Source organism: Phaethon aethereus (genome assembly GCF_964289735.1).
Source record: "Phaethon aethereus genome assembly, chromosome: 4".
In the NCBI taxonomy this organism is placed as follows: Eukaryota; Metazoa; Chordata; class Aves; order Phaethontiformes; family Phaethontidae; genus Phaethon; species Phaethon aethereus.
Genome location: NC_138578.1, coordinates 45,329,714 through 45,473,892, shown reverse-complemented (window position 1 = coordinate 45,473,892; position 144,179 = coordinate 45,329,714). Strand labels below are relative to the sequence as shown.

At 37.6% G+C, this 144,179-nt stretch overlaps 3 protein-coding genes across 4 annotated transcripts; 1 reads left to right on the top strand and 2 right to left on the bottom strand.

Annotated features, from left to right (window-relative positions):
- Nucleotides 1-16,728: 16,728 nt before the first annotated feature.
- Nucleotides 16,729-24,898, bottom strand: SPCS3 (signal peptidase complex subunit 3; the record flags this gene model as incomplete). Its single annotated transcript, XM_081998764.1, has 5 exons — nt 16,729-17,493; nt 17,975-18,090; nt 19,527-19,595; nt 22,233-22,314; nt 24,756-24,898. 5 exons carry the CDS (start codon nt 24,896-24,898, stop codon nt 17,361-17,363), a joined length of 543 nt encoding a protein of 180 aa, XP_081854890.1. The 3' UTR covers nt 16,729-17,360.
- A 13,105-nt stretch (nt 24,899-38,003) lies between these two features.
- ASB5 (ankyrin repeat and SOCS box containing 5) lies at nt 38,004-66,638 on the top strand. Of its 2 annotated transcripts, none has more exons than XM_081999579.1 (7): nt 38,004-38,232; nt 58,943-59,022; nt 60,123-60,230; nt 62,614-62,764; nt 62,900-63,034; nt 64,879-65,070; nt 66,431-66,638. In XM_081999579.1, the coding sequence occupies exons 1-7, from the start codon at nt 38,037-38,039 to the stop codon at nt 66,556-66,558; spliced, it is 990 nt and encodes a 329-aa protein (XP_081855705.1). In that variant the 5' UTR covers nt 38,004-38,036; the 3' UTR covers nt 66,559-66,638. The 2 variants fall into 2 exon arrangements, with proteins under 2 accessions (XP_081855705.1, XP_081855706.1); XM_081999580.1 differs by lacking the exon at nt 38,004-38,232 and adding an exon at nt 55,482-55,710.
- Nucleotides 66,639-75,579: 8,941 nt separating this feature from the next.
- On the bottom strand, nt 75,580-128,754 carry WDR17 (WD repeat domain 17; the record flags this gene model as incomplete). The annotated part of the gene is made up of 30 exons (XM_081999726.1): nt 128,674-128,754; nt 115,793-115,921; nt 114,516-114,699; nt 112,642-112,872; nt 107,892-108,143; nt 107,064-107,186; nt 106,504-106,691; nt 105,045-105,213; nt 103,025-103,116; nt 101,761-101,843; nt 100,763-100,849; nt 99,862-100,026; nt 96,487-96,689; nt 96,198-96,347; nt 95,965-96,095; nt 93,408-93,533; nt 91,038-91,193; nt 90,690-90,754; nt 90,156-90,288; nt 88,546-88,637; nt 86,713-86,812; nt 85,756-85,895; nt 83,281-83,301; nt 82,180-82,291; nt 81,300-81,441; nt 81,109-81,211; nt 80,118-80,219; nt 77,698-77,793; nt 77,345-77,528; nt 75,580-75,699 (listed from the first exon to the last, which is right to left on the bottom strand). The coding sequence occupies exons 1-30, from the start codon at nt 128,737-128,739 to the stop codon at nt 75,580-75,582; spliced, it is 3,945 nt and encodes a 1,314-aa protein (XP_081855852.1). The 5' UTR covers nt 128,740-128,754.
- Between the last annotated feature and the right edge of the window lie 15,425 nt (nt 128,755-144,179).

Here is a 144,179-nt window from a genome sequence, read left to right as displayed (position 1 = left end):
CATCTGAGAAACAGTACGACTCAGCACCAAATCATGGCCAAGCAGAAAGAAAAGTAACCTGATTTACTTAAACTATTTATTGGTAAAATATGACCAGTCAAAAAAGCTTGATGGAACCAGAAGAGGCTGCTTGATGAGGATGGCTATTACAATATCATCTGTGGCATACAGAAATGGAAATAAAGGTACAACATCTTTAGAAATAAAAACTGTCTGGCACCTTAGGGCACTACACTTAAGAATGGGGAGAAGCTCAATCTTTTATTCATGGGGAAGCAGAAAGTTACCTTATTTCTTACTTCATTTGTTTAATGCAGAATTAAGAAAAATTACTGGGGGCGGAATCAGTCCGCTCCTCCTTCCGTGGTGTTTCACGCCTCTCTAATAAAAATTTGAAATGAAAACTCATAACATATAAGAGCAAGGAGATATAATTTTTGTGTTCAACAATGTACTGTTTTAAACAACATTAGGATTTGAATTGTTCTACAGTGTCAAAGATGCATTTTAAGACTTTTATTTTCAAAAAAAGTTTCCTTAAAATTGGCATTTTTCTGAGAAGTGTTTTGTGTTTGTTACTTCATTTCTCTACCAGAAAAACGTTTAGCAACTTACCTAAGAATGACATAGCACCTCAATCCATCTATCAGTATCCATTTGAAAGTCTATATATGGTTCATTCATACAAAACAAATCTTTTAAGACTGAACTGGCAGTTCAAAGCAATGAAGCTTTGATTTTTTTAAAATTTTTTTTTTAAATAAACTTAGTTCTGCAATGGACAAAATTTCTGAGAATCCAGATGTGGTCCATAGGCATACCAAGGGAAGACAGGAAGACATCCATGTCCTTCTTTGGGGGTTGTTTTACCACCTTTACAAAATTTAATTAGTCCACTGAATCCAGTTTAGGTGTTTGATCGGAGAGCTTGGCATACAGGGATAGCCATCAGGGGCAAGGCAAAGAAATTGTAAAGAACCCACCATGTCAGAATGAAGACTAAAGCAGAGGCTAAAAAAAAAACCCAAACACTCAAAAGCATACTGATATGCAGAAACAAAATGTTCACAAGTAGTCAACCATATAGCCACTCATAAACATTATCCTATTTTAGTGATCCACTGCGCACCTAATAAATACTATGGTATATCTATATATTTGCACAATATTGCTCTCTGAATTTGCATACATTGCCTTTCATGTTTCACTACATCTGTGCATGGTCTGAGGTTGTATTTTTGTTAGATTGCTCACTCTACAACATATTGCAAGATCTTGAAAAGGTTTTCAATAGACAATCGCTGAAACACCTTGTAACTTGGTAACATTAATACGCACATATTAAAAAGAAAAGCGTAGTATGTTTTCTACTACAAAAACAAAAAGTCAGAACATATACACATTTAGGAGCAACTCTTACAGTTGACAGTTTAAAGAGTTTGCCCGACATAGTTAAGGAGCAGTGATAAATTAACATGAAAATGACTGCATACGACACAGCATGTTTTCTGTTTAGTGGATTAACGGACAACTTCAGCCTATTAGTGTTCTCAGTGCTATATACACATCAAATCACCACTAAAAACACAACTTCTGTAATTTTAACTTCAACTCCTATATAAACAAAAGACTCCTTTAACATGACAGCTACAAGCATTCATGAGAAAATAAGTCTTCTAAGCAGTCGTGTAACAGAAGCCATATGCAGAGACACATACCAGCAGCAGATAAAGATCTTGCTACACTGAACTCAATTTCCCCAAGATACATTTCTGTTCCATTCTCCAACACAGAAGAACTACTATTCATAGGAGTATGTTTTCTACGTGGTAAAATCAGGTACATGACCTAGTTTAGTCCCAAGTGTGGTCACAAAGAGAAGCATTTGGGAAAATCCAGCCGGGCTGTGCACACTAGCTAGGAAAAAGACATTTACAGAAGAACTTGGAGGGAGAGGGAGTCAGAGAATTGAGTTTGAAAACATCACTCTCTCATCACAAATGTGTAAAGTGCGTAGAACTTGGAGCATAAAAATCCACCACAGTTGCTTATGCCATTATAACGCATACTCTTCTTTTGGGTCACTGTGTTTGTGTTTTAGTGCTACTTTTTGTAATATTGTAACACTGAAGTTAACATTTTAAAGACCTAAGCCTTTGAAGTATTAAAGTATTCTGCCAAACACTTCAAAAGACAGCTCCAAAGAGTGGAGAAACTTAACGCCAGGGAAAGCACTCGGCTCTTTGCAGAATTCAACTCCTGTAAGTCTTCAAAGAAAGGGCAGTCTCTGAAGACAATGGATTGGGCAAACAATTTTTAGCTTGCCATTAATCAAAAAAAAGTTCAAAACAATACTTTGCATGCCATAGTATTTCTCCAATATAATTTTGATTTGGCTAGAACGTTGCTTTGAGTTTTCTTTAGCAGACCTTCTTTGAAAGGTGGGAATTTCTAAAGCACAGACTTCAGTTGTGAGTCATTACTATTGTTTCCTTTAAATTTTCTCACCAGCTCATCCTGCATCATTTCCCTTGTTCTCATGAATGAACAACAGTAATGGAAACATATCCATCGGTAAGAAAGACCAAGAAAACTATCACAATAGATTTTCAAATGCCCTGTCAACAAAAAGTTAACATTTAATTCTAGTTGCTAACATTTGGAATTGTAGGTAGCAATTAAGAAATGTGTTTCCTTGTTTAGTAAGTACTTACTTAAACTTTGCAGCCATGTGACTGCTTAACAGCAAATAAAATGCACCCATCTTGTGCAACATTGTTTTATGATCCATTACAGTAAAAAGGAAAGGGAATATGATTTTAATCTTAAAATAATATGCTGTTTGTGTAAAGTCAATGCCTCATCAAGGCTTCATTTCCCCATAGCATCTCTGTATTTCAGCACAAGGAGGAAAAAAAAGGCATTACATACCATGAAGTCTTACCTCCCTTCAAGATTAATGGGCACCAGTCTGTACGTACACTAAGAGGTCACTCAACCCCATCTGTTGTGCAATAGCCAGGCACACTGGGATAAGCGAAGGAGACTGAAAAGCTTAGTTTCCCCTCTATAATTCATTGCATGCAATCTTCGTGTTGCGGGCCCTTCATGCATTATGCCTGTGGTATCCCTTTGATACCAGTGGAATTTCTGGGCATGACACGAGTGCAGTACCATCACATCAGGCTCTGTCAAGTGTTTTTTTCCTGCAGCAAGCTCCCCCAGTTATTGGGTGCCTCTTCATATTGGGTCTGGAGGTTAAAAAACAAACAAAACGCCACCAAACAGAAAGAAAAAAACACATTAAAATAAGGGGAATATTTTTACTAGTTTTACTAAACACGTGCAAGCTTTAACAGGTTGCAGCCTAGACACAGTGTTACTCAGCTACCAAGAAGGAAAAGCAGATGGCAAGATCCTTCAAGTTGCCCTTTCATGAAGGAGCACCATGACACAACTCTGACTAGATACCTAGTGCAATTTCTACTTCACTCTAAACACTGATGGTCCTCAAACACAACTGACCACAAACATTGCTAACACTTCTCTCCTTTCACGATTATAAAAACACGTTTTTTAGGGAACAGCCTTGCAACAAGATTCTCTCTCTCTTCTTGTTTGCTGCGCTTTTATCCATGAGAACCGTCTCTAAAGCTGCTCTCTCTCGATATTAAAAACCTTGCTTGTACAGAGAAGACAAAAGCTCCTGGTGCTATATGTAACATTGCCATCTAGCGACATACTGTAAGGGTGTTTTCTGCTGATAAAATATTCTCGGTCACTTTTTTCCTGATGAAATCTAGCTCAGTGTATTAGGTTAGTGATAATCAAAGACTATTTGAACCACTAATGTAGTTTAATAAGAAAGGAAATTTTGTTATTTGATTGATTTTAGAATCTTTCACACTGTGTGTTTGCATTCCCATTATTAGCTCTTCAGAAGTCTGGTTGGTACCTTTTAATATTGTTAATGAAAAAGACCTTTATATTGGTAGGAAGTGGAAGTTAGCATTTTCTCCTTCGGAAGGAGACCATGCAGGACTATTTTCATGGTTGCAGACCTTGCTGTTAGTGCTCTGAACGGTCATATGCATTTTTACTTGTTTTACATTTAAATTTGAACCTTCTCCTGATGCGTGTCTTACAAGCCATCGCCTTAATCAACACCAGGTACTTTTATAAACATAAGACCCAAGCGCCTAAGTGGAAAAGCCAGGTTTAAACCAAAAATGAAAGGGCTCACGCTGAGGATCAGCGACATACACCCACTACTGGGTTACAGCCTCCTCTTGGGCAGAAGTTAGCCCCAGCAGGTCGGGTAAGCCGCAGTGCCAGCGGCTCACCCCACCGGGACACCGCAAAGCCCCTGCAGCAGGGGCGAGCCGCGGAAGCTGCTCCAGCAGGGCCTTGCTAAAGCAAATAAAAGCTCTAGGGAGGCACAGCCACAGCCCAGCCCGGCAGTAACGCTGGCATGCTCCCTCCCTTCAGCCTTACCAGCTCTGGGGTGTGCACCCCAGCTTCCCAGACCTGGGGGAGGTTTCACCCCGCTGCCCCTGGCCGCTCTCACGAGAGGTTTAGAGCTGACAGTCCCACAAACAGAGAACGTTTCCAAAGGGCCCGTCATGGTTTATACAAATTAATTGGCTGACAGGGTTACCGTTACCTGCCTCAATACATTATTTGTTCCAAGCAATCTTTGAGATACTGCTACTTGCCACAAGTTACTTTGTGCACGTGCTGGCAGGATGGGATGCCCCGAGTTTTTAGGATTTGGACCCAGCCACTGAAGGTGACCATTTCGTTGAACTTGCAGTTCAGAAATGAAGGAGGTCCAAATGGAAGAAGTGGAAACCTAACCATGCTAGCCTTTCAAGGACGTAACACTGAGCACCACAAACCACTAAGCATGGTGTGAAGCAGATGCTAATGGATTCTCTGTGTATGACTAAAGGAGTAGTCATGCTTTATTCGTTCAGAGAAAAGCTGTATTTTATCAGCAAGCGCTTTATTTCCCCCCACCACTTGGTGCTACAGAGGCATCAGCTTTTGAGCCAGGGTGTAAGAGGTGGAGGAAGGGTGTAAGATTTTCTTCAAAGTCTGTTGCCTTTACACAAGGTCATCACCTGTCGTATCTGATCTGGGCACTTCCAGCGTGGTTTATGAACGCTATTGATCCCTACTTGTAGCAGATCTGGTCTTTGTTTCTCCATTTTGTTTTTGATCAGAAAGACTTTCCTCGTGCTTGTGCACCCACAACATCCTGGAACAGGTACAAAAAAAGCCCAATAGTCCTCCCTCTTTCTTTCACATATATACAGAGTATAATATTTTCCTATGCCAGTTATTCTGGTCCTTTTTATTTGTAGTGGCTAAAAGTTGGGTAAGAAGAGGATAAAAATAGTAGTTTGTTTCTAATATGGTGGGAACTGCCAAGGCAGCAGTTCTCATTTCATGCTCAATCCTTTCTGTTGCTTTTAACCAAGACTGCTTAGAGACTTGTGTTGCTGCAGCACTAGCAACTGACTTGTATCTTGTCTCCTTGGGAAGCAGCTGTTCCCACTTAGCAGTGGTAGATGCTCAGAACACAGACATTTACCTTAAAGAATGGGGTCAGTGCGGTTATCTGTAGAGAAATACCACCCCGCTTCAAAGGACAGCTATTAGTGCTGCACTGCCCAAATACTTAGGAAAAATATTTTTGTTTCCTACAGGAGATATTTAACAAGCAGTTAATAAAGGCACTGAAAATTGCCTTAAATATAGTCACAAGACCAGCAGAGCATCAGAAAGAAGATACTGTCCAGTCTTGTCATTCTCTACAGCAATCCCTACCCATGCAATTCAAAGGTGAAAAATTTGACTTACATTCATAATGAATTAGGTTTCAAAGTGCTTGTGAAAGAACCAACTATTGCTCCTATATATTTTAAAACTCTGAACCATAGTTTTGTCACCTGCAACTTCTTCTTTGGTCCATGAAAGATCTGTAGAGAAGCCAAGAACAATATCTCAGAGTCCTGACTCTCTCATGGACTTATTTAAGGATTCTTTCATTTGCAACAGATGACTGGTCAAATCCCAGGGATAAACTAAACAATACTATCTTAAATGTCACCAGACATTTAGTGCCTAGAAAAGACAAATGCAAGGATGTCTCTTGTGTGCGCATGTACACCATTTTGACTCATTTTTTACCACATTCTATATGGCATTCATAAATGTCAAATATTCAAAAAGATGTCACATTAAGCCCACCACTGTTTAACACAAAACACCCTGAAAAGTCATTCATTAAATTAAAATCTCTCAGGTCTAATGGGTAACAAGCTGCACAATGGCATTATATACCTAAATTTAAAAATCAAAGCTTCTTATAACCTACTGTGAAAATGGACGCTTTTCAAGCTCAGTTGTTTTGTAAAGTGAATGCCTGACATCTGCTGGTAATTACACAGACTGTATATTGTTGAATCAAACTGTATTTAGTTTAGTTTTTAGACTAAGGAAGATGGTTTAGAATATATAAATTATTCAAATAAAAGATTTAAATTACTTCAATCATGGTGTAATGAGGTTTCAAAGTCAAACTGCATCAATATTGCTTTTACTTGTTAGTTGCAAAATAGTATCTTAGGATTTCCTACAAAATTTTCCTGCAGGAGTGATCAAATCCAGTCCTCAGAAGAAGTCTTTCCCTCAACATTAATTTTGTGTACATTATTTTTAATAAATTAGCAGAAGCCATTCTAGTGCTATTGTGCTTCACATTCCCTTTTGTTTAAACATTTTTTAGAAAGCTATTTCTATGCTATCAGTCATGCTACTAAAAATACAATTGCTGACTAAAACAACAGGACTAAAGGAATGCCCATTAAAATACCAACTCACAAAAGTCCCGTCTGTGACAAAGGCTACAAAACATGTCTTTATTTAAGAAGACTGCTTAGGAGCCAGCAAAGACATGGGAGAAAATAAAGGATATTGCACAGAAAAAGCAGCAAAGGGGGACTTCACCAAAACCGATAAACTGAAGGCTTTCAGTTTTTCACCCTTTCATGAGTTGCACAGTTCTTTTTCAAAAATTTGAGGACTTATCAGTACAAATAAGTAAGACTCAGTTTTACAAGATCTGAGCACCTGTGATTTTATGAAGAAACTACGTAACATGATGTCTTGGTAAAAAATAATTCAGAAACTAATTTTCTGCATGAAGGGGTCAGCATAACAGAATGAAAATAATCCTGCTGGATCACAAACAGAAAATAGGAGAGAAAGAAACAATATACACAGGAAAATGGGAAATTGTAAAACATTTTATGAATTCTCTAATATGGAGGTAGCAAATAAAATACTCTGTTTGACAAAGTTTAGAGGGGGAAAAAAACCTTCCAAATTTTCAGAGTTAACAACTGACCTTTACTGAAAGCTTATATGGATATCAAATAGCAGAACTCCTTCAGCCACAGAAACTGATCCTTCATTCCAAACAAAAATTAAATTTTATTTGACAAGATTTTCTCTTGTCCTGTAGAAGCATTACCATGAATCCAATGAAATGGAGAGGAAAAAAAAGCAAAAGCTATTGCATTTTTATTTTCTCATTTTTCTTCTGTATCAACAAAAATAATAAAATAGAATGAAATTCTGGTAGAACATCTGTCGAATCCTGATATCATAATGTGAAGATCTCCTGGCATGCAGTGTAGAAGCTACAGTTTGCTACAATACAGCCAAAAAAGTGAGCATAAAAGAGTTACCTTGAATTTAATGACAAATGCATATCGATTTTCTGAATGCAATCTATCTGCAGTGCTCTTTGACAGAAGAAAAACAATCAAAACAAACAAAAAATAGAGGAAAAAAAAGACAAAAGGAATTTAAAATCAGAGCCAGCAAAAAAGTTTACTTGTTGGCTCCAGGAGGAGAAGTCATTTACACCTCCTATAGCTCCTCGGGAGCAAAAGTGTTAAATTGGTGTTGCCCCAGTAGAATTTGGGCAGACAAGACTCAGTGTTTGCCACTGGTTCCCTGGACATGTAAGCAGCACTGAAAACAAATTGCTAAAATTCCCTGGTATTGACCAGTTTTTGAAACATTACACTGAACTATAGACACACATATATACCATACATAGTTACCGGGTCTCCCTGAAAGGATAACAGTTTGTTATGTAAAACACAAATGGCAGTTCCACATGATTTATTTTCTTTAATATTAACAAAATCAGAAATTTTATAGTACTTGAACATTTGAACAATTACTCCTTTTAAAAATAAAAGAGACAGACATGATTAATGAACTCATGATATTATTATTATGCCAGGTATCCAGGAAAAAAAAACAGTAATACCTTATCTGAAGACACCTACTGACTTTGATGAATATTGATGGGTTCCTACATGGAATTATCTGCCTTTGAGAGGTGGCCTACTGCCCGTTTTCAGGAAGTCAGCAGCTGCTTTTCAAATTTCTGATCAATAACTTACAAAAATGGGGGACAGGGGAAAATAACAGAGCTGACTATTCAAAGACAACACCTATACTCTCTTACGTCACAAAAAATTCCATTCACTTTTTAGATCAATATCCTTTTGGAAGATTTAAATATTTGCAAGGACAAATCCCATTCATTTTAAGAAAATGAAAAATGTTAAATCGGCAAACCCACTTATCTTAGAAACTTCAGACATAGTATAGCTTAATGTTATTCTTGAATAGTGTGGCAGGGAGTTGCTTTGCCAGTGTTTCTACTTATTTGTTATGCTTTTTTAAACAGTAGAAAAGATATGGTTGCTTGTTTATATAGCAAGGAAGTGCATTAGAATTCAGTTTATTGAGATGCAAAAAAACATTAAAACCCGCAAACATATATCCTATATCTGGGTCAAAGATGTTATTTTGAATTCTAAAACTAAGTGGCAGCACGTTCTTGAAGCAGCACAGACATCTGCTTTTGGACTTTCCAACCAAGCTTATGAGACACACTTCACTTTCTTGCAAAATTAACTTTACACCCTATCATAGAGTTGTTCTCCAAATCCAGAATAAGAATGATTATAAGCTTCATCACAGAGCCAAAGATTTAAGTTACTTTCTAGATATGAGGATTTTTTTTCCCCTTCTCCTCTTGACAGAAAGATGACAACTCTAGATGCCAGAGCATCAAAGAACCATTGACTACTCTGTGCTTTTCCCAAGACAGCACTACTTCACTTGGAGCTGTTCAGAATTTTCATTTCATCCATCTTCTTGGATTTCTAGCAATTATAAATAACACATTTCTTAGACCCAAACCCAAGGGTGAAAATCCACAACTGCAAGAAGCATAAAATATTTATTGACCTTATTTATGTGAATTTCTGCCTGTACCGAACCAATGTTTCCAAGTGACATATGCTAAATTGCACATAACAAATTCTCCAAACACTTCCAGCCTGAGAGCAGAAAGTTGCTTTTAAATATAATTATTGGCAAAAAGCACTTGAATGTCATTAGAAAGCAGTATTTGTAACACTTCCTACTCAGTCCAGGACTATTACTGCATCAATTCATTCAGATGAAATCCAGTTTCAGATCTGTACTTAAGATTATGCAGATACAATTGCTCATGTTCTCATATTGCATGGTTTTATGCAATGGGATACCTACAGGGAACAAGACTAAATCAAATACAATACAGGAAACTTGCATTAACTGGGAAGAATATAAATATCACATAATCCTACTGATTGTTGAATCAACATCTTACCATTAAAGAATCACAAAGGCTACAAAAATAGACAGAGTCATCTTTAAGTCCTTTGTTTAATCAGTTGTACCTAGATTTCTAATAAAGATTAATTGGATAGGGTGGGGGAAAATTAGAAGTAAATATTCAATTACAAGTACCCCATAAAACAATTTTTGTTATCTGATATTACATTCTGCTTTTACATGTGTACACAATTTAAAAAAAAAAATCTAGATAGCAACAAATCCAAGAACATTAAGCATCCTGGCAATCATCCTTTCATCTATTCTTCACCCCTAGTTACCCCAAACAAAGAAATAAGAATACTTTGATTAGAGATTTTTTTTTTTTTAAACTTTTCTCAGTGTCTAGAGCTATTGCTACAAGCTCTATGCTCCTAAGACTGTATTTAGCAGATAACACTATCCTAAAGCATATTACAAGCTCATATCCCCTACATATATCTGAGGAGTTAATGGATCTATTCCCTAAGTTCTGGCCACTAATCCACCTCGGGACCCTACTTCAGTTTTAGGAACTGCTGTCTCGCCCTTTGCTATGGCCTGTAATTTTAACTTTTGAAACAGTTATCTGGAACATGAATATACCACTTAGTGGAGTAACTCATACACTCAGGTCAGCTGGGATAGTTTCATTTACATTAATATGATTGCATAAATGCCAGCCTGCTACCACAAAGTCTTCCCCACCTCAGCCCCTAGGTGCGTAACCTAGCTGCTGCCCCATCATCACTGCTTCAATCCACCTCCCATTGCTGCACTCCCTACCCCAGGGTGGAACGGGGCCATTGATGACCACATCAACACTTTACACAGGGCAACACAGATAGGGAATGCCGTTTTCATCAAAACCCACAAGAGAAATACAGAACTTGGGTACACTCTCTAATGGGCCAACCCGATCTACACCATCACATGTCCCAGTGGTAAGATCTATCCAATATAAATCATCCCAGACAGACATTGGCATAAACTGTTATTTCCAGCAAGAGTTCTGTATCTTTCTAGAATATCTGTGTTAATCTTAGAAAGTTGTGGGGGGTTTTTTGATGGATGAAGAGGAAGATTCAGACTAAATATTCAAACACAAATACTTTATGAAAACAGATTCTGCTCCCACCCCCAGTAGATGTAACACTTATTTTTCTTCCCATGTACAGTAAAGTAATATGCATTTCAAGACCTAGAACTCTGGTACTCTTAAATGCATACTCTTATAAGCTATATTTTGTAGAAAACCCCCTAATTTCTTAGTCTTCACTTCAAGATATGAAGTGAATGTACAGCCTCCACTGTCAAAAAACAGAGAGTACCTCAGCTCTGACTCTTCTAGAGCCAGATACCTAGGGAGAATAATTTAATATGATTTACTGACTACTTTTGCTTGAATCTCCAAACAATTACAACTTTCTACACCAAGCATAATTAGGTGTACCTCCTATTCTATCACCCATGTTATTAATGAGAGTAGTGAATAGCATGAGAGGCAGGAAAAAGTAAAAGAAAGAAAAAAATCAAAATTCACCTTTAGATCATGAAGCCCAACACAGCCTTCCAGTCTGATATGGAAAAGCTAACAGCTACTAACTGTGTTTAATCTTCTGAGTAGTTTTACACCTATCTTCAAGTACTTTCCCCTCTATGGATCTTTTCCCCATAGCTAATTAATAGCACAGAAGGCAGTGTCAAAAACCTTATTTCAAACAAGGTATCTTGATACGGCCTTCACTGTTTCTAGGGTTGTTCCTCTGACTAATTTTTCAAAGCCATTTCACTCTCAAATGCCTTTGAAAAGGTGAGTCCCAATGAGATACTCCATTCGGGAGTGAGACTTGACAATACAGAGGGGTGAAAACGAAGGAAAGTTCATTGCTCATGTGGAAGTGGATCAGAGCTTGTGAAATGAGACAGTCCTTACAGTGAGCTCATATATCTGATGAGATATATAATTTTAAATAGTTTTATTACAGCTTGAAATTGTACAAATAACTTTACTTTTTAATATTAACATTCGTAAATGTAAAAAAAACCCCAACAACTCTTAAAAAGAAGGATGCTAGTGTTGGCTGTTGCCACATACGCAGCTAGATTGCAGGTGCCAGTGCCCCTCTCTGTTTCTTACTACACTGAGTTCTAAAGCACAAAGTAAGTGAACAAGCAGTACTGAATGAGAGGCAGGGGCTGGAAAGGCAAGGAAGGAAAAGAAACTCCAACCCTCTCCTTTCAGAAGCGGGACAGAGAGAGTAAGAAATAAAACAGGAAGAAAATTCCCTTTGAGAAACGGAAGTATAACAGAAGGGGGGGAAAAAAAGGAAAAAGAGACTTAAGCAGCCACAGACAATCTCATCGCTGTTACTTCCCAATCACAGTTACACTAGTTTTATCTTAATTTTCAATTACTACCTTAGACAAAACAGAGCTCTTTGGCCTGCCTGCTTTGTCAGCCACTCAAAACTACTTCTAATACAAGTCATTCTTAAAGGCAAACATTTTTTGCACTTAAACCAAACACTTGTTTCTGAACTGATCTTCCATAGCCACATCCAAACCCCTTCTTTTTCTCGTACTAGCTCTTATCACCGCACTCTGAAGCCTCTCCTGCGTTGCCAAATCCAACTCCTTCACCTCAGCACGAGCGCCCAGGACCGCAGCAGTCATTTGGCAAAAAAAACCCCCACCCCAACCCTGATAAAGCAAGAAGAAACACCGAACAAGGAGGCAAACCGAATCAATAGCACTGTACCTGCTGTCCCTCTTGCACCACAGAAGCAAAACCCCACGTGTGAAGTCCAGAGCCTGGTTCTGCAAAAGGGGCCCGCAATTAGGAGTCCCCAATTAGCCCTTCTGCCCGCCGGCCACCTGTGCAGCCAGGTGGTGGGAGCCTCTATTCTCTCCCACCCGTTTCTGCCGGTTTTACAACTGTGAAGGAGCGTCCGCAGCTTCTCGGAGCCACGGGCGGCAGCTCCGCTAACGAGCACACGGGGGTGCAGCTGGCGAGCAGAGGGCGGCTGCAGGTGGCCCTGGTGCAGCTCCTTAGCCCTGGGCTGGGGGAGGGAAAGGGGTCAGGAGGTCAGACACCTCCCTTTGACCATCTCCCTTTGAAATACTCTCTTAATGATATATTTGGCTCTGTTATTTTTATTTTGGATCAATAGCTTGTAAGGCAGGATAAGGTAACTAGGTTGGTTCAGAGGGGTTTTTTGTCTCTTTTGTTTTCTCAGTAGCTTGTGCGTAGAGGAGATAGAATGTCGTTATTAGACCACTGATGTTTGGAAGAAGAAATCATAAATGCAACGCTGTTGGAGTTTGGAGTAAACAGAAGAGAGAGAAAATTCTGACTTTCCCTCCATGTGAAACAAAAGCAAATTTAGAATTGCTAATCAAGAACAATTATTAGTGGATAAACTAAAGAGCAACTTGCATAAAAGGAATTATTACTATGACACGATATCAAGGGGAAAAGAAACTTTAACAATGGAATGCCAACTTTATCTTTACTTGTGCCTCATCTCTCCAACAAAGTGCAGATTCTCAGAAATGGCCCCAGGGAATTGGTGGAGGGTGCCAGAAAAAGATCCAGCAGCATTTTGGATTGTTCAAGCTAAGTTTTGAATTTTTTGGGGCTTAATAAAAATGTGCCTGATGTGACTACTGTAACACGAGCATTTACATGTGTGGTTAGAATGGGACTCTCCATCCTAAAAAGTATATGCCTGTTTGCTTGTTTGTTTGCATGATCAGTTTTAAACTGTTTAAGCAGTTTTAAACTGTTTTTAACGGAGAAAATACCAATTTTCTTCCAAAATAAAGAAGCCAAAGAAACTGGAAGAACATTCCTTAGATACCAGAGACTTCTAAACAACTATTTTCTATGTATTTTCTGACACAAATTTGGAGTAAGATTGCTCCTCCAATACTGAATTTTCAATCTAAATAGCTTTTGTTTTACAGAACTGCACCTGCAAAACCTCTCTTGAAATAATTTTCAAAAGCACATTTTCAACATTTCTAATCCAAAAACAATGCAGGAACTCTACTTGAATCTGGCTGTCGAGCAATAAAATAGCTAGCTTTAATTCTGTTGTTCAGAAGAAACTTATTAAAAGTTCTATTAAAAGAATAAACAACCAATAGTTATAAGTAATTTATTTTCTCAATGCCTTTCCATTTTCAATATCTATAGTGCCAATCCATAAATCAGACTCTATGCGCAAGGGAGCAGAGCTTTAAATACAGATTTTAAGTTATTTTCCTTTCCTGCTTAGGGATTTCCGTGTCGCACTGCATGCCCTCAACAGTAAATCCAAACCCAGGCCACTTCAAGAGTTTGCTCTTAAATAGAACTGATAGAATTCAGTTCTTAGACAAGAACTCCTGTCTCCACAATCTTAAGAAATTGCTATCTGAAACGCATCAGAAGCATTTTCAGTTCAAATTTCCTACAAAAGCCTTTCAAGCCTTTTCCCATTGAGTGAGTCAGTTGCTAGGGAATATGTCTTTTGTACACATCACTACATAAAACAACATTTTTAGTTAGTAACACATCTAAGAGAACAATCAGCTGCCAGCAACACTACTACTTCTTTTCCTAAGCCATATCAGAAGAGATAAGAGGAAGTAAATGCCCTTTGTTTCCACGGAAGAGCGTTCTTTTTATAAATGGTTTGAAAATTGTCACAACAAAATACAGTAGTCATTTGACTTTTTGAAAGGCTTTGAAAAGACCAGCTGAGGAATTTGCCTTCGTGCTCCCCGAACCAAGAAGAGAACAGGGAGCATCTTGTCACGCTTGGTGGCCGAGAAGCAAAGAGCAAGCTATTGCAGGGTCATTGAAGTGCTCATCTATGCTGGCCTTGCCCTCAGGACAAAACCAAGTCCTTCTCTAAGAACTTGAACATAAACTCAGTGATGGTTTCTTCTTCCTCCCTCTAAAGGGCTTACCTCAAGCACAATTCCTCTTCACTGGGAAAGGCTAGAAAAGCTTCACGAATCACGTTTGAAGCCACGATTCTAGTCTCTTAAAATTCTGTTATTATCTGCTGTGAGGAATATACCATTTTGGTGGAAAGAAGGTAGATTTATCTCTGTTTTCTGACAGCAGAGCTTTGTAGTTAAAGCATCTTTTTCGCAGACAGCCTGTACGTTCGTTGGAAGCATGCTGCCGAAGGAATACAGGGAAGTGGTTGAATGCCAAGCCACAAGAAGTAAGTTTCAGTGAACATTTCAGGAATACAATTTATGAATAATCCAACCACTTACTCAGCAATTAACAAAACTACTCCACAACTTTGCCCAATTATCTCTAAAAAAATATTTTTTTTCCTTCTGTATAACAATATTAAGTTCTTTATAACAGTTTTTAGAGCAATATATGCATTCGATATCAAAGCACAGAAAAAATAGGATGTATTTGTGTACGCTAATCTGGAAAACAGCACAAGTTCAGAGAACTGAAATTCATGTAAATATGCTGAATACAAATGAAAACTTGTCCTAAAATATTCATTTGAAAATAATTTTTTAGCTTTCACACTTAAAAATAAAAATTTTATTTGGAAGACGACAAAGCGCTTTTTGGAAATTTTTTCAACACCTCTTTGCTTGATACACCAACACAGAGAATGTACTAAATAGTCACTTAGGGATAATCCACAAATATTAAAGATCCCTTTTTAAAAGCAAGTTGATTTCCTCAAAACTCATCAGCTCTTAGGTGAACTCACAACAAAGAGGGAGACTCTGCCACAATCTTTTGCATCGCTTCTTTTGAAAGGTTTGTCACACTGCAATTCTCATAATTTTTCCTTTTTTTTTTTTCTGATTTGTAGTATTAAAAACTCAGTTTTAATTTCAGACATTTGCTCTTTTTTAAAATCCCCACCACAGACAGACCAACAAATTAACTTCTACCATACTTTGTTTGAATAGATGCAGGTACATTAGGAACTGTCAGGAAGGTGATAGTGGCAAGTGCTCCTCTTGGACAGATGATGAGCAAGAAACACCAGTCGATCAGTATAAACCATCACCGCCAAGAGGCAATCTTGACACCCTGTTTCTTCTTTCTGTCCTCCCAACTGTGACAAGCATCTGCAGCAGTAGCTGCGTGAAGGAGGATACAAAGAGCAGGATGTGCAGCCACAGAGAAGCCGCTTCTTCAGTGGAGGTGCTGACCGGAACTGCTACACACTGCTTGCCACCTTTCCTGGTTGATGCGGGTAGACTCATATCCATATTCAAGCTGGTAAATCTGTCTAAATTTCTCTATGTTCCAAAGGGAAATCTTCTATTTCTTAAATGTTTTCCCAGACTGTTTCGGAGAACATCTGTCCCCTTCCTTGCTATGGAAGGGCCCTGCTAATATTAGTTGTCCCAGCCCCCTCTAGAACAAGGGTGTTCATTCTTCCTGCTGAGCAGATCCTAATAAAATTTTATCAAGAGATTGCTTTGGAGAGTCTTTCTTTACCTAAAGCTTTTGTTTCTTACTGACATATGCTTAATACTCTCTAAAGATTTCTTTTTATACTTCCAGTTAGCTGCATTATAAGCAATTATTAAAATGTTTTATAACACAGAACTGCATGTAGACTACATCAATGGCACTCAAAACAAGATCTACACATTGACTGAGAGATAATGAACTATCAGTTTTCAAAAGAGCTATTGGCAGTCCTAGAAAGGACCAAGTTTACCTTACTGTAACACGCCAAGTATGCATTTCGCAAAATGCTGTAAAACAGAATAGCCATTTCCTTCAGGCACTTGCAGAAACAGACTCCACAAGGGGTATTTGAGTTCTACACAGATTAAATGATGTTGGGATCACTCTGCACGGCTTGACCTTAAGGAGAAGGAGCTGTGGCATTGAGCTGCATGGCTCGACCTTAAGGAGAAGGAGCTGCAGCATTGAGAACTGGTAAACAGCTGGATATCTGCACTGCTCGGCCTTGAGGAGAAGGAGCTGTGGTAAACAGCTAAGAAGAAGCAAGAAAAACAGGGACACCTGCAAGCAGCAATCCTGACTGTGTGAGGGGCACGTGGACAGCGCGTGATATTTTGTATATAGCCCATTGCAATAATGTGTGTAACAAGCTGTAACCAATCATGAGTGTGTGCGCAGTGACTAAGCGAAAATTATGATATATATTGGAGTCAGACAAGACAATAAATGGCATTGACCTGATCATATTGGTCGTACGCGTCGTGTCCGAGACTTCCGCGTCAAAGTAACTATCACAGTACCTCAAAAAAAACCACAAACCCAAAACAAAACAAAAACCCAAACACAGTAAGACTGTCTTCTGGTTTAAAAATGTTTATTTAAAAGAAAAGATGTATACCCAGATGGCCAGGAGAAAAAACAAAAAAATTCCTCAGTTTACCCCCCCCCCCCAAAATTACTTTGCAATTTACCTTTCCCTTAAGGTTCAGCTTCACTATTTTATTTTAAAAAAACCCTGAACTTTCATGTCCTTTTCCTATGCTGTTATACCTGAGGAAATTAAGTACCTTTCACTGAAGGGTTGCACGGGATGTGAGAAGAAACCACAATAAAATTTATTCACAATATACAAGTATAAAAATATCTTGCTTAGGATTCAGTATATAATTTAATAACTTTTTGTTGTTTCATAGGTATCCGGGAAAGGTACAGACACATGTCCTGATCCTGTTACAAGAGGTAGAATGCCAGCATTTGGTACAACATTCCAGGAGAGAGTCAAAGTGACGTTTCTATTTCCCCTGCAAAAGCAACAAAGACTATCAGCACAAATACTCAAGTTAATGAATTCAATTAATAATTGCAACTATTAAATAAATTAGGATACAAATTGTTTTTCTGATCCAGAAACAATAAGCGTTTTAATTTTATTTTTATTACCTATTTTCCAGAAAAGACTTTTTTTTTTTTTAACTGTTACCTAACAGCTTTGGAGTTGAGTGCATCACAGAACCAATTCCACACAGATGAGAATATTGGAAGCAGAAACCCAGAGGCCTATTGCTGATACTAGCAGCGCATCTCCTAGTCTACAGAAGAAACAAGGTATCTTGTATCCCGAGGTCATCTTTTAACAATCAAACTACAAGGATGCAATAGACTGACAGAATATCAGACAGAATATCGGTACATACCACAACAATAAACAGGCATATAAAATGCAAAGTATGCAAGTAAATTAAGATACCATGAACAATAACGACAACATCAGGATTTACTTACTTGAGACCATTTCCATCATCAAAGAAAAAGTACTTCGACTTCATGTCTTTTAAGAACAGCCTTGGGTTATCTCCTCTCAACATGATTTTGTCCCAAAGAACCACCTGGTTTAGAGCCTAAAAATACAATTGTAATTAAGTCAGGAAGGTACCTTACAAGATCATATTCAGTCACTGTAACTTCACAGCATTATTCATCTAAGAACCCTGAAGTTGAAGTAGATGCTTGCAATCCATGACCAATTTAACAAAATAATGCTTTACAGGGAGGGAAACTAGTACTACTACACATTGAAGTGTGGCACAGAATAAATGGAAACCACGAAGAACAGCTCAATAAAACAAGACAGAGACATCTAAAAAAGGTCATAAGCTTTCAAAGACTTGCAAAGTATGATGGGTTTTCCTTTTGAACTGCAAAGGTAAGTCACTTAAAGCAGTATTTAGACTTTGTTTCAAATAAAAGGACTTGCTACCATGACACTTCCTAGGTATTTAACATTTTTCTAACTTTAATAGAAAAAAATCTCTACTTGAATTGCAAGCATAACCCCAAGAATTGTATGAACAATTCAAAACATGGATCCCAAATTCTTAGATATTTGAAATTTTATACTGTTCTTTTAAGCAGTTAGGTGCTAACAGTTTTGTTTAGTACCTTACAGAACAATTTAGAAAAATATTTCTCAATATTTGGGAGAACTAGTGATGTATGTGAAAAAAAATCTGAAAGGTGAAACAAGACAATGAAGTCCCAGACCCTAATGAAGAACCCTAAGATCTATTTTAGTACAAACACAGTATCTACTGGCATGTATAAAGTAACTAAGATAGTCTAATAAAAAAAAAAAAGTAGAGATGTGTAGCAATTTAAGGAAAAACCCCAAGCCTTCACGACATCCTTGCTATGTGACCACAGTAGTTTAAATTAGAATTCAATGGTACCATGGCAGCATGGCATTTCATAAAATTAATTTATTTCTATAGGCTGTTCCACATGGCTCCTGTTAGATGAGTGAAAAAAGCCTTCAGCTATCCAAAGTGAAATATTGGTAGCAACCAATTTAAAGGATGCAGCAAAGCCAATTATTTTGAGAAGTATGACAAGATAGCATAAACCTATTATGGGGCTACAGTAACTGGTATGGGCAAACACTTGTCATCTATGAACAAGAGACCCACCACACCTGGCCAGACCAAAGGCCACTTTGTCTTGCTTCTAACAGCTGTCAGCTGCAGAACGTTAGGGAAAAGTAAAACAGACTGAGCAAATAGGTGAAAAAACTAATTTACAGTCCACTACTGTAAGTGAACAAGGCATGCGTTACTTTCCTCTCACTCTGTTGGGCACATAGTAAGTTAGGTTTCATCAGGATGAACTTCCCACCCTGCAGTTAAACTGTCAAGAAAATAACAATCACAAAGGCCAGTAAAACCGGTCCAAGCTAGTAGGAAATGCTGGTGCCTTAACTCTTCCCAACAGAGCTTCAGAACGTTAAAAATAGCTGCAGTACAAAATGGGTAATTGCTTCAACTTTCTTTTTGATACTTACATTGTTTTTTGTTGAATATTCTGCAGACAAATATAGAAACAATTGTTTAACATTCCAGTCAAATATACTCTGCAGATGTATGCGAGTTAAGAAAAATACCGTATTGTACTTACATAACCTTGTTTTGTTTTAACTAGATCTAAAGACTATGATAATTACAGTGAGTTCTTACATTTCAACATACCTCACCTTATTTATAAGTCAGAGTAGGAGCTCTACCACAGATTTTAATCATATTAAAGCAACAGGTTTTTTGTTTGTTTTTTGGTTGTTTTTTTTTTTTAACTTATTTATGAAATCTAACAGCTATTTCCTCCAAAAATTTAAGAGTTCTATATTTGACAATACAAGCTAGTAACCATAACCTGCTGCTAGACAATCTATTATAAAACCTTAAACATAAAAGGCAAGACAGAATTCTTCAGTAATATCTTCAAAGCCATTATTTATACTATGAAAGAACCCTGGTATCCAGCTGTGGATTGAGATACCATAGCATTCAACAATGTATAAATACAAAATTGGCATAGTGTAGACAGTTCAAAGAGCCTGTAATACCCACATTAGAGAAGTGAGCAGATGGGAAGCATTTCATATTAGAAAGGACCCCAGGAATTAGCAGGTTCAATTACCTACTTACTACAAAGAAAGTCAGCTTATTAGACTGGAACAGAACTCTGCTCAGATTTTTGATCAACAGTAAAGAACTGATGAATGCCATTTGGGACTGTCAGTATAATAAAGCTGTTATTCTAAATACCTGTCTGTTGTTTATTTATCAATAAAGTGCACCATGTGTGGCTGCTAAGGAAAAGACCTTTTAACTCAATAAAGATTAGCTGTAACCTTTTATTTCACAGTCCTGTTTTTTGTTCTATTTGCCACTATCTCAAAAAATAAACAAAACAGATTCCCCAACCGACTCCAAATCTGTTCTTTTTCCATTCATCCCAAGACTCAAGTATGTTTTTAAGATTCTAAATCAAAAGTCAAGTAAGGAAAGAAATAGTTAACTGCTGTTGCTGCAAAAATAGCTGGAGCTATTTTACTTGTACATTTCTCTTCATCTAACTTAAAACAACAAAGAAGATTCTGAAGATCTGAAGCCAGGAATTAAGTAAACTAAAAAGATTTTGTGGAAACTGTCTCCTCCCCTTTTCTTTCCCTAGTTGCTTTTTCTAACTGTCATTTTATTTAATTCTGCCTAGGATTAACAATTTGTTTCTGTTAGTTAAGAGCGCCCACATACCAGTATCTCTTTACAAATTTCGTCCAAAAAACAACCTACCAGAAAGTTCTATTTTACAACTCTACATGCTGCAAAGTTTATCTATGACAGGCATGAAAGATCAAGCCAGTTTTTATAAAAAAATGTTAAAACTACTGCTGCTATTAAAAGTCATTAAAACTTTAAGGCCACATACTGCAGACAAATCCTTGTATAAGAACATTTCTTTTAGAAGTCCTGTCCTGCCTTGCTCCCCCTATATATACTTCATCGTATACAATTCATCTACTTTAGAATTTTGGTCTCTGGTTTTAATATGTATAAGCATTTCAGCAGTAAAACTTGGACTTAGGAGTTCACCTCTCCTGCTTCCTGCTGACTAAAAAAAAAAATCCCTCTTATTCCTATGCAACACATCCCTGCAAAAATCTGATTGTTTATCCAGTGTTCTCACGCATTCAAAATTTGTATTTTGTTACGCAATGTAGTGTTCTCCAAAATAAGGGCAACTGAAACACAGAGGTAATCAATATCTTGCCTAAACACAGTGACAGAAAACAGCAGACAGGGAAAAATCCCAGGAATCCCAGCCCAGCTGCAAAGCAAGGCTTAGTGTAATCACCTGAGGTAAAGCATGCTGCCTGATATTTGGTACCAACTTCTGCAGAAAAACACTGTATTTTTTCATATCAAGACCCTAAATCCTAAGAACAATTCCCTTCTATTATCAAAAAACCTACCCAAAACAAAACTAAACAAAAACTTCCTCACACAACCCTCCTTCCCCAATAAAAACCAGACTAACAGGGAAGCAGAGAAATATAAAAGAGAAGCTGCAAAATGGTGACAGCAATGAGAAAGAGGCCAAAAGGTAATATGACAAATTTTGTAGTATCTCATATGCTTCCCAATTCCATACTATTCAATGTCAACTATTTGATAGTTTAACATCTAAGTAAAGGATTACAATGTTGTTTTATTTTTAAAGGAAGACAGGTACTTCTATGCAACTATTATGTGGCCAGAACTTTGAAAGCCTCACAATAAAATGAGGTTGAAAGGTGCACTGGAGTTTCTAGATTTAGTATGACAGTCAAAATAGTATGTTATATAAACCTATAATTAATCCACACCCCAAACCACCAATACAAACTTCACTTAGCAGTAATACTATCCAGATGTTAAACTGCACTCTCTTTATTAGATACAGAGCACTTCACTATAGAGCCTGATTTTAAAAACAGGCATCAAAAAGAGAAAACAACTCGCCCTGTGTCATCTACTAGACACAGAATAGCTATTCCAAGTTCTACTTTACTGCCCTAGCTATGCAAAATACTACTTTTCACTGCTCATTTAGATTTTAAAGACAAATTGCCGGTTTTACTGAAGTCCTGAATATCTGAAGATTATAAGGTAACAAAAATAGATGTCAAGACGTTCTTATCTCAAAATGTTTGCAAACCATTTTTTCCATTAAGGATATCTGCAGTTATGTCAAATGTGACGAATCCCAGATCACTTCTTTCTCTAGGTCCAGTGAAATCTTCTACATTTTTCCTAGGACAAAACAAAACACAAGATTGTCCTTTCTCATTATTTCTCTTTCATGTGTTACATAAATTATCATTCTAATTACATATTTCCTTCATCCATTTGCTGTACTTTCTTTTAAATACTTTTGGCTAAAATAAACGTTACAAAATAAAACCTGCCTTCCAGAAGTTACAGAGCCCCAGTTTTGAATGACAGGCCTTGACACCACAGTACCCTACGTTACACAAATAGCCAACAGAATTTTTTCTGTTAACAAAATTCTGTATCTACCTGTACCTAAACTGCACTACATTTCATTTTAGTAAATATGTGTTAGCCATCCCCAAATATATAAAGCTGAATGGAAGAATGGCAGTATAGCTGTCTGCTGGCAACCATTTTCAATATGATTTCTCAACTTACCACCAACCCCCCCAAAAAAAAAAAGTCTCTAGTGCTCAGTCTCATACAAGACACTCCAACCATTCTGATAAAACAGAGTTTATGTTTGTAGTTCACACAACTTACAAGATTTCTCCCTGGGACATAAATTTAAGTAGCAGTATAAAGAAAACACTTATTTTCTTCTATGTTATGGAAAATCATATTGTTTTAGAAGCCTTGATTACAAATCCACATTTGTGGAAAATCTGACATTGGTATTTTTCAGTTTCTTTTTCAAACATGGTTTAGTGTGGGAGAGACACAGCAGATATTTTCATACTTATTCACAAAGCTTATCAATTCACCAAACTTACCCTCAAGAAAGAGGAATACCATAAGCTTTCTGGCAATCAGCTATGAACCTCCATTCCTCAGGTAACAAAAATTTTATGAGTTATCAACTTCTTAGTTACATTTATTCCAGTTTGAACATTAGTCCATTAAAACATGATTTCATTAAAACTAAGTTGCGTAATCTCAAAGAAGAAAAAAGTCCACCAGCAGAAAAAACCACTTTTGGAGACAGTAGCCAAGAAAAATCCCACCAAAACTTCCCAATTTAAGCCTTGCTATGAATTTCCATCCCTTTGCAAAAAGCCACATCTTTTGAAATAGTAACCATTACTAAGCACTTTACTTTGTTTATGAATCACTGTCAATGTGGTGGAGTAATGGGCCTTAAGCCTGGGGGTCTGCAGAACTTCTCAGAAGTTCATGAAAAGTAGGTCTAACGCCTCTCATTAATTCCAGATCTGTGCACCATGGAAGGAACTGGCAGTATAATTTCATCCAAATCAGGCGTTAGCATGCTACCACACATATGTCAACCTCACTGAAACACTCAAAAATATGCTTTTATGCCGGTTTTATGCTGTTTGCAATCCTGAATCTAGCATAAATACAGGGTTTATTTTCCTGAGGTATCAAACCACCCCAAAAGGCAATGGCAGTTCCCACTCTGTCTGCATTCATCTTCCCGTTCAAACCCTGCTGCTAGCCATCCACGCGTGCCACTTACCTCGGGGTGGCTCCAAAGCTCCATGAGCCGCTTTGGCTCACTAACTTGGCCAAAACCAAACCAAACTCACTCATCAGTTGAGTTGCAGCAGCTCAGTAAAGTATCTTATGAGCCCAATTTCCCCTGTGCAGTGCTGGTAAAGGGCCATGTGGCTAGAAGCAAGAGCAACGACCTCCGCTTTTTGGTGGCAGTAGCAGCTGCTCAACTGCTTGTGAAACCACAGCCCTCCAACATCACACACACTCAACTTGATGGAAGTTTTCTGGGCGGGGGGTGTGGGGAGATAAGCTGCAAAAAAGGTTCCCCTGGCACAAGTCTGCATTAGCATGGCGCGTCCTGTGGGCAACACGCTTTTGCTGCCATGTTACGTATTCTACACCTGGAGCGTTTCACAGGAAGATAAGCCATCCCAGCCAGGCTACTGCCACAGGGCTCGCCAAAAAAGAACGGAAAATATGTTACCAGCCGTTAAATCTAAGGGAAGTACTACTTAATAACAAAGGTACCAGGGAGATAAGCCGCATGTCCATTTAGGCCCTTGCATCCCCAAAATTACTGTCAAACGCAGTCCGCTCGACTCCCCGGTAAGCCACCGCCCCGTTACCGAGAGGGTGGCGTTCCAGGGAGCACGCCAGCAAGCCGGCCTTATGGCAGCAGCCCGGCGGGCACCGCCTGCGGGGCGGCAGCAGCCTGACGCGCTGACCTGCGGCCAAGGCGGGCGGCACCGCCCCAGCGCCCGCCCGGCCGGGGCGCGAGGCGGCGGAGCGCCGTCGTGGGGCTCCCTCATTGGCCCAGGCGGGGCGCGAGGGAGCGGGCAGGAAGCGGAGATCGCCGCGGCCCCGGCCGCCGCCGCCGCCAGAACGGCAGCGGCGAGGAGCTCCACGGCGGCGGGCGGCCTGGGAAGAGCCGCCGCAGCTCCCAAACAAACCCCCTCCCCAGCGGGCAGCCGCCGCCCTGCCAGGCCCTCTCCCATCACTCCCTTCCCTCTCCCGCCCGCACTCACAGCGTGACCCGGGAGACGGCGATGTTGACGGGCACGCTGCGCTCCTTGAAGGCGGTGGTGATGAAACAGCCGAAGGTGAGCGCCGCCATCACGCTCAAAGAGAAGGCGAAGAGCGAGTTGGCCCGGGACAGCACCGTGTTCATCTCCCCGCTTGGCCCGGCCGCCGCGCCGCGCAGGCTCCCAGGCTCCAGCCGCTGCTCGGAGGGTGGGGGGCGGCTCCGGCAGGCCTGGCGGCGCTGGGACGCGGCAGGAAGCGGGCGGCGGCGCCTTAGCTAGGTCCGCGGAGGAAGGGGCGCGCGCGCGCGCGCGCGCCCGGCCACAGGGGAGGGGCGTGGCCTCGCCGAAGCGCCCGCCCGGATGGGGCGGGGCTACGCACCTCCTGCACCGCGCCTGCGCCCGCGGCGAAGTCGGACTCTTCCCTTTTCCGCCAGGCGTTGGGCTGCGCCGAGGCGTCGCCTGCGGCCGCCAGGTGGCGGCGGGGCCAGTCGCTACTAGCCCGGCCGCCTATCCCGGTTCCTTCTGCCGCCCCCCGTACACCCCCCCCGGTTCCTCCGGCCGCCTCCCGTGTCGGCTCTTACCGGCTCGCCGTTAGTTTTGCGCCGCGGTGCCTTTTGAGACCCGCACCCTCTCAGGCACCTCTCCAACGCGGGAGTTTGGAGAAAGAAACGGCGTTGTGCCCTTTGGCTGTCGCGTATCAAAGGTGACTGGCTTTCATAAGAGAGCCTGTACGGTGTGTCTGCGCCGCAAGGGCTGGTCTGTGTCCTGCGTGACTGTGGGGAGGTCCCCAGTGCGCGCTCACAGCCGTGGCCCCTCGGAGCGGCGCGGGGTGGAGGCGCATCTCTACCCCCTGGTCCCCAGTGGAGGGCTGCTTGGGGTTGCTGTTCGGTACTCTGACCATCGGTGCTAGCAGTAGATATTCTTGTCCTAGTTCCTTCCTAGCTTTGGGGGGAAGAAAAGGGTTGTTTTGTGTTGGAGCGTTTTTTTTGTGAATTAATTGCCACCTGCTATGTTTCTAAGGCGTTCGTCTGGAGAGGGAAGTTGGTATTAGTAGCTCCGGTGGGTTTTTTGCATTTATGTAATAAAATGCGAATAACACTCGAGGTGGAGGCTTGTTTTTTCACTTGATGTCTGTATCTTGCTTTCACTGGTATTGTGCTTGCCATTCACCACCTTGTTTCCTATAGGATGTTGCTAGTAATTTCCACTTTGTTACATACATACTCAGTGTGTAAATCATCTTGTCTAGAAACCTCATTTGGTAGCTGGCATGTCACTGGAATACTTTTTCTTCACCAAATGGCTCTGTGATCCCACGCCACTCTTTCACCTTACTGCACCAAGTTGGTTGAAATTTCGCTTTGAGTTGGTGCTAGCAAAGCTGATGCAGTGGGGTGCTTTCTAAGTCCTCTTCCTAGGCCCCTACTTGGTGCCTATTCTTACTCCCTGGACCTGCAACCTTATGAGTCCAAGAACTGCGGGGAGAGAGAGCCTGTGCAATGGGTTTATTTTTCCATATTTCACTGTATTAAGTACACCAGACCTGATTAACACAAATTTCTTGGGATGGACAACAGGTGTCAGCAGTGGTTCAGTTATATTTAAGTTCCTTTTCCCAGCCCTAAGGTTCCAGTGCTGTAGATAAGGGGAGCAGGAACAGGAGCTCAGATACAGGGGTCTAAAAAGGCAGAAGGCCTCATGGTGACTGAAGGTGTAGGGAGAAGAAGGTGTGGGCTGTCAGGCCATTCTGAAATACATATGTTCTCTAATGGTGGTGCTGTTTCTTTTCCTCCCCTGTAACTGCGAGTTAGGTCTGTGATTCAGGGAAGAAAAATATTTGCAGATAAAGGTAGGGAATGGAAGAGGAAAAAGTTTGTACTAATGTGTTTCCACCCAGCTCGAGTTATCTGTAGCACACCTCTGTTTAGCACTATTATTAAACATAGCATATGACGGTACCTATGAGGACATTCCTTGCAGTTGGGAACCTGTGTTCCATGATACTGTTGATTTCTGTGTGTCTCTGTTTGTTACTGTAACAAAATCAGTCGCAGGCCCAAAGAGGGTGGCCTCTTCAGCAGTGTTCTGATGATAAACTCTTTGATGGTTTGCATTTGATAATTCTCAGCCTTCCTGGTATTCCTGAGGAGTTACAGAAACACAGAGAGTTTCTTGTGTAAAGGTTTTTGTTGGTTTGCTATTATTTTATGTTTTGATTTGCTATTCAAAACATTAATTGTTGTGAGATAAAGGGTTTTGATTATGGTCTGGAACATAGTGCTGCTGATACCTTGGATAACTGTTACTGAAAAGTGAGTATTTTTCCCTAAACTATTTGAAGACTTAGAAGCAACAAGGAAGCTTTTACAGCAAACTGGGGAACCTAAATATTTCAGAAGGTGTGAAATCTCTTCTATAATCAAAAAGATAGTTGCCAATGGGAATGCTGTTCTTTTCTTGTATCTACAAACAAAAGGCTCAGTTGCCTTTGCTCTTGCTTTTACTTTTTATAGTTGCTATTTAGAGTTTTTCACTAGATACTAAACAACTCTGCTGTTGGGGAAAACTTAATTAACTAAGGCAGAACTTGTAGAAGTGAAGTAGTGACGTTTCCAAAGCAACAGTCAAGTACCTGAAGTACCAAAGTCAAGTACCAAAATCAAGAGGTTTAGCCAAATTCATACTAGCATGTGTTTTTAAGACAAATTAATAAATACGGCTGTTGCTCATGTGATTCTACTAAAATAAATCCAAAGCTATTAAATAAATGTCACTTAAAAGCACAGTATGGCAGGGGAAGACAGGTGGTATAGTTTATTGAAGGACTGATCCATTAGTGTTTCAGAACAAAGAAAACTTCTGTGGCTTTTTAATGACTTAAATCTTGCAAAATCAAAAGAGGAGAAAAATTTTGAAATTAATAAGGCAGTTGTGAAGGAAAAAGGGAAGAAGATTATTCACAATAGCTGTTTGCTGGTAAGTTTGTAATTATTCCGTGAAAAATATAAAATCTGTTTTTTTTGTAAAGAACAGTGGCATAATATTGATGTCAGAAGCCACTGTCAGCTAAATAAGTTCTGTTAGTCTGAATGGATCAAATACTATAATTATGAAAACAAATTTATGGCATCTTGAGGAGGCAGAAAAGTTTGGGAGACCACTTCCAAGATGCTGTGGTGTAAGGTATTCAGCATGCCTGAGTGGTGTACTTGGGCCCAGACCAGCAGAGCCCCTAAGGCATGGCAGTGCTCAGGCTGGTTCTTACTTCAAGGAATTTTATAACTTTTCATTACAAACTAACTGAACGAAATGCAGAGGTGGGACTGGGAGCAGGTCTGAAACAGAATTCTCCATTCTCCTGTCCTTCCCTAGAATTATCCAACTTTGGAATTGTGTTCTTATGCAGTCTTTGATCTATTAATCATGTGTGGGTTTTTTTATAGTGTTGGCACTTCAGCAGGGTTGATCCCAGTCAGCAGCTGATGATTAGAGTAGTTTTCTGGGAGGGAATGGCTTGCTTTCTTTGGTTGAGAAGTTTCTACTCTGATGATCAAGTTAGTGAGTGATTCCTTTAATCATCTGTAAACAAAATGGCAAGTGTTGACAGTGACCAACAACAGAGATTGCTATGAGTTCTTTGGTTTTTTGCTGAAGTCAGGTTGTTTGTAACGTGGTACATAGGAACTTTGAGGTGGCTGACAGTTTGGGGTGTATGGCTTGTGAATTTCAGGTGAAGAGGAGGTGTTAGCTTCAGCCCAGGTGGTAGCACCTTTGGCCTTCTTAGGGCTTAAGTTTCTAACTAATTTCACAGGTGAAAGTTTAGGTGCCTGTGGCATCTTTGGCACCTTGCTAGTTAGGTGAGGACTGTATAGATAACTTTTTATTGGTCTAGGGCCATGTATGTACTTCCTAAATTTTACCGTGTCTAAATTCTTTACTGAATTTTTCTTTTTTTAATTATTGAAATATTAACTCTTTAAGAGACAGTAGCAACACACAGCCTCTTAGGCAGCTCTCGGTGCGCAGGAGAAGATTAAAATAAATGTGTTCATGAGCAGCTTGGGGAATTTTTGTCTCTGTTGCACCAGCCCCGTTTAGTTAGTGCCTCTTCTGGGTGGGCCATTTTTACAACTGGTGTGGAAAGGCTGTGGCTAAGAGAAGTAGTCTTTCTGGACTGCATTGAAGGGTATTTTTTCTAACCTTCTTCTCACCTCCATTTTTTTTCTTTGGTTCTACAAGTTATGGAGAAGAAGAAGGTAAGCAAACAGAAATTTTTACTTGCCTCTGTATTCTTATTGCTAGTCCTTCAGCAAGAAAATCTCAGGGAATTTTAAATTTCTGATTTTAGAATGAACTTGATATTTTATAACGCTATCTCATTTAGCGGCATAAGAATGCTTTATCGGAGATGGAGCCAAATATTCTTGGCTTCAAAAGCAACTCTAAGTATGTTTTGGAGCCCAACACAGTTCATTTTTGGCTCCTGTCAGATTTGCTATTGCCATTCCATGGCATATGAAGCCATGTTAGGTAAAGTCCTTTCATACATCACTGATTCAGCTGAAGCTTTCACATGTCATTGTACTTTGCATTCTGTGGCAAGAAGCCTGTGTGCTACTGATCCACCTCACTCTAGTTTTACTTCACTCCCTAAGTCAGTTACAAGTTCTTCATCACAAAGTATTTTTATGTCTCTTGTAAAAGGACCAAGCAGAGACTTGTCATGCCTTGGCTTGAGGAAAAGAATGTTTTGCTAGCTCTGTCAGGATGATATCACTTAACTGATACCAATTTTAGTGGATGGAAGAAACCTTTCTGATATGAACAGCAGTCATGGGAATCAGCATATAGTGATATATGGTTGTAGAATAATCTTTTAACTCTCATACCTCCCAAGTGATGAAATTGACTTTGCAATTTCCTTTTATTAATAGCCTTCATAGGCACCAGAATATACGTTTCACAGAAAGGAGACAAATGAAACCACTTCTACTTTGGCTAGAAGAAAACCTGGCAAAAGTTTGAGGAAATTGGGTATAAAGTTAAAGGAAACAGGTGATTTCGCTGTTTTTAGAAACAGTTTGTAATGAAGGAAAAAAAATCAGTTAAATAATTAAAAACAAATTAAAAGACAGACTATAATGATAAAACTAACAATTTCGAAAGGAATTCCAATTGATGACAGAAAACATTCACAACTCAGAGATATTATTTTGAGCAAATTTTTAACTTTAGAATAATTGGCAATAGTACTGTCTTGATGACATAATGTAAAGGTCTGACATATAAATAAATAAAAAAAATACTATAGATCCAAAATAGTTTCGTAGGTCCAGGTAGTATTAATTTAAACAGCTGAAGAGGCCTGTCTAGGTTTCAAAGTGACAGAGAGGCATTAGTTACAATGCAAATCTGGTCTTTTGAAAACTGTCAGTTGAAACAGAAAATCGACAAGTTCATTTCTCATGTGCTAACTGTGTATGTGATGAAAACCAAACCTTTACATCATGGCTCTTTTGAGAGAAGGTTTGGCTGTTATGCATTTATTTACTTATTTAGAGACAGCTATCTAATAAACAGAAGTGATATTTTGCAGTTCATTAAAGAAAATATTAACTGTAAAACCTGCAAAAATACCAAGTTCAGTTACATGAATTTTGATTAATAGCGTGGTTGTACTGCCTACTAGAGAAATAGCAAGGTTAGTTCTGTCAAGTTAGTTCAAATATCAGAAGCATAGTAACTGTAGTACCACATACCTAAGGAAGAGGTTGAGTTAGTTGCTGAAGAAGGAATCTGTGAAGTTCTATGGACATGTGGTTGCAGATGAAAACATTTGTTTGGACCCTAGAAAGGAACTATACAAAGGGAAAGAGATGCAAAATGAGGAGACTATTCAAAGTTTCACTGATACAGTACACTGAGCCATCAAAAATTACAGCTAAATATCCTTGTTAAGAGCTGGCTTGTGTGTGGATTTTGACATTACTCTGCCCTCATGGTTTGCTACTGCTTTTTGACAGGAGGTTACTGTAGCAGAATAGGTGGTACGGGCTGTGAGTGTTTTTTTTTTTTTTCCAAGTGTGGAGTCTGAAAGGTTGGTTTAAACTCATCAACAGTTTAAATTGCCAGATTTTGAACTGAAGTGGCTGAATACCAATACACATTCCTTCCTGTTGATTTCCAGGAAGGGAGAGAGAGGGGCAGGCACCTTTAGCTGAGAAATGGAATGAGCAGCTGGATGTGGTAACTTTTTAAACTCCTGGGGGGCAAGATTTGCTAGAGTTTGTCTGTCAACAGTCTGTGTGTGCCTGCTGTCTGACATGTTTCTGGTTTTAGTAATGTCTCCAAGTACACACATGACTTATTTTGGAATCTTCTTCTGGAATCTTCTCTTAAAAATTGGGTTGTGTTAGGTATCCAAAGAGGATGGCAACAAGTACTGTAGGGCAAACTTACTATGTTTCTTAGCAGAATTTAGGTTGAATTTACTTGTAGGTGGGACAGTTATACATGCTTCCCTTCTGTGTAGAACTTTACTGTCAGTGATTAGATGGACTGGTTAAGCAGATCAAGCATAATGATAATGTTGCTGATAGGGCTTGTTTGATATTAGACTTGCAGTTGAAGTGGAATCTATCACCATTGTGAGGAGCAGCTATCCAGCGGGTGCATAACAAAGTGATACAGCTTTAAAATTCCTGTGTATTCTTTCAAAGAACTGAGAAAGTTAGAAAATGGGAATTTCATAATTACTTAAATATCTGACTGACTTTTTATGTTTTTAAATACATATTATATAGGGAATGTCTGTTATGTCTAGAGATACTGATTGATATTTAAATTCTTGACCAGTAATTCCATCCTCTGGAAATTTAGATATGCAAGCCTGTGTGTTAGAGCTATTTTCTAAGATAGTAGTAGTAATATTTTCAACAGTCAGGAAAGACAAAACAGCTGAATAAAACAAATTTAAGTTCTTTAAAAGTTAGCAGAAGAATAAGCAAACTTTTCATGATGTTACAAATGAAAGGTTGCACCATTCATGTACCCGAAGAACTTGATTTATATAGATCCTAAACTGAGCACTGATTTTAATACAGTGGAAGAAAAATAAAGAAGTACGACCGTATCCACCCAAAGGCATGAATTTGGGCTTTGTGGAACAGTTTGAGAACCAATGGAAATAATGTGCTACACCAAAATACAGAGAGGAACTATTTATGTAACAAAACTTTTGTAAGATAAATTTTTGTGCATTAAAGCTTTTTAAATGCATTTCATAGTCTGGTGAGAGAAGAGGAATGGTGTCTAAATGCATAGCCATTCAGTAGCATGAGCATTGAAAGTCAGAGCATGACTGCTAAGAGGAGGAGGGTAACGTTTTACACCGCTTACTCTGATTTTCCTCTGTTACGACACTGAAGGTGGCATTGCATTGCATTTTGAAAGAGATTTTTGGTTAAAGTCTTTAGCTGGGTGATCAGGAGACTAGCATGAGTTATGAGAACTGCAGAAGTCTGGATGAAACATAACTTTGGATATCAATTATAACCTCACGCTGCATTGTTTGTGTAGATTCTGGATAGACATGGCATTGAGGTACTCCAGGAAGAAAAGCTGTAAAAAGGAGATGTAGGCCTTTCATTTGTTTTACAGTGTCGTGTTTTCTTTGGTTGGCAACACAACTCTCAGGTTTTTGCGCTGAGGATATGGCCTTGTCATGTGGTGGAGTAAGCTGTAGAATTTTTAAGGATAGCAACAGGGTACAGCGAAAAAGAAGTTCAGACCTGAACTGAGCTTGGTCTACTGTGGACCAAAGTTTGTGTTCTCTCACTTTTCCCCCCAAACAGTAGCACAAAGTCTGTACTTTGGCCATCTTTCCTCTTCATATTTTACAAAGAAAGAGTAGAGTCTGGGTTGTGCTAATGGGCTTGAGTTCCTGGTTGGAAAAGGACTCAGTAGCTGTTTGATGTCTTCCAGTCACTCCAATATGATTTGTTTGTTTTCCCATGCCTAAGCATAGATGCATAATATCCTTGACTTGTGAAGTATATTACTGAAAGAAAAATCTAGTATTTTTTAAAAGTTGTTTTGTGGTATGTCTGACTTTTGTTGCCTTACCTTCAATGTTAAGGTAGCATTTTGCATAACAACATATATGAGCAAATACATTTTAAAATAGTGTCTAGATTTATTCAGTTCAAATGCTTTGAATAGAAGATAATAGGAAAAAATTGCTTATAGAACATACATCAAGGAGGAAATGAGATAACATTCAATAACTTTAGATGAATCAGATAATATTTTAACTTTCGAGGATTAGCATCCCATACACCTATTAACATACAAGTCAGCAGGTCACTAAGCAGGCCGTTTTTCATGCTGAATTAGCCATTGCCTTTTTAGTAGCTCAGGCTTCTCAGCATTTTTGAGTCTTTCATCAAGCACTGTATGCTTACATCAGAAACTCAATACTAGAACTGGTGGCTTCTTACTGATTTTACTTTAAACTGTTTCTGTTTCAAGGTCATTGTTTTAGAAGTTTCTCCTGGTGGGTTGTCTATAATGTATAAAATAATGCATTCTTCAAAGCACCTAAGAGTTCCCGGTCCACTGCCTGGCATCCTATTTCATTAAATTATCTTCTGTGATATTTGTTATTAGCCAGAAGTTTCAATACCAGGATAACTATCTTAACTTCTTGTGTATTTATAGCCAGATCTCTTATATGTGGAGAAGGACATGCAGGTGAAGCGTCATACAAATAATTCCTTATACTGTATTGCATGTCTCATCTTTAAAAAAAAAAGTTCGCTTTTAGACATTTAGATGCATCTCCAAAATACTGAAGAAAACTGTTAAGACTAACTGTAACAGAATTTGTGTCACGAGTATAATTACTCTTCTACAGCCTATATTAATCTAATTTAAGGATATTACTTTAAAAGACATAATTAGAAGTAAGTATATTTTCCAGAAGTAAAGAAACAGTATATGCTATAGAGAAATCATATTTCTAGGGATTTTACAGTCTTTAGTATTAAAAAATGCCTTCAAAGATTGAATGTTATATCAATTGTATTATTTTTCTTGTGTATCTTGCCTTACTGAAAATTAAGCACACTAGTCTTCTAAAGAATTGAGGAAAAATTGCCAGAATAAAATAAAGAGTTTATTAATGTGGTTACATAATTAATCATAGAAGATAGAGCATGCTTTTTTCTAAAAGGTACACACTTAGCTTGTGGGTAAATTGCACTGGATTTCACAAACAGTTTGAAGTAACATAAACAGGAGCTGCTGCTGAACATGCACAGTAAGGCTAATATTAAAGGGCAGGTTACATTGAGCACTGGAGTTTGACATTAACCACTTTTATAATAATTATAAATGGCAATATTGCTATCTTGAATATACTGATTATATTCTTTAGAAATTATAAGTGACCAAGCTACATTAAAAGGGAATTTAAGACCATAAATTCCAGTATTTGAAATTTTTAAAATGGTTTTAAAATTAAAGTAATTATTAATTGTCAGAAATAGGGAAAGCATACGAGAGAAATTATTACATTGTTCTTGTTTTGTTTGCTGGGAATATGCTGATATATCAAACTAGGGGGATCTTTGTCTGTCAGAGTATTACTATGTTCTTAAAACAAAACAAAAATCCTAATATTGTTTTTCTGCAGTGTAGCTTGGTGCTATTTTCCGGTGTGCGATGATAAAGCCTTAAATGTTACAATAATTCTACATGCTATCCCTTTTATAGCCATTAAGTGAATAAGCATTCAATATTTCGTTTTATTTGGGTTTGTTGTCCAAATTTTGTATGAAAAGAAAAATTATTAGGTGCCTAATTAGTTTCAGTAATGTTTTCAGCAGAACGTCTGAGTGTTTTGTTAACAGCAATGAAGTCATCTTCAGAATACTCCTCTTGAGCGGTCCTTTTAAACCTCTTTTACAAGTGAGGAAATGAGGCAGAGAAATTTCATTCCTAAAAGTCAAAACTATACAGGAAATGTGAATGTCCAGATTAAGCCACTACTCTTTTCAAGTGCTTTGATATTTTTATAACGTTTGATATTTGTTATATATTGCGGATGCATTTCTATTCGGAAGCTCTCGGTGTACTGCACTGCTGCAAGACCAGACTGCAATTGCTTCACCTTGCTGTGCAATAGAAAATTTGGAACATTTACATACCAGTTTTTTTACACTATTCCATGGCATCGCATTGACTGTCAGATCCTTTATTTATTTACTTATGCTTCTACTTTCTGATTTTCATTACAACATCTGTAGCTTTCTGTTCCTGGTTCTCCCAGTCTGCATGGGCTTGCTCTCAGCTATTTTGTGTTAAAGTCTCAGTATTCACATTGTTGATTCTTCCAAAATGGTGTGTGAGTAACATCTGAACAGTTGTTCTGTTTTAATGACTGTGTGCCTGGTAGCATGGGTTTGCCAACAGCTGTAATGGCAATTTCTGCAGAGCTTTAGTAGCCTTAGGTTGGGATGAACTTGGTTGTTCTGTGCAGTTGGGAGAGTTTCCAGTTAAGATGGCACATGAATTTTACAGAGCTTTAAAAAAGAAGTAGTATTGTTAGGAGAGTCATTTTGCCAGCTTCTTAGGAGCATGTGTGAACTGAAATTCTCAAAACTCATAATTTCTTTCATTTTCATGAGATTTATAGCTAAGGGGGGAAATTTTTGAGAGGGTAGAAGACAAGCTTTGATACAGGAATAACCCTTCAGCTCAGTTTTCATGTTGTTTCTAAAAGAAGTAGTTTTACAGATCAATGAGGATTTTTGAAAGATCACATCACCTGCATCCACAGCCTTATTTCTGAAAAGGTTTTTGTTATTTTTGTTGACTCTGCAGAAGAATTTGACCTGACGAAGATGATCTACCAACTGAGAAATTTCTCTTCAGTGATTTAGCTAGTGCAGTTATAAGAAACAGGATATAGTATTGTCAGGGGAAGATTAAGTCTGAGTGCTGCTGTTAACTCCAGCTGTTATTTATAGTAATCACTGTTTGGATTTTCACCTCTAAAAAGAAAGACTGTTTTGTTAATTAACAAAACGTGGGAGAAGTCCAGATGAGAAAGAATGGTTACTGGGTGACACAGTGTGGAGTCAGGAAAAAAAAGGGGTCAAGTAAAACACTATGGAGAAGAAAAATGTTTTCCATGAGATAATTATGAATCTTCCTTATTCTCCATGGTAAATTTGCAAAATAGGTTCTTAAGATGGCTGGGGAATTCTGTGGACTGATTTAGTTAAGCTTAATAATACTGGTAGAAGTATGGAAGAAATAAGAAATTCCAATACTGGATGTGTCACTAAGGAAAATATCATTTCTATTAATGATTGAAACGGAAATTGGCAGTGGTGGCTCAGAACATAATGCCTATTTATCCTTATGGAAAACATGACACCTCAATTCAGTGTCAGATAACAATGTGCCAAATATAAAAAGGGATTTTCATTTGGCATTTTAAGTAGTCACTCCTGCTTCTAACTATGGTATGAGGAGAGCAGTTCCTATTCTGGCTGGATGAGAAAATGTCTATAAATGAAATTTAGTAGAAAATGCATATATTTTCTCACTGACTAATATAGTTTACAGTATAAACTGCTTTTTAATTGGCTTTTCTAGTTACTGTTTTGACTTTTATGTGGATTACTTTTTTTTTCCAAAGGAAAAGACTGAATGTCTGTTTCTCTGAAGATAAGCACAATTCAGTTCCTGTCTGTTAAATCTCTTTATATTATTTCCTTTTATCATTGTCTTTTCTTCATTTATATAGGTTTATTTGAATGAATGTAGTTTCCAGAAAACATTATGGTTTCTTACTCTAATAAATTTCTCCTGGAGCTAGATGATAAGAGGTTCTTTATTTTGTCACTTTCCTTTCAAAAATATGATTTTGTATCATATCCGTAATATCTGTTGTGCTGTTCATTGAATTCAGGGGGATCTGTGGATGCAGTGACATTTGAATCATACCCACTGTTCCTGATGGATGGTTGCCAACATTCTAAAATGTTTTTTCCTGACCATCAAACAAGAGAATCCAGAACAGAATAGAAAGAATGTTTCAGATTTACTACTATGGGTAGAGTATTTTAAACTATAATTAAAGACACTACTTCTTTTATTTAAAAGGAAGTATAAAAGTTTAGAACAGGACCCTTTCCTATGCTGCTGCGATTCTTTATTTTAAGGTTATAGCTTACTTAGGAATCTAGTTCTGTCCTGCAGCTCCTGAGTTTGTATCATGTTGTGACACCACTATTTACTCAGCAGTTACTCACACTAATGGAACAATTTGTGCCTAACTGCTGATGACTACGAGTGATAACTTTATAGTATATAAGCAAATTAATTCTTAAAAAATCTGAGGAATTCCAATTCCTCTTTCTAAAATTGGCCAAGAAATAAAGCCTGTCCTGTCATAGGTTTAAAATAATATGATGCAGCACAATTAAATATGTATAATGAGCATTAGACATTTTCCATGTTGTATATTTACCACTGCATTTATTTAATTTTAATTACATGGTAATTAATTTAATATTAAATGTTCTAAGTTTTTACTTATAAAAATATCTAAGAGTTTGATTTTTGTAGTCTGCTCTGAATACTGTTTTTTGTATAACACTATAAGCCGTGTATACTAGGTATTTTCATTCAGCATGAACAAAATAATAAGAGACTGTCAAAGCTGTTTCTTTATTAATGTGTATTTCAAGAATTTACTGATGTGGTTCCAATTTTTATAAGAAAAAAATGGTCTAACATAAAATGAATTAGCACAAAAGAGCAATTGTACTCAAGAAGCAGGAGAACTTATTTTAGCAAAAACTGATTACCTGAGTTACCTGTTTTAGTACATGGAATTTTAGTTCTTAATAATAATACTTTTGACAGTGTATTTTTAAACACGTATTAATAGAGTAAATAAATGAATTAGAAATGCAGAATTTAGAACAAAACAGACCTTTTAAGCGGAACAAGTACAATCCAGGGTCTTGGAACCTGTGTCTATTATATTCTGTCCCACTTGACTATCACCAGGCTAGCTGGAGCAGTAGTGAACTCAATACTATGTACAGTATAAATAATCGTCATATTTTGAGCAGCAAGCATCATGACCAGCTGATATTTTCTTTCCTCAGGACCAGTTGTTCCCAAGAGTGCGTGGCTGGAGCCATATGATCTTATCAACACATTTGAGAGCCCTACCCAAACACTGAGAGAGATTTTGCTGCAGCAATGACTGTCATAGAAGAAAGTCGCCCTTTTGCCCAGCAGCTATCCAATGTCTACTTTACTATACTTTCCCTTTTTTGTTTTAAACTTTTTGTGAAGATCAGCCTCGCTATACTTAGTCATTTTTACATCGTGAAAGGAAACCGTAAGGAAGCAGCAAGGATAGCTGCTGAATTTTACGGAGTTCCTCAAGGACAAGGTATATTTGTATTTGCTATCTTATCACTACTGCTTGGGGTTTTTGGTTGTTTGTTTTTTTTTTTTTCTGGGTAATGATTTATTTGCTAGCCTAATTTATATTCAGTTTGTCAAATGATATGAATGATATGTGAGGGGTTTTTTTCTGTAGTTCTCACTGTGTTTTTTTTTAAACAAAAATCTGAAGGACTGTTTTTAGATTATTTAAGCTTTTGGGGTTGTTTTTTTTGGCGGGGGGGGGGAGGTGTTAGGTTATTAAGTTCAGAATAAAACTGAAGTATTACAGACAATGTCCTGTTAGGAGGGAGGCCTATACTTAGGGTGGCTGTACTTAAGATTGCCAAATACATCCTAATCTAAGATGATTTTCCAAACTGCTTCTAGGTTCCCCATGCTTCTAGGTTCCCCAGGTCACCTGTTTGTTTTGAATTACCTGTTTGAAATTTTCCATGCTTGGCATGTGATTATTTTGCAACGTTTTTGGTAACAATAGTCCAAATGTTTCTGAGAATTATTTCTTGATTAAGTTAAAATTTCCTTATAATCATTTATTTGAGAAGATACAGTCCATCTGTACTTTGATTTAGTTAGTGTCTTGGCACATATCAGGAAGCTTACTGTTTGTCAGGGTGGGCTTTTGGACATCTGTGTGGAAACCCATCAGATTTTACTGGGTTGAAAGTTCATGTGAAAATTCCTTTTTCTGTTTGCTCAAGCAGAACTTCGGCAGATCTGGGCACTACTGTTCCCCCAAGCTCGACTGTGGTGAACCAGTACCAGTTTCATTCAATGCTTTTTGTGGGTCACAGAATGCAGAAAACTCTCCCTTCTCGATTGTGGTATCCTAGTGCGTGACTGAGCTGTGGTTTTGCTCAACTTGGGATCCCTGCTGCCTTGCTTGTCTTTGTTGTTCCTTGTATTCTGGAATGACATCAAGTTTGAGTTAGGTGAAGACTTGTCTTGACTCTTATCGCCTTCACCACTCATCCCTAGGTACCATGAAAAAGAAGAAATAACCCAAGTTAAATGTAGATGGGGAGACTGTAGAAATGAGCCACAAACGGTTTCAAATGTAAAGATCTCTTCAGTCTTCAATGTTGGGACAAAAATGAGACATTTTAGGTGTATGTATTTAAATTTGCAAACCGGAGAGAGAGGCTTACATCCTAAAGCAGGAATTAGCCTGTTTGTGGAAGATTTACTTGAGGTGGATTTATATTATGTGTTCTCTGCACAATTTAGAGGGAAAGTTCTAAAACCCAGCGCTTTTTCATCTGAGTATGTTAATCTCATAATTTGAACTATTCCACAAGTATGTTTGTGTGTGAGTATATGTACAGATATATATGTATGGGGGTGGGGGGTGTATTCGCTACAGTAGGATGGAAAGGACTGACTGTCCATCCCACTAGCAGAAATACTTCCAGTGAATGTGGTGGCCCTTACTTGAAATCCAGATTTTTTTTTTGTCAAAAACTGATGGCTAGCTCTAAGGCAGCTCCTTCTGGGAAGACTGACACAGAATCTGAGTAAGGAAGGAAGAAGACTAGAGGGAAAGGAATAACATGCATCAGGTTGGAAAGTAAAATAGTCTTTAGCAGACTTTAGTTTGGTCATTTGTCAAATGTCTGAACTATTATGTCTAAATAAATGTATATTCAGCGTTCTAGTAGCTGGCCCATGCAAAAGATGAAAGTCTATCACTCTTGCAGGTTATTCTTTTGTTCAGGTAGCAGACATTTATATTGATTTAAAGGCGCAAACATATGGTAGAGTTTCTGGGTTTCTGCTTGGTTTATTAAAAAAAAATAGTTAATGCAACTATTTTGTGCTTGAACTGTACTTTTTACAAGTCGGCACCAATATGTCTTAATTTGTCACTGCCCAACTCAGTGTTTGGAACAGTCCTAAGCACATGTCCAGCTAATGTTATGTGATCTGCAAATTCAGCCATTTGTTGTCATTAACGGGACCGATCCTTGCTTGTTGGGATGCAAATAAGGCTCCTCAAAATTACTGTTTTATTTCATCTTTTCTATATCTGTGTTCTATGTTTGTAGAAGGGGCATAATACTGTCCCAACTCACACCATGTTGTGGGATTTGTTTTTTTATGTTTGTGAAACACAGTACAGAGATAATTCAGTACAGTTTATACAATCCAATGTAACAAAATATCCTGTTCAAAGTAATATGTAGAGGATGTACAATAAGTAATAAGCTACAGCTTGTAACATTAAATGATAAAATTAAATATTGAGTATCCTCCTAATTAGTGATCCTTTTCTGTATTAAGCAGTAGAGAAGCCTCAGCAGGAAAAAAAAAATCAAACCGGAAAAATAGCCTATCATTGCCTAGTTGAAGTTTGTAGTGTTTCAAGAAGTAATTCTAATTAGAAGAAATGTTAGTTTTCATTTTCTAGTTTTAACCTGATTCTTAAAAAATTCTTAAAATTCTGTTAGTGCTGGTATTTTCAGTTTGCTGGATTAATTACCAAATTAATTTTTGCTATTATAATGGCTTAGCTAGGATGGAGTGCTATAATTTTGAAGAAGAAAAGAGCCTTTGGAAATAATGTGCTATTAGGTACAGGCATTATTTCATGTGTACTGAATTGAGCTCTTGAGTTAAAATAAGCCTGTCTTTTACAAAGCCTGTATAATTGAGGACATCTTAGGTACTGAGCAGTAGTACTTGGTGGCACTCCTTTCATCAAACTGAAGGTATATATGTCAGTACAGGATTTGAGGCCCAAGGATCACACGTTCCATGCCTGACTGTTTTGTGGCTTGTTCTTTGTTGAATACAAGGAGACAGCTTTACCTGTGTCATCTGCCTACTGTGCTCTTGTTGCTAGATATTAGTAGTGAAACAGGTCATATTTTTTTCCTTAATATTTCAGGAATATTTTCTCTCCAGTATGGATAGTCACCAGTCTACTATGTTAAATCTGTCCTTTGGATCTCATATGTATGTGAACAGCTGGGCAGGGATAGTGTCCCAATAACTAGAAATTATTACATTGTGTAATAATAATTCATGGCATTGAAATAGAAGAACTAGATTGGTGTTCAGTATCAGCTAAGACCAGAAAACTGTGTATAAAATCTCTAGTAATTATAAGTCACATTAATTTGTTTATGGAGATGAAGTCTGAGTAAAACTTTTCTTGTATGCAGCTGAAAGGCACCTTGAGAGGTAATTTGGATGCTCTGGGATCAAATATATCAAATATAATATCAAATTAGGCAAATTTTTGTCTAACTTGTTTTTAAAATGCCTAGTACTAGTGAGTTCTGCAGTGTCCTTATGCAACCAATTACGACTTTTACTGTTCTCATCACTAGCTTCTCACTCCCCCAAGACCTACCTAAATATTTCTGCAAACTAAATACATAAAATATGATTAAGCTCTTTATCAATTTTTCTCCATGTATGAAAAGTAATCAATTTAAAGACTATTATCATGCATCTTCCTACTTCTACTGTTTTCATCTTTTCTAGAATTAAGAAAAAAATTTAACTTAGTCTGTCCTCCTAAGTCTTGTTTTCTAGACCTGGAATTACTGTAGTTGTTCTCCTTTGGATTTGTGCCAGTTAATATACAGTTCATAGACATCTTTATTGGTGTCTAATTCCCCATGTTAAACAGAGTGCTCCAGCTGAGACTTTATTAGTGCAACCAGTGAAACTATTAGCTGTGTAAAAGTGGAGCAGTTATGTCATGTGCCATATATATGATACCCTATGTAATACCTTCTGGAATGATACGCTCTTTTTTTTTGCCCCCTTTTTTTTTCCCACAAAAGTAAACTATTAAGGATGCAGTCTGTAGCCTACTATAAACCCCATGTTAAAACAGAGTCACTGTACAATGCATTTGCTTTTTCCTCTCTAAGTGTAATACTTTGTACTGGCTTCAGCTGACTTCATGCTGTTGATATCAGACAATTTCTCCATTTTACTCAAGTCTGTTTTGAATTGTTTCCCTCTGAGCAGTTGCAGCACCTGCAGTTTAGTGTCATCTACTGATTTTATAAAAATAAATACAATATTCTGTCATCCAAAATACTAAAAAAACTGAACAGCACCAGGTGCAGGATAGAACTCTGCAGTCTTTTACATTTGTTTAAAGTAGATTAAAGACCCATGTCTTAAAAAACTATAAGTACTGAATTATTTTTTCACTTAAGTCAGTGGTATTACTGCCATAAAAGAATTAAATGAAAAAGGGATCCATTCTAGTATAAAAAAAGTCCCATTCACTGGATTATTTTTAACTTTGGCACTGATTTTGTAAACACTTCTGTACACATACTTGCCCCATTGAATTGAAAGGGACTGATTAGTTGTTCGGAGCTAAATGCTTTGCGGTCAGGGGCTATAGCTGTGTTGTAAACACCTTATGGTGCCTAGCTTTTCTTTTTTTATTGTGTTGAAGTGAGGGTGTATTTATTCATTACTCAAGAAAATTTGCAAAGTCAACATTTTATTCATTTCTTTCTTTATGGAAAAAATCATAGCACATACATGTTTATTCCATTTTAAAATTCTGTGCCCTACAAACTGACCTACAAAAATGAACGTAATTGCAAATTAACTTTGTGTATAATTAGCGCCTTAGTAGGCTATCTGCAGTGACAGTGATCTGTACAGTAAGATTCTTCTCTCACTGTATTTCCAGACCTGTGACGGGTTAATAACTCAGCCTTTTGTACAGCTGTTGCTAAATACAAATTGGAGTATCAAAAGCAACATTTAGACTCTTCCTACTATACTAACTAGCTGGTCATATCATGAAAGTGCTTTGTGTGTCCAAGCACTGAGTTGGAGCTTCAGCTAAGTTTTACAGTTCAGTTGCTTTAGGATGAGGTAGTAGAACTGTGGTATGACATGATTTCGAAGTGTGTGTATCAAATCTTAAGAGTTAATTCATTGTGAGGTGCTTTGGGTCTGTAAGATACCAGCTCTACTGACAAATACTGGTAACAGCTTGGTTTGTGTGGAAGAGTCCGTACTTTATAGAACGAGGTATAGTTCCCATTCACAAACATTTTATAAGGCAAAAAGAGTCTGTTTTATCAAAATTAAACCTGATACCCAGTAGCTGTCAAAATGCTTTTAGCTGTAAGCGGAAGGTCATATAGAGGAACTTTCTTATGAAAGAATTTTTTTGCAGAATTTAATATAGCATAAATGACAAACAGCTAGTCATGTATTTAGACAGATACCTGGGGTCTGATGTACAACCTGAGTAGTTCTGACAGCATAAAATGCTTTTTCTTTAATATTCTATCTTTAAAGTTATGTCAACTTGTTACAAAAATTTTCATAGAATATCACTTTATATATTACTATACTATTTTAAAGTAATATTTGAAAGTTATTTGAAAGCAGAGTTTGTATTTGTAGTATTTGAGTATAGCATCTCAAAATATATTACACTGTTTTTTGCAGGACTTGGGAGGTGAATATGCCCTGATTTCTTCCAAGTTAAAAAAAAAACAAAGTCTACTCTCGAATGAACACAGCAAGTTCTAAGCTACCCATCTTTGCTGTATCTGCCCTGGCCAGGCATGGTAGGAATGTTCAGTACAATAGTTATTCCTAGTTACTCTAAATTAAGCCAACCATGGGACTGTGGTAGTTCAAAACTGGAGTCCCCATCTCCTTTCAGGATTATGAGACTTGTATATAGTATGAAGCCTTCTGTTTCCTCCGTTTTCTTGTAGGCTGAGTGCTGCTTGGGTGGACCTGAGAAATTGGTCCATTAAATACAACTCATAAATAGGAAGTAATGCTGTGTTTCACTGTTAGGGATCTGCTGTTTTGAAAGCTTGATTATGATTTTGAACTGCAGTGGATGATTAGAGCAAAGTTTTCCTATTATTTTATTCTAACAAGTTGCAATTGATAATGTCACTCAGCAGCAGTTGTTAGGTAGGGAAGATAGGCATGAGGCATTCTCTCAACTTGCATTCCACAGAGATCACAGTTCTATTAATAAAAGCCGTATAAGACCTCTACTAGCTTCCTGGATACAATAGAGATTTAGTAATGATAGGAATATTGTATGGCATACCTATTCACCATACCACTTGGCGTAAGGCACCACATTTAGCATTTGTTTTTCATATGCAGCACGTAAGCTGGTGGTGTAAAAATGCTTAAGATAGTGTGAATGTTCCTTTTTGAAAGTTCAGAAGGGAGGTTTTTTTGATGGAGCTCATCACCTTCTCTTATATGCTAAATAACTTTGCCTAGTATGACAAATAACTGCCAAAGAAGAGTCATACTTCAAAATAAATCTCAAGAAGACACTTGATTAGAATGAAGCCAAAGACACCACATGTCAGCAAGATACTAGAACTATTCTCCTCTGAAGAACATAATCTACCTTAAAGGGATTTTGGTGAGAGTTACATGATGCAACTAGACTGGCATGGCCAGAGCCCTGACCTATTTGCAGCAACAAAACCCAAGCACATCTGTTGACAAGCACTGACTCTTCCCTCACCTTAAAGAAAATCTCTGAGGCTACAGAAACTTCTAGTGACTATATCTGCTGGAGCCTGTTTGCATACTTGCTTCCCTGAAAGGAACTGAGATATCCTATCATGTGGATTCCTTTGTGGTTTCTGGTTTGTTTTTTTTTTTTTTACTCTTATCTGTATTTGTATGTCAGGACCTCCTGCAGAAGAGCATTGCCACAAGCTGTATTTTACGGTCAGTACCATTTATGTGTGACTTCTTGAAATGTGTCTACTCTTTGTGAAGATGTGAAGATGGACCTTAATGTGTCACCAGCAAGGGTCCTATTGGCTTGCTTGATCTGCACAGTCTTAAGTTAACTGACATGGAAATTCCCTTCAGCTGATTTCTTTATTTTTCTGGATTAAATGAATAAGCTTTTGAACTACAAACAAGTACAAAATGAAACATGTGAACTCTGAACACTCACAATCAGAGTGAACATCAGGTTTCAAGGTGCATAGCAATAAGACTGAAAGATAATCCTGGAGCAATCTGCCTGCAAGGCCTTAAAGAAAGCTGTTGTTAAAGAAAAACTGTTAGGAAACTCCAGTACTGGATTGGGGCAAGCTCAAATTTACCATCTTCACTGATCTTTTTTGCAGCGGTGGGACATAAGGCAACAAGGGAAGACCAAAATAGTATAGCTCCCTGAAGGTGGTGTTCCTTCCCTCAGCCATAGACTTGTTATGAACAGAGTTCTGCTATTCACACTCCTCTCTTGTAGGGGATGTTCTCAAACATTTGCAATGCAGGCAAGCAGTGAGTGAACTTCTGCCAGGGTTGGATGATGATGGCTTTGGGGGAATGCATTACGTGCCTAAGTACTGAGCTCTATTTGTGATTGCAGCAATGCTGGCTGGTTGGTCATAAATCCATTATGGCATGCTGCATCTGTTGCACTAGTGGATGTTACCCTTTGCTATGTCTACAGTCTTTCTGGCAGCAGAAATGCTCTCTCTCTTTTTATGGATGTTCTCTCACAGTAATTGGCTGAAGATTTATTCTGCGGTGCTCTGATACCGCTCTCGTGCTGACTACTGGGCTCATACCTTGTGTCTGTCTTTGTCGATATTTGAAGCCCAGGCCTGCTTGGTAACTGATTTGGCTAGATTCATCACCATGATTGCTGTGATTTGTTTTTCTTTAGCCCACATATTAGCAAATATTCTGTGTTACCACTGCCTGTCTGCAGGAGATCTGGCAGGTACATTTTGCAAGTCCACAAGCCAAGAAATGTAGTAAATGTATCATTGTTCCATATTTGACTTCTGTGGTGGCTGAGACAGAGCCTTTATCATATCAGAATTTAAAATCTTTTCTAAACCTTCCATTCTGAATCCCAGCATCCAAGGATACAAGGCCTAACTGTAAAAATCTCAGGGGAAGAGGTAGGAAAACTACTAGCCATCTTGCTACCTTAATAATAGTAATAGTAATAATAATTTGGTTTTCCAGCTAAGAGACAGTGGCGATACTGCATAAAGAGCAGGAGTGTGTAATAGGCTTTTTTAGTGCTTATAGCAGCATAGAGAAATGTCATTTTATGCTTAAATAACTAATGACATTTTAAATATTATCTGCGTATCTGGTGGCATTTGCCAAGATGTGGAGGAGAGAGGATTGGCTGGTGGCACCTGGGTAATGCCTAAGCTGCTTCTGCTTATGGCTTATAATATCATTGTATCAGCCATGAAGTATGACTCGATGCAAGAATCTGTTTTAAAAAAAAAAAGTTGTTCCAGTCCTTTCCCTGTCCTGCTGTTAGAGCTTTATCACTGTACCACTAGGGTGCCTTTAACTTCCTTGGCATTGAGCCGGCACTGCAGGATGTAACTGTGGCCACTGTGGTCTTTTAGGACACTATGTTTTTGTCGGTAACCACATTTCTGTAATTATTTCTGAAACTTGCTTAATCTTGACTTCTCCTACAGAGAGGAATGTTCAAGATCTCTGCTGGTTCGTTTCTGGAAATTTTAAATGGCAGCTCTTGGGGTACCGGCAATGAGATCCAGGGAGCCTATCTATCGTTTCGGGTTAATGGTTGTAGTCTGTGGATCACATCATCAGGAAAAGGCAATTTCTAGTCCTGTTCCAGAATTTAGTGTGCTGGGTTCCGTGCAGTTACTGTGACCCCATAATAATCCTGGTCATAAAAGTAATTTGAATCTGAGAGTACAGAACAGTTTGGGAAGCGAGGTGGCTCATCAGTTGGCTAACTTGAGAAGGGTTGCACACAAAAGGCTGATCTGTGATGTTTTAAAATAGTGCAATTTTGTCCAATTTTTCTTAAGATAAATTGTTGTTACTGGAGTTTGGAGTGTATTGCATCGGGCCGTATCATGTTGAAAGATGTGGGGTGGTGGTTGTTGTTGTTGTTTTTATTAACACATTTTTTTGTGTGTTACCACAACTGCATCTTTATTGCCTTAAGAACAGTCTTCAAAATAGAACGAATTCTCCATTGAAAGGGAGGAGCAAAAATGTCTTTCCATTTTCATTCCCCCCAGTTAAGAACTGCTGCCCCAGTAAACTCAGAGCTATTTGCTGACAGAAACGTTGAAAGTGTACCGACATTTCTTTTTATAAAAATCTGGCTAAAAAAGATTGTGAAGAAAATCACTTCAAAGTTTCCTTTAACAGCTCTTCCCCTGGGTTATAAAAGTTGAATAAAACTAAATATTAGTGAAATGCAACGTAGTGGTTTATTTAAAGCTTGTCTGCTAAATTGAGTCAGAATTCCAAACCCATCAGTAAATCCTCCAGCTTCCTTACTCTGAGACTGTAGTGCCTGCTCCTTCCTCTGGCTGCTTTTTTGCAGGTAGCTGCATTGCTTCTGCGAAGTACTGGAATATGAATGCTGTCCTAATTGCTTGTGTACCAAGGCAGGGCAAGTAATGGCTTGCTGTATTTTCTGCATACTTGGATAGCTACTTAGATTTCTGTTACAGGTTTTCTGATGGATTTTTGAAGTGTTTGAGTGTCTTCTATAGAGGAGAAAACTGAGGAACGGAATCTGAGTACCAAGCCTAAGTAGTTTCAAATATTAATAGTTTTATTACCTAAATTACCTGATTTTTATTTGGTAGCTAATGTAACCCAGTATGCAGATGGCTGACATGAGGAAGATCACAGAGCAATTCAATGTCAGAGGTAGAAGTGAAATAGCAAGTTCTTCAGGCTCCACAGTTTTAACTGTGTGTTCATCCCCTCTTTATATCAACATCTCAATTCTTTTTTTAATACATTTCCAGTTGAATTCTGATGTTAGTCTAGCTTTCACTTTTTTTATGTACTGTTGCAACAGAACTTTTTAATGGCCTTTGGAGGATGAATAGTTGTCCCATCTGGATTTAGTGCGAAGTTGCTTCTAGAGCCCTGAATGGGATAAGCTTTGCCGCCTTTAAAGCGTGAAAAAATGCCCTTTTTTTTTTTTAACACGTTGCATTCAAATTTACCTAATAATGAGTGGCAAGTGTCTGTGGAATAGACATACTTTTCCTAGTACCCTTTCCTTGAAGGTGGCAGATTTTAGGGGTAGTCTAATTCCATTAGTAGCTGATTGCTTCCTGTGCAGTTCTCTGGACAAGAGCGAGCAGGTGCCACTGACTCCCTGAGGGTCTTCTTCTTTGAAGCCGTGGCAGCTCTCTGTGTATCTGCTGGTTTCCTTGCTCGTGCAAGTCATACTTCTGAGACTAATAAAATAATAGGCAGGGGCACTGGAATATTTGTGGAAGGCAAGTTGTATGAACTACTTCCAGGTTTGTACCACTTCGCTAGAAGGACCCAGCTTCATTCTCAGCTGACCACCTCATCCACAAAACTCCTACAAAAACATGTAGGTCTTGTCTTCCCAACCCGCTGTCAATCCCTGCCCTGCAGTGCCAGATGCTTGACTTGATCCTGATCCTCACCACCACCTCCTGAAAGTTCTGGGATTCCATTCCAAATGGAAGGGAAGTGTAAAAGTGAGATGAGCCTCAGAGCCATGGCAAGTATGGAAATTGTCATCAATTGTTTCTCACCTGGAGAATAGTGCTGATGTCTTCCTGACACAGACACATGTATACACATCTTTAGTAAGGTTTTCTGTTAATTCATCTTCCAGTGTTTGCTTACTTGAAGAAAACACTACAATTTAACAAGTAATTCTAATATTAAAGGGGTATTTTGATAATGCTCCCTTTTATAATGAGCACTTGTGGAAAAGCTCTGTTCAAAACTTAGTCTGCTGGATATGCAGAAGTGTTTATTTTAGTCTGTGAGATATTCTGGTTCATTCAGCTAGATAAAACCTGAGAAAAACACCTTTTGGAGCATAATGTCTGGGAGGGTGCAGTTTTGTTCCTTCTTGCAGGAACAGCAGTAGCCCACCTGCTTCTGTTCTGTAAAGATTGTAGTGCCATTCCGGTAGGGCAGTTCTCATGTGCAGTAATTTCAAGATGAAATTTGCAGCTGCTCCTTCTTTTTCCCCTTCCCCTACCTAACTATAATCGTGCCTCTGATTTTCTCTTAAAGAAAAACAAAAGTATATAGAAAATTTTATTAAATACCTATGTATTATTTCAATATCTTAGGGATTAATTTTTGTTAGGTACCTGAAAGGAGGAATATTAATGAAACCCAGTAATGTTAATTTCTCTTTAAAAAATTTACAAATGGCTAGTGTTTATACTAGTAGAAGAGGACAGTGAGGAAATACTAGAAAGAAGTGGTGGGGAGGTAAAGGTGGCAACTTGACTTGTTATTAGTACAGAAAAATCACGGTTCTCTTTATCCATGCTGGAATTTTCTCATGGGTTGCTTTCCCTGCAGATTTCTATTGTATAGTATCAGCATGATATGTAGTAACAAACAAAAAAAATCCACTACTAGTTGGTTGCCCCTGTTAATATTTTAAAAAAATATTGATGACAACTTCTGACAAGACTACAGCCTTACTTTCATAATGGGATCAGACTTACAAAATAACCAGTGAAATCTTTTTTTTTTTTTTTCCCCAAACCATGCTTTTATTTATTCAGGATGTAGTTTCTAGTTGACATCTGTAGGACACCTTGTCCCCTATTTAAAAAAAAAAAGCAAAACAAAAAACCCACACAAAACAAAAAACCAAACAAAAAAACCCAAAGCAAAAATCTCCACAAAAACCCAGAAGTGCTTCATAGTTTCATAGATTCTTCTGAATTTCAAAATCTCTTTTAACTGCAAGTTACATATGAATAAAGCCTGATGCAGTAATAATTATTGCTTCTATTATTAAAAAATTGCCATTCTGATAAAACAGTTTTAGTTTTTCTGGTTTAGGCTGCTTGTTATTCAAGCAACAAAGCATTGAATAGTTATGCTTTAAGAATCTGTTTCTTTTTTGGTTAAATGATTAAAAAATTAACACCTTCTTTCCATTTAAATAGTTAAGACTCACGCTGTAGCTAAGCTGATTCTTTCTCTGTTTTAAAAATAGCAAATGCTAGAGCAGTCCTTCCCTTCCCCCACTATGTACTCACTAGTCCAAGCTAGTAAATGTTACTGAATGGATTTCAGTGTTGTAGCCATTCTACAGTAAGTACAGCAAGATCCTTTGTGAAAAAGCGAAAGGAGGAAAAAAGGTAGTAGAAATCCATTTGCGGATGTTCGTCAGACCAGACTACCTGCACCAATGACAGACAGGCTTTCCACGAGAGACAAATAATGACAACAAACACGGCTGTTCAGAGGAGCCAGAATCTCCCCAAAAGACGCCTAGAAAGTAGAGGGGAGTGTCCTGCGAAGCGAAAAGCTAGCTGGGGTATTCTGACCAGCCAAGGTTAGTATAGCAGCCATGTCGGAAACGGTGTGCTGCAATATGCTGAGCTGACCCAATTTATGATGTTCTAGCTCTAAACTGTTTTGGGGGTGTTTTTTCTAGCTGTAATATAAATGCATGTTTAAGTTAGTGGTACTTTATTGTCTTGCATGGGTTAACACAAGGGCGTTGAAGCTATTTTTGTTCTTTCTGCACTCTTATCAGCTGATCTAAAATACCTTTTCTTGTTTATCTACCCTATTTGTTTTATGCAAGTGTTTAAGGCTTGACTTACCCTGACTTTTGCTGTCCTGTCACAAGGTAACTGGATACTGAAGGCTAATTGTTTACAACAGGGAACTGAGGAATGAAAGGAGGGGGAGGAGTAAACTTTACATATAACTTTGTGTAAAGAGAAGTTTATAGGTAGCTGAAATAGGAGGCAATGGAGCGACTGTGGGTGACAGAATTCTTGTGCTGTACTGAGATACTGAAGGCAAGGATACAGTTGTAAGGGTTTTCATAGAGAAGTACGTAGAAGGTATTTAGCTTGCTGGACACTGAAGTTTTTAGCAATGAGGAACAAACTCTTTTATGAAAGAAGTGCTTAGGACTGCTATTGTCTGTGACATATTTTCCTATTTTTTTCATAATACAAGGAACTTTGAGTAATTGCAAGAGTCTAATAGGAATTTTTTTAAAGAGTGATCGTAATTCCAATAAACATTGATCATATCATAAGACTTAGAGTGAAGCAAAAAAAGAAAATAAGTAAATCAAATATGATATCAAATTAAAAACTGGAGATGTTAAAACAGTCAAGGAAAGGAGGAGACAGGAAGGAGAGATTTGATATATTGTGCATAAAAATAATTATGAATTTACCATGTAAAACATAACTCTTGATTCCTATAACATATAGCTATTCTTAAAACTACTTTGCTGATTTCCAGTACTGCCATTTTTAGAGTTAAGCAATGTTCAAGAACTTAAGCAACAGTTACCATAGCTTCTCAAGTAACTGTTTGAATGCAATGGTACCGTAAGGTTATATTTGTTAATCAGTTTTAATATGCAGTGTGTCTTTTACCCTCATACTGTTCACTGTTTGGGCTAAGATTTCCTGATCTGTAGTAACTTTTATTTATGAACATTTCAGCTAGGTCAGTAATTCCCCCCAAAAACTAGGACATTCTCCCTCAGACTGAACAGAAATTTTACAAAAGTTTATCAATGTTAGCAGTAGCCACTCCTTGGTATGGTTCAGCGTTAGGCTCTTTTGCCATTCTTATAAAGTAATAGCCACAGTTAGTCAAGTTTTGAAATTTCCAAAATCACAAGAATCCATTTTAGCACGGTCCGGCTACTTACAGCCTCTTTGTGTTTGCCAAACTGGACATATGTATTTATTAACAGACTTCTTGAAGTACTGAGAGACTTCTGCTGCAGTTGAGGCTTCTGGTTGTTGCAGTTCACTTGATATTAGCTATATATGTTCTTCAAATCTGAAGGAGGCTCTTTTCTTCCCATGGTTCCCACCCATGGAGGCATCCAAACCTGACTTTGTTCTTCAGGCACCCTTGTAGAGCAAAGGAAGAGAAAGTCATACTGCAATGCAGTATGGAATTAAATATGCAGATTGGAAAATGGACTAAAAGTGATGCGGGGGCTGGAATATGTCGTGATAATATTTGGTAGAAGGGCGAAAAGATAGAGTCAGGCTAGGAAGAGATCTTCAACCTACTGGCTTTTGAGGGTCCACAACCAGGCAATTTTACCAAGATCTCCTGGGTGTGGCAAAAATCAGCACACTGGGCCCAGCTTTGCTACCCAGGTGGGTACCGCTTTTAAGGCTAGGGATTAGGCCAAGTGCTGCATTCAACTCTCTGGCAGGCTGGGAAAATGCTGAGAATCCTGAGCACAGCTTGAGGAAAATTGCTTGCAGTCTGGATTAAGGCTGAGACTACATTTGAGGAGCAAAATTATTCCAGGCAGAAGACCTCCAAAGTCTGAACTCAACTTAGAATGTCCATATGTCTTTTCTGTCACCTTCTAGTTAGGCCACTGAAAAACGCTTACTTTGTTTTAGTGACTCGCCCAAGGAAATAATAACAGCCTAAGAGTACTACCAGCTGCTCCACGTACTCAAATCTGATGTGTGTCTAACAGATTACTGAATTTAGAGGTTGATGTGATTTTACACCTTGGCACTCTAGCTGTGGCACACAGTTTGCAAGCTACTTTCAGCTAGAAACATATTCAGCCGGTTGCTGGTCCTTCAAGAAGATGGGAAAAACAAAACCGTGCATGAGCAGCGGACAAGGGAGTTGTCGCTGTGCCTTCGTGTGACGGGCAAAGGGGGCTGGCACGCTCCTTCCCGTGGGCGCAAGGCCCGGCGCAGAGCCAGCAGCTGCCGCTGCCATCGTCATTACCATTGCCTTCGCGTAGCATAATGTCGCTTCTCTTGGGAACTGAGCGAGCTGTGTTTGGGTATTGCCGTTGTGGGGGGTTTTTTAGGGTTTTTAATACAGTTTAGTGGCTCGTGTTTCTGTGTAAGGAGTATGTCAAATTGCTATGCCAAAGCACTCAAAATTTAGGAACAGTTAAAAGTAATGCTGCCTGTGCCACGCTGCTTTGGCTCTCTAATGCATTATAACCCTGTATTTGACAACACGGGCACATGCTGGACTTTTCCACAAAGCCCCTGCTTCCTTGGATGTGCAAGGCGGATGATGTTCTGAGAATTCATTAGATTTATACTCAGAAAAAAACACACCCTATGTTTTCCTGTGTGTTGCCAAGGTTAGAAGGCATGTAGTGAATAGTAGGAAAAAAGGGTTAACATTTTAATGTCCCTAAAAGCAAATTCTGTTCTTGTCTTTGCTGTGGCACCTATGTGTTTCAAGACCAATCATCCAACCTAAAAGTTTCTGGACTGATCATGGTTATTATTTTCTAAGGCTGAAATTTCAGAAGTTCAAAGTTCTCATGACCATAACTAAACTATGCTTTCAGTGTACACTCTAATGCTTAAATACTCTGAAAAAAATTAGCTATTAGATTGGGTTTACAATTGCAGCATTAAAACTGTCTTTCGTGTTCCTTAGTTATAGAATGGTATGAATGGATGATGTTACAAAAATAGTCAGCAAGGGTTTTGAAGTATTCTTTTGTTATTGGGAGAATACCGTTAAACAGGCAATATAAAATTAACAATGCTATAGTCAGTTTATGGTTTGGATAGCATATCTTAAAGAGCGAGAGATCCTACTAGATATGGTGGTAAAAAATAAATTTAATGCTAACTCATTCATTGAATACAACACTAGAATGGCAAAGCTAACGTGGTCATGTAATGTGAGTGTATCATAAACAACTGTGTGGGGAAAATAAATTTGTTTTGTATGGCTTTCAGGAGTAGGAAATCATTGGCATTTGCATTTGGAATGAAATCCCCAAATTTTGAAAGTCTGCATGATGATAAACACTGGAAAGAATGTTGATTCGAACCAATCAAGGTTTCATTTTTTTTGTATGTGTTTATATATTTATGTGTATATGTATGGTTGTATAATTTTCAGTCAATTGAAAACAAAGATTATTTGAAACATTGACCTGCAAGGGCTTTAGACACAAATGGGTGATTTTATAGTGCCACAGTAAAAAAAAAAAAAAAAAATCTGTTAGCACTTCGTTACATATACAAAGTATCAGGCAGTTTTAACAACTGGAGTGAAGCGAGTCCATTGGCTTCGGGACTATAATGTTACAGAGTTTTTCTGTTACAGTTATCGGTCCTGTCTGTTGCTTCAGTTGCCAGAATCAGAAACACTCAGAATACATCCTAAGGAATAAAAGTAACAGTGATGAGCTTAACCCACAGCTTTCCTTAGTTTTGTAGAAAGAAATATTCGCTACAACACTTTCCAAATAATCTGTGTTCCTCATCTCCCCATGATGAACTGGGTCAGGCTTTTATTTTCAGTTCTTCTCTGATGCTGCTGCTGCTTCTGACGACTGGGACACAGTCTATTTACCCTTAGAGCAGTATTTTTCTGAAGTGCTGCACCCTGGCATAAATCTTCTCACAGTGAAGTTGGTGAGAAGATTTCATTCATTTCTAGTTCTCCTTGTTTTGAAAACTCAACTTTTTAATGTACCTTTTGTACTGTGGCTTTTGGGTTTTTTGGGTTTTTTTTCCTAAGACTACATAAAGTTTTAGAAGTAAAAACAAAAGGATGGGATGACTAGAGTTGATGACTTTTACGAAAATATTTTTACTTAGTATTTTACTACTATGATCATAATTGCAGGAATGACTTACAGGTAATTGCAGATAGAGGTAGAGGAGTGAAGTCTGTAGGAAAACATGAAGAAAATAACATTAATGACTTAGAAATGGATCCTAGTCAGAATTGCAAATCCCTGGTTTGGGGGATTTTTCACTGCTGACAATAGTTACCCGAACCCCAATTTAACAATCAAAGAAAATGTTCAGAAGATAATTGAGGCAATAGTGAACTGCTAAAAGAAAAATGCAGTTCAGCATACAGATCAAATAGCATTTGAAACATGTTCAGAATATCTTTGCTTATTTCTTTTCTGAGTATGTTATGCGTAAGTATTAAAATAACACATGAACATTTGGCAGTGCTTCCCTTACAAATCTATGTAATAATGCTGATTTTTGAGGATACAAAACTGTGTGTCTTATTGCATGCGGTTAAAAGAGGAGGAGTTTGTCCTGCAGTTCTTATTCAGCTCAAGGTGCTCTTGATTTCAACTCTGAGCTTCTCTTGTGTTGAAATTCCCGTTAATCTCTCTTGGAAGGCAAATGCACAGATATTGGCACTTTGAAAAGTTGCTATGTTAAAAAAAGAAATGTGAAAAATGAACTAAAAGGGCCACAGTCCTTTAGCATAAGAACCGAAACTGACAACTTGTATATGCTCGTATTTTCAAAGCTGTGTTTACTGAAGGGTGAAAGTTCATGTTACAGTGAGCTGCTGATCTCCGTCCAAACATAGCTGGAGTGTATTAAGAACAGGCCCAACTAGCAAGAACATATTTTTTAAATTTTTTTTTTATTTTCCAGATTGAAAGAAATGAGTAGGATTTATAATTGCAGTTGGCTGGAAGTGCCATGGGGAGATGGAGATTTAGGTATTGTATGATACTTTGTAATTTTGTTTTCAACTTCGCCTGTTAATACAGCGGATATATTTATTCTTTCTTGTTAGTGTTTACAAAGCAATGTAGGCTGCCCTTCGTGGTAAAGTATACACCGGAGAACTTGGAACTAATTGTGGCTTCTAAATATAGTTAGAGATACTTTGTATTCGGCATCTGTCAGAGACGACATCAGTAGGGAATTAATGCATTAACAGTTTTGGAATAGACTATGTTTGTTAATACTGCTGTTACAGACAACCGTGAATGCGAAAATGTCCTTGTTTATATTCTTGTCAATGTTTTTTTCTAAGTGAGAGACATAGCAAGTTTGTAGATTAGCAGAAGGCAGCACTCTAGACAAAGAATTTACTTTAAGACACTTTACATTTATTTTTGATACATATTTACTTTTAACATATTCTTGTCCCTGTGGTATTTAATGATGAATTACTATGTTTCTCAATAAATCAGTTGAAATGTGAAAGTTTTTTTTTCCAAACTTGGTTTGCACAAAATATTTCTGCAGCATTTTGCTTATAGATTTTATTTCTAGTAGAGGTGACACAAGCATTTTGTATTTAATGGATTTAGCAGAAACTGCTAGCTGCTGGATGTCTCTACATGAAGACAGGGATATAAGGTGGGTCTAGGTGCAAAACAGAGCTCACAGTGGGATCTGGCATCATTTGATTCTCAAATGTCACTGGAGTAATTACATTAACAGGCACTCTGAGCAAGAGGGAAGGAGGTGAAGGAAAGAAGGGTGGAAAAAATGTTGCCAAGATCCTACCTGCATCTTTGTTCCATTTAGAGTTACACATGGCTACAAAAATGTCCAAAGTGTGAGTGTATTTAATGGGCATAAAAACTTCATGACACTTACAATTCTATTAGATGTTTTTCTATGTAGTAATTAAGTGTCTTTTTTTTTTTTTTTTTGCTGTTAATTTAGGAGTAGGGTAAACTGTCAAGAGGGGGAAGTTCTCATCTATAGAGACAGAGGGACAAAATTTCAAAAGTAGTCTCTCAGTATAAATTCTAATTATTTTTGAGGAATTCTTTGCAGCTGCCAGCGGGAGAACTTAATGGATCTAATTAATTTGAATTGGAATGACTTGAGTGCTGGTTCAGATACTACCACAGAAGGAAAACATTGGTCAAAATTCTCATAGTGATTGTACACGTCCAACCTACAAATAGGATAAATATATTTGAGCTTATTGGGATGACAAAGAAAATACTGATGTTTTGTAAAAATCCAGTCAATTCAAGATTCCTGAGCTCAGTTTTTGTAATATAATAGGCCTTAAAATCATAATCACTTTGTGTATGGTTTTTTTTTTAGCTGTTATTCTGACTAGCAGTAAGAATTGCAAAATATTACATTTAATAAACCTAAAGTAAAAAGCATAGGGAACGATGTGTGTGCATGTACATACATGTGTACACACAGATGATCAGAGCTTAGTGCAAATAATTCTGAAAGAGTATTGGAGGATGGACCCTGCCTATGGTCCCTCTCCTCCCACAGATGAAAGAATACGAAGAGTTTCACAGATACTGGATACTCTGACATAATAGAAATCTCCATGCATTTTTAAGATCAGTATTACAGAGCTTTAATCTCCTATATTTTTCAACTTCTGTGATCAGCTTTATATAGTCTTACAGTAATTTAAATACTCATCTGTGCTTTTGTTTTGCTAAATTCTTGGTCTCGATAGCATGCAGCGCCGCTGAGTTCCACAGCGTAGCTCTATGTTCTGTGAGAAGATACAATCTTACCTCTGAGTATGTTTTAGTTTCATTCACTACCACCTCTAGGAAAATAGAGGTTTTATCTCAATTTCCCTATTGTACACTATTTCATATGTTTTTAACTATGTCCTGATTTCTTTTCAGGTTGAGCAGTCTTAATCTTTTCATTCATTCTTCATGTGATTTGATGGGTTTTTTTATTGTAAGCAAAAGTGTACTTTCTGAAATCGGCTAATGGACAGAAGAGGTCCAATAGGAAACAGAAACACAGTTTCTTGAGTTTGGACTGATGATGGACAGTGATTGAGCAATAGCCTTCCCATTTAAAATCCATTGCCTTGTCACTGAAATGCAGTAACTGGCTTTGCAGGCAGTCCCAGTCCATCGCAACAGACAAAGTCAAACACGTTTATGCATTGGAGATTCATCTGCTGTTGTTACCAATTCATCATACTTAGCTAATTCTCTCTACATTTCTTCAGAGATTTTGGGGGGCTTGACGTAACTCACATGAGTGATTGTATTAGCATTTTACAATTCCAGTGATTTTCTTCTTGCAGGAATAAATACCGGTAGTTCGTAATATATTTTAAGATGGTTCTTCCTTGCACAATCTCTCAAAACTTGACTTGCAAAATTCACACAATAAATTGGTATCAGCTATGCCTGTCTGGCTCGAAGGGACCTGTCAGTGGCCAGTCTTCTAGAGGAAAGGGCAGGTTCTTCATCGGGAGCCACATGATGACTCTGGGACCTGGGCTGGGAGTTGAGGCGGGGTATGTGTGTGAAGGCAGGGTTGTTGCTGGGTTTCTCTTGGGGGTTTTTTTCCCATTCTTTTTTGAGGGGATAAATAAAGCAAAATAAATGCCAAGTCTTTACATTAAGCATATCTAACTATTTTTAGCCCTAATAGCCTATTAGAATGAGAACTTAGACTTAATATCGCATTTCTACTATAGCAGGTTTTTTTTAGTGTGATTGCCACTGTATTTTTTCTCCTTGCACTTGTGTAGTACCTGCAGATCGATGTCATCATACACAAGGATTTCCATATTGATTTTCACATACATCAGCTTTTTCAGGACTTTTTCAGGCAGGTTTATATCTAGTTTAAGTTCAAATATCAATTTGTTGAAGTCTATAAATTTCTATATACCAGCTGCAAAAATAAGTTATATTTATATATATGGCAATTGATCAATTTATTAAATCAGATTACTGAAAGAAGTATATCAATATTTTATTCTCTGTACCACATAATCATTTATTAGAGATGCTTACAGTTAATAATAGAGTAGTTTTTATTGTCTAGAAACTGATCATTTGAAATAGTCTCTAAAGAGGAAAAATTAATTTCATAGGACAGTTGATTTCATTCTGTGCATTATATTTGCTGCTTTGCTCTATGCATTCCAAAATCCTTCTAATTCATATGGTTTACTCAATAAATGTTGTTATTATATAGGTTCTTGGGCAGATCGCTCACCTCTGCATGAGGCAGCCAGTCAAGGACGTCTTCTTTCTCTAAAGACTTTATTGTCACAGGTGAAGACTGTGTTCTTAAAATTGCTTTCATTTTTAATGTTACTTAATTTCTCAGCATAGATTATTAATGCAGATTTAGTATGCTTTGCTTTGCTTTTTTCACTTGAATTTTTCAGAGCAATACACATTTAGGAATTTTTTATATGGTAAGGTATAAGTTAATATTTAAAATATTTCCTCTGTATGTTTTAAAACTTCTCCTCCCCCAATTTTTACTAAAGCTGCATCTAAACGTATCTCAGTCTTCCCCTCTTACATGGTGTAAGTCAATGGAGTACTCAGGTAAATAGAGCTAGTCAGGAAGATACTTGTTGAGGGGAAAAATCACTGAAAGGTTCTGGTTTTTGCATAGTTGTGATTTTAAATAAAAATATTTTGTTAATAGCAAAGGGGGAGACTGTAAACTGCTAAATTTCAATATTAACATTGTCATATTAGCTACTACAATATGGAAAAATTATACTGTAGAATACACTTGAAGAAAGCCAATAGATGCAATTATTAGTTCTTAAGAATCAAACAACATCTACTGCAGAAAATTTCAAAGGCTTGGTGATTTTATCAATCCAAGAAGTATTTTCTGTGCTAAAATTCATGGCTTTATATCTTTCAGACCTTAAGTCAGAGAATCATAGAATCACAGGACAGTTTAGATTCAGCGCCTTGTTGAGTTTTAAAGATCACCAAGAGTGGAGATGGACCAGCCTCTCTGGATCCTTGTTGCAGGGCTTCACTGTCCCCAGAGTGAAATTTTTTTCCACATAACTAATTGGAATTCACCATGTTCCAGCTTGTATCTGTTGCCTTTTGTCCTATCACTGTGCATCGCAACAGTCTGTTTCCATCTTCTTTGTATCCTCTATATCCTATTCCTATTTCTGATTTTTTTAAAAAAAAGAAGAGCTGACAACTTACTTTTATTCTTTTATACACATTGATTAATGAACAATCCTTTTTATGCTCATTGAAGATTTATTTATTGCAAGCAGAGTTTTAAGCCAGTTTAGAGTATGGTAAACTATTCATTTGAAGAGTAATGTGAGGAAATGACTCTTAACTGCTTTTGTATGATCTTTATATGTCATTCATGTCTTGTTTAGGGGTACAATGTAGACACACTAACAATTGACCAAGTAACTCCACTTCATGAAGCCTGCCTGGGAGATCATGTAGGATGTGCAAGAATCCTTCTTGAAGCAGGAGCAAATGTAAGGAATTGGTTTTTTGTACATGAAGTCCAGTGCTGACCTTGGTTTAACTGAGAAGGATATATTCCTTGATTCTTTTTTTTTTTTCTTCTAAATTGGTATTTCTCTCTACTCACTCTATTGATTGTGATGATCTCATTTAATTACAATAAGCTGCCCTCTGACAGCTAGCAAAGTGGTGGGTCAAAGAAACATCATTAGAGAGATGTTAGGCTAAAAGAAAACAACAACCAAACCACAAAATTATGTGTAAGAGTAGATATCAAACAGAAGAACAGTAACAGGGAAAATAGATGGGAGCCGGGCAGACACTGAGACAGAGTAATGAATTGGAGAGAATCTGCTAGTAGTATGTCACCAGCCTTATTTCTTCTCTGAATTTCATTACATTATTTCTCTTTTAAAATGTGGAATGTGTCCCTCTCCTTTACTGCTTTCCTCTTGCATTGAGTGGCTTGCAGAAGACTGTTCTTTTAATCTCCAGAACTTCTTTTGTTACACTGCACCTGTGTGCTCTTAAGTTTGTTTGGTCTGAGTACAAAAACGTACTGTCTCTTTTGTGTACTACTGCCACAGGGTGTCTGTCTGTTATCCCAAAACAAAAATGGGACTTTACAGACCACTTTCACTACAATCTCTGCTGACATCAGAGTTCAAATGCATAGTTTCCCAAGTCTCTGATCTTTGTGATGGAATTTATTTTGGATTTATTGTCCTTTCAATTCAGTTTTGAGAACCATGTTAGAATACGGTTACTGAGAGGTGGTCAAACATTGCAACAGGCTGCCCAGGGAGGTGGTGGAGTCACCATCACTGGAAGTGTTCGAAAAATGTGTGGACGTGGCACTTCAGGACAGGGTTTAGTGGGCACGGTGATGTTGGGTTGATGGTGTTGGACTTGATAATCATAAAGGTCTTTTCCAACCTTCATGATTCTCTGATTCTGTGAATATGTCTATGTTATTACATAAAAAGAAAAAGGAAAAAATACATAGATGTTTCAAAAAACAATTCCTCTCCACTTCAGCTAGCACAAGAATTCTAAAGATACAAAATTAGAGATACTATAGACAATACTGTAAGAACAAATTTAATTTTTCTATCTGAATTTTTTTTAGTACTTCTAATTGGTGGGTTTAGAGTTGCAGGGAAGAGGATAGGCCAGAGTCCTGGAAGGAGCCCTGTCCTAATACCTGTGCTCCTTCCTGTCGTGGTTTAGACCCAGCCGGCAACTACGCCCCATGCAGCCTCTTGCTCACTCCCCCATGGTGGGACAGGGAGAGAATCGGAAGAGTAAAAGTGAGGAAACTCGTGGGTTGAGGTAAAGACAGTTTAATAAGTAGAGCAAAAGCTGCGCACACAAGCAAAGCAAAACAAGGAATTCATTCACCACTCCCCATGGGCAGGCAGGGGTTCAGCCATCTCCAGGGAAGCAGGGCTGCATCACGTGTAATGGTTTCTTGGGAAGACAGACGCCATCACTCCCAACGTCCCTCCACCCCTTCCTCCTTCTTCTTGGTCCCAGTTTTATATACTGAGCATGACATCATATGGTATGGAATATGCCTTTGGCCAGCCTGGGTCAGCTGTCCTGGCCGTGTCCCCCCCCAGCTCCCCGTGCACCCCCAGCCTGCTCGCTGGCAGGCCAGCACGAGAAGCTGGGCTGTCCTTGACTGCTCAGCAACAACCCAAAACATCAGCACCTTATCAACATTTTCTCATCCCAAATCCAAAACACAGCCTCACACTAGCTTCTGTGAAGAAAATTAACTCTATCCCGGCTGAAACCAGGACACTTGCTTTAGTATTATTAGCCCTCACAAATTTGCCTGGTTTCCCTCCTCATTCTTTCACACTGGGAGTATTCAGTTAACCAGTGAGGTGGCAAGTTTGGCATAAAAGCGGCGAGCCTGTACTACTAACTTTGTGTCTGTCCTGTGAAATACCACTCCAACCTGGAGATTAAAACCGCAGAAGAAAATGGAAAATAAGTCTCACATTCCATATGGAGTTTGCATTCTCGAGAGGGCTGTGGAGAGAAGGTCCCCATTATCCCATTACTACACAGTGTAGATTTTCTGTATCAATGAAACAAGCTAAGTGCAATGACTTTTGAAAATTATTTACTGCCCAGATGTTAATGTGTGCTTTTTAGTATTCCAGGTGTATTTTGGTTTATTCAACATAATTTAATAAGAATAATAAAGTAATTTCAACTGAGGGGTGTGGTGAGAGGAAGAGAGTAGCACAGGGTCTGATCAGTTAAGCTACACTATTCTAAATGGTAATTTTTTTGTTATTTTAATGCAATTTCTACCTATGTCCTGTTTAAAAATTTGCCTTTCTTTCAATTCTGTTCTTAAATAGATTTTATATCTTCTAGGTAAATGCTACCACAATTGATGGAGTGACACCTTTATTTAATGCATGTTCAAGAGGCAGTGCAGCGTGTGCTGAGCTCCTGTTAGAGTATGGTGCCAAAGCTCAGTGGGAGTCCTGTCTGCCATCACCAACTCATGAAGCAGCCAGCAGAGGTAAGAAATTACCTGCTGAACAAACATGGAACAGTTGATGAATGTCTCAGTAATAGTGTTAAGAAATGTGTCCGGTTTTGTCTATGAGACAGCTTACTGAAGTCGAGCAAATTCTGTCATGCTTTGTATGGACAGGTCACAGCGAATGTCTTGAGGTGCTGATATCCTGGGGTATAGATGTTGACCAAGATCTTCCTCATTTAGGAACACCTCTGTATGTAGCATGTGTTTCACAGCAGATCCATTGTATTCGAAAGCTTCTTTATGCAGGTATGTCATGATTTAAGTAAAAATATTACTAGTTTGTAAAATAAGCATACCCTACTCACCTTTGAAGTGAACTGTGCTCAGTGAGTGAAATGAGCAGCCTTGCCTGCAGGGCTCTAATTCTGAGTTTATTATGTGATGCATGTTTTCTTACAATAACTTACCATGTCTTTCATTTTTTTGTGGCATAGCAAGCATATGAGGGAAAAAGGAAGGAAGACCAATAAGAATGGATGTTCAAAGTTTTTAGCACCTACTACAGCTTTGTAGATGTTCATTTTCTGTAGGAAAAACAAAGGTAAAATATCAGCATTGAGAAAGCAATTTTATATAGCAATCATTGAGCTTTCAGAGAAACTTTTTTAGCAGTGTAGTCCCACTCTTTTTCATTCTTCAGCGTGTTCTGATTGGTCTTTTTACAAGACATAGAGGCTGAGTTGCAGGGAGAAGAGGTAAGGTAAAAGGCATTTGATCCTAAATTTCACATTATTTATTTAATCAATGGGAAAGAGATGTTGGAAGCAGACTCTGTTTCAGCACAAGTCCAGAGACACCATCAGCATAGCTAAAGGATCATTTGCTGTGTTTCAGGTAGTGACACACAGGGCTTTTGTGTTCTGCAGCACAATGAATGAAAATGTATACATGAATAATTACAGACTTGCCATCATTTCACCAGAATTGTTTTTCTAGTTAATTGCACTTCATTTAGAACTTAAGCAAGCAGTTAAATAGGTTCTCGTTGAGTCAGTCTCCTTGTATGATTAACTATCCTATGTCACGATTTTTGTGTTTAAGAACCGCAGAAGTATAATTAGCATATTTTGGGTTTCAAATTCTACCATTCGTTAAAAGCAGTAACAGAAGGGCATATTCTACATTCGTTGGTGCCCTGAAGTAGAAAAGGGCATGTAAATTGAGAATATAAGTAACAACTTATGTCAATCTGATTTTGTTCATATTTTATCAGCTTATTAAAATGTATTAGAAGTTGTAAAGCAAATAAACAATGAAATAGGCAAGAAAATGGTACTGTGGAGGTATTCTCAAATTGTTAATACTGAGAACAGTGAGGTACTCAGACTTCAAATCTAATTGCTAGGCCTGTGGTATTATTAAATTATTTTACTCAAATGGGAATTAACAAGGCAAAAAGTGTTAAATCAGGGAGAAAAGTTGGTACAGAAGCCAATTTTTGGTTTCACAAGATGAGTAAAACTCTCTTAAGAAGGCTGTGTTTTTCTTCTGTTTAGAATAGTCTAGAAAACTGTTGGGGCAAACCCAGTTTTAGGGGGACTAACAGCTTGCCTATAAAGCAAATTCTTCCATACTAGCTTGTTTTGTTTAACTCTTGTATGAATAATTTTTTTCTTGAATACAAACACATTATTGCGAACTAATTTAGTCCATTTTAATTTCAAATACATTAGCAATTCCTTATTAATACAAAGGTGTAATAATTAGTTACCAAAATGTAAATACTAAACTTCAGTTTAGTGATTCTTTTTAAAGACTTAAATAAGGAAACTATATTTTTATGTAGTGCAAATTTTCTTAAAATGTACTTTTTTATAATTAAGGCAACAATGATGCTCACCTTTTGATTTGTCTTTTCCTCCTTTAAAATCTAGTTGTGCTTGGGTAATAAAATCTAGGATAAGTGTCTGTGTTCAAAAAACCCGACTGGTATGATTAGCTATAGTACTATGCAATAAAATTAATATAGTAGCTAAATTCACTGTGGCATTCTAGGACAGTGGGGTTTTTTGTTTTGCAACATCATTTTTACTCAATAAGAATTTTAATTAATTTCTTCTTATGCCTCTTTATGTGCATCTACCCACCAGGTGCCAACGTGCAGAAGGGAAAACACTTGGAAACTCCACTCCATGCTGCTGCGCAGCATTCTAGTACAGAGATCGTAAACTTACTCCTTGAATTTGGAGCAGACATAAATGCCAAAAATACAGATTTTGAGAGGCCTGTTGACTTAGCTGCTCCAAGTAGTTTAGTGGAGAGAGTGCTGCTCCTCCATGAAGGTGAGTTTTACATGCATGTTTTTGCAACTATAACTTGTATTCTTAAAAAAAAAACAACCCATCCCCCAAAAAAACCCCAACAACCCATGTTATAGAAGCTAACATTGTGCTTTATGAAATGAATATGTTAACATTCAGTTAAATTCCTTTCTACCTATAAAAATACCCAATAATATTTAATCTCAGGCCAGATCTGTTGACCAAGCAGCATCAGAATTTATACAAGCTGAAAATGTATCATCTTATGTTTATTGGGTGTTTACACAATTACACATTAAAGCTACATTTGTATTGGCTGTTACAGACCTTGTTAAAAAGAAATCAGATTAAAAATATATTTCGTTTTGGCCAGCTGTCCCAATATTTTTAAAAATATATTTTTAAGTGTATATAAAGCATTTTATTTTGATTGTAGGCAAAAAGTATAGTAAGTCTCATTTTCTAAATTTACTTTACTGAATTATAAGTACCTGAGAAATAAGAGTCGACACTTAAAAGTCCCTTAAAACTCTTAAAGGTCTGTTGCCTGAGAGAGAGATTATATCCCAAAGGGAACTGGATTTGTTCAGACTGACCTGAACGGTGTAAAAGTAAGCCACAAGACAGAGGTGGGAAATAAGCAGAGAAACAATAACCTCTTTAAAGGTGAACTGACAAGTAGCATTGATTAAATGTTTTCTTCCAGAAAACATCTCTGTAGTCTGAATGCTGTTAAAAAGAACCTCTAAAACCAGTTGGTTATCACAAAATTACCAAGGCTAGTAGGATTTTAAAATCCACAGCAAAGATGTCAAAAAAAAAAAAAAAGAAAAGAAAAAAAAGAATTGTCATGAAACACGGATGGTTTTATTGGCCAGAGAGACACAGCAATGTGTTCATCCCAAGGGGGGCTTAGAGGGAAAAAGGCATTATCGTGAGCTAGTAAGACATGGTCCAGGATCTCAGGGTATTTGGCCTGATTATTCTTGTTGCAGTGATGTATTCGTAGTGCAGCTTGTAGTGCTGTAGCATGTATTTCACCTGTTCTATGAATAAAAAAAACAACAAACCAAAACCACAGTTTTTAAAGTTGTTGACATCATATATTTTCTGGGAGCAGGTTTTTAATGTAAAAACAGAAATTAGTTGCTGACCTGACCTTGCTTTTTTGAATATATCCCTGATTATTAAGAAGGTTTCAGCAGTCCCAGTCTTTATCTTTGAGGACAAAAGGGCTATGAATGAAAAGGAAGGAAAAGGACAAATTTGCAAAGTGCGAACTTTTTTTTTTTTGAAATGTCATTATTGTGCAAGACTGTTGTAAATCAAAGTCCTGGCTTTTATAGTTGTACAATTAAACTCCTTTTTTTTTTCTTTGCAGCCACACCATCTTCTCTTTGTCAGCTCTGCCGACTGTGTATCCGAAATTACATAGGAAGAGCTAGACTGCATCTTGTCCCACAACTCCAGTTGCCAACAATACTGAAGAATTTCTTACAGTATAGATAACATAGTAATGAACCTTTAGAAACTTGAATAACAAGTACTTTTTCTTCTTTCTGTTTATTGTATGTTTCATCTAAAGAACTGCTGGGCGGAAAAAAAGCCTTTTGCATATTACTTAAAAAAAATCTCTTTGACACCTGGTGTTGGTATATAATAATAATAATAATTGGGAGCCATTCAGCAACTGGTACCAAGGTGCTAATTAGGCTGAATTGAATAAGTGTGCTGATACTCTGGGAAATGATTGTCTAGCTTTAGCTTAACACTTACTAAGTAGCTTTAGTGCTGTTAATTTTAATTGTATTTATACTTTTAAAATCTGTTTGACACACCTGAACCACAAAGAATTTCTTCATTATTATTTGTTAAGCTTGTCCATTTGGAGTCATTATTTTCTGTGTTTTTAAATTTCTGTTGTTTGTGTACCTAAAAATACTTGGTGATAGGTGCACTCTACACATTGATTAAAAATAAAACAAATAGATGTCAATTTTTCTTCTTTTTCTTTACACAGACAATTCATTAATGGCAGTGTGAAACTTCCTTTATTCTTCCTCACTGCTTGTGCTGTGAATTAGAATTATGCTGCTGTGAACATAATCAATTTTTTCAGCCATACCCAGTTTATAGATTCTGTTTATTAGTACAATTGGTAACTTCAAAAATTCTAGAGGAATATTCCTCAAAAGCTTTAATGCTGAGATACTTCTGATCTCTTGTAAAACAATTATCTGGGTTCCTTCCTTTTCATAACAATGCTGTATCATAACTCATGGGCACATCAAATAATTATTTGCCTCAGAGAAAGGTATATATTATTGTACAGTATCTGTGAGGTTTCTGAAGGCATATCGTGTCCATGTGGATACTGAATCTTCAAGCTCACGGTCAGGAGGTGGATGCAAGGCTCCAGAAATACATCAGTTCTCTGTATCAGGGCAGGTATTGCTCTGAAAAGGACATTATTTCTCTTGCTGTCTAGTTTATAAACAATTACCCAGCTCCAAAAATCATGTTGCAGAATCCCAGAATGCTCTAGCAGACATTTCTGTGATCGGGTTGAAATTTCATTGTTCAGCTCTCTAGTGAGAGAAGGAATGCTGACACCCCCAAGAGACATTAGAAAGCCCAAAGGATTTCTGCCTCACTCATGTCCTTGCATGGTGACGACGGGCAGTTGTGTCAAAAAAGGTGGTATGACTACTTCATTGAAATACAGCGCTCCTTCTCTCAGTCTTTTCATTTGGTCTTCCTCTGAGAACAGATTACTTCCTCAGTGACTCAGTTACTTCCTCAGGTACTCAATTCCTGCAAACCAAAGCACAAGACACGTGAAAATTTACCACTTGCCCTTGGTGATTCACTCTCTTCCATTCCTTTTCAGTGATTCCTTTCAGTATTTATGTTCCCACTGGAAAGATGCTAAGTGAGGAACTAACTATAGAGGAAGTTTTTGCAAAGAAGAATGATTACTCAGTTGTTAAATTGTATCCACCTAATAAAAATGCAGGTCTCTGATACTTGCCCTTGTTAAAAGTAATCTTAATTTGCTTCTGTTCCCTGCAAAAACTCTAGTGAGGACCTCTTCTGGAGTCCCTGTAAAGGAGAAGTCAGATGCAAGTAAGAGGAACTGCTTAGGAGTCCATAATGTACGTATTCTGTCATGGAGCAAGTTGGGTGGTTTTGGTTTTCATCCAGAAACTAGTAATTTGTGGTTTTTATATATAATACCATTACTGTGTATTACTTCAAGAAACAAGGAAGTGCCAAGCAAGCCATGACACTGTTGAACTTTTCTATGTACAGTGAGATCATTTAGACCCTCACCTTCAGGTGTGCACAGTGCTTTTCAAATTCCACTGGGGAAAAGTGTCATTAAAAAAAAAAGCGCTCTCATGCTCTATACAGTAAGATCAGTTTTCAGCAAGCACAGCTCTCCTGCAAAGCACCTGTTCAAGACAAAACTCAGTGATGTTAGAAGTTTTGCTGGGAGTCACATCAAAGTCCAAGCCATCTCATTGCAAATAGGTGTGTTCATGCTCTTGTGGCATTTGCAAGGTCTATTCCCACGGATCCTTGCTGTCACTCAAAGAGCAAACAAGACCATTTTAAGAGTTCATGTGTATTTGGTACTACTTTAATTCTATAGAATGGTAGACTGGCTGGAAGAGTAACACAGAACTAGTTTACATTACAGTAATATTACTTCAATCTCGGGCAAGATGCATCTCATAATCTTAAATCTTTTGCTCCTAGATAATTACAAGAAAACAGAGTCACTTTGGCAAGCTGCGCCAAGCTGGATGGGCATCACTTCTGTTACTATGTAACAGGAACAAACAGAGCAGGGAATGGCTGCCGTTGCCTTGGCTGGCCTCGGGAGTGGAACAGGTCTCTGGCAGATCAGACCACGCTAATGCCACATACCAAAAATACATAGTAATGAAGTACCAGACACAGGTGTTTGGTAAAATTCATTCCAAAAAATTGATCCCTTGTTTAGCCAGAAATGAAAGGAAAGAGGCTTGGTCGTGTTCTCATTGGAGGGGGGAGCCGTTACAATGGAGCTCTGATGGGCTGAATTCTTTGTACGAAATAGATGTTAAGTAATGTATTAAAATACTAGGAGCCTGGATTGGAAACAAACATTGAACTGTGTCAGAGCACTATTAAAGACTACTTACAGCACACCCAAGTTTAGAAGGAGACTTCTTTACTGGCTGAAGTATCTCTTACATGAATTACTGTTACCAGCAAAAAAGTATCGCAAGACATTTTCAGGAGAAAGAAAAAAAAAAAGTAGTGTAATATCTCAATTCTGCCGGGAAGCGGCGAGCGGGCCTCGGCGGCGAGGGAGGCGGGGGTTGGCGCCGCCATGGCTTCACCCGCAGCCTCTCCCTCTGCCCCAGGCACTACCGCAGCTGCGCTGCGCCTGGGCGGGGGGCCGGGGAGCGGGAGCCGGTGCCAGCGGCCCCTGTCTCGGCAGGGACTTCTCCAACGGGACATCTCGTCGCGCTGTTACCCCGCGGGCATCCCGACCCGCGCCTGCGGGAAGGGGCGCCCGCCGCCCGCTGGGCTCGGCAGCTGGCCCCGGCTGCGGCTGGTGGGGGCCCCGCGGCGGCGGCGCGCGGACCGACCGTTGGGGCGGCCGTTGGGGCAGAGTGGGGCGGGGCCGGCCTAAACTCTGTCATTTTGAGTTCCCACTCCACTAGAATGAGATGTGAAAAGCGCATACGCCCACGGTAAGCAGTTGCTTTTGGGAATATTTGGCATATTTTTGAATTTGTACGAATTTAGTCTTAGTACTGCAAGCCTGTCTGTGTGAATTAAAGGGGTATTTTGGGCAACAAGAAATCTCAGTTTGGATAACAAAACTGTACAGGCAATCTTCTTCACACCTGCTCATGCCCAAAACTTTTCTTCCTGTTGTATAAAGTTTTTGCAAAACAGAAGATGAACCTCGCCCGGGAGCTGATGGAGGGAACAATTCACCGTGAGGCGAGAGCAGCAGAAGCGCCGGTGCAGGACACCTGCGGGATGCTAACTTGCAGAGGGTGAGCTGGGGATGCCTACAGGCGGTTTTGTCGCTGTTCATCACTAGCACTGCCCTGTTACTCAGTATCTTTCATATCTTCTTCCGATTTGGCAAGAATGAAAAATATGTTTTAAGAGTGAAATTTGGCTCTGGAAGAAGCGTTTGAGAAGCTTTAACGTAGTAGGTTGAGCTCATAGGCCTGGATATCAACTGCTGCTTGATTCCCTTCAGCTTGACCCTATAGCTTTGGTCAAGCTAAGATGATTGTTTATTGGTTTTCCTGCTTTCAACATGAAACTAATTATATGTTATAGAACTGTAGAAATGAAGTAAGTAATATTGAGTGATTTTTTTAATGTAATCAATTTGTGAACACTTTTTTTGCTTCAGAATTAAAAAACTTCAAGACAGGGAGGTTGATTTTACAGACTACTATTATCAGGCACAGTTACCAGTCACCAGACCGACAGCTTCAAAGGCTATCAAGAGTAACATCAGACTAACAGAAATAATGGTGGAACCCAGTATTAGCATAAATAGACAGAAGGTTAATGCCATTGTTAATATGCACATGAAAATGAGAATGCAAAAGAGGGAAGAGGATCCACAGGAGCATTTTTGTTGTTGGTTTTTATTTTCTTAAAAAGCAGAAGAGCAGGACAGTCAGAGCTTGGGACAGTCATGTTTCACCACAGCTACAGTGCTAAGCCTCAGAATGACAAGCGAAGGCAGCGAGCAGCTGGGCTCCTTCGGTTGCCTTTGTCTTGCTTACCTAAACATGGCTGGAGAGTACCGTTAGAACTGTACGGGTGATAAAATTAATTGGGTCACATGTACAGTCTTCTGAATTTTTCCCAGCATTTCATGATGTTTGATGACTGCTGTGTGGCTACAGTCTACAATCCTTGGGTAGTGTATCAAAGTTATGAAGTAAATTTAAATTTAATAAATAGCACTTCCACCATTAACATGTTATTGATAAATACCATGAACATGTTGATAAATACTCTCCTCTGCTACTCCTTATTACTGAAAGAATCTGCTGAGTTCCTTAGTTCTTCTTGGATGAATCATTAAACCTACAGTAGAGATATTATAACTTGTCACTGATACTCTTTGAAGAAGTAAGTGGCTCTGGGCTCAAGGGAATAGCAGTGGATGTTGTATAGTGTCTTTGTAGTCAAATTACTGGGATGTAGGGTGGATACGTGGTTGATGAGGTGGATGGAAAACTGTCTGCACTGTCATATTCAAAGGGCTGTGATCAAAGGGTTGTAGATGAAGTCCAGCTCATAGCCAGTTACAAGTGATCTTCCTTAGGGATCAATTCTTGGGCCAGTTTTGCTTAATGTCTTTTATTAATGACCTGGGACAATGGGATGGAGGACACACATAGCAAGTAGGGGAGTGACTGACATGCTAGAGGTCCCTCCAGATGCAGAGGGACTTCAACAAGCTGGAGAAACGGGCTGACAGGACACGACACTGAGCAGAGACAAAGTTGGTTAGAAAGGAGCTTTGTACAAAAGGACGCAGGGGTTCCTGACAGGTAAGTTGAACAGTGCCCTTGCAGCAGTGGGGGCCAGCTCCATCTTGGGCTGTGTTACGTTAGTAAGGGTGTAACATGCCAGCACTTTTGGAAATAATTCTTATCTTCTTTATGGCACTTGTGAGAATGCACTGGAGTACTGTCCTCAGTGTTGGGCCACCCAGCACAAAACATACATTAACATGCTGGAACATCCTTTGAAGACATCTGATACAATTTCCTAGAAAATAGGAAGTTTGGAGGGGGGTGCCAGTATTTTTTATTTTTAACATAAAATTTCTTTGAGCTTTTTCCCTGGGATGGCAGCTGTAGAAATTGTTCTAGTATTTAAAAGTGCTTCTATTACCTTCCTCAGAGCTTTGGTTTATTTTGGATACTTTCACCATACTGAAATCAGTTTTCCTCTCTCCAGTTACGTAATGGAGATCTTCATTTTGTTGATAAATGCTCTAGTCCTTACTTAAGCAGTAATTCCCACAGCACTGACAGAAGTCTTGACTGTGCAGCGAACTGTAGGACATGGTGCAGGAAAAGTGGGACATGAATAGTCAGCTCCGTCACGAGTCAGAGTCCTCTCAGTGGACGTGCTGCTGAACCATACAGTGGCCCTCCCCACAGAGATGCCAACGTGTGTGCTCGTTTGGACAGTGGTAGCAATTGATCAGTCAGATCAATTTTCAGGTTCTTTGTATGTATTTTTCCCTTTTCCCACCAACAATAGTCTACATTGGTTCAAATGATCACACACTCAGAAGATGGTAGTGCTTTGGCTTTATATATATATAGGGCTAAAATGCTGCTTTCATAAAGTAAGATGAGATCTTTCACTGTTTAACTACAAAATTGTACACTAAATTTAAACTAAAAGGCGATTAAAACAACATTGTCACTTTTAAATTATGGAGCTTTAATATTTTGAATCTTCAAAGCCACTGTTTCTTTTTAATACAGTTTTCCAAATTTTCCCCCCACATGCATCTAGATTCCTCAGAAACAAGAGGCAAAACAGGTGTTCCTGGGTTTCATTTCCTTCCTACACATAATGTGTAAGCTTCAAGTTTTTTTAAAACTAGTACTTGTTCTGAAAAAAGTATATAGACTCAGTAGTTTAATTTTGTTTTCTGTGTAAAGAATGAAGGGTGTTTCTTGCAGTAGTGTAATTTTAAATTGTTGTAATTCTGGATTTAAATAATTTTACTAAATCCATGCTGTTGAATTTCTTCATTGGGTAAGGTGTTGTATCTCATTTTAAAAGCAGTCTTTGCAATGGGAAGAGTTTATAGAATTACAGATTTTTTTTTATATTGTTTTGGAACCGACCTAGGAAAGTCTCACATGTGACTGCAGTCTGTGAAGCTTATAAACATGTCAGTAATGTTGGTCAGATTCTTTCAGTATAACAGTGAGTGTGATTTTGTAGGGATAAGTAATGTTAAACTTAACTGAGATCTAATAGTAACTGGAAAGGACTAGCTGTATAGCTTGATAAATGTCTTCATTCAAATAAAAATGACTTTTACAGAAGAGTCAAACAATTGTTTGAAGACAAAGGATTCTTTAATATTAAGGGGAAATATCTGTATTTGACTAGCTGTGCCAGACAATGAAGTCACACATTAGCAGACAATCTGAAATGATTTTTGAAAATGCTGAATCTATAGTTCGACAGTTGCAACCACAGTTGTAGCAGTAGACACAATTACAACCTTTTCTGCATGTTCCCCTCACTCACCACATGAGGTACAACAACCTTAAAGAAAGTGCAACCTCATTTCATTCACAATGACTGTTACCTGACAGATTCCCAGTATGAAAAACACTCTTTGACTTATTTTTTTTATTTCAGCAATGAGAGAGTGCTTAACTCGCACTCTCTCAAATTTAAAGAGGGAGTAGATTTGTCTAAGATTCCATGTTAAGGCACAATTTATGCTCAACAAATTGATGCAGGTATACTACGTATTGTAAGACATTTAAACTCTGAAGTACCAGTAAAAATCCTTAGGACACAGCAAAAGATCTTAAATATAGTAGAGTGGTAGCTGAGTCAATCGTTCAGATCCCAATCATCAGTCATGTGGCTGCATGTTCCATTCTTACCTTTGCTCTCCAAATCTGTATTAACAACTTTTACATACAAGGTTGTACAATTTGTGTGCTAAAATATAGTTAGTCTTTCATTTGACAGAAGCAACACATCAGATACTGGCTGCTGGAAAATTCTTTCAAAAACTATGAATTTTTATTTCTGAAATCTAACTCTCATTCCCCAGGCTCCACAGGGTTAAACACAGGAAAACATTGTCCAAACAATACCTGCAAAAAGTAAAACATTCTGTTCCAGCATCCAAGTATGTACAAAAATGTTTTTGTATAGGTTACAAACCAGCTAAGCTCCGCCCCCCACCCCCGCCCAGTATATTCTTACACCAGAAACCCTGTAATAATACTCTAGAACAATGACAGAATGAAATTTTAACTTTTTAAAGAAGGGGGTAAGAAGAGGGGGAGGCGGGGGGGAAGACTGGGATTTTTCACTTCTAATCTCCCACTCACCTTTCCAGCATGGCCGCATTGTTATTTCTAGTTAAATGAGGGCATTGCTTACCTATATATTCAGGATTTTGTTCAATAGGGTCTGCTGAAAGAGACCTTATGTTATTTCCAGTTTTACAACACTTTCTCTAGAAATAGTTCTGCCAATTTTTAATTGCAACTTCTTTACAGTTTATGTAACTATCAGGGTTTTAAAATATATTTTAAAGCAGCAGCAAAAAATATAACAACAGATAAAGTAGATTTCTGCTTGTGTGCCATCAATTAAGCTAAGAATATTATAACCAAGACATCTTTTCTACAGGTGAGTAATTCTGATTATAAGAATTATTAATAATTATTAATAAGAATAATTGTAACTTTTCTCTTATAATTAAATTCCATACTATACACAGCTTTAAAATTTAAATATTCTTAATATTCTATTGCCATAATTTTCTTTCCATTTGAGCACAGATTAAATAAAAATATATGCAGAAGTATTTACTTCTGGTCTGTCATACTGTATGTATATTCATAACTAATACAAAATGTAGAAAGAAAACACGTATTTTAAATGTACATAACATATAATTTCAATACATTTGCTGTTTGTTCCTTACAAACCCTTTGTTTTGTTTTTTGGCTTTTTTTTTTTTTAAAAAAAGGTTTTATAAATACATTTTAGCTTCCAATGAAAGTATAAGGGGGACAGTTGCCAAAGATGAACTTATTAGAAAATAGAATTTTATAATCTAGCTATTCAAACCTATCCAAACAAAACATTAGTAAACAACTTTGTACTGCTATTAAAGCACAATAACTAATAGATGAAAAAAAAAATAATCTAAGCACTTTTTAAATTTTACTTTTGCTATAGAATCCTGTGTGTAAAAATTAGACACTAAAAAGGGGGACACAATGTGTGAAACAGCCACAGGATTCCAGTCATTCTAAAAACAGGTTGCAGTGGCTATCAATATAACTAATTCTATTATTATGTATTTGAAAGTGTGTTTATGGATTTCACAGTTTGTTATTAATATTTTGACAATGTGCAGATAGTTGCTTTCTTCCTTTACAAGGCATTTGTTTACAGAGAGTTCAGGGAAATATGTCTGTATTGTCTGACAACACTATTCTTATTTAAAAAAAGACATGGCTGTCTATGAAGTTAGGCTTTTTTTTTCTTTGGATTCTCAGATAACTTTTTCTTTGGATTATCAACAAACATTTTTATAGAAATCCTTTTCTTGTTCTCATTTTACAATTTTCAAAGCCCAGGTAATTGCCCTTCAGAAGGAGTCAACTGCCATCTTTCTGTCCTTTGACAATCATGGTTAAATCAGTATTAACACCCAGAGTGTTATTTTAAGCACTACAAAGTACAGAGGAAAACACCTCATCAAAATGGGTTAAGTCGTATTCCTGTTCCTAGTGGTGAAAAAGGATTCACTTTGGCCCACATCAAAGCATCATTCAGTGAAATAGCAGATTTTCCATCTTCAAGGAAGAACACTGGACCCTGTGCAGCAAAAGAGGAAGGAAAGAGAGTACACATATATTGTATAAAGGGTACCACAACAGAAAGCACATTCTGTTTTATCTAAGAACAACATGAAAACCTGATTTACAGCTATCATCTATGTTTGTGCAAAAATTGCACCCTTCCAACTTAGAGCTTTGATAATAGTTACAACATTATAGAGTGAACTTGTTATGTTCCAAAATCTGGAGACTCAACATTTCATAATCCTTACATTTTTAGTTTGATTTTTAATAATTGTGGTATTTTGTACATGTTTGTTATTATTCCAGACTTAAATTTATCCTGGATAAGAAACTGAGGTAACAAGTTGGGGTTTTTTCCATCAGAATACTGTACATATTTCATCGTGTCTGTCATTATCTGTGCTGATCTGTGTGTTTCCCTATCTACAAAAAGCACAATATAATGCCTCCATGAATTGTTTGAAAGCATGGAGTCTATATGCAGTCTACAGAATAATTTCAAATGTTCACTATGAAAAGGACAAAATACTAATTTATCTGATGGAAGAAGAGCTATTTGCTAATTTCATTTGACAAAATAAGGTCTCAAAGCTGCAATTCAGTTTAAGTGCCACCTTAAAGAGTTATGCTCTCTGAACTTGCTACTTAAAACTTGTAAACCCATGCAATTAGGCTACTATATCTTAGTATTAATTTAGCAATGACTCCTAATGTTCACTAATCCAGAAATAAGGATATTGTAGATGACCAGCTGGTGACAGCATATTTGCTATTCTTCTTGAATGGATTATAACAATGGCATCTTTACATGGCTGTTAGCAAATGTTGAGAGAGTATAGCCTATGGTCTAATGTGGAAGTGTTGGCAGAAGTTTTTTTAGACTTCATCATGTGCAGTTGTGAATTTTGTTTACCTCAGAAGTCCCATTAGCATTTTGCAATCTCCAATTTCTAATGCAAAACTATCCCTCTTAATCCCTAAGCCACCCTGTGACTCTTTGGGTTGGCATCTTGCACTGGACAGAGGAAAAAGACTCAGCCTCATATAAGAGAATAGCTTCACAGAGAGACAACTGTCTGGAGTCAGGAGCCTGAGAGTAGCGTTTTCAAGCTCTGTCAGTTTTCCCTTTATGGAAATAACAACATATACCAAAAAAGTGTTACAAGGACTAGTATGTTTTGATCATAAAGCTCTATGTGAGTGATGAATACATATATTTGAATATTTAGTCTTCTAATATCTGGCTTTAATTAATCATCAATTACAAGTTTTATAGCATGCATTTCCATAATGATAAATACTAACAACAGAGTGATGTTAGTATGTAGTTGAAGATAAATTCCAGTTTTTTATTCAAGCTGTGGTGAGGTAGTAGGCAGTAAGTTACATGCACTTTAGAGAAAACGTCTGGCAAAGGAAATCTGTCTTGCCTGTGGAAATGAAAAAGTTTTGGATTGGGAAACTGGGCAATTATCTGATCGGACAATTCTTCTTTATGTAGCAGATGTCAGCACTTGTCCTATTTAACTTCTGCTACTGTGACAACAGGGAAAATATTTTTCCTCCCAAACAATGGGAGCGACCTTATATTTATGGCAACCTCATGACTAGTCAATGCTATCACTGAGAAAGAACACCTCAGCTCTCTGAAACTGTACCTGTATCCTTAGCCCTGTCAAACAAGAGATGTGAACATCTGAATGACTAGGAAGATTTGATCCAGTGACATAGTCTGGCCCAACCATTCCTTTCAGAGGCTCCTCTTGTATTCTTGATATAAGTATTGAATATACCGTTCTCTGCGATTCAGATGGAGGGGTGCATGGCAAGTCATCGGTAGGCCTACGAACAGAAGACACTTGTTTTTCAACTATACCTCTGAATTTGTGTTAGAAATTAAGAGCCACAAAGTACTTACATTTTTTACATTCATATTTTACAAAGGAAATAAATACTGTATTTACAACTAAACAATAGTCTCATTCATGTAATTTTATATTTTTCCACCTACTTGTTTAATTGAGTACAAGCTCTCCATGCATCTAGTTCCTCAGAAAGCTGTTCAATTTTCAAAGGTACAGATACTTCCCGTCTTTTTAAAAGCTGACTGAAAAAGAATGTAAATAATTAACGTCCAAATTAATTTTAGCAATGAATATTTTCTTAAAAGAAAAACAAGTTAGACAGTAATAATATAAAATTATTCTTGACTGGATATGGAAATGGCTTTATGGAAATAAACTGATCCTTCATGATAATCACTATATTAAACCTTAGAAATATTAAATTATTAGATATAAAAGTATACCTTTTCATTTAAGTTTGATTTTTATTATCCCTATTTACACCTTTTTATTTAATCTTTCTTGTCTTTAATTAGCTCTATTTTTTTTCTTTGAGGCTGTTCTATATTTTAAGCCTATATGCATTCTTATTTCTTAATAATGACAACTTTACTAAAATGAAGGGCCCATTTTGCCTATATAGAGTAGATATAAAAATACAATTAGAGTAACATGGTTCAATAGATGCTCTGGGACAGCCTTGTTTCATCTGATTACTTGTGGAAAACCGTTTCAAAACCCTTGCAGTGGATGCATTTTTTATTTATCAAAATATAATACGACAGTTATTACCTGACCTAATTTAGCAAATGTTCATTTGTGTTGGGATACCTAAAAGTGTCCAGCTTAAGCATTTAAGTGTCCAGTTTAAGATGGGCTGGAATCTAAAAGTCTATGAATCCTGAAAATATTGGGCAATCTGAGAAAAAAACCCCAAAACTTAGAACAAGATTGTTCTGCAGTTCTTTAAATCCCAGGAAAACTTGACAGCCAAAGCATCCCAAACTGAGTCATCTTGTTACTAGGCTACTCATTTCCATACCAGAATAGCCTTTCTGTAAAATTGTGTATTTCATCTTGTTGTTTTCCATACATAAGTCTGGTGGCTCAAAAAAGAAAAAACAAACAACAAAACCCAACAAAACGCAGTCCTCTTCCCTATCCTCTCACCAAGTTTCAGAAATGAGGATGGCTAAGAGGAAAGGAGTGCTGTTGAGACATCTAATGGAGAGGAGTTGAAGTAAAGGGACAAACACACAGATCTAAGACATGTTAAATTTATGTTATTTGATTTTCCTTGGTAGGTAATTCTGATAAAATATCAGGAGGTGTAGGAAAGCTCACAACTCTAGTAAGGTGTGAAAGGACTGGACAACATATATGCAACTTCTATTTTTGATGAAGAGATAAATGACATGCATTGTTAGCAAAGCTACAGCAGTCAGTTAGAGCAGCCAGTGGAGCAATAACAGCTAGAACAATGCCAGTGCAGCATGCACTATAAAATCAGTGACATCTTGGAGCTTGCCTTGCTACCCAGCAAGTCAGATAACAAACCCGAAAGGATTTGACAGTCCCAAATTGTGAGGGAGAAATGGAAATTAGTCAGCTGTATAGTAATATTGTTGCCAAACCAGACAGGAAGACTAAACAATCATGGTTATACTCTGAGGAAGGAATACTATATTTACCATTTAATTTAAATTTAATTTATTTATCTTATTGATCTTAATTTTTCTCCTTTTAAGCCCAAGTTGGTCGGTTCCAGTCAAAGTGGGACAAGTGGGGTCAGGTCAAGTGTACCAAGTGGTCAGGTCAAGTAGGGTCAACTGTGTTGGGCCAAGCAGGATTGGGCTGGGTCAAGCCCAGTCTGGTCATGTCAAGCCAAGTCCAGTCACACCACGTGGGCCAAGTCAGGTCACATGAAGTGAGTGAGGTCACGTCAGTTGGGTCAGGCTGAGCTGGTTCATGTCAGTCAAGTCTAGTCAGGTGGGCCTAGTCAAGTCAGGTCAAGTCAGGTGACTGGTTGGGGTTGAGCTGGGCCTAGTGGGCAAGACCAGGCTATGTCTGATCAAGTAGGCCAGGTCAAGTGTATTAATGCCTGGGAATAGTAGCTCGCTGAGTAACAGAAGGGTCAAGCCAGGTTTCTTGGTGGGAATCAAGCTAGTGCCCAGTTATGAACTGTAAATTCAAAGCTTGTCCTTGTTACTGCTGAGCAAGTCTTGGCAAATGGTTTACACACAGATACAAAATGAGAACTGTTGCTGTCAACATATAATCATGCATGGAGCTAATGTTGAATACTCATCTACTCCTAAAAATTGTTTTTCTTACAGAACTAAGAGTTTGACTGAAATTCTGGATTTACAACTTGTTGCATTACCTCAGAAACTTCTACGTGTATAATGCATAAAGAAAGTAAAGAAGATTCTATAAGCAGGCATGGGTATACCCTTATAATTTTATAACAGAATAGGGAACTCAGATTTTTCTATTTTGCGGGGTGGGGAGGGAGAAGTGGGGACAATGTATGGCATACATCACACTAGGGACAGATTTCTCAGTCTTACTGAAAACATAACATTACCTCGTATACTCATAAAGTGCAGGTACAATGCTATTGTACTGTCTTCTGATAGCAAGTAAAGCACCAATGTAGCCACACAAAATCAGCAACTCATTCCGAAGTCTATAAATGGACAAGTATTAATCATGAACAATAACAAGCATTTGCAAAAATATTAAACAAGCTCATACTCAAATTATAATTTTAAAACCTAATTTATCCATCCATCTGTTGTGGAGAATATATGTTGCTAATTATGCTTACTTTCTGTGTGATGTAATTGTTAAAACAGACCCCATCTGCTTTATATTGATCTCAATTATTAAATTTTAAATAGCATGTACAACACATAGTTATTAATCACAATCATGTAAAGTTACAAAAATCAATGTCAGTCAGACCTTTTAATGTGATAAAACTCTAAATGTAAGTAAAATTGCCCCACATATTAGTGTGGTCTTCAGTTTCACCAAGTTTCCCCCCAGGCCATAGGCAAGCGTTAAGCTTTTTCTTGTTTTCAGTTCTTCACATGTACACCTGTGCAGGCACCCAGGCCTAGCTTTAATCACCTGTCATAAAGGTGAAGCTGTCCAACTGTTTTAGAGTTAATTCTGAGGGTGACATCTCCAATTTCTTTAACACTTTGACATAAACCCCCATATTATATGTGGTACTGCTGCTCTTCAGGAAACTGAAACCAGAGCTAATCAAAGTGAGATTCTTCAAACAGGACCAACATTGATCCACCCATTGTAAATGCCCCACAGAGAAAGAAGCAATAAAATACTTCTCTCTTTTTTCTTTTTTTTCTTTCTTGCTAAACCTTGAAAATTTAGGAAAATTTCACACTCTGCTCTCCAGACTGGAAACTAGCCTGCTTGTTGCAATTTTTTCGTATCCCTCTTCTGGTAAACAAAAGATTATACTAACAGTGTGCAACCTATATTTTTTAATTCCAAAAATTTCCCTTTAATGAAACTTCCACTTTTGTAAGTAAGGAAAATATACTCACTCACTACATTTATGCAACACTAATCGTTCAGTGCGTATGTAACTTAGAAGATCAAGATATGGACAGACTGAATCTAAAGTCCAATCTGAGCCACAAAGTTGTTCTGTTGAAAAATAGAGACAAAAATATCTCAAGAGGCAAGCTATACAAATGACTTATGCTTTAAAAGGTTTCTTCATTCAAGTACCTACCTTTCACATACTGAATGCCAATAGGGAGAGCCTTTTCAGGTTCTGTGCTTAACAGATAGTACTTTATAGTTTCGAATATATCCCCATCTGCCTGAATTGTCTCTGCCAATCGCATACATTCTTCTACATCAGGAAGATTACACTGGAAAAAAAAGATTTTGCCAAAGAATTATTGTAGAGAACTGTTTGAACACTAAAATGCAGAGAAATACTGAAGATTGCACCTAACAGTAAGATCAAACTCTGTGAAAGAAGAGTCATTGTTTGAAGGACAAGGTCATACCTGCATATAATGTGCATTAAGAAAGCCATCTAGACAGAGAACAACACAGGAGAAGAAGGTTCTGTAACTTTAATTTAAACAGTATCAGTTTCCATTGCTAATGTTTTTGTGAACTTTTTACTACTGCTTAATAGATGTGCAGTCTGACTCGAACATTAAGGGAGTTAGTGGAGCAGACCCTTCTGCTGCTGAAGAGGAAAGGGGGAATTTAAGGAGATTACAGACGTAAGACTTAAAAGAACTCAGGACAGTACAGAAAGCTAATCTGCCAAGACATGATTAGGCTGCACTTCAATGAGGAGGAGCTTAATAATCATACTGACAGGTATTTCTGAAGATCATAAGCTACTTCAGGAAGTAACCCGTGTCATGGAAAGACTACACACAGAATCGAATTAAAGAACTAAAGATCTTCTTGTGCCATACTGAAAATAAAGTCAATGAAGACTAAAAGAGAAAAAAAAGATATGTAACATACAAGACTGTTGGTGAAAAATTCATCCTACAGATTTATTTGGCCTTAAGTTTTCTGAAGTTACTAAACAAATCAATACATAACCTCTTGCTAGCATTCAGGCAAATTCCTTTTCATTGTACCTTTTCATGCAGGTCATTTATTTCTGCTACACATCCAGGATAAAAAGCACATAGTTTTACTAATTGCAGTTTATTCTCAGGAATCATCATCAAAAGATCAGCTGCTAAATCCCTGCACAAACAAAAGATGAGATGTAGTTACTCCTGGTGGTTTGTAATTGGAGGAAACTCTATTTTTTCTTTTACATTAATTTCATAAAGAAGAGTTTACTGAAAAAAAACCCAACTATTTCCAGAGAAGAGCAGAAGCAACCTGAATCTTTAAGACTATTTTTGTGCAATAAATGAGGCTTAATCTATTACTCATTTTTGAGAAGTCATATGTTAATTTTCTGTTGCTTTAGTTGGTGGAATTAAACAGCTGTGCAATCCTCAAGCATCAGAACCACCTCAAAGTGAGATGGAAGAATATCTGAGCAGGGATGGGAAGGAAGAGTAGGACCCAACCAATGTGAAGGAAGGAAAGATGTTAATGTTGCTCTGTGTCATGAAACCATCCTCAAACTTCCAGGCTTCAGGACCTCCATGACATCAGCATAAAGCATCTCCCAGTCATCTAAAATGGCTAGTGCTTCTGTGACATTACAAAAAAAGAAATTAATCAAGAAAAGAATGTGGTAAATATTTTCATCCTTCTGAAAGGAAAATCGTGTTTTAGCAAACAGACATTTCTGAAATATTCCTAACTTTTTACCATTTGTTACCCCCTCCTTAACACAACAAGCAGCTGGAAGGAACACATGTAAATATTAAGAAATTATTTTGAAACCATTATTCTATTGAGCTTTTAATAACTGATTATTCTGGTTGTTCTGTGACTCTTCTGTTCATGCAGACATAATTTGTATTGTGACCCACAAGACTGACTTGCCCTGCGTAAGGCAAAAACTCCTGCCGAGTTCCCCTGGATTTTCAGAATGCGGTCCTTGGTTTAAAAAAAAAAAAAAGTTTGAGTAAGCTACTGTCGAGTGCTTTCTATCCCACTTTCAAGTGTTGATCACAATTAGAATTCAAAATTAAAACACTTAGTTTAAGATTATTTTTAGCATTAGTAAAGTCACACACTTTTCAAATCTCTCTTTCTATAAATAAGCAAAATACCTGTATCCAAGTGATGGAAAGCTAAAAGGAAGACATTGAAACAGTAATGAACAAAACTTTGTTTTGTATTCTTACTTTACAGAGGAAAATCTAATAGAAAATAATTAAACCACAACAGCAAATCTAAGGGTCAGGTTAACTGACGTTAACAACAGAAAAAATAGCTCACCTAATGCCTTTTGACAATCTAAAGAAACTAATGCCAAAAGGTCTTTGGAATATCTGTTATACTATTATCATGCAATAGCCACTTTTCTAAGATACAGAAAGGGTCTTTCAGAATATAGGATATTTCACAAGTTCTTAAACTATTTTCAAGATCAGTTACTCACATGTACTCATCTTCATAGGCAATTGAAAAATTTTTTTAAAGTGATTAGAAATCGCTCAGCCAAAAAACTGAAATCAAATGTTTATTTTAAAAAAATCCAAAGAAGCCCTCATATAATGGCCTACAAATTGTGTTGCCTTAAATGTTTTTTTAAGAATCAAACTGAAAACACTGTCAGTATAAAGAACAAAATCAGGTGGCTGAGTCTGCATATGTAGAATTCAGTATTTCAAGTAAAATACCACAAGCCTTCTGAATAGCAGAAGGTTGCTTTTAACAGTATTTAGGTGCTAAGCACAAATAAAATGAAAATGGTGTTCTTAAACATTCACACATTTTCCCAAGGCTGTAGATTTGGAAAGATGGGGCAAGGCATGAATATTTAGTTTTTACTTTTTTGTTCTGATTTTATAATTTAGAGCACTTCTAAAGAAAAAACAAACAAACAAACCAACCAAAACCCCAAAAACATGCTACCAATAACTGATTTCATACTAACCCATTAAGGTCCTTTCAGTATTCTTTGATGTGTCTACAGTTAAGTGTGTCTCTACAATGAAATCTACAATGAAATGTTTCCAATTGATGGATACCCCTAAGCATAACAACCAATAAAAACAAAAAGGGAGCCCTTCACATATCAGAGGCCCTTAAACTCCAGCTTCCCCATACATGATCTTATACATGCAGTGGACTAAGGAGTACTATGCTGTGCCAGTCTATCTTTATTACAAAATACAAAGATATTCAGGAATCTCTGATCTTTTCCTACAAAACAGAAAATATGCTATAATGGCTGCAAATCAGAATTCAGGATTGCAGTTTGTAGCTGTAATAGGTGTTCAGTATAGCATATGAAACCCACTGACAAATCCAGATGTATACTTGGGCAATATGCAGTACACCAATTTAAAATTTTATCACATATACCCATGTAGACTTCAGTGTACACATGCCATAAGTTTACAGAAGTTTCAGGTACATACATGTAAATGCCATACTATTATAAGTATTTGTTACAGCACTGAGATGAGAACAAGCTTTTGCTATGAAACTGGAAAAAATAGACAATGTTTTTCTTAACTCCACGTCCAGTGCTTCCTAGCAGAGGCTACATAAAATTCACTCGTCACAATGAAGGCAGGGAGATCAGAAAAGGAGCTTCAGAGACTTTAAAAGCTGCAGATGGAGTTGCCAAAACAACCGTCTTAGAACTGGTGCAATACAGACATCCTAAATCATTGCAAAACCAAAGCAGCAAGTCATCCAGTTCTTATTTTATCTTTTTCTACAATGCTTCATTGTCTAAGGCAGGCTAAATGCCGTATAGAGGAGTTCCGCTATGTTTCCCTCAGGCCACCTCTAGATGCTTAATCAAATACCAATGAGAGCAGAAAAACTGATGCTTAACTGCAATATCTATTTAAGCACACATTTGCTAGGAAATGTTATTCCGAAACACCTGTACAGCTGCCAAATACACCTTGGGAAGATTTTCTGCTTTTCATTGGCAGACAAAAACCAGACCAAAACTATCCTTCAAAGTAAAACCACAACAAGGAGGAAAAGAAAATTTAGAGATAAAGTTTCCCCATATGCAACAGGGAACTGACCTACTCCTGCAAAATTAAATAGTAATCCTGTTTCATCCTTAAATCTTATCAGCTGTCTTGTATTCCCAATATCAATATAAAATAATTCCTCAGCCTCTTAGGTTTTTGTATTTTTCAAGCAAGTACTTAAATATCACTTCACAGATCCTACCTAAGCTTCTGTTCCTTTTGACTTGATAATTAAATTCTAGCATTAACTTCGCTTGAAGCAATCATTTTTACTCAGTACAGACCAGGACTTTCTATGGTACCTTATTGCCCAAGCATCTAGTTTTTAGTGGGTTTCATACTCTGTTTGACAACGACTCTTCTCTCATTTACAATGCATATGTAATGTATTCTGAGATTAAAGCAGAACATTTGCATGCCCTGTGCTTCAAAGGTCTAATACAGCAATTCTTATTCAAGCAGCAATTCTTATTTTACATACCCATGGTGGTTTAGTGTCTATAAGAGTTTCGGAATGAAACACCTTTATCATTTTGTCGGGGGGGAGGGGGAAAAATCTTCTTTGGATTAAGAAATTCTTACCATGTTGTTACTGTCATACATTTTCTTGCTAGTAATTCTAGGGCATAATGTGTTGCTTGTGCTGCACTTTCTCCTAAGACAGTACCCACACTGATTGCCAACTCCAGTTCATTTCCACGAATCAGGTTTGCCATCGCAAGCTTGCTCAATGAAAAAATTATATCATTAAGGGACACAAGCATTTTTGGGGATTCACCATGTTGAGCATATGACATTCATTTATGAGACTGCTTTTTACAGGAGGATAAAATATGCATTAATTAAAGCAATTTTATACACAACTTGGGTCTCCTGAATGAGTAAATAATTGTACACCACGTGTTAAATCACTTTTTAAATAACTAAATAGGTTTCCTTTAGCAGAATTTTCCTTTATTCAACCAGAGATTACACAAATATCATACGTAAAAAGCATGACAGCAATTCCTTCTAGTCTTAAGTAAGGACACTAGCTTTCAGAGTGCATATTTGCCTTCCATCTGATGAAAGGAGACCAAAAAAACCAACCCACCCAAAAAACAACAAACCAGGAAGGACTCTCCTGTTATTACCCTCTCTGGCAACTGGAGTTGCTCATAGTCATAGAAGAATATCAAACAGGAGGAGATTACACAACAACTTGAAATATGTGTATTTTGAAGTACAGAAATTAACTGATCATTGCTTTCTCTGAACAGCTCACTAAGGTGCAATTTTACTCATTTTGGGGGATAGTGGAGGAATAACATGTTGAGTCAGCAACAACAAAATCTAGAGAGAGTGAGGAAAAGAAACAATTTGTAAAACTACAAATCAGGGGAGTTTTGCAAACTTCAATATTGTAGTGATACAAAGCAAATACCAAGTGTAAGTAATAAATTTTCGAGTGTGGTAGATACATTTTAAAAAACAGTTAACATGTGGAGATGTAAAAATGAAGGCAATGTTCCATAGTTAAAGAGAAAAATAAAAAATTACCTCTATATTTTCAACAGCCAGATGGCAACATGCTGCAAGCACTGCATGGCCATCCTGGAAATACCATTCTGCCAGTTCTTCACTGACCTTGTGCAGGAGCCTGCAAGAACAAAACAAGAATTTTGCAATGTCATTTAAAAGTTGGTGTTCTCTGGCTCTTAGTTATGTATGTCACCACTTTTGCTTCTGTATCTTAGAATTTCTATATTTGACTTACAGGTAATTGTAGAATCACAGAACAGTTTGGGTTGGAAGGAAACTTTAAAGGTCATCTAGTCCAACCCCCCTGCAATCAGCAGGGACATCTTCACCTAGATCAGGTTGCTCAGAGCCCCATCCAACCTGACCTGGAATGTTGCCAGGGATGGGGCATCTACCATCTCTCCATGCAACCTGTGTCAGTGTTTCATCACCCTCATTGTCAAAAACTCCTCCCTTAGATCTAGTCTAAATCCACCCTCTTTTAGGTTAAAATCATTACCTCTTGTCCTATGGCAACAGGCCCTGCTAAAAAGTCTGTTCCCATCTTTCTTATAGGCCCCCTTTAAGGGCTGAAGGGCTGCTATAAGGTCTCCTCGGAGCCTTCTCTTCTCCAGGCTGAACAACCCCACCTCTCTCAGCCTGTCCTCACAGGAGAGGTGTTCCATTCCTCTGATCATTTTTGTGGCCCTCCTCTGGGCCTGCTCCAACAGGTCCATGTCTTTCCTGTGCTGAGGGCTCCAGAGCTGGACACAGGACTCCAGGTGGGGTCTTGCCAGAGCGGAGCAGAGGGGCAGAATCACTTCCCTCGACCTGCTGGCCACGCTGCTTTGGTGCAGCCCAGGATATGGCTGTTCTTCTGGGCTGTGAGCGCACGTTGCCAGCTCATGTCCAGCTTTTCACCCACCAGTACCCACAAGTCCTCCTCGGCAGGGCTGCTCTCCACTCCTTCATCCCCCAGATTATATTGATACCGGAGGTTGCCCCGACCCAGGTGCAGGACTTTGTACTCGGCCTTCTTGAACCTCATGAGGTTCACAGGGGCCCATTCCTCGATGAATGACACCACTAGCTTTCAAAATGCAATCAGTTTGAGCTTTATCCACTACTTATGTTGACGCATATCCAGGTCTGTCAGTTTCCCAAAATCAACATCAGTATGGAAATGTCTCTCCAGATTGACAGAAGAAAAATTAAACATTTGGATATTTATTCTGTACCTGTGAACTCTGCATAAGTATCTCTCCAGTTGCTCAAAAACTGTAGACGCAAATTAAGTAACTACACAGCCTCCAAGCCGCTTTTCTTACTATACATAATACACGTGATAATGTAATTTAGGTTCCTGAGTACTGTTCTAAAGAAAGAGAGATGCATCGTTTCTTTTATGGGCACACACAATGAATGTGAATGGTCATTAGTGTATATTGTCAGAAACTTCACTGATAATAAAGAGTGAAGCTTCAGACAGAGAAGATAAATAAAAAATAAGGTCTCACAGATACTTGTTAATGCTAAATCTTACTCTACCTACCAAAAGTTCGAAGTTAATATGCTACATATTTAAACATATTTAAGTGCCTAGGAATGCACCTTAAATATCAAGCAAATGAAAAGCATATTTTTAACACATACATATGAAAAATCCATTTGGTTCCAGAAGGAGGCACAACGGGGGAATCAGTCAATGTAGCATCCGTTAGTAATGCTATCAACTAAGTACTAGAAGATGTAATATTTTGTTGTCAAATTCTACATTGCTGATGCCAAATTAAACCACTAATGTTTATCTCCCTTGATGGCTTTACATTCTGCAGTAAAATGAGGTTTTAGGTATAAACTAGAACAACTTACTCATTGTAATCATCTGTATTGTTTCCACCAGAATTTGAAGATCCACTTGTTGTGTAGAGTGGTGACATCTGTATATTTCCCTCACAAGCTGCCTAGAAATGAATTTTAAAAAGTGATTAATTAATGCACCAATCAAACAGAATATGAAACATGATTTTTGAACAACAACAAAATAATCTAAAATCTACAAAAATCCTTCTAAAGCCCAGTTATAACAAAGGAAATGTTTAAACCAATGAACTTATTCATAGCTAAATCTTAGCCTAGTTTTATCCAGCCATACAAGAAATTCTACAGAAGCAAGAGACCTTTTCCTTCCTATGCATTTGTACAGGATTTTTCCAGCATTTGAATACGCTTGAAATGGACAGCGAGGGCTACAACCTTGATTTTTACACCCCAAGGAGCAAGTGGCTGTGAGTGAAGGATGAACTCCACAGACACTTCTCAGTAGGTATACCAGCAAATCTGGAAAGGTTTACATAGTGGCATAAGCTGAACCTTTTTTGTGTCTGGCAATAAATTATTTCTAATGTTAAATGAGAAGAGCTCAGTGCAGGTTAAAAGGAAATTCTTTCATGTGCTTTAAGGTGGAGCTAGCATAACAACATTAAAACTCAGGACTCAGTTAAAATGGAAAGAAAGTCCTGGTATTTTATTGCTTAATACTATCTGATTAAACCTTTGAGACAAAGGCTATTCCCTGAATTGTAATAAAAGCAGCCCCTGCTATGTCTTTCTTACAAGAAAAATGAAAATCTTTCTAAAGCTTTAAGGTGTTACAATGTTTGAACCTTAAAACTTGTTAAATTTTAGCATACCTCAAAGTTCCATGCTGTGCGCTATTCATCTACTACTAGAAGAACAACAACATACAGATAGACAATTTCTAAAGAACAAATTCACATGCATTATTAAAGGCCTTATCTCTGAGGCAACTCAACATTCAAGGACGGGTAGGCATGAGAGAATGTACCAGGGACAAATCTTGACAGTTTATTTAACAAACAATATTAAGTATGCAGCAGTTACTCAAAAAGAATAAAGGAATGGTGAGAAAGTGTGAAACAAGTATTGGTCTTGCATGTTTTGTGCGCCCTTTAACTGTGTTTACATGAGGAAGCAGAAGGGACACGTGCTTTTAGTAATTTCTTGTACTGTTTTTTGCATTAATTTAAAAGTTTTATTTCCTATATTGATTACTACTGCAACTGAGCAGTTTCACCCAAAGATTCTATAGGAAGTAGTATAGCCAAGACCTCAGTAGAAACACAAGAGAAATCCTACATGTCTTAGATGTTAAGGGCAATACTGACTGCTGAAAATCAGGTTAATTTTCTACTTCAACCAAAAATTAATAACATCAATTTTCATTATGGGCATTTTATTGCCATTTAGTAGAATCAGGCTCAAAATCTATAAGCATGTGATACCTTTTTATGAATTCTGCATAAAAACTGGTAAATACAATACACAAGTAAAGAGCAGGGTATCATTATTTAACTGTTTTGCAAAAGTGAACAGAGCTAGCCTTTTAAATATGCTTGTCATCTTCAGAATTGGAAACGAATAGCTAACTACATCTCCCACACTGTTATACATAATAATACCTGTGCAACAAGCAGAGCCTCTTTAAGCTGGCCTCTTGAAGTAAAGAAAGAAACTAGTTTCTTCACATCTCCGATAGCTATACAGTATGGGATGACATCATCATTTTCTTCCTGAAATAACTGATCAGCTCTCCTAATTAAACAAATGAATAAATAAACAAGAAAGATCTACATACATAATTGATTACTAAGCTTATCTCTATGGTATAGGTGTTACCTGAAGCCATATAAAGTCCACTGAAACCCATGTACCCTTCCAGACCTCAGAAGATTTGCAAACTGTGGATATCGCACTAAAGAGTTTCCAGTTAAACTAACAATCTATGCTCAACCCTTTAACTTGATTCCTGTACACAAAGTTCTTGTTGAAATCCTCCACAGTTCTATCCCAAAGCTTACTGGACAAAAAGTAACATCACTAGAATGCTGTAACAAAAGCCAAGTACAACTGATATTAGTATCCATCCTTCCTACTTGTCCGTGTCTTTTTATGGACAGGAGCTACAATTCAGCATCATATTTTTATTACCTTACCTTTGCATTAACTTCCTCCAATATTTCATCGATACACCAGGTGCAACTGAGAGCGCTTTGTCCCACTAGGAGAAAGCAGCAATACATTTAACCTGATCATTTTATTTTGGGACAAAGCGGTATTTTTAACTAGTTTCATGTTTCTTCCATTAAAAATGAATTTGTCAAGAGTTAAATAAGGAATGAGCTATGCATTAGACTGCATATGTTAAAAATAATATAATTGGAGCAAGAGTACTCTTCTATGGACTTGTGACCCATTTTATTGCTACCCCATTTTTACTAGGGTAGCTGGTTTTCAGAAGTTTTCATATTTTATTGTACTTCAATAATGTTCTAATATTTTACCTCTCCAAGTTCTACCATTAGTTCACAATATCGCTGAATTTGTCCTAATCTTAAATGTATTTCTGCAGCTTCTTTAAGCCTCTCGTCTTTGCTTGGTGCACCAATACCACCTCCAAACTTGGACATTTTTACTGTTGTCAGTTCTTGTGCCTTGGACTGAGGAAAAAGAAAGGAATTAACAAAAAAAATTATTTTTTTTTAAAAATACAGTTTGTGATGAAAACAAGTTTTCTTAAGAATGAACTAGAGTCAAACATTACAATGGAATATAAAGGCTATCATCTAAGAAAAGAATCTTTTTGAGAAAAGGCTAAGTGGAAGAGCTTACAATGAGATTACAGTGAACTATTTATACCGTTAAGGTAACTGTTCAGTGTTTTAATGCACACGTACATTTTCCTCTATTATCTTCATTTAATCTCTTTTATATATACTTTTCTTTCTCAACAATTTTCTCATATGTAATAGTAATTTACCCAGATGTCCACCATAAAAATCATGATATTTTTGAAATGTCAAAAAAATATTTGTGAACATAAACCATATAGAGCTGGAAATTGTACTTATTACCATTAAAATCATGTCCAAACAAAGAAAGAATAAAGACAGTAGGCTCAACCTGTGTACTGATCTGTCATACCCCATTAACCTTATGACCAATAAATGGTTTATATTGCCAACCACTGCATTTTTGATATTAGTTGAAGAGATAAGATTAAATTTCTCCATCTGGCAGAGTTTGAGGAATAATCTGCAACAGGATCATATTTAACGTTAAAAAAAGGAGAGGGGCAAAAGGAGCTTCACATTTCAAGAATTATCAGTTTATCATCCATGCAAGTGAGATGGCATTTGGCTATTCATGGTGTTACAATACCATATATAGATGATTGAAAATGAACTTCAGCAAAGTAAACTGCAATGTAGACTAATACCAGCTGCTGAGAAAGGCAAAGGATCTGTTTTTTTAAAACAAACTATGTTACTATTTTCCTTGGCACCTCCATCTTTATCATTTTCATGCTGAAGCTTCCAATGTATCCTCTCTGTTTGCTACAGAAAAATACACTTGCTCTAGGTTCCTACTTCATCCCGAAATGTCTAGGTGCTGCAATATCATTATGCAGTTTCCTAAGAAAAAAATGGTACTAGCAGCCATACACAAGCAGCTAGCATCACCCTACCTCTACTTTCTCTTAAAGCTCTCAAGCGAGATTGAGACTTGCAAAAAAGATTGAGTCAGCAAAAAGGAGACAAAACGCTTTTAATTAATGTCAACACTGAATCCAGATCCACAGAATGATCAGCAATTACTGTAGTACTCTAGGTCATCCGAGTTATAAATGCATGAAATCATGTTTCAGGGATAATCAGACTGCTTGCAGTATATGAGTAAAGAATTAATTTCTTCTTCTCAGGCTAACTGGCTGAGAATACTGGTTTCTGGACACATGGAAGGACCCACACACAGATAGAGCTTCATGGTATTAGCAGAGCAGCTGCTGCTATTACAGTTAAGATCACCAATACAAAGCTTCTATCACTTCAGAGTCATCAGGTATGTAGAACACTCTTTAAAGAGAGCCTATGATTTTGCAAAAGACAGAGTCTGCAACAGCAAACAGGTGATACCTGGCAGGTATTTAGCCCTCGGGATGGCAAGTGGGGAGTTATGCATTTCCTGATCTATACCAATAGATATCTTTCCATTAGAGTATGGGATTCTTTAGTAATCCTATGAAGTCTGTGACAGAACCATATCCTGCACAAATTGTATGTCTGGTTGCATATTCATATATGCAGCTACTAATAAATTCGTGGCCTAGTATTTGAATTTCACATTCAAATCTGAGTCATTCTTCAGCTGCATATCTCCATTAATGACAGTTTCTTGCTATCCACTCCTTCTTCCAGGCAGCTACAGAGCTTATTTCTGCAGACTCTCCTCCATTTTCAGACATGGATTTCCCTGTCCCTGCATCTGAACGTAACTACATGTTCATACAACCAAATAGTTTGACTTCACTGAATGTAAAAGTACCAGATATATATAATAGGGAAGACAAACTTGTTTCATAGCTCAAGGTGTAGTGATGCTTGCTTTCCAATTTCTTTTCATTATTTTGAAAACTGGTTTTCTAATTAATAACTGTAAGAGCATTTTAACACTGAGTATTCATGAAATCATACAGACTTAGCTAGATGCTATTACTCTGACAGACTAGTATTGCAGAGAACTGATATTGCACAAATACCTTTGGACATGAAATAAATTGTGACCCTTTTGTAAAGCATTAAATGTTATTTTTAAAGAGTGAAATGCTATATGGATTAATAACCACTTTTACATACCATTTATGCTTCACTTACCATTCTAAATCTAATGAGATGTTTCATATGCATAATTCCTTTGCAGTAGTTCTGTGGAAGCAAACTGTCATCCTCTCCTTTTATTACAGCAACTAAATCCCACAAATTTTTGCTGCCTCCTGGAGGCTAAAATTGTTAGGGAAGAAAAAGGTTGTGTTACAGTAATGTTCAACAGAGAAACTAAAGTTATAAAGACATTGAAAAATATTTGTCAGTCAATTCCACGAAATACTGCTAGTAAAGCTCTTTCAGACCATTTCAATATTAGAAGCTTTACTGTGAAGACATGGATTAGTTCAAGATACTACAACTCTTTCAACCTTCTTGAAGGCTGTGAAGATACAGCCAGATCCATGAACATATTTGGTTATGTGCAGATATAGTTGAGGGTTCACCATTAGAGTTTTCCCTTTTGCTCCCAAAGGAATACGAGCTATCTGGTGGTTACTGTTGTCATAAAAAAACTATTCAGCTGCTGGGATGCAGGCGTGACCCCAGTACAGTTTACCATTTTCTGTAAAGCAAAGGAGTGGGCCAGGTAAAAACAACTTCAGGGCTCAACTGCCACAATCTTGTTTACTATCTTAATATTAATTCATGAAATAGACACATATGGTATAACTGCATAGGCAAAAAAATCTTGCAGGCCATTAAGGAGATTTTTTTTTTAAGAAATTTTAAAGCATTTTTACTACTCTAAGATTTGAATTAATCTTTCTGTAGAACTAGGACAATGGTTTAACATTCAATGAGGTCTAGAAGAGAGGGAGTAATTAAAAGCTTAAAAAAAAAAAAATCTTGAAACCTTTGACCTGAAGGATCTTTTCTAAGAATAACAGAATTACAAGTTTAGAAGTCAAATTACTTCTGAGCTTGTAAAAAGCAGAATCACAGAATCATGAAGATTGTAAAAGACCTTTAAGATCAAGTCCAACTATCAACTCAACATCACCATGTCCACTAAACCATGTCCTGAAGCGCCACGTCTACATGTTTTTTTGAACACTTCCAGTGATGGTGACTCCACCACCTCCCTGGGCAGCCTGTTCCAATATTTGACCACTCAGTGAAGAATTTTTTCCTAAAATCCAATCTAAACCTCCCCTGGTGCGACTAGAGGCCATTTCCTCTTGTCCTATCACTAGTTACTTGGGAGAAGAGACCAACACCCACTTCACCACAACCCCCATTTCAGGTAGTTGTAGAGAGCGATAAGGTCTCCCCCTCAGCCTCCTCTTCCCCAGACTGAACAACCCCAGTTCCCTCAGCCGCTCCTCATAAGACTTGTGCTCCAGACCCCTCACCAGCTTCGTTGCCCTTCTCTGGATATGCTCCAGCACCTCATCCTCCTTCTTGTAGTTAGGGGCCCAAAACTGAACACAGGATTCGAGGTGTGGCCTCACCAGTGCTGAGTACAGGGGCACAATCACTTCTCTGCTCCTGCTGGCCACACTACTTCTGATACAGGCCAGGATGCTGTTGGCCTCCTCAGCCACACTGCTGGCTCATGTTCAGGATTCAGAATATCCTACTGTGGGGGTGTGAAGGAGAGACTAGTCCTCTTTCTTTAAGTCCCTTAAAGCTCCTACTTGACTCCTCATAGTTTAAGCATGACATTTTATTTGCTGGACTCAAAAAGCACTGAATACAACTGATAAAAAAGTTTTTGTGCTTGGACAATTCTCATATTTTTGTAATAGTTTTACTCTCAAATCAATGGGGGACATCAGAATGTATAACTTCCCTAAAACAAGGAATTCTATAAAAATATTTTTAATAAAACAGGAAAGGCCAAGATTTGTAACTGAGGAACATTGTTTCAGCATTTCTAAATCATACACTTCAATTTAGCTAGAAATCAAAACAAGTATTTTGGATGAACGAGGTCCTTGTAGATCAGTGTATTGACTTAAATTACAACAGTGCTTGACACAAGGTGTAGTTCCAGGTCATTTTTGTCCTTGTTCTACCTCAAGTTCAGCTCTTATGCAGGTAAGAACTCACAGGGGACGCAGAAGTTTATATTTTTAATTCAATTGCCCAAAGAGGCTGCAGTGATTTTAGGAAATATTACTGTGCAATGGAGCAAAGGCAATAGATGGATACTGCAACATGGGTCATCCAGGTCTACAGCTCCTACAAGGTAATATAGCAGTTCTCGCACAGACACTTGGGCAGTTCAAATCTATCTGTAATGAGGGTGTCCCACTGATGGATTAAAATTAAAAACTCCAATGTAGTTTGATAAACCACATTTTTTCATTTTCTCAAATAGAAAATTCTTGTAAAGTCAAACTTTTCCTATGCAAAATTAAATTATCCCACCTATTTCACTTTGTGAAATATTGGTGTTCACAACTGACAAACAATTCAGTCATGGACATTTTTACATGCAGAACTGTTAGGAGATAGAATTGATTTCTGCATATTTTCTGAGCTCCCTTTAAGAAAGCAAAAAAAAAATGGTAGAAAAGAAAGAAATTTCCATTTTGGAGATTGACTTCAGAAGAGAAAGTCATGCACACTGACAACATCCTTAAGTTTGCAGAATACTTACTGAAAAACATTCTGAAAACCACCTCAGTTTTTTTCCTCGAGGATTTCCTGTCAATTTTTCCACTTCTTGTTTAATATCCCTGGAAACTTTACCACACAGCAAAGGAGGAACACCAGATTCCACAGCACGATCTAACACACAAAAAGATTTATACATGAAAATGAAAAAAAAACAAGGAAAAAAGTATAGTAACATACAGAAAATTCAAACAACGGTATATACAATTTACTCACCTGTATTACCGATAATCTCATCCCAGCATCTATCTGCCAAGACGTTTATTTGTAGAGGGCTTATAAGAGGTGTCAATGACCAGAGTCTCACGGTGGAGTCACGAGAGCAAGATGCCATAGTAAATGGACGACTAGGATGACATGTTAAACCTAGCAGAGAGAGCATTTAAAAATGTAGTCAAATAATTAAGTTTATCTAATAATGAGTTTGATTAAATTATTTTATAAATTTAAAAATACTTAAAAATGCATTTCAATACACAAGTAAAATAAATTTTAAAAATATTACCATATACATCTGCACCATGATCATAAACTGTGTCCAAACATGTTCCATCTCTTGTGTCCCAGACTCGAATTGTATAGTCCCAACTGCCGGATATTAGAAGGTAAGGAATTTCAGGATTCCACATCAGTCCCCGCACTGGAGCTGTATGTCCGCTAAGGACATTTATACAAGCATCCTGTGTATAATCCCATATTCGAACAGTACTGAAACAGGATAAAAAAGACATATGTCCATCGAATCACCTACTGAAATGTGATTATCCCTCTACTTCAGCAATATTCTAAACTTCAAATTTATCAGAGTATTTACTTGCAATATGTTTATAGAAGTTGTAATAGGACAGGTTGGAGCCAATGCCCTTCACGTTTAGGATGGAGTACCAAATATACCAAAGACAGTCCACCTGTCTATTCTATCCACCACACAGCCTTTCAAAATCTCACATGCACCATTATCTTACATATCAATGAGAGAAAAGAAATTTGCCCATATGCCTGCATGTGTAAGCTCTATCTTTCCTATGGCTTTCACAGCCCTCTAAACGTCCCAAGAAACTACAGATGTGTTAGTCTAACCTCAGTTCCTGGGAAGATTGTGGAGAAGATCATACAGGGTGCTACTGAAAAGCATTTAAAGAGTAATGCAATCATCAGGCACAGTCAACATAGGTTCACAAGGGAAAGTCCTGATTAACTAATTTGATATCCTTCTATGGTAAGGTCACCCACTTAGTGGATGAAGGAAAGGCAGTAGATGTAGTTTTTCTGGATTTTAGTAAGGCTAAGTAAGGTACTGTTCCTCACAGCATCCTTCTGGACAAGATCTCCAACAGTGGGATGAGCAGGTTCATGGTGTGCTGCGTGAAGAACTGGCTAAACGGCAGGGCTTAAAGGGTTGCAGTGAATGGGGCTACATCTGGTTGGCAACCAGTCACCAGCAGCGTTCTTCAGGGTTCAACTCTAGGGCCAGTTCTGTTCAATATATTTATCAATGATGTAGATGCAGGAGCTGAATGCATCACTAGCAACTTGGTGATTATATCAAACTGGGAGGTGCTGTTGACTCTCTCAAAGGACAAGAGGCCTTGCCGAGGGATCTAGATAGATTGGAGCATTGGGCAATGATTAATGGGATGAAATTTAACAGGAACCAATGCCAGATTCTGCACCTGGGACAGAGTAACACCAGGCACCAGTATACACTGGGAGAGGAGTGGCTGGAGAGCAGCCCTGCAGGGAGGGACCTGGGGTGCTGGCTGACAGCAGGCTCAGTGCGAGGCACCCGTGTGCCCCAGCAGCCAAGAGGGCAAACCCCGTCCTGGGGTGCACCTAACACAGCGTAACCAGCCAGTCAGCAGGGGTGATCATCCCGCTGTATTTAACTGTTGGTGCAGCCTCACCTCAAGTACTGTGTACAGTTCTGGGCCCCCCAACTCAAGAAGGATGTGAAGGTCCTTGAATGTCTCCAGAGGAGGGCAACAAAGCTGGTGAAAGGCCTGGGAGGAATGTCCTATAAGGAGTGGCTGAGGACTTTGCGCTTGTCTAGTTCAGAGAAAAGGAGGCTGAGGGGCGACCTCATGGCTCCCCACAGGTTCCTGAGGAGGAGAAGTGGAGAGGGAGGTGCTGATCCCTCCTCCCTGGTATCCACCGACAGGATGCATGGGAACGGTTCAAAGCTGTGTCAGGGGAGGTTTAAACTGGACATTAGGAAGCATTTGTTTCCAGAGAGGGTGATCAAACCCTGGAAAAGGCTTCCTAGAGAGGTAGTCAATGCTCCAAGCCTGTCAGTGCTTAAGAGGCATTTGGACAGTGCCTTTAATAATTTGCTTTAACTTTTGGTTAACACTGAAGTGCCCAGGCAGTTGGACTAAATGATCATTGCAGGTCCCTTCTAACTGAAATATTCGATTCTATTCTGTCCTTTGAACGTGGCATTTGTCACATGGCAGAAGTGGACACCACACTATCTTAAATTATGAAACTCCCACCACAATCACACAAGTAATGAGAAAGAATTCATAACAGCTTTCTCATTACTTTTTTCTTCCCTTTTAACCAAGTAGTTTCCAACTTTTCCTTTTTCTTTCAGTAGTTGCTATTGCGGGGCACAGTTAATTGAGCAGGCTACAGAACTAGGAAGTTAAAAGCTCAATTTCTTGAAGAGAACATTGTAATTCTGGCGAAGTTTTATGACATTATCAACTATGTTAACAAAGTTCACTCATGGCAGCAAAGGCACCTATTACCATTTCTCCAGTACTGCAAAGGGGCCATTTGATGAGCCTTGCATCACAAAGTAGAATCCACAAGTTAGAAGGACATTATATTTACGTATATATTGTTGTACAGCAATACATGCTCACATGTGACCCTTGCATACTGTTCCTATGTACTGTATAAGCCTAGGTGCTAAACAGGTCATCTGAAATAGTTGAGTTTGACTACAAACTAGAGTGTTACCATGTATAATGAACTCAAAAGACTATTTATTTTCTGAGTTATCTGGGATTAAGTTATTCAACGATCCCCCACCCGCAAAGTGAGAGTGTGACTATTCTAGAAATCCCTCTGCAATCAAGACTTATAACATAACCATGATTGGTAATAAAATCAGAATATCTCATAATGACACTATGACAGAATTTTGGATTCTCTACATCTTGCTCATGCGAAATAGAGAAGATTTACACATAAAAAAATTGTCATCAAGTTGCTTTCTTTCATGAATCATTACACTATGAACTAACAGATTTTGTTGCAAGCATAGACATCTAATGAATGATATTGGGGAAAGCAACAGAAGCCAATACTCTACACAATACAAACTTGTGATCCTTATGGAAATGTATTGTATACTCTGCGGGGACGTGGCTTCGAATCATAGAAAAATCATCCCTCCAGCTTACCATAGACTGATGCTCTCTCCCTCAAAAAATGTCATCAAAACCAACAAAAAAGTACCACCTAGCATCCATTAAAAATCTCCACAGATTATACGTAATTATACTTTTGAAAGACATCAAATAAGAGCAGGTCTTGTGCCCATACCTGTTGACATAATGTAAGCATGTGGTATCCTCCTTGTATCATTCCTGGGAATAACAGGTGTTGGTCACTGACTCTACTCTTGGGAAAGCATTTGGAAAGTTGCATTGCTATAGCAGTTGTGACAATTTTAGGTCATTATCCTGCTACTCAAATACTATATTAAGCTAACAGCAAAGCTACAGCCTGAATCTGAACAAGGCAGAGATTTAGATTATTATGTTATTCACAGAGTTTTTGAAGATGTCGGCACCAGTACAACTAAAGATCTTAAGTTTCTCTAATATCCTGCTTGAGGTTTTAAGTTTTCTGATAGTTCAGAAATACACACCCATCATCAGAGCCACTGCAGAGGATTCCTTCTCTCAGAGGAGACCACCGTACATGAAACACCTTTGCAGTATGCCCTGTAAAAATTTTCAGTGGCTGATCAGAGCTGGTTGCCAAGTAGTAAACACGAACGTTTTTATCCTCACAACCAGTAGCTATCATATCTCTGCAAAATAAAAATAATAAAATACTGGGTCACTGGGAACATCAAAAGTATTGTTTTTTAGTTTACAAATAAATATGATACATGTTTTGAAATTTACTTTAGAAAGTAGCTTATTTTCGCTTATCCTTTGACTTTTTATGATGTAATTATTGATAACTCAATTAAAGATACTAAATCAGAAAAAAAAACTGATAAAGATCCATGAGCTGCAACAGGGAATAGCATTTGCACTACAGTCTCACCAAGCACCCAACACACAACTATTAATAAATGAATGACTGTATAATTGTCTTTTGACAGAAATTCCTAATAACAACATGAGAACTTATCTGCAAAATTAACATATCACAGTGTATTTAGCTGCCTGCTGTATCTTCAGCTTAGCAGTCATTAAAAGGATGTCAGCCTAAACCCCCCTTTCCTGGTATTGAATGTCTGCTCCCCACCCCCCATTATATATTCAGCCAGAGAATTTATTTTTTCTCCCATCAATACGAAAAGATCCTCTTTTAAAAGTTAAGTAGTCCTTGTCCTACTTAACACATGAACATGCTGGGCAATGAAATACAGTACTGGGAATATACAGCTGCTCAGACATATCCTACTATGGAACAGAAACAATTTCAGTGCTCTAATATCACAGTAAATGTAACATTGTAAATAACTGTGTGTTATTTTACTGGTAGTCACTTTAAATAGTAAGTATTATCAATTCTTTGGGTTAATTTTTACTTACTTGTTGTTTTGACTCCAATCACAGCCAAACACTGCAGCTGGATGTTTGTACTTGTGAAGAACCTTGCCATCAATGGTTCGAATAATACTGAAACCAATTACAATGTAGTATTATGAGGAAAAAAGCGTTCTAAGTAGGCTATCTAAAAGTCAAGTTTTATTTCATGCAAATTAAGCCAGATAGCAAAAGAAGCATACAGAAAGTATGTGAGAAATCTTTATTCCTACAGCCCCTGAACTACAGGGCTAACTATATATTTCCCAACAAAACATTTAATTGACTTGAGTCCATGTTCCTTCAGAGGGGCTGTATATCCACTGGGGTACCTCCCTCCCTGAAAGGATCCTCACAGCCCAAAATCTAAGTTGCAGCTGTGGCTTTAAGGTACAAATAGATCTTTAGGGATTTAAAAAAGTTGATTGATTTTTTTCCTAAAATTCATGCTCTTGTTATGTTTGAGCTGAAATAACATGGCTAGCAAAGAAAAGAAGAACAAGGATTTAAAAATGTACTGAAACACAATAAATGCAAAATTGTTCTCAAAGGGCTTTTGCAAGTTTTTACCAATAAACTCTTATACTCCTGTAATACTACAATTGCAATGACTTGGTTCTAAAATAGTGATTCCTAGTCCTTGAAATAACAAACTTAAAAAAAAAAAAAAAAAATTGAAAAATGAAGACATGTAAAATAGGATGGCTTTTGAAAAGTGTCCTCTGTATCTACACATAAGAAAACCAGAAGAATATTCTTAGCGAAATTATAATCAATATTAATTTTTGTTATCAGATTGTCTTAAACACTATTCCTTTTGCAAACATTTTCTCTATTTTTTTCTTAAAATAATGAAAAATATATCCTAACAAGTACAGCAGATTAATATAATTCAAGTTTTGGCCAGTAAGAACAGTTTAAAAATTAGTCAGTGATAGCAGTGTCAAAGTTTACTGACTTGAGAAGTACATTTAGCAGGTTTTTTTTCTTCCAATAACACTCACCAAAATCCATCACTGCTGCAGGTTGCTATTCTTTTGGAATCTTTATGACTCCAGGCAATGCAGAAGATTCCATTCTTTCCATGCTTCAAAAAATGCAAAATACCTATCAATAAGAAATAATTCACCCCTTTTTCTCTCATCTATTGACTCACCTTTTTTTATTTTATTCTCCTGTAGGCTTCAGCCTTTTTCTCCCAGTAAAATAGACCGTATAAAAACACATTATAATGAGTCCCCAATATGGCTGGGTTATTTGAGAATCCACATACAAAAAATTGGGACTGAAGACAGAGAGTAAAAGGGCCATACTCTCCAGGATCCAAGAGACAAAACTGGGTTAAGCTGAAGAATGAGCAACCCATAACTATATGAACCTGAAGCTTGAATAAAGGTTAGCTAATTGTTGGAATAATGAAGACAGTGGGTGGGCATGAATAATTGTGGTATGCGAAAACTTAAGCAGGACATGTTTCAGAGTGAGTGTTTGTGAAAAGATGTTCAGTAGCACAAGTGCAAATCTGAGTGTTAGAAGTCAGGAACTCCTGAATGTATGTATGTATGTATGTATCTGATTTCTGTCCCTATACCCCCTGCTCCATCTCTGTCTTCTTAAAGAGCATCCTTTGTTCTCTGATACAGATGCCACAGTTAATGATGTCTGTATAATCTGAAGATTACAGCTATATACCCTAAGAATACATAAAAAAGTATCAAATACTACAATATAGTACTAAATAGCTCCTTCTGTCAATAACAATTATGCTAACAATTAAGTTTCAGGACTTGCAAACGTCTGCATATATTTCAGGTAATACAAGACCAGTTTCTAAATAAGGCATACTGGTTAGTATGCTTTATTGGTCTAGACCTCAGGGACTGAAAATTTTTTCTGGGCCTTACGTTTGAAGATACAGAACAGCACTTTACATTTTGACACCCAGCTTAAAGTCTACATGTCCCTACACATTTACATGTTTAAGAAAGAATCAGCTATGCTTTTGCTGTATATCGCTACAGGACGGATTTTAAGATAATGGAGACCATCTGATGCTTCATCATGCTCATGTCCCAAACCCAGTCTGAGGAAGTAAAAATACTGCTGCCTCAGAGATAAACTGGCATCCTCATAATTCTTTCTATAGACTTCTATATTATAGCACCTTTTAAAAACATATGAACTTTGACCCATCTTTATTTATTGACACTAGAGGGAACAACTAACTTACATTTCTTTTAGATAAAAAGAGATGTAATCTCATCTTACCTCACTGAATCTGGTTATCATTTTGCCTTTTGGGACATCCCAGATGAAGCCACCATTTCTGGATGTTGCACCTGCTATGCAGTTCAGATCTCCTTTAGAGAAAGATATTTGTAAGATCTCACAATAAATAGAAGGTCACAATATGGTTTGACTAATATGTTTCTACTTTAGATTCAAGAAATGCAATATATAAACAGAAGACATCAATGGCACATAAACAAGAGTTTTTCATAGTTTAAGGCCAGCATTTGATACTAAGTCACAAATATAAATTTAAACAAAAGCATGACCTGCCTTTCTACATTCTTATTCAGAGGAAAGAGTAAAATAAAAGTTGTATTGTTACAAAAAGTATTTTCAATGCCTGCTGAAAGAGTTTCAGTTAAGGTGACAAGAAAAGAATGTCCATGATGCATATGACTCAAACTGAAAATGAGATACAATCTCAATGTTTCAAGCTTAAAGTTATAGCAACTCGAGCATTGTTTTCTTAATCTTGCACCACTGCAGCACCTATACCCATCAAGAATGCACTTGAATCTGTAACCACACCCTACAGGGCAGAAAATCTGAATATGTGACTCCATACTGAGAACCTGAAAACTGAATTGAGGCCTAGTCCAAAAGCCACCAAATTCTCCTCGCCACAGTGATCCTCTATCCCATTATAGCTATACTTTTCCTAAACAGCTATATGGCACATTTATATGTAAGTTTTGACTGTTATTTTATACTACACTTCAGAGGTGGAAAAGACAATCTATGCAGGAGGAGTCTAGAAAGTTACATATTATAACATGGAAAGAGATTTACATAGGAGAAAAATGCGGGGGGGAAGAGTAATTGCTATGTTCAAAGGTCTTCTGAGACCAAATACAAATGGTGGCATGCATTGGATTATGTATACAGAATGAAGATAAATGACAGTACAGGTGGTGAGAAACTCTCTAAGAGTAAGGGATGTGAAAGAAACAGGAAAAGTTCTGTCTGGTACAGAGAGAAACTTTTGGACAGGATGGTAAGGAGCTGAAGTTGAAGCACATGCTTCCAATTAGCTTAAATCTATTTAAAAAAAATAAAAATCAGAATACAGGACTTAAAAAGCATCCCACCCAGCAAACAAACCGTTCTCTCAATGTGAGATGCTGCTACAAACTGAATTTAAATTTCAAAACAAAATAACATAAAAGAATACACCATAGTTCATATTGCCATAATTTCCATATAGCAAGACAAATTACCTGTGAAGAACAGGGTGCAAAAGACTCTTTGAAATTAAACAAGTGTAAATTCATTTCACATATGCAAACTACATTAAGCTTCCCATCACAATATTTTTTCCCGTCGGCTATTATTTCTTAGAGTTTAAAAGCAAAGGAGAGAAAGGCAGTCAGCCAAATTATTTAGACTTTTTAAAAAATACATCTACCGTCCAAAGAACTAAAACACAATAAGAAAGCCTACCTATCATCAACTATTATTAGTAAGTACCACAAATGGACTCCCAGGTTCACCTAAGTGGGTTTTAGAATAGTTTTAATAAGAAAATTTCCCACTGACTTCAGCGACTTCTCTAAGAAAAAGTAGATGCTTTGCAGAAAAGGTACTCCCTATTCTAATAAAGTAAAAGCAGAGCTCTTCAGTGATTAGAATCCTACACAAAGTACTAACAGAAAGAACTAAACGCATATGTTCCACTTTTTAAGCACAAAACAGAATCTGAATTCCTTTAATCAGCTGCTTCCCATACAAAGAAAACCTTTTAATCATCTGCATAATGTAATGCTAGAAAGGCTCTGGAGATTTTCCTCCCTCCATTCTGACTTAATATGAAATACTGAGATCATTTCTCATAAGGGTAAGCCTCAGCAAGGTCTGAAGCATTGAATTCTATAGGTTTCATAGATAATAGATCAGTTATGTTTAAACCTTACAAGATAATTAATACTTTTATAACTCAAATTGCTTGTAGTCAATGCTAATTCAAAGAATATTTAGACCTAAAGCAAAATATTCTTACCTGGAGCCCAAGAAAGGGAATAAATAACCCCCTCATTACCAGGAGATGTGTAAACCGCTGTTAAAGTATTTATGTCCCAAACTTTTATTGTGCCATCAAATGAAGCTGTAGCAAGAAGATCAGGGTTATCAGGTTTGAATTTGCAATCAAAGATGGTCTCAACATGTCCCTTAAATGAAACAAATATTTAATCCATTTTTATTACATTTTACTTCTTTCAGAAGTTCAACTCTAGATCAAACTCTAAAATATATTGTATTATAACCTGTCAGATCAATTATGAGTTCCAGAAAGCCTGTATGTTCTGGCTCATCAGCCAAAATCAAAAGTCATAGAATAGCTTGGACTATAACACTCCTGCCTTTCACAGATCTTTATTAAGGACAGAAAAACTCTGCTTTAAAAAAACAGGTTGATGCAATACAAGGGACTGGTTAGCATTTTCCATTGGAACTCAGTTGACAAAAGACAGAATTAAAAACAGTTAAGCTAAAAAAAAAAAAGAAGAAAAATTATTGTTTTAACACACAAATAATTTTGCCCTTTAGGTAAAAAGTATCTGACTGACAAAATAAAGCTTTGTATATTATCATGTTCTACAAGTTTTCTAGTATTCCATTGAGTTTTCTGTGTTCTAAATACAGTCTATGCTCTATCACAGTTTAAACCTTAAACCATTAGAAAGTCACATGTCAATTTCTTGGGTTTTTTTAGAAATATCACATGTCAATTTCTTGTTTTCTAAGACACACATTTGTAGAATTTAACTTGCCACATGCATGAGAAACAGATAATATACAATAATTTTTTTAAGCCTCAGTTGCTTTACAAGACCAAAACCATTAGAAATGGAAAAAGAACACCAACCAGCCACCTCTATTCAAACATGTGTAGGAGTACAGCTGAAAATTATTGAAGTTTTTCCAATGAAAAGGGAATGGGGAAAGAGGAAAAAAGAAAAATCCTCAAGAATAACCAAAAGCCCAGTGAAGAAGAGGCTCACGTAATATGTGATAAAGCTAGTTTTGAATTTCTGCTTCAAAGAAGATTTAGTAATTCTGCCTTTGTCATTTTAAACTGAGTGACCTCCTGATCTGAGTTGCATATAGTTTCTCTCTGATTTGACTAGAATTTTTATTCTAGATTATAGAAAACCCTCCAGATAATATTTCTGAGAAGGCTATCAAATTAAAATTTCATTTAAAAAAAAAACACAAGACCTTAAATCTTTATTTCTGGATGAAAACTGCTGGAATATTTCCGACAGGGTTTAGTCTTTTGCAATAAAGAATTGCTTTCAACTTCAGAAAAATCATCTTGTTTCCTAGAGATTTAGACTCTTTTTAATGATAGCAAAGTTTTCAGAGTGCTGTGAAGACTTCATTTTCTGTTTTTTGCTGTTAGAAGAATGTGTACAAGCCAAATAAACTCTCATTGCAAAGACAGAGATGGAACATACCAAATCTCTAAGGAAATCCCACTTTTTCGCTCCTATGTCATAAAGCCCCACTCCACCATCCATGAAGCAACAGACAGCGTGACCAGGAGGAAGAGAAAATGCTTGGTTTTGGCTTAAAGTTGGAGGAGGAACAGCTTCACTTGTTGAGGATGTATGGTGATTTTTACCAAGATGCTGTGATGAATATGCTTAACAAAAAAAAGCAAGATATAAACATATGATTATTTTTTATTTTTTCATTTAGTAATAAGTAACAATTATAGGGAGTAAAATGCTTTATATTCCAATGAGATTAAAAACAAAAGAAATGGAGAATTCCTGTATGAAGCCTGGCCTACTAAAGAAGGACCTTACGAAGTGCTTGATCCTTTACACATTTGCCTAGTCCACTGGCAGCAGAGGGTACTTTGTTTAATTAAGAACCACAGAGCTGACACAAACTTATAGAGATCAGCTTGGATATAACAAGATTCACAAACAAGATTTTCTTAACTTGCAGCCATTGCAATGAATAACAATCAAAATTATATATATGTAAGTGTGTGTATATATATACTTACGCTTTTTCTTTGGAGGAGAACTTAGCACATGCAAACCATGGAAACCAGTTTTCTTCAATTTAAAATTATCTATAGGTGTTGTACGTGAAACATTCCAAATGCGTAACACACCAACCTGAGAATCTGAGGTTTAAAAAAAACCATACAAAATAATTTTTTTTTATTATTCTCTTTTTGCTGTACACAGAGGTAGATGGTTAAGGACTTATTTAAGCAAAAAACCAACAATGAATTAAACTTAGAATTCTAACAAGATATTTATAAGCAGCCATTTTCATCTCCATGCTAATATCACTACTAACAACAATCATTATTAGCATTACTTATTTAAACTTCAGAAGATAAACCCTCATGCAACCTCTCTCATTATAAAATATCCCCATAGTCTCACTTCCCTTATTCATTAGTTCTTCAACCTGAGCACTAACGTCTATGGTGTAGAAAGGAGGCAGGAAACAGATTAATTAAAAAAAAAAAAAAATTCCTTCTAAAAACAGAGAAAGAAAAGCAGAGGAGCAAGAAGTGACATCCACTAGTACAATGCAATTTTCATCGTATTTCCAAAGTAATTCTCATGTTTGTGTGCGTGAGGAATATATCATTCAGTACAAAAAACAGTTAAAAATCCTTTGTTTCCGCATCTAACAAAACCAAAATAAGTAAAGTTTTCTGTTCTTTTCTACGGTTTTATGTGGGGTTTTTTTTTTGTAAAATGTATGTATGCTTTTATTTGTAGAAATGTTAAGAAAGGTCAATCTTGAAGTATCAATTCTGAAGACTCGGTCCTATATTTATTACCTTTTTAAAATTAGGAAATAAAAGGCTTACCTCCAGTTATAAACATTCCAGGTGCACTAGAAACCCAGGCTAAACACTGAACAGATGCCGCTGCACTGGGAAAATTAAAAGTTGTGATACAGGACAGAGATTCAGAATCAACTAGTCGAATACCATTATGTAAATTAGCAACAAGAAGGTATTCAGTTGACAAAGGGTCCCACTCCAGCGCTGTAACTGGATCCTCTTCATCTGTTCCTTCAAGAGACTCTGGTCTTAAGACATGTTTCTGATTTTTAGAACCTTTAAAAGCACAAGAAAAGATTATTTCAAAATGAAATCAAGTATAACCTTTCAATAGTTACAAGGTTTGCAAACGTTATTTTTGTCTCACCCTGAAATTTTTAGTAGCCTGCTCTACCGTCTGCACCTGTGAAATTAACTGTCTTTGCAATATTTGACCTAAAGTAGTGCTGGCTCCATCAGATCCAGCTTTCTTGTTAATACAACAGAAAATAGAAACAGCTGTCAGGTTTATTAACATAATTTTATACTAATGAAAAGTATGTTAAACCATACATATTGTCCCAACAATTTCCATGAGTAAAGGCCTGCAGCACAGCCTAATAATCAAATTGACTATAAGTCAATCTGCATACCACAGCAAATACAGGCAAAATAAAAGCAGTTTGAACTAGAAAAAAAATTGTTGCAGTCAAAAAAGTGTTAATGAACAACTGCCTTTATATTTTTTTCTTCCTCAAAACTATGTGTGCAATTATGAAGCATTCATAGATTTTGAAGCTAGAACAGGTCATTAAATATCTAATTTAACACCTGCATAACAGAAAACATATTTCACTTGATCCATATTATAGAGAACCACAATTTTTAACATCACTTATTTCCCATTTTTTGTTTTTACGGAGAGCTGGCTTTTAGTCTTATAAGATGGTGTACAATCCAAATGAATAATTAACAACACAGATCTATATTTTTGAAGTTGTGCTACTGTATTAAAAATGAATTAATTTTATACACCTTTTTCTGGAAGATGTCAATTCATTTTTCTGTTTTTCAGTTTTTAATCTAATTTTCAATTTTGATAATGAAGAATACAATTAATTTGTCATATTATGATAAATGCCAAGGTCTACCTATATTCCTTAATGATTGATGTAGAACAAAGCCTATTCCAATACATTCTAAACAAAGATGTTGAAAAGTTTTTGTTCACTGGGGAACATTCTGATATTAAAATATCTCTCATTATGATTTTCTAGGCAAAATGCTATTAGTGCACATTATATCTAGGGTAACTTCATAATCAACTACCAGAAATGGGGGAAATAATTTAAGACTGCACAACAATTAATAGCATAAACTGATTTCTCCATGCCATTTCTGCACCTTAGCAGTTGTCTCTCTTGAAGCATCAGGAATAACATCAGAAATATCATCAGGTAACTGCTTTAAATTTGCCAAAAACTTAGGGATTCGCACATTCTTTAACAATGTCTCCTGCTTACACTTCAGTTCAGATTTCTTGTTGAACGAAAATCAACATTCAAATGAAAACGAAGAACTGACAACGAAGCAGAATTGTCAGTTTTCAGTTAGCTTTACAAGAACTAAGGGCAAAAAAATCTGTCCTTGAGTGTTCAAAGCATGCCCTGTTCGAACACTTCAGTCTCAAGAAAACACAATCAACTGGTGGGGAGATAGGATATCTAGGGGCTATTCAGTTTCATCTGTGCTTCACAAAAGAGTCCGGAAGCAAAGCTCATGGAAACCCTAACTGTTAAATTTTATTTTCTATTAAAAGAAGACATCAGCACTGTGAATCATGCAGCTGAGTCACAGGTCATTTAAGGAAGTTGTGCTTATTTTGAGAACAAATGAAAGGTAAACTACTACAGAACATTTGTCCCTACATGACGGCACTGTATTTCTTCAAAAATAAGGTACTAGTCTTAAATCCTTGCATAGTTTTTCTTCACATTAATTGTTCTTCTACATTAATAGGAAGTCTGGAGTTAATTGAGATAGAGCCATGAGAGAAAAACCTAAGTATATAACAATAACGAAAAGAAGTTGTGTAGTCTGCTAATTATGTGGCAGTGACTCAAATAGAAAGACTAGAGCCTTCAACACGTCACTCACACTGAGCTTCCAAGCAATTAACAGAAATTTGTTGATGTTCTGGTTTTCTCAAGACAATGTTTTGTAGGATATCCTACAGAAGGACTGAAACATTTAGAAGTAAGGAATAGGAACATATATTTTTAAATTTATTTCACTTGGTGACAAACTAAGTTCTGGTCCAATAACAAGTAGTTTTATACATTCTGACATAAGGTAGATGAGGGCTGAACTTCAATCTCAAAGCAAAATATTAGCTTTCTATTCCTTATTGAAAAGTACCAATTTTTTGTGTCCCTTCTCCCTGCCTTTTTCTTTTTCTTTTTTTTTTTTTTTTTTTTTTAATAGGAGGCCTATATTCATCCTCTTGATAGCATTTTCTTCTATGTATTGGTATTTTTTAAAAGTGACCAATTACAAAAATCAGATGAATTTTGACTGTAAATTGCAAACTAGAAACCCGCTGTTAATAAAACAGGTAACTTGGATAAGCCTACATTTTCAATTATATCTGAATGGTAAGACAGAAATTAAAGTAATTTATGTAAGTGTAACCACAGTAATGGTACTTCTATTGCAGTGATACAATCTGTTTTTCAATATTACCTAATTTTGAAGCATATTTTAATAAATTTATCTATTGACTAAAATTTCTGTTGTTTTCTTAAACAAATATATGTTTTTATCTAAACAGATTATTCACCTTTTTCTAATAGTGTAAAAAAAGCAAGTTAAGTGAAAACTAATACTGGTCTGCATTGTTTCAAACTCATTATGATTGCCCCAGTGTCATTGTCTTAATTACAAGAATATAATCCTTTAAATTAAAATATTTATATTTCTTATTGCATGCAAGTCTGGGTTTTGAATGGCAGCTCTATGGTATTTTAGTCAGTGATTGTCCTTCTTGAATGCATCTGAATTTATTGTGCTAATTATCCCACACAGTAAAATTTGCTACTCAGTTCTGATAATTAATTTGTAAGTAGACCTCTACAGATAAGTGATTTTTTTCTTATGTAAAATCAAATAAAAATCCTATTTGACTAAAAAGTTTTTTACATGCATTTAATTAGAAGAAGTGTGTTCAGGTTTAAAAAACGTTTAACATGATCCAACAGAAAGCATATTACTTTTCTTGACTAATTTTGAGAAAGTGAAATTCTAAACAGTTTAAAAACAAAAACCCAGAAAGTTCACTTCTAAAAGCCAAAGTGCAACATTTTCTTTTACTTAATAAATTCTTTAGAATTGAAACTGGACTACCTAAATCCAGGATTTTCAGTGAAAGAGTTCTGACAAAAACTTTCACACAACTGCATATAAACTTTCAACTTCTTATTTCTCTGTTGGAAACCAAGAATCTTATGTATGTTAAGAACAGGAAACAGGTATTATGGATAATTTATTTTTATTTTAAAGTTATCTTAATGAATAATTATAATATTACAATAATGATGAAAACTATCCTAAATACAGAGATGGGCAAAGTTTTTGTGATAATATAAACTCAATTTCAAGCTGATGCAAGTAGGTTTTTTCCCCAGCAGTAATGGATAACTTTCAGTAAACAAATTTTTGTAGCGGCTTGAATTGCAGTACGTACAAAACTGCCACAACTCCTAGCTTTTTTAGCCAGTATTATATTTGCATTTGCAGAACGTAATTTTGACATTTTAAATACTTTTCCTATTATTTCTATTTTCATATTCAAATCATTCTAGACAAACTTCATTAAGAGTCTCAGTTCATTACATATTTAGTGGTTATCATATTAAAACAGATTTTCTTTTCCCAATGACAATATTAATTCAGTCAGCCCTATTGAAGCAATGGAATCTATTCTCTGTGACATCCTGAATGATGACTTAGGAGAGTGAACTAAAGCAGAATAAATTTTTCATGGCTGTTGGAGCATAATACTATGTAAAATTAACACATTATTTAAAGAACAGTTTTTCCTCACAAAGTGGAAAACCAGTTTTTACTGGAGGAAAAAGAAGTAGCTGGAAAAAAAAACTGGAAATCTGTCTTTGTAGAAAACTATTTATGAAAGAGAGCTAAATTTTAGATTCAAATGAGCTTATCAACAGGTCACCTTTATTAGCAGAGTACTGGATTATTTATGAAGTATGCACAAATGTGCTCAGTGGATTTCAGACAAAAAGAGATAAATATATTCCCATATAGTCTTTGACAGAACAGAATCATGAAGATAACATGAAGCATGACATGAGATTCTACCTACAAAAGTGCCAAGGACTCTAGAATATGAAGCAGAAGACTCTAGAATAAATGCAAGCAAAGTAAGACACTAGGTGAAAACTCAAGTCAGCCCATTCAGAAGACAAACTTGCTAGGATATACAGTTCAGAAGACGACCACGGCTGTTATAATTCCCTAAAAAAACAGTTTATTGTAGTTGTTGAAAATTGCATTTTTATCTTTGTCACAAAAGGGAGAAAGTAAAAAGAAAATGCTCTGTGCTTTTTATCTAAGAAAACATATTTCTGTGATACGGAAGGAGTAGGAATACTATGAACTAAGAACAAGTTTTATATACGTACATACGTTAGAAAACCTAAATGAAAACAGTGCAGAATTACACACAGAGACAAGAAATACATAAAAATAAATATTTTAACACATCAGTTTTTACCTGGCTGAAAAATGGATAGGCTTCCATCAGTATGTCCAAATACTACTTTTCCTTTTTTCTTTGGATGCCATCTAAACAGACTGATATCTGACAAGAAACTATGTGCTTCTCTATGTACAGTCACCCCGCTCTCAGGTCCTGAGATAGTCCAAATGTACAACGGACCTCTGTGGGACACAAATGCAACCGCATCACCTGCATTCCAGCACCAGCTAAGTGACGCAGGAATTCCTGAAACATAAAGGTAAACCTTATAAGAACCAGGATATGAAATTCAATGTATTACTGCTTGAACCAGTATCAGCAATTGTCTTGAAACTGTAAAAATAATTATTCTAGATAAAAATGATTAGATTGGAATTTAGACAACTATGTGAACATCTTATGGTGTAGAAGTAAATTACACATATCTATAGGCAGGAAGTAGAATTATTTCCCAAATTATTGTAATACTACTTTGGCGGGTTGTATTTTATGATACTTACACTTCATTAGTGCCAAAGATAATCACACATATGAAAGAGGATAAGCCTGATCCTGTAAATAACACTTTCATTCATTCACCATTCCATTCACCATTATGTCTTACTATAAGGTATTTACTACTAAGCTGGTAAAATACTGAAAACTTTAAAGTGTCTGTTTTTGCAAAAACCAATGAAATTTAATTTGGGTATAACAGAGGCAGATATTTGTGACAAAATTGGAAAGTTAGCTCTGTAATTGGAGGGAACCCTTGATAGCTTCCTTCTGAATATATGACAGTTATAATTCAGTCACCTAACTGTAAGCATTCCATTTTAAGGAGTTTGACCTTAACATATCCAACCTTCACTATGCTCATAATTTAATAATGCCTGTCTGAAGGAATAAGTGACGGTAAGACAAACTCCTCAAACTCAAAATTGTTTGTATTCAGACACTTTAATATGGCAGTATCAAAGAGAGTAAAAGCAGCATTACTAGGAAGTTTACAAGTTTAAAATAATAACGCTTCTTTCACACATAGTCATTAGCTGAAGTAGTTTTTTAAACAAGAAATGTATTAAAAAATACGTATCAGTCTTTATATTTATGCATAATTTGATACAATATTCCTTTCAGAATAGATCAAATCACTATGCTTTTTTTCCTACTTATTCCTTTTGCAGGACATGCAAGATGTACAAGATTTTCAGAGGTATTCTAAGTGCTCTGGAAAGAACAGAGTAGGGGGTCCTGCAACATCTTAGAAGATCCTGAGATACTGACTGTTCTTGGGTTGTATTTTCCAAGAACACAAATGTAGGAGTCAAGGACATCTGACAGAGACTGACTGCACGAAAAGCAATTCAGGTACTGGTTTTGACTGAAGAGAATGAATCAGAACTGGGCAGGGAAAGGAGACAGGCTTTTAACCCCCTAGACTTCTATTACAATCTCCAAATCAGCAGTTTCAAGTCCTGAGATAAGATGCAGGTAATAAATTACAATTGAATCTGTTAAAGGCTACATATTACATGCTTTCACTTCCATAAAGTTATCATGAAAACACACAAGGTTTAAAACTTAATTATTTATCCTTTTATACAGTGATGGAAATTTTTTTTTTCCTGCTTAACAAGAAATCAATGGCAAACTAAATTATTGGTCAAATACTTTAGAAAAAAAACAAAACCACACAACTCCTTTACCAATTACTAGATGGTTTAGAGGAATTTACTCAAACATGCTATCATTATTTTCTAAAAAGAACTGCAACAAATCTGACAAGAATATTGTGTTATGCAATTGTTGGCCTACCAACTGCTTAGAGTTTACTCTATAGCAAGTATTTCTGACACCTGTGGATGAAAAAGCTATATGGGTCAAATAAATATCCATGTCTGAAATACCTTTTGTATTGTCCAGCTTGGTCACAACTTTCTGTTCAGTCATATTCCAAATAATCACTAAACTGTCTGCACTGGCACTTGCAAACACGTCAGGATTGTGGGGACACCAAGATATGGCTGTGATTGTCTTCTTATGCTCAGACATAATTGCCCGGAGCTTGAATTCATTGTATCGGTGATCCAGCTAAACAAAAAGTAAAATTAATTTTAGAAATACATATTTCAAACTCCCTTTAAGTACTATTGGGTTGGAGAATAGTTCATGTAACAGCATTAGACTTACAGATTAATTTATAGTGTATTTAACAATTGTCAGTACCCGACATCTCAGTAAGCCAAATTCTCACACATTTGACTAGGACAGAAAAGTTGTCAAATATTCAATTAGCCCAATCAGTATTAACATAGTCTATCTTCTTGTCACTTAGAAACTATTATATTCCATTAATAACTGCACTCAAACACAATCCTAAAATGTTTTATTCATAGGCATAGTAACAATCATTTCGTAATCTGCAAGGAGTTAAACAGGACAGAAAACAAAAATGAGTTTGAAATCCTTCCAATCTCTTAAATCACTTAGTAGAATTAAAAAAAAATATATAAATAAATCAAGTGCCCAAACCTGACACAGTAAATTTTGTTTATTTTAATCCTATTAGCAGTACAACTCATGAAGCTAAAATAAGCGCATCCTTTATTTCCTGACATATTTCTCAGTCTGAAAATTCCACATTACAGCATTTCTATTTTTTTGTTAGGTGTACATGTATAGTAGCCATGAACTTCAGAAGACCACAGTGCTGACTAGTTTAGAAATGAAGAAAGTAATAACTTGTTCCAAATCAAAAGGAAGGTGGGCCACTGAATCCTCAGCTTTGCACAGCGGATTAAACTACTTCAAAAGGCTACTTTTACACTACAACTTCAAGTGAAACCATGGAATTGCTTCATTTCTCTCTCAGAACCCACTCTTTTATCTCTGCACTTTATTCATCTCAAGTGTTTGCTGGATTGAGAGCCTGTCTTTTAAAAATTATTCTTGACACATAACTTCAAATATAAAGTTTACATCAATCTTTTGCACTAGCTGTAACAAGGAAAAAAGAGTGATTTGCAAGGGATATCTTGAATGGAAGATTGAGTTTTACTTAGACATTATCTCAGCAGCAATCATACTTCCAAAAGCATTGTAGAAATATTTATTGGAAGGGTTCAAAGTCAGATAGACAACAATGTAAAAATGTAACTAGTCTGTTAAATAAAAATGATCTCACCTGATAAATATAAATAGCAAGGGTAGCACAGTAGGCAAATCTGTCCCCGCTAGCAGCACATACATCCTTGTTCCATGGCTGACATCCAGCAGCTAAAAGTCCCACTTGTTTAACCTGTGACATTTTTGCCTTTAAAAACAGAAATTCATTAGACTAGAACAAGATAACAGAATGTTAAAGAAGAGAACAATACATTTTTGTTCCCATAAATAACATATACATATATACCTTAAAAGTATATCCAGCTCTTATGTTTTAACAGCAACATGTTGTGTTTATGAGGTACAAATGAATATATCCAAAATAAAGCCAAGCAGATGTTCAGAGGCTTCAGTGCTACACAAGAATGGGATTTTAATACCATTCACAAGAATCCATTTGGGAGAAAACAAAAAGGAGTGACAGCACATGAAAACTTGAATAGTTCTTGATTTGTACTAGCTGAAGCTGTTCATTACTTTCATTTTCTTCTGCAGTCTGGTTCAACACTTCCTATATTACAGTGCAATGTCCTCTCTGCTCTCTTCTTTGCTTCATTCCCCACAAAGACAGCTGGAGAAAGTAAACCATATGCTAATACTTTTGTTTTAAGTAAGTTAAACAACATATCTAAAAAGATCTTCAAATCACTTGCATAGAACAACTATGCATTACTTATTATCCTTTTTGGAGAAGCTTTCTAAATTTTCTTAATAATTACTGTTTAATAGAAAAGTTGAAGTAAACTGTGGAAAACCAAAAGCAATGCTTAGTGTAATGTTACTGTATTACTGTATAGCAAACTATGCCTTCACTGTCCAAAATAAGTCTCAAAAGTCTCAAACTACCAGCTCTGCTCAGAATGAGACAGCAACTGACGTTAACATAAAAACACAAGAAATGCTTTGCTAGGCCAGATCAATTACCTACCTGGCCCACATTTGGTTCACAATAATGTCAAAATGTTACTTAGAGTACATGAGCCTGTCCATTTTTCTATGGCCCATTCACATACTCTACTACGACCAAGAATGCACACATTTGCAAAGGTATCCTTGAAACTTAAGTCCTGGGTGGGTTGCACAAGATGACCTCCAGAGGTCCCTTCCAACCCCAATCGTACCGCGATTTAAGAAAGCATTCAAAATCACAGAATCACTAAGGCTGGAAAGGACCTTCAAGATCATCAAGTCCAACCATTAATCCAGTGCCACCATGTCCCCTAAACCATATCCTGAAGCGCCACATCCACACGTTTTTTGAACACTTCCAGAGATGGCGACTCCACCACCTCCCTGGGCAGCCTGTTCCAATGCTTGACCACCCTCTCAGTGAAGAAATTTTTCCTAATATCCAATCTAAACCTCCCCTGGCGCAACTTGAGGCCATTTCCTCTCATCCTGTCACTGGTTACTTGGGAGAAGAGACCAACACCCACCTCGCCACAACCCCCTTTCAGGTAGTTGTAGAGAGCGATAAGGTCTCCCCTCAGCCTCCTCTTCTCCAGACTAAACAACCCCAGTTCTGAGGGAACTGCTCATAAGGGAGCTGCTCCTCATAAGTCTTGTGCTCCAGACCCCTCACCAGATTTATTGCCCTTCTCTGGACATGCTCAAGCACCTCAGCATCCTTCTTGTAGTGAGGGGCCCAAAACTGAACACAGAATTCGAGGTGCAGCCTCACCAGTGCCCACTACAGGGGCACAATCACTTCCCTCCTCCTGCTGGCCACACTATTTCTGATACAGGCCAGGATGCTGTTGGCCTTCTTGGCCACCTGGGCACACTGCTGGCTCATGTTCAGCCAGCTATCAACCAGCACCCCCAGGTCCCTTTCTGCTGGGCAGCTCTCCAGCCACTCCTCCCCAAGTCTGTAGCATTGCATGGGGTTGTTGTGACCCAAGTGCAGGACCCTGCACTTGACCTTATTAAACCTCATACAGTTGACGTCTGCCCATCGATCCAGCCTGTCCAGATCCCTCTGCAGAGCCCTCCTACCCTCCAGCAGATCAACACTCCCACCCAGCTTGGTGTCATCTGCAAACTTACTGAGGGAGCACTCAATCCCCTCATCCAGATCATCAATAAAGATACTGAATAAGACCAGCCCCAGAACCGAGCCCTGGGGAACACCGCTTGTGACCAGCCGCCAACTGGATTTAACGCCATTCACCACAACTTTCTGGGCTCGGCCATCCAGCCAGTTCTTTACCCAGTGAAGAATATACCTGTGTAAGCCACGAGCCGCCAGTTTCTCCAGGAGAACGTTGTGGGAGACAGTGTCAAAGGCTTTACTAAAGTCCAGGTAGACAACATCCACAGCCTTTCCCTCATCCACTAGGCAGGTCACCTGGTCATAGAAGGAAATCAGGTTGGTCAAGCAGGACCTGCCTTTCATGAGCCCATGCTGGCTGAGCCTGATCCCTTGGTTGTCCTGCACATGCCCTGTGAGTACTCTCAAGACGAACCGCTCCATGAACTTCCCCGGTACGGAGGTCAGGCTGACAGGCCCTATAGTTCCCAGGATCCTCTTTCCGGCCTTTCTTGTAGATGGGTGTCGCATCGGCAAGCCTCCAGTCTTCTGGGACCTCTCCTGTTAACCAGGACTGGTGATAAATGATGGAGAGTGACTTGGCAAGATCCTCCACCAGCTCTCTCAGTACTCTCGGGTGGATCCCATCAGGCCTCATAGACTTGTGGGTGTCCAGGTGGCTTAACAGGTCCTTACCTGCTTCCTCCTGGATTATGGGTGGGTTATTGTGCTCTCCATCCCCATCTTTTAGCTCAGGGGGCTGAATGCCCTGCTGATACCTGGTCTGACTATTAAAGACTGAGGCAAAGAAGGCATTAAGTACCTCAACCTTGTCCTTGTCGACAATGTTCCCTGCCGTATCCAGTAAGAGATGGAGATTCTCCTTGCCTCTCCTTTTGTTGTTAATGTATTTGTAGAAGCGTTTTTTATTATCTTTTACAACTGTGGCCCGACTGAGCTCTAGCTGGGCTTTTGCCTTTCTAATTTTGTCCCTGCTTGACCTAACGAGATCCTTGTATTCTTCTTCCAGAGGTGATAAACTCTCCTCTTTTCCCTGAGTCCCAGCAAAATCTCCCTGTTCAGCCAGGCCGGTTGCCTTCCCCGCCAGCTCTTCTTACGGCACATGGGGACCGCCTGCTCCTGCGCCTTTAAGATTTCCTTCTTGAAGGCTGTCCAGCCTTCCCGGACCCCTTTGTCCTTCAGGACTGTCTCCCAAGGGACTCCCTCAACCAGTGACCTGAGCAGGCCAAAGTCTGCCCTCCAGAAGTCCATGGTAGCAGTTTTGCTGACCCCTCTCCTTACTTCGCTCACAAATGAGAATTCTATCATGTCATGGTCGCTAAGCCCAAGATGGCCTCCGACCACCACATCTCCCACCAGTCCTTCTCTGTTTGTAAACAGCAGGTCTAGCAAGGCACCTCCCCTGGTGGGCTCACTCACCAGCTGTGTCAGGAAGTTATCCTCCACACACTCCAGGAACCTCCTAGATTGCTTCCTCTCTGACGTGTTATACCTCCAGCAGATGTCCAGTAGATTGAAGTCCCCCACACAAACAAATGAGCCTTGTCACATTTATTTACAGGAGACAAGTAGGGAAGGCCATCAGTTTCTACAGAATCTCTGAATTCATTTAGAAACCAGACTTCATGTGTTAGAAACATCCCAGGTTCAAGCCAACCATCAACTGTCGCAATGCCTACTCCATCAACCTGCAGAAATAACTGTGGCTTTACCACCACTACAGAAGGCTACAGTGGCCAAACAACCGCAGCTGAGATTGACAAGGATGACTAGGTGGATCACAGCCTGCAACAGTATGGTGATCCAAATGGCAGAACAAGATCCAAATAGCTGCAAAAACAATTCACCTCTTCTGCACAGAGTTAAATCATTCCAAAGAAGGCTCCGTGAGCATGACTGAAAGTACTACCCATACACAGGATATTTAGATAACTCATAGCTGAAACCTCTCCATACATATGACTTCAGCTGGGCTTGCAGCAGAATCCTACTACAGGAAAACAGTTGTATGTGCGTCAGTGAGTTCTCCTGCAGAAAAGAATCTTCTTGTGCAGATTGGTGAAGAACAATTCTGCTAAGTTTCACCATACCACTGAGTGCTTCAGCATGGGCTAAGATAAGATCCAAACATAAAAATTTACTCCTCCAGCTATGTTATAGAATGCCTCATTTAAGGACATGTTTATACTGTGGATAGATTCATGGACTAAGGGACATTATGTGGAAAAACATTACATGGACTATGGAGAAGGGGATCTTTAGGTCAAAGAGCTGAGACTATAATCTTTAAAGACAAGGAGAGTTATATTCAATTTACCAAGTGTTAGGCAGATTTTCAAGCCACACAGGTTGCTTGACCAACCTGATCTCCTTCTGTGACCAGGTGACCCGCCTAGTGGATGAGGGAAATGCTGTGGATGTTGTCTACCTGGACTTTAGTAAAGCCTTTGACAGCATCTCCCACAGCCTTCTTGGGGAGAAACTGGCGGCTCATGGTTTGGACGGGTTTACTCTTCGCTAGGTGAGGAACTGACTGTATGGCTGAGCCCAGAGAGTTGTGGTGAAAGGCGTTAAATCCAGCTGGCGGCCGGTCACAAGCGGTGTTCCCCAGGGCTCGGTTCTGGGTCTGGTCTTGTTCAATATCTTTATTGATGATCTGGATGAGGGGATTGAGTGCTCCCTCAGTAAGTTTGCAGATGACACCAAGCTGGGTGGGAGTGTTGATCTGCTGGAGGGTAGGAGGGCTCTGCAGAGGGATCTGGACAGGCTGGATCGATGGGCAGACGTCAACTGTATGAGGTTTAATAAGGTCAAGTGCAGGGTCCTGCACTTGGGTCACAACAACCCCATGCAACGCTACAAGCTTGGGGAGGAGTGGCTGGAGAGCTGCCCAGCAGAAAGGGACCTGGAGGTGCTGGTTGACAGCCGGCTGAATATGAGCCGGCAGTGTGCCCAGGTGGCCAAGAAGGCCAACAGCATCCTGGCCTGTATCAGAAATAGTGTGGCCAGCAGGAGTAGGGAAGTGATCGTGCCCCTGTAGTGGGCACTGGTGAGGCCGCACCTCAAATCCTGTGTTCAGTTTTGGGCCCCTCACTACAAGAAAGACATTGAGGTGCTTGAGCATGTCCAGAGAAGGGCAATGAAGCTGGTGAGGAGTCTGGAGCACAAGTCTTCTGAGGAGCGGCTGAGGGAACTGGGGTTGTTTAGTCTGGAGAAGAGGAGGCTGAGGGGAGACCTTATCGCTCTCTACAACTACCTGAAAGGGGGTTGTGGCGAGGTGGGTGTTGGTCTCTTCTCCCAAGTAACCAGTGACAGGATGAGAGGAAATGGCCTCAAGTTGCGCCAGGGGAGGTTTAGATTGGATATTAGGAAAAATTTCTTCACTGAGAGGGTGGTCAAGCATTGGAACAGGCTGCCCAGGGAGGTGGTGGAGTCGCCATCTCTGAAGTGTTCAAAAAACGTGTGGATGTGGCGCTTCAGGATATGGTTTAGGGGACATGGTGGCACTGGATTAATGGTTGGACTTGATGATCTTGAAGGTCCTTTCCAACCTTAGTGATTCTCTGATTTTGTGAAAGGAAAGGGAATTAAAAAAGGTGACTTCAAACACAATCACGTTTTCTAAGGGAGCAACTGTTGTTTATGCAATGCGTTGCTGTGTAACAGCTTTAGTAGATATATGTTGTCTGCAGATCACTTTATGCCTATTTGATATCAACTGTATGGAGGGGAAATATTCTTCTGAATGACATTAGTATTAAGACGCATTTAGAAAAAACTTTGTACAAGTATGGTAAGTGACCTACAGTACCCAAGGGAACCATGGGAACATCAGTATCAGTCAATATTGACAAAAAGCTTATGATAGAAATAGTAACAAAACTTCATTTTAATGCATATATACATAGGATGAAAGTGAAGTTGAATGTCAATTTTGTCTTCCATTTTTCTTACGTGCTTTTGGGGTATCTACTTGGCAGATAAATATTAATGCATAGATATAAGCAACCTCCATGAGATTCTGTGTCTATCTTTCACTTTGGGAAGTGTGAAAGAAAAAAAAAAATTTGAGAGACTTATTTTGGGGGATCAGATTGAATGTTTGGGACTGATCATCTCAAAGATATCTCTGACTGTAGTTATAGTGCTTAAATGTTCTGACGGAATGCTAAATGCCTAAAGAAAATGAAACTTGTTTAACCTCTGGAAATTTTGGTAGAGGCAGCTGTACAACAACAGAACAGAAATACACAGAAAAACAAGCTACAATATACAGCTGTCCTACAAACTAGTGCTTCAGCTTTTAGATTTCCTTTCTGCCTCTGCCAACAATTCTCCGACTTCTGCAGCAAATAAATTAGATTCCAGAGAGAACAGTTCTATACATTGCATCACCTTGCAGTTCATTTGCAATCCATCTCATGTTATACATTACATGAGTCCCACAGAAAGAAATGTATCTTATTATCTAAAGAATCATCATCATCATCACCACAAAGTGACAAAAAATAGACTCCCAATTTCTGATTTTGCCATTTAGCATTCTTTTACTATTTAGTAAAATTACAAATTCCAGCAATCCCTTCTGTGATCAATCACACATATTCAGAAATATTTGGATTTAGGGCATTCAGAACTGCAACACAAACTTTCCACAGTCACAATGAAAAATTAAACAGCACCATTAACCACCACTATTCCTGAAACTGAAGTCATTCAGTGGATTACATAACAATTTACTAAAATGCAGAATAATGCCTGGAACCAGAACTCTTGGTTTTTGCTCTTGATACCAGAGAAAATGATGGTTAAAACACTAGGTATGTCAGAAAACAGATAAGGAACATGAAAAAAGCCATGGTGAAGTAGAAGAGAATTAGATGTACAATATTGGATTATCATAGCTTTAGTTTGTAGGTTTACTGCATGTAAGACTGATTAAAAGTTAATATATATTCAGACACTAAGAGTGCACAAATATTTATTTCATAGTAATAACAGACATGTCATTTTGTGCAGATCCTCTTTTTTACCTTCTCATATGGGAGCTAAGAGGTTCCCGATTTGATGAAGTTTAATCATAAAAAAATACTATCTTAAGTCTTGTTTAATTTGCGGTTTGATTACAGGTAAAATTGATTGTAAAGTTAAGGTCTCTTACAGATGCTAAAACAGGCTTTTCAACAAATGTTCCTTTCAGAGTAACAACAGATTTGTCTTGCAGGATTCTGCAGTATTCTGTATAAAAATATTCCTGTTAATATATACAGTAGATCTTCCTTTTTGCGTTGAAATAAGAAAGAGAAGTTATTCCTGACTACATGAAATCTAGTCTATAGGAAAATATTATTCCAAGCAGCTAAGAACAAGGATGATTTCAAGCCTAAGTGCTGAAATCTAGAACAAAAAAGAAAACCAACAAAATGAGTCAAAAAAAAAAAAAAGGTTCTCTACATTGGATTTACAACTACCATGATTACACAAAACAGACTAGCGCTTTGGATTTGGAGAAAGTTGCACTACTAGCACTACTATTTCCATGTTTTCCATGCAGCTGATTAACAATGAAGAGGCTTTTATGTATTTTTTTCATGTCATCAGGACACCTGCATAAATTAGGATATTTTAATGGTTCCCAAATGCATATGTCACAGATTAGAATTCAGGCTAGATTAATCATGACCAAAAATCATTGTCATCAAATGGCTATAAAATTATTTCAGCCTACTTCTAAATGTATGTCTGTAAGCATTCCTGGATATATGATATCAAGTACTGTATTTTAATTAGAACAACACATTTGTCTTCTCTTTGTCCTATATTTACATTAAAAACAAAAGGTAACTTTAATATGTTTTTTTGAAGAAATTCACCAATAGAAGCCTCATTCACAATTTTAAGTTAAAACCACCATTGTTTTGATAATGTACTATTTTTCTTAAAGTCATTTCATTTTCAAATGAAAATGTCTCCTAAATAAGATCGACATTTAGATGAAAAATGCTTTGTGATATATCATTATTTCACTGAGTGAATAATCCATGCTTAAGAAGCGTTATTAAACTTTGATTCTTCATATATAGATTTTTTCCCATTTAAGTATATGTAAAAAAAATTACATATGTAAAATATTCCAACGAGTTTGCACTTCATTGACTAATATTTTTTGTTTCAAATTTGTTAATCTTTCCTGCTCATTGTAATGACTTATATACTGTTTTACAAAAAAATAGTGTAATTAAGAAGTATAATTTTCTTTGAAATTCCGTAAAATAGTATCTAGAAGAAATTACAATTGCTTGGCTTACTGACTGTTACTGTCTTGTAAGTATCATGCATCAAAGCAGTTTCCTGCAGATCTTTTCAAACATTATAGATTTCTCTTGAACACACTTATAGTACAAGGGAGAAAGCAGCATTCATCAGAACAGCCAGAGTAAAATGGCACAAAACCGGAAATGCAGTATAATTGAGTAAAAATATGTAATCATATGTATGATTTCACACATGCTGCATTTTTATACAATGGAAATCTTTCATAATTTGTTTAAAAAGTACTGTATTTCAAAATAAGGGGGGTACACGTAATAATATTGGACTCTTAAGTATACACCGAAAACAAACGTGCATGTAAAAAAATATACACCACACTGTGAAAGCTATCAAAGGATGCCCACAGTTTCCAAGGAGATGAAGGGAAGACGGAGGACAACAAAAACCTTCCTTTTCAATTGGCATGAGCAGCGACATTCTCAGTCCTTCCTTGTTGCTAAATATAGGAAAAAAATTAAACTGAAATTCTGTATATCATAAAGTTAATATTATTTAAAAATAACAACTGAATGGACTAGATACATAGACATAGCTATATATCAGTAATTTAAAGATAAATGCCTGATAAGCCCTACCTTAGCATAGGTATCATTTTTTGTAAACCACTTAAGAACATCCATGTTCATTCCAATACCTCGCTGCTCCCCAAAATGCAAAATCTTGCTCTGGTTGTAGAATGAAATCACTTTACTTGATAGATGAAGGAACTAAATCTTGATGTGCACAGAATAATGCAGTTACTAAAGGATGCAGGAGAAAAGACTCAGCATTGTGTCGCACCACACACACACAAAACAGCAGTGTCAGTAGCCTGGCAACTGCAGCTCTTTAACAGGCACCATTTTAATTTTAACCTGACTCGTTTTTCTCTGCTTTAGCTACTCAGTGTATTTTATTGCTCGTTGTATTTTCCCAACTGTACTACAATGATATTTACAGAATAATAATAGCTCTTTAATAACATCATTTAGTACCTTTTAATTGTCAAGGGATGTGCTTGCATGTTATAAGTATTCATAAATTTATACCCATCAAGCACAACCAATATGCTTATATTGTTAGTGACTGTGGTCCATATGAGTACATATGCAATACGGCATGCACAAAAAATGAATATACAGTATCCTTATGTTAATCAATATGCTTCTGGATATACAAAACCCCAGTTCCTGAACAGCTATATGCAGCAGTGTTCATGTCCTCCGCTTCTGTTCATTCTATTGTCACTATCTTCCAATTAAGTTTGTATGTTTTCTTATGTGGAAAGCATTCTGTCACTCCTGTATGTTTGACATATGAAACTTATCTCTCATCCAGACTACTGTCCCCAGGTACCAGTATTTTTGTCAACACGTCAATGATAATGTAATAATTAAAGATCTTCTTTAGTAATATAAAAGTGATGTCTCCTGAAAGACATTGGGCATATTTACTCATCGTTGTGGGAAAACCCACTGGAGATGAAAATGTGACCTGTGAATCACAGAGTTTCAAATTCGTGACCCTATCCAATAGGACCAGTTTGAAGCACCAGATAATGGACAATGAATTTATCTCGTTAAAAACGTTAAGGTCTTCTAACCTACCAAGAGATCTCTGTGTCTGCAACACACAGCAGAAACCAACTTCTTCCTGGCTGTGCCTGCCTCAGTAGCATGGAGTCTCATGTAAGAACATACGCATAATTAGTACAAGCCCTTTTCCAATGGGGCTAGAAAACACCAAGCACATTATAGCCATGTTAAGAAATTAAAATTTGGACCCATGAAATAAAGGATAACTGGAAATATTCTGGTACATACGCAATGTAAAAGCCAGTACATAAATTACATGTACTAAGACTAAACAGAGCAATGAAATTTCTAAAACCGTTATTGTTTCTGGAAGGAGCATTTAAGAAGTTAGTACATTTTCTAAATTCTATTCTATGCTATCTATCCATTACATTAAAATGTATTTATATCTATTACTTTATGAATCTGGGGAATCTCAATAGTAAAAGTAAGCACATCAGAAGATGAGAAGAAATCTTACACTATGAAAGCTTTGACATTATGTATATTGTCAAAGATCAGTTGTTATGGATTTGACTAGATCCATAAGGAAAAAAGGTTAGAAACAAAGAAATAGATGGCAGTGTCATATTTCAGTTATAATTTCTTAAGAACCATATACTTCAATATCAGTTGAGCTACCCCCTTTAAACAAAAATTCTTCCTACTTTGTGTGGAGTACCACAAAATGCTAAAGAATTTTCAGTTCTTGATGTGGACAATCAAACTAGATTTACTAACGAAGGTCTCTAAATAGTCTTAGTGAGACTGTACACACACTACTTCAAGCAACTGCTTCTGTACAAAAGATGAGCAAAGACTACATTAATCATGACAGTCACAATGGAGAATAATGTGGAATAATTATGCATGTACTGCTCTACACAAAAACTAAGCAGGATTTAACTTAGGTAATCTACTGCTTGTTGGTAGTTTACCACTGAGCAGAATAGACAGAGAGTTTATATGCTTCTCTGCAAAAATTAGAGAAGTTTTTTCTACTTTTGTATACAATTCGTGGCACACAGACCATTTGTGGCTCCTGGAGAACCAGAAGATTAACCAGAGCCAAGAAGACAGTGCCATGGACAAGGCTTCGAATTTCAGCAAGAGTCTTCAAAAAACCACCGGAAGCCTTGGCTAGACTCTTGCAACCAGCATTTGTAGATTACATTTCCTAACTTATGATAACCTAGCAAGTGTTCAAAATGAGTGCATTCAGTTATCCAGATGCTGGCTAGGAAAAGAACACTATTAGTTAAAAAAATCATTTTAAAAGCAAGTGTTCTACTAGTGTTCACAGACATTTTAAACCTCTGCAATAATTCGGAGGCCAAATTACTACTAGAATAGATTTAACCACAGAATCTCTAGCTTCACAAGGGAAGAAGTCCTAAAAATGTGGAGATCTCTGGCTGAAGCTTAGAAAAAGTTTCAATTTAAAATCACAGCCTGAGGCTGAATTTTACAGAAACAAATGCTTATTTGAAATTAAAGCCAAATATATTAATCCAAGATAGATACCCTGCTTAGAAAGCCTAAGGCCAACAATTTAACATTAAAAAACAAAAATCATAACTTGTAAGTCTTACAAAGGAGTGTTTTTGACGGTTTTGACTACACTACTTGTACAGTTTTAACTAGAATATCCTTTATCATGTAACTTTAACATGATAATCTAAAAAGCAATACTAGGGTTTGAAACAGAGCAGGGAGAAATGCTGGTATTTCTAATAATACATCACCAGGAATGTTGAACTACATACTTAATCAACTTGAGACATCATACATAGCAGTGGTAACAAAACCATAATCTATGGAGTACTGGTTAGTCATATGGTACCAGAAATATAATTTTCAGATACTGTATGTAATACAAAGAAATACATACAACCATGTCTGATCTCAGTGTAAAGCATCTAAGACTCTCCGTAAGAATTTTGTACTCATCTTCCAACACAGCGCTACCATAATCACCAGAAGATTGCTTTTCTGCTGGCAAATTGCAAACACGACACTTCTGATTTCAGATAAAGTTACCTCTTGGCACATCTCACACCTGAATCCCTGATGAGCAGCTATTAAAAGATGACTCCATATCTGAAACATTCATACCATGAGCAACATGAAAAATGAGAACAGTGTAAAAGTATTTAAATCTCCTAGTTTTTAATAATTATGAGCATATAACTGGCATTACCAAGTAACACACAATAATACAATTAAAGCAGCTGTTTCAGTAGCATCTCCTGCATTCTGAGTCAATAGCTGAGAATATACTATCAAAATGAGAAATAGAAATTACAGAAATATAAGGTTACATAAAAGGAGCTTGACACAGTGAAAGAAATGTGATTTATATTCACTTCCCACCATAAATCTATGGGAGCAGCAGTAGATCAAGCTTGGCCAAGGCATGCAGTTAACAAACATTAAAAAAAAATATATCCAACATATCCTGCAAATGTTACTATAGTAAGGATTCCTCCTCCTTGGAAAAATGTTAATAAAAATATACATGTATCCAAGGTACAACTTGGAAATTACTCCAGGTTAATTTAATATCTCCCAAATATTTGATTTACTCAACTACTGCTTATAGTTATTTTGGTTTACTCCATGCACAGTATATTAATTCCTCTTAATACAATAAAATTAAACACTTGATTTCTATCTCATTACATACTAAAAGAATTACTACTCACTAAATTATGCAACCTAAAAAATGCAAGTAGGTGGCCACCAAACTTCCAATATCTTTTATCTAGCTAGCAACATTAATTTTCAAAAACCTCATTTTTAGATGTGCTTATCTATGATACAAGATCTCATGAAAACGACTACAAATCTTTTCTTAGTACCACTATGGGAATATTACTTTTGGTACTAGTAATATAATAAGCAGCAGCTTAAAGAAGAAAAATATAAAGAAAGTAAAAAAGAAAAATATTAAAGAATTCTTACTCGTTGTTGTCCTTCATACCAATCATCTTCATCAAACCAGTGGGAAATATAAGTCATCCAAGCCATCACAGAAGGCACAGTTGACATAAAAACCACAGAACCTGAACACATGTAAGTACAATGAGTCCTGTGTGAAAATTTACTCAGAAATACAGCTAGCTGCCCAAAGATCGGATCTGAACTCTGTGATATGATTCTACATTATATATTTATGAATGTAAATCTTAGTAATCTGAAATACTTTTAGCAGCAATCTAAATGCTGTATTTATTGAATTCTGAACTAGAAAACAAATAAACACTAAAACAATTACTAGACTATATATTCCAGTATTTTAAGTTAAAGCAGGTTAGTGCTTTAAGCTTGATTTTACAATACTTCTGAGCTCTGAAAATGAGGTGCTGTTCGAGTCATTCTTACTTGTCTCCTCAAAAATTATTTTCCTTTTTTTCAGATGTACTGTCTGTAAGAAACGTGGTTCAGTGCACAAAAGCTTGTATTGAAATGTAAAATACCTTCAGAATCATGGGGAGTGATATGCTTTGGTTATGTAGGGAGTGGTTTCAACTGGCACAGTAGGGGGGGCCATGATTATCGCAAGTGCCGAATATCTTATGTTTAACATTTTTTTTAAAAGGGGAAAAAAAAGGAAGAAAAAAAGATCTGCATCTCCATTGTTCACAGCCAGCAGAGCCTGAAGGGCTCAGCTACAACCACCAGCACTGGCTGGGAAATTTAAAAAGCCTAATCTTCACTAATTGATCAGAATGCATCTGCTGCTTTTCTCTCCCTCAGGGGAGTTTCACATATCTGACTGTATTTATTCCTCCTGCAGCTAATTATTCTGGTTTTGGTATGCTCCCAAGTTTCACATCAGATTTCACTGTGCATTATACCAGTGAAAACAAGAGGCAAAAAGAGGAATAAAATCTGTATTGCTCACACCACTATTCAGCACTGCAGCAGCACACTTCATCAGCTATGCTGTTTAGGAGACATTATCATACAAATTCTCCTGACTGCATGGCTGCAGCAAATATCAAATCCTCAACAGAGATTATGGAAAACTAAAATCCCCCACTTTCTTAAGAATCTAGAACCCAGGCAACCTCTGCCTTTCTGTACTGGATTAACAAGCTGTTTCCCAAAATTCGTAATACACTACATGCAAAAGCTAGACCATGAAGTGAATTGTTCAATCAAGAAATAAACAAAGCAGAGTAAGAAAAAAACAGCTAGAAGTACCACATATTAAACCTGGAGTTAGTGGTTAACATTACTTGCCATTTCCAAAGAGCAATTCAATGTTATTACCAGTCTTAGTTTAGCACATGAGGTTTGCATTAAGGTTATTCTATACACAAGCTATGTTCTCAGATACACATCAGGGAAATAAAAAAAGCCATACTTTTGCTTTCCAACCTCTTACTCAGAAATTATGACACCTGAGGGGAAACAAAAAACCCAACAAAACAAGCCACAAACACAAAATAATAAAAATTTAGATCAAGACACCCACTATATTTATGGGAAGCAGCATTCTCAGATTAGCAGATTTTTTTGTGGTTATACAGTCCTCCAGATAAATGGATACATACACAAGAACATGCAGAGGAACTTCCCACCATATTGCTGAAGTTTTTCAGATTACTTGCCCTTTGAGACTTTGGCTCAAACATAAACAATGCAAAAAGCACAGAACTGCATGGTCTCATAAACTATATGGGAAACAGGATTAATTCAGATACCTTTATTCATGCGGCTGAAGAAATGCCTGAGCATATCCACAGTCTATGACTAAATGATAAAAATGTCACTGATGTACCACTCCTATGAACAAAAATTTTACAATTTCCTAAACAAATTATGCCCACATTATTGCTTGTTACACCCAAAAAATCATGGTTTCAAATAAATTAATACTAGCACAGTTTGGAAAGCCTTTGCTTTCAGCTGCTCTGTCTCTTTATAAGGGCACATAGCATGATTCAGAATCTTGAGCAAAGTATTACATGTAGTTCAACAGCAACAAATTTGTTTCTGTTTTATACCTGTTCCACCATGTATGTGAACTGAATTTTCTAGTCTCAGTACCAGTCTGTTAGAACAATGAGTCTCCCAGGAGAGCCTAACACTGTGGTTCACATTTAGTTTCAGGATCATCAGGGAAGCGTGGGCTAAATGAATTTGGATACTGTATTACCCTTTCAATAAACTGTTGATATCTTCAGCTCAAAGGTACAGACACAATTAAAATATTCCCAGGACAGTGGACGGGAACTTAAAACTGCTAAAAATGATTTGTTACAATTAACTGTAAATAAAGTAAAAAGCTTTGTGATAAATTATACATGAAAAATAAAGACAAGAAAGACTAGCAGCTGCAAATGCAATCATGGGCCCATTATATTATCATGCCCCTGTAGTGGGCACTGGTGAGGCCGCACCTTGAATATTGTGTTCAGTTTTGGGCCTCTCACTACAAGAAGGATGTTGAGGTACTTGAGAGTGTCCAGAGAAGGGCAACAAAGCTGATGAGGGGGCTGGAGCACAAGTCTTATGAGGAGCGGCTAAGGGAACTGGGGTTGTTCAGTCTGGAGAAGAGGAGGCTGAGGGGAGACCTTATCGCTCTCTACAACTACCTGAAAGGGGGTTGTGGCAACAAGGGTGTTGGTCTCTTCTCCCAAGTAACTAGTGATAGGACGAGAGGAAATGGCCTCAAGTTGCGCCAGGGGAGGTTTAGATTGGATATTAGGAAAAATTTCTTCACCGAGAGAGTGGTCAGGCATTGGAACAGGCTGCCCAGGGAGGTGGTGGAGTCACCATCTCTGGAAGTGTTCAAAAAACGTGTGGATGTGGTGCTTCAGGACATGGTTTAGGGGACATGGTGGTGCTAGATTAATGGTTGGACTTCATGATCTTGAAGGTCCTTTCCAACCTTAGTGATTCTGTGATATTTGTTTGCCTATTCCATCATCCATCTCCAACTGCTGAAAAAAACTATTACACTATAGGTACAATAATACTCTAGTAGAGAATGAATAAAACTCCATGTACTAAATATTACATTAAAAATATGAAAAGTCTCAAAGTATTCCATCCCTTAAATTTTGTAATTAAGGTTAATCTTAGTAAATGTTTTATTAATAACTTAGTATGCACTTTACCTAAAGTCCAGGTGGCACATCTAGTTAAGTGTTCTTTGTTCTCACTTTTATGGACAACATGTACTATGATGTCAAAGTACAAAAAAAAAAAAGTATTTGAAGTATTCCAGAGGGAATAAAAAGATAAACCAGATCCTATCCATTTAATGCAGAAACAATTGTTTAATTCTTGAACTGATACGAGGAAATGTAATGAAGCTGCATCAGGGAAAGTTCAGGTTGGACATTACAAAAAGATTCTTCACTGGAACAGGCTCCTCCAGGGAAGTGGTCACAGCATCAAGCCTATGAAAGTTCAAGGAGCATCTGGATGACTTAGTCATATGGTTTAGTTTTAGGTAGTCTGCAAGGAGGAGGGAGTTGGACTCAAAGATCCTTACGGGTCCTTTCCATCTTGAGATATTCTATGATTTTCTGATCAAGCCTATGCTGCAGACATTTCACAATCCTCCCTTTGGAACTAGGTATTCTCATTTCAATGAGCAGTAGAATAATTTTACATTTTTCACAGCCAGGACTTAACGCCCAGAGGGAACAATTGCGGTAGAGTAATGACATTTTAGAAACTAAATTTGTTATGCATATGTAATCACTAATATGTAAATATTTGATACAACAAAAATAATATTATCAATGTATGTTACAAGTTGAAAAGGTCTGTTACTATTTAGCACTCACGAACACTAATTTCTCATCATCTGAGGTGGAAACTGCAATAGCTATCAATGCTGTAATACAAGACTTTTAAACAAATACATATAATAATAAGAACTTACTTTAGAGAAACACGAGATATCTTACAGAGCTCAGAACTTCCGCTTTTTTACACTGCCATGTGCATTTTAAAAGGCAAGTGAGATATGAGAAATAAGCCAACTAAAAGCATACAAAAGAACAGCATTAGATCTAGAATGCTGTTCTGAGTCATTTCACAATGCACCTCCTGCATCCACAGTCATATTATATTAGCACATATTCAAGTGCTTGTCCAGACTGTCCACAGCCCTCACCAAGTCCCAGTGTCACACTGGGGTTGTGCCTCAGGGCTATGAATGACCCAGCATTCTCAGGGCAAGGCCAACTTCTACAACTCCATAGAGGCAGCTGGACAATACAAGACCATGGACTGTTCTCTCCTCCTTGCATAACCATGCAGTTTTTATTCCTTCTCTCCGAGTCCGGACTTAGAGGGATACTTTCTGCTAGGAGTACAGCTCTTAACTGCCTGCAATAAGACCAACAGGGAGCAGCACAAGTAGGCTACTTTGCAAAAAGTACAGAAGGCAGGAACCAAAGGTGACCACAGAGCAGATGGGGTGGGGTGGGCTGTGACCTCGCTGATGAGGAGCACAGTCTCTCAGTACTCAAAAGTCCCTCGGCAGAACAGGTCCAGTGATGGCAACCAAGTTCAGCTGATAGTCCAGTGACCACCAGACAAGTTCACAATGCCAAAGGAAATCTGAGATCAAGCCTGGAAGTCAGCAAGGCATGGTCAGGAGCAGCAAGGCATTAAGGCCTGGCACACTGTATCTACGGCATACTTCAAGTAAAGACCAAGGCAAGGGCCTGAGCTCCAATGCAGCTCTAAAGCCAGGGGGCAGAAGGTGCATGGATGGAGGCCCCAGACAAGGTTTCTCATAGCTCTTTCTCCAGGCTTCAGTGTTTTCACACAGTCTGACCCAAGGTTACACAGCCGCGCTGTAGCAGAGCTTGCATTGAACACAGACACTTAAACTGGCATGGGGAGGAAAGAGAGTAAAGATAGACTGTAGAGCCAGAGTTATTGGCTGGTCGAGCCAATTAGAGTCTGTGAAGTGGTGGAATGTAAGATGCAGAGGAACAGCACTCTTGATGACCATGCCATTAGGTTAAAGAGTCTTGTAAGCTCACAAGAGATCACTACACTGACATTCTGATCTAGAAAGGGCCTCAGTTTGAATGCCTATGAAAAATTTTAACTTCTGAAAGTGTAACACTCTGCAGTGGAAAACAGCTGTCACTGGCAGTATTACTTTTGAGAATCTAACAACATTCAACCAGCCACGGGTTCTGAAAACTTCCTCTGCTCAAGTGAGTCTCTGGTGTCCTCCATCCCAACAGTAACAAAATCCTGTATCTTGTTACCATGACAAGGAGAAGACACAAAACATTCTTCCAGAAGACCGTTTCTCAGTTTTTTCCTGTATTGTTCTGTTTGATAAACCTCACAACCCCAATTGAGTTCAAGTGGGGAGGACAGACAGGAGAGGAACAAAAGATGGTTCATAAGGTGAAAGCTACAGTGGAGATGGGGAGTGATCAGGACTTGGGAGCTCAAGAGTATACCAAGAGCTGCCAGCGTGCTCCATAAGCCAGGCCCACCGGCAAAGGGCTTTATAAATTACAGAGACACTGGATCTCAGAGCTGTGAGCTCTGAAACTGTGAATTACAGGGATTCAAAGAAGCTTCCTGACTTGGGAGGAAGAATACAAACTAGGCAGATGAAGGAGATGAGTGGAGTACACAGTTTATTAGCTTGGGTCATACAGGAGGTAATGTTGTTCATAAGGCATTTCCACTTATGCATACAAGGGCTGTAATGCATGTAGCCAGCACAATTCTAGGATCTGCTATCACAAGCAGCTATGTGTCACTGTAGAATACAGTGACCGAAGAAATGTTTGGAAATCCTTCACATGAGGTGTTGATACTGTGAAAAAAGCTCTATGCTAAACATTTAAATTTTTTTTTCCAGCTTTACCAGTTGGTAACACGTATAGTCTCAGAGATACTGAGATTGCAGAGGAAATTTCTTTTCAAGTTTATCAGTCATCTGTCAAGGATAATAGAAATTGTATATATTTCTAAAACTACTGTCTGAAGAACAATGTCTGAACTGACAATGGATCAATCCAGCCACCAATGCAAGGTTCTTTAATCCTTATTTGGATTCCTAAATCAAATTAATCTCAAACCAAGTTGAATATTGAACAGTTCAACATGATTTCAAAACCAGAAACTTCTAACTTCAAGTAGGAGAGGATTTCATTCCAAGTGAAGATTTACTTTATTGATGATGATAACCTTCAATTACTTTACGCACAGGCATTAGGCAGGACAGAAAGCTCAAACACTATGAAGTTTCCTCTGAGATACAATTCAGCAGGAGTAAGATAGTAATTGGGTTTTGCCAACTGCTTTTAATGATCTTGCCTTATATGATAATAAGGAAGGATGTGCAATCTGAGAAAAGCAACAGTTAGTAGAGGTTACTACCTCCTGTGCCACAGATAAGAGAGCTGAATACTTGGCCCCAAAGTTTGATTGGCTAGACATAAAAACAAAAACCCTAAAACAGTCAGAAGGATAAAATATTAAGTGATCTTGTAAATTGTAATGCTTTAGGATAAGAACATTACAATGTGTGGTTCAAGTTCAGGACTACAAAGGTCAAGAATTAAAAAAACAGCCCCCCCCCAGTGTTTATCTTCTATTTGTATTTGATATGAAAGTTGATCTTACTTCTGGACACGCCAGTGCAGATATATTTTTATTATGAGAGCAAGATACTACCTTGCTCTCTACAAAGTTATGACCTTAAAAGAGTCTGAAAGGATATGCTGAAGACTATAGTGGCCTCAATCTCTACACACTAAAACATATACCTAAATTTAACATACATACATAGTTTACCTAGAAAACAAAGGGTAAAATATTACATCTGAAAATAATGATCTATATGCCATTGGAATGAACAAACTGATACTATTCTCCAATGTTGTCTGGCAATATCCGAAGCAATGCATTTCAGTTATGAAGAAAGATCTTCAAGAATGGAAGAGAGGTAAGAAACCTCTCTGTCTAGATCTCCCACTTTTGTCACCAAATTTGCTACTATTTAATACTCTGTAGTCGATACACTGTGCCAGATCAACCATGCACTTATTTTTTTCCAAATACATTTCCTACCACTGTTTATGTTTCTGCTTAAAACTAATATAGAGAAATATTTAGACTTTTGTCTGTATCATTTCTTTAAAAAGAATGCATTCTTGCCATAAATCAGTAGCATTAAGTATTTTTCTAAATTATGAATGATTTTCAATTCATTGACTATATTTACATCTCATAGAAATTGGTATTTTAGCAAGCTTGCCTCCAGATTCACTGTACCCACTTCTATGACAAAATTTTTAGAGCTATGATGGGACATATTATGAAATAATGTCTACATGTATTGACAGAAAATGAATTATCTACCAAATTACTATGAAGACTAACATGCTACAACTTTGCATTTTCTCTTTTGACACATTTTGAAGCCACAAAATGCATGATAGGAATTAATGTCTTCATAACAAAACACACACAACAACCCAAGAAGAAAAATACTTTAAAAATTCCTTAAATTACAAGAGTATAGAAATTCATTACCTCCATAATTTTTATGGCATTATGTAAATTCATTACATCAATATCTATAGTAAAGAAGTCAGTTAAAAAGTCTCAGGTTTTATTCATTAATTAGTGCTTTAAGAACCTTTACACTGAGAATACAAAGCATCTAACGATCCTAAATATCCTAAAAGAAATCCTAAAATATGATGTTTACAGTAAGGATGTGCAATAAGCAATCACACGATAATGACACAGCAAACCCACGTCTCTGATCCTATGTCTTATGAAGTCAGTTAAGAATTAGATTTCCTTTACTCCTCCCAAGCTACTAATGGCACAAACATAAGAAAGGCTCTAAATTATTTTCCTTCTTATTTTACCCCTCATTTCCTCTTTCCCAACAAGCTGTATGGATTTATCAGGACAAGATGACATACAGGATAGCCAGGCTACCTCACAGTGATTAGAATAAGCTGTTAGTAACAGATGTGCAATGCCATCATCACCACCAGATCTGCACCAGGATGAGACTTTAGAATAACCTTCCCACAAGAGCATGAGGACAAAAACATAGCTACTTTTAAGACTGAGCTTTATCAGTTTATGGAGATTAGGCTCTAGCTGCCAACAATAGCAGTGGATTGGACTTGATCATATGTCTTCCTAAGGATGTTCCATAATTAGATCTTGAAAAATAAATTCAATGAAATTTTATAGTCTCTTTTTCTTTTTAAGAAAATAAATTAACAGCGTGTAAGAAAAAAATACAAATAAGTATGTTTACGTATGCAGTACCATTGTTACTATAGTTTAGCAGATGCTTCCACCCAAATACTGTGAAGCATACATATGACATTTAAGAAAAGAGGAAGTGAAAATCTCTGATTTTCAAATTCTTTAGTCAAAAAAGACAAAAAGGGCACACAGCATATGTATGGAGAAAAATTACAACCTTATTCATATATCTATGTCCAAACCAAATGCTTGCCTCAGTTTCATAATCACTACAAGTATAAAATTTGAATGTACTCAAAGCTGAAGTGCCCCAGCTTCGGTAAAAAACAAAACAAAAAGCTCAGTCTGCCAGCAATCCGGTAACATGGCAAGAAAGATGTTGCATGCATTTTTTTGTATCATGCTCATAGTATTTATCTATGTCTAGCTAAATCATTCCATTCTAACATGTTATTCAGAAACACGTTAGATTATAAATTTAGATTATAACAGTGCATATCCCTGTCTGGAATGACAACGCACACATTTTAAAGTATTTTAACAATCACTTCTTAAGCTATATTTTGCCAATTTGGATGTAATAGTACTTGTTATTTAATTTATATTTAAGTACATTTTTATGGCAGATATAAGAAGTAACAAAAAGCATTTCTGCAGTATATTTAACTCAACATACCAAGAACATTCCTTAGCAGAAAAAAATTTTCAGCATTTGAAGCACAAACAACCCCACGGGGAACATAACTTGAAAGTAGGAGGAAAACTTAATGAAAAAAGAATAATTCTCTCTAGCTGTGAAGCTCAAGGTAGTACTTGGAAATCCCTCAGGTCTCAGTCACGTCCCTGAGCTATTCATCATCTGTATATTTGTTAATGGATTTGGTGAGCTAAGAGAGGTTGAATAGCCAAAGTGTGGCTGACATCCAGCTGTATATCACCTTGTACAAACTGTACCCTCTCACGCATCTGCTAATACTAATTTTCCAAATTTGGAAAACTAGCTAAAGCTGGACACAGGCAAGATAGAGTTGATTTTATTAGAAAAACAGATCAACTCTTGAAAAGTTTGGCTCCGAGATAATGTTCTAAAACATGGAGAATTTCTGCCTTAAGTATTTTGGCAGAGCAGTCAATTTAACAGTTCTGTTCAGACACTTCAGGGGTTATTTGTGCCCTAATAACCACAACAGCAAAGAACCCCCAAAAACCAAACACCACAGACACCTCCAAAAAAGGAAAGCTCTTTAAGTGCAACAAGACTCCATTCTCTGTAAATCGGAGTGGAATACAACTACATGCACATTCACAGCTAGCAGGTTAAGTATATAAAAAAAAAAGTGCTGTAGGTTAGTAACAAATTATTACAGAGTTCTTCTCAACACTAACCTCACACTTGAAAGTGAAAGACTTAATTTTTCTTTCCTAGCATCTAAACGTACATATAAAATTGATCTCTGGGATCGAACATATCTTCTTTCATTCCATTATTATCAGTGTCCCACTACAGGTATTTTCAGACAATGAGTAACAACTAGAAAAAGAAGTTAAGAGAATGAAAATAGTAGCATTAATTAGTGCTCTTAGACCTTGATTTGCCTATGGGGGGGCGGGGGGGAAATGTAGCATAAACTCCCCAAATGATTCTTTAACCAGCTTGAAAAAGAGAATACAGAAGGTCAAAACCAAAGAGATTAGTGTTCAAACTATTACTAAACTAGGCAATTTATGTCTTATTAAGAAAGAAGCTACTGAGTAAGAGGCAAAAGCAGGTTGTCTAATGGGGCAAGTAAATGTCAACAGTTCTAAGATAGAAACAAAGTAGGAGATCTTAGAACATATAAATCAAAGGGAAGGTATAAACTCTATCCCCCCCAAAAAAGTTGCATGTAGAGATGATTGGTTTCAAGAGACCATGAAATTGAGTAAAAACTACACAATTACAGTATAACAAGTAGAATGGAATCAGTCAAAAGGAGAGGAACAAACCCTTACAAAATCAATCAAACATTGGATGTAATAAACCACGGGAAACGTATGCACCATAAACAGGATGTGGCCACAAGAAGAAGATGTACAATGTGTTATGAAACCTATTTTCAACAAGAAGGAAGCTTAACACCATCACAACCAGGCACTCATGCACTATGTTTAGTTAGCATATTTGAGAGAGATGGATTTAAACATTTTAAATACAGTGTTTTAAAAAATGATGGCAGGAGGAAGTAATTACCAGAGATATAGAAGTGTTATATAAATCAAGATACCACACAGGCTAAGCAGCTGGGTTCAAACTGGCTACAGAGGCTGGAAAATAGATAAAGCTTCCTGTATCCGAACCAAACTTCTAGTCAGTAGAAGCATTAAGAACAAACTTCATTAAGTAGGGAAAAGGCAGTATTAACTTCACCAATATAAGACCTATAATATACAGCCCAAGAAAAAAAAGCTTACATTAATACTTTTCCACTCCAACAACTGCTTCTGAGAACATCCGCCACCATTAAATAGGAAATTAGACACTTGAACAGAAAGATTCATCACTGCCGAAAACTTTAGAAATTACTCATTATCGACTTGTCTGCTTACACACAGCTTCCCATATTAAACCGAACAAAGTAGCCCAAGTGAAAAACCTAAGGAGAAGACTTAGCAGAGATGACGGTGCAGTCAAGGTCATCACCATAAATGAAAACACCACCAAATGACAGAAAGAACTGGAAGAGATGAGTTCCCACACTTGAGACTGCCTTGGTAACTAGTATATGATATTGTTAACAACATTAAAAAAAGTCAGCAAAACTGTACAAGCCTTTACTGCTAATCTAGTGAATCCCACACACTGCAGCAAAAGCAAATTCTCCAACATGTGCTAGAACAGGATAAGGAATAAATGGCCCCAATGGATTCAGCCAAGGTGTACTTATAGGACTTAAATGGGGAAAAGGATATCATACAAAGCTTTCATCCTTCTCCAGTGTCCAGAGTACAGCTCAGCTGCTACCACGAATAATTGCTAGCCTGTGTGATACTAGGTCACTGAATTACCAACACCCTACAGGTCAATTCTCAGTTCTCATAGCCAGCTGCTATAATTCAAACATTATATTGATACTTACTTCTCTTCTTGCGCTGCATACCTTTTGCCTTATATAACAAAATATGCGAGTTACACAATATCTTCACAGGGCTTTGCTAAAGTAACTCAATGTCCACATCAACTATGACTCACAGACTGCAGGAAGAGGAAATATTGCTTTCCCTAATTTATCATCTCCTGTTACGACTGTTAGAAATAAAACACTGGCCCACTGAGTTAAATGGACCATTAGTCAAACTCAGTGAGGACTTCCTTATGTTGTTCTTGCTATATGGAAATTTTCTTCACAGCAGATGACCAAATTACAAGTTTATCATTGTGTTATGGGTTCTTCAAATAGCCAAAGCTACTCAATGAGTCTGAAATTTGGTGTAATAGAAAACACAGAACTACACTTCTGTTGAAATGGAGAGATGAAAGAAGACAGTAGATATCTTGCCAGCAAGAATAATTGATAAGTTACCAAAAAAAATAAGTAAAACAATGCTCCCAAGATATTTTAAAATGTTTGCATTATCTGTATTACTCCATACATACTCCACATTACCTCTGCAATTTCTTTAGATCACCATGGCTAAATGTTATAACCCATATGGAGACAAAGATGACTATAGTCTTAACTAAAGCTTTCGAACAGTTCTGATATGCAAAACAAATAATGGTAACACAAAGTTAGCTTGACTGATTTGTGCAAGGCACTTGTTCTCTAACAGAAACCTTAAAAGATATCAGTAACCTATACAGTTGTGCCTTCAAATCAGGAAAGAAATTGCACAACCTAAGTGAATTTCCCCTATTTTAACACTACAAAAAATTAGGAAGCGCAAAGGTTAGCAACTTGAACTTAATTTAAAACAATGGGAATATGCCTTACCATGAATATCTTAAGCAAAATAACACTTTGTTAAAGTCTGAAGAACATCATTGCTTACTGTATGTGTTTATTATCAGAATTCTTCCCCTTAAATGCTCTTATGAATAGCAGGAAACAGCATAATGTCATGACAAAATTTTTAAATGAAGCATAAAACTCAAAACGCTCTACACTCCTAACACGGAAGAGATTTAAACTGTAAAATTTGTTAGAAAGAGACACAACAGACTTCCTAGCATTTTGGAAAGACTGACTGCATGGCCATCAGAAAAATATTCTTGAAACAACCCATTTTGGGTCTTGAAAAGGAAATTTCCAAGTATTTATGTTCTCTATCATGCAGCAGTTAAGCCAATTATTAAGATCACTATGGTCTTTCTTGATTTTAAAATCCAGGATTATGATCTTTGAGTTCATGCCTGCCATTTTCAAGCCTTCCAAAACAGTTTCTCAAATTGTTGCATGACCATTTCTATGTAAAGCAACATCTCTTAAGATAGCAGAAGAATTTGTTTAACACAGAAAACTTTCAATACTTTCTTCATTTCAATAATTTCTTCATTTGCAGAGTCTGCCGTCTTAAATCCGTTTTCATAAGCTTTGTTTGCTTAGCCTTTAATTTGCTTTTGCACTTGAATATTTTTTTAATTCTCTAAACTTGTTTTCGTTCCCCCCTCCCGCACTCGTCCCCGCTGGGAAAAGCATCTGAAGTATAAACAAGCCCAAAACTCTCCCTCCCTCCGGAGGGGCAAGCGTTTTCCCCGCAGTTTGCTTCTTCTAAAGATTCCTGCCATCGCATTTTCTCGATTTTATGTTTCCCACGAGGACGTCTGTACAGAGACACACACACAGCAGAAAGTCCCAACAAACAGTGCAACAAAAAACCCAACAACACCGTTCCTGGATACTTCAGACAACCGCCCAAAGCCCCGAAAGCTCCCCAGGGCCGCCCCCTCCCCAGGCCGCAGGTGGGCGCAGGGCAGGGCAGGGCGGCGCGGCAGAGCACCACAAAACCACCGGCCGCGGGACAACCGGGCCCACACCGGGCTCTACCGCGCGAACCAGACCGCGCCCTCCCGGCCAACGACCGGCGAGAAACGCCATGCCATGCCACACCGCACATCTCCGGCCTGGTCCGGCTGCCGAGCTCGGGGCCCGCTCCCCGGCGGCAGCCACCAACTCACCTGTCCGCCCGCAAGCACCGACAGCGCGTCCTACACCACCGTCCCACCGGAGGGAACCAACCCCGTCTCCTGAGCAACTCGGCGGGCCCGCCTCCGCCGCGCGGTCATTGGAGGGAGACGCCGGCCGCCGCCGGGCGGGAGCGAGGATCGCGTTACCTAGCAACGGCCAGGCAGCGCGAGCCCTACCTGCGAGACCCTGGGCGGGCGCGGCCTGCTGCGCGGCCCCCTGAGGAGCCGCGGCCTGGGGGGACCCTAGCGGCGGCTCGCGCCTCAACCGTTAACGGCCGCCTCAGCGTGACTGTGAGAGACTGAGGGGGCGAACCCCGCCCCAGCGCGGCTCTTTCGTGTGGGTTTCGACTGGATCGGTGGTTGGAGGAGGGGAGGCTTTCCAGAGCTGGCAAGCTGCCTTCCCCGTTGCCGTGAGGGGATCAGAAACCACTGTCAGGAGGGAAGGGCAAATTTTACGCGTTCCGAGGATCTCCCGCGGAATGCTGGCCTCATACCCCCGCCCCGGGCTGCGCTGTTCTTAAGCATTTTAAAACGAGATTAATTTTGAGCCATTTAGTTATAGCTGCGCCTCATTTGTAGAGACCGTTGCTCCATGCTGAGGGACTGAAAAGAACTGCAGACTGTCGTGTAACACGCTGACTAATCTCGTCGAATACGAGTCACAAAATGCATTCCACCGGATCCAACTCCACCGGCCTGGAGTCATCAGGTACATCATGTGGGCTTTTAATCCACAGACATTTATTGGACAACATCTGCTTGTTTTTCTCTTCTACTTTTTCCCTCCTCCAGTTGTTTGTGCAGCTGGATGGTGACTTGCAGCACATAACTTGTTTTCTGAAGAACTATTTTTCCTTAACTATTTTTCAGACAGAACAATTTCCTGATACAACTTACATCACCATTACTGTGTTTATGTCAGTGCAATGCAAATAGTGGGAGGTAGCCCATGAATTCTGGAACTACAACTCCAAAGATAGTTCTTTATTTCTTTCATTAAAGATAACCACCCTCTGTAGCTGATATCTATGCATGCTCAAATAAGAAAAGATGTATTTTCTCCTGCACTCATGTTATTAAAGCAAGGATACATTCATCCCAACTGTGAATAATACAATAAAACAAGTAGAAGTAGAACTTTAAATTGGGTCCAAAATGGAGTTTCAATTTCCATCATATGTAGAATAAATGAGTACTTAGAACTTTGGTAACTTTCATTTTATTCCTATCATGTGACTGACCTCTGGTGGGAGTCAGCAAATTTTATCGTATTCTAATTTCTCACTAAGAATGTTTTTTTTTCCACTAGGGATCCTATAATACTATTAGCCTGCTGCCTGGCAGGGATCATATGCTTTTCTACCTTGTGTAAACTGTTAAATTACATCTAGCAAAGGATTTCACATAGAACTCAGGCTGATGATTAATTTTCTCCATTCTTGCTGAGAAGTGCTTACTGAAAGGCGTCAAAAGAAGGAAATACTTGAAAGAAGTTTCATTCATTCTACTTAGTTCATGCAGTTGTTTTATTAGATGCATACAGTCTGCTGTGGCTAAAATCAATAGCTTTTGATACACTATTTTAAGTGAAGGAACTGCCACCTTGGCAGAGCTGCTGCTGTTGTCTGTTGGTAGTTAGAGCATTAGGATTGCCTAGAATTAATTTCGGGAAATGGAGTATCTATCACAGAGTTCATCATTTGCAAATGAGATCAGACCAAATCAGAAAGTCCCACTTGCCCTTAGTGACTTGTACAGGGTAGATTTTGAGCACAGAGGTTCTGCAGGACCTGAGGAAGTACAAGGTGACAGACTCTTCCTGGCTGTCCTTCCTGTGAAATAGGTTTCTTTCTTTTTTCCTGAATATCTTGGCACTAATTTGTACTAATAGATAAAGATAGCATAAAAACATTTGTGTTGAGTCAGAAGTTATGTGTTATGAGTTGCTTATGTTTTATAATGACTATGCACTGAATTTTTTTAGTTTTAGATAATTGCAGAAACCAGGTGTAATTTCAGGTCTTTAATGCTAGACAACTTTTCTACTCATTTTCAGTTACTC

Bases quoted from the DNA above. Each gene is read 5' to 3' on its own strand.
- ASB5 (XM_081999579.1), top strand. From the start codon at position 38,037: ATGACTGTCATAGAAGAAAGTCGCCCTTTTGCCCAGCAGCTATCCAAT. The intron at 59,023-60,122 runs GTGAAGACTGTG...TGTCTTGTTTAG, and splicing joins TAAAGACTTTATTGTCACAG to GGGTACAATGTAGACACACT. The intron at 62,765-62,899 runs GTAAGAAATTAC...TTGTATGGACAG, and splicing joins TCATGAAGCAGCCAGCAGAG to GTCACAGCGAATGTCTTGAG.